This window comes from Diadema antillarum, unplaced genomic scaffold, assembly GCF_040938485.1.
Source record: "Diadema antillarum isolate AM-2024a unplaced genomic scaffold, OU_Dant_1.0 scf00000025, whole genome shotgun sequence".
NCBI classification, from domain to species: Eukaryota; Metazoa; Echinodermata; class Echinoidea; order Diadematoida; family Diadematidae; genus Diadema; species Diadema antillarum.
This window is the reverse complement of record NW_027270914.1, coordinates 3,456,162-3,600,340: the sequence shown is the minus strand read 5'-3', so window position 1 is coordinate 3,600,340 and position 144,179 is coordinate 3,456,162. Positions and strand designations below refer to the sequence as shown.

The following is a 144,179-nucleotide window of genomic DNA, read 5'->3' as shown; positions in this document are numbered from 1 at the left end:
AACATTTTATTCCACAACACCAGGGAAGAATCACTTCGTTTCGGAGGTGACATTCAATGTTAACATTGTGTTAAAATATTAATTTACAGTAAGAATACGATGGACATAAGCTAGATATTGTATACCAGAAGAAACATGGCATTCCATTTTCTACCTTAAATTGAAATGAGGGTGTAAGATCATTTCAGTAATGTTTCTTTACTCTCAGAATATTTTATTCCACAACACCAGGGAAGAATAACTTTGTTTCAGAGGTGACATTCAATGTTAACATTGTGTTCATGTATTCATATAGTATGTTCCCCCCAAAAAATATTTACAATTAGACTTTTGCATTGATAGCACCCAATATGATTAAATCAACTAGTGTATTCTACTTTGGGGTCTTAAATTATAACATCTTAGCTCTATTTTGCAGAAAGCCCCAGTCAATTTGGTTAAGTGATCTCAAAGAAATGTGGATTGTTATAAAGGATGTCAGGAGTCTGATTCTTCCAAGTTCAGCACTTGGATGCTCTTGGAACTGCATATTAATGTGTAAACACATGCAGAACTTGGAGGGAAGGGATTCCTCACATGCTCTACAAAAATCCTCAATTCTCTTTGACCTCTAAAGCAAATTGAATGGGGTTTTCTGTAAGGCATGGGCAATGAGTATAGTTTCAATCCCTTACATTGTATTTTAGATTGATTCACTATCTTTAAAGTTATTGTTGCGGAGGGTACCACTGTAATTTTTTGGCGGGGACATACGGTATGAATACCAAAAGCAAAAATTCTTATTTGACTTGTGTACATTTTTGTTTGCACATAGTTTTATAAATAGATTAATTCAAGGATGTTCATGAATTCTTCATCATCCTTGATAGCCACCATACAAATGTTATAATACTGATGAAAGGTGTTTGGTTCATCTGGGATAAATTTTCTATACACCAGATTCATTTGAACCGTTGACATTACTAAAATATATTTTACATATCATTTTGAATTGATTGAAAATTACCTGCAAATCATGCATATTTAACAGTCACTTTTGAGAGTAAAAAGTATATGATAAGAAAAAACATTTTATTGTTTTTGAGGTGACACAACACAGAGACAACCCAACTTATCAGGTGTTAACTATTTAGTGAACATTCATGTCTTTCTTCATGGCTTTAAGTTTCAAATATAAGCTCTTTCTTTCAGTTCTTACTTGTTATTTTGTTTGGTTATTCTCTTTCATGATAATGGATACCAGCTCATATTTTGTTTGAGATTGTAATTCATACTAATCTTTAACAGGTTTTTACAGTTTGGTTAAGACAACAGTTTGTGTTTCCCAGCTGAAGAGAGCAGCATAATGCTTTTCTGTGAACTTGAGGGGAAAATTTGTTTTTGTTCAGTAATTTTCCCCATCAACTTCACAGAAGGTCTTGGACACAAACTGGTCTCAAATAAATCTAAAAGGGACCGAAACTGGAAAAGGACAAGTTAACCTCAATAGACATGAGGGTTGAGTTATAGCAATATTAGTAAAACACATCGGTGAGAGTTTGAGGAAAGTTAGGCAATCCGTTCCAGAGTTATGGATTTTTAAAGTTTCTGCTCAGTCAAAGCTGAATGAGAAGACTTCTATAGCTTGTGATGTCACATGTGTACAAGGATATAGAGAAAGTATCAAGAAAATTCAACATTCTGTATTTTCACTTTTCTTGCATAACAAAACACATGACTTCTCTCTTTTGGACGGCAGGGTGAATAATATTGCCCTAAAATACATCAGAAGCAAGTTGAAGAAATGTGCACTTTTTTCAAAAAGTAAGGTTTTGTGAAATTCACTTATATTTTCCTTATATCGTTGTATGCATGTGACATCATACACTGTCATAGTCTTCTCATCCTGCAGTGATTGCGCAGGTACTTAAAAAACCCATAACTTTTGAATGGATTGTCCAATTTCCCCAAAACTTTCAATGATATGTTTTACTGTTGAACATTTGCATTCACTCAATCCACATGTATATGAAAGTGGACTTGTCCTTTAAGAAACCATTTTCTTTTCCTTGAAATTCCAGTACTTAAAGCCAAATTCTAAGATAAAACATAATAACAAAACAAGGTAAACACCTCATCAAAAGTACTGAAATAGAACTACAAATCTTGGTTTTTTTTTAAATCTTTCCCTTTCCAGTCCTTGGGACTTGTTCCTCTGTTCACTTTAATTGTCACATAACTTCAATAATCTTAAAAAATACAATGTCATAAACAGTTTGGTTCAATACGGAAAATGTAATAATTATTGTCATATTAACAAAAAATCACATAATTTTGTTTATGATTACCACATTGTACATGGAAAAACAACAACTATGAATTCAAGAACAAGTTGTGCACCAGCTATAGGCATGTGGCCTTTTTGTGGAGTTTGATTATTTGATTATTTTTTTTTACATTCTTTTTTTTTTTTTAAGATTAAAGAACTGCCACATGTATTACTTTGGTATCAAGGGAATTCTGGTGAGCTATGTATACAAAAGTCACTTCTGTTGTGATGATTTTGTAGATATTAAATGTATTAGGAAATATTAATAGATAGTGAAAAGGAACTGAAGTCTTGCCTTTCACTATCACACAACAATATGGTGTTAACAGACAATGTCACCTCCGAAACACAGGAAAAAGCAACCTACATGGAAAGATGTGATTGGTAAATCTTCACAACTAAATTGCTTGTTGGAAATCAAGCTTCTAAGATGAAAGCATCTATATGTTTACTTAACTAAAGCAGGAGAAATGATCTTGATTACAATATTATATATACAACAGATGGGTGTATTTTGTGCATTCTCATTGTTAAAAAAAAGTGAAAAAATGTAAATTTGCCCTAAAACGTACAGTCTAGTAATAAAAAAAAGAGTGAGAGTGTGGTAGTTGATTTCTCCACTTTGAGACTTATGTTACTAAAATAGATGAAACCATTGGTGTACATGATATGGTTTCTCTTCAACAGAAATGAACGAAAAATCTTGTTAACAGTGTTTTGTCACCTCCGAAACAGTAATTTTTAGTTTTTATTGAATCTTTTATTAATCCCTAGAAAATTCTCACTTCCTGTTGCCATATTACTATTGTCATCCAAAAGAGATTCCTGTCAATTGGACAGAATCAAACAAAATTGCTTTGTCTTCGAGAAATTATCAAATATAATATGCCTGTTGTTTCGGAGGTGACAAGTGTTTCGGAGGTGACAAGTGTTAACGGAAAATTGTAAATTGCTCCGAAATGAAAACAACAGGCTATATTTCTACTACCTTCCTTCAGAGATAATGTGAGGGGATATGTTACATTTTTGCATATGTAATGTATAACTGATGTCAAGAATAAAAAAATTAAATACATAAATCTGTTGTCTCGGAGGTGACAGAAATGTTAACGGAAAAGTTACATAAATTTATAAACGCTCACCAAAAAATGATAAGTTATTTGAATTGAATAATCTTTGGATCAAAGTTAAGTCAGATTGATTACTATTGGGTCAATCCATGTCAAATCATCCAGTGCTTGTCACCCGACCCCCTCCGATTTTCTTTAAAATCGCACCAAATGTTCCCCAAAGTGTCTGACGGAAAATCCCAAAATATTTTGCCCCAAGGTCAATTGGTTGCTAAGATACAGCCTCACATAGCAACCGGTGCGCATTCAGAAAAATTAGTTAAAAGAAAATTAGGCATTTTTGATTGATTGTGGTGGCATGGATATTTATGCAAAAGTGTTCATTTTCAGGAAATTGAGAGAACTTTATAGTCTTTGCAAGAAAAACTGACTGTGACGCGAAATTGACTTTTCGTTAACGCGCACGAGGTCACCGAAAATGGTGTTAAATGTTAATTTCCAAAATTTTGATGCATATTTAGAGGCTAGTATCTTCCACATTTTATCACCTTAGGTTCTAATATATTATGCTGTTGAAGGCTTTGACTTGCTCAGTAATTTTGAAAAAAATCGGCGCATTCATGCCCACCGTTTTTACGGAGAGCGCCCTCAAAGTTGACAAAAATGAAAAATGTGCCAAATTCAAGGTCACGGATCACCCTTCGTCCCACCTAGGAATGGCACCAATTTTTGTGTATTGATAGACATTTACCTATATCATCTTGGGTTACCAAAGAAATTTTGCTCCCGAAATGTTCAATGGCAAATTTACCCTACCGAAAATGGTCGTAAATGGCCAAATTACCATGTAATATCACATATTGGGTTTAGAGGACGTTTCAAATGTCCAGGCTTTCAAGATAAAAAGGCCTAGCCCTGTGATATTTGCAGTAGGGATAGTCTGTTATACATATTTTAGTAATATACACCACAAAACACTTTCATTACATAATAATGACCTTGAAATTTAATCCAAATTTTGATAAAAACAATAAATTGCTCCATTTCCCTCATTGCTCTGCATACAATAATACGTGTTTTGTAACACTTTTCACAGAGCAATATTTCAAGAATTATGAAAGCTGACAGCCTACCACATTAAGGTTCTAAAGTATTTGTGCTCTTCTTTCAGATTTTGTGTCAATTTGATCATGAATGTTATACCCTTGACCTTGAAGTGCTTCTAAAAATAGCTGTAAATTTGTTAACTACAAACCTACACACAATCATGACAGGTGTATTATGGCATGCTATACTAAGCTGTGATTCTTTCACAAACACAAAAGCTTTTTATGGTGTAAATGTATACTGGAATTAATCTATACATGCTTGCAAGATATGTTACAGTCTATTACTTTGTTCTGATAATGACCCTCGATTTATGACCTTCAAAATCATGAGAAATGCCTATTCCTCTCCATAAAGACCTGTATTTAAGTACGTAATAATAGTTGATAATTATGGACATTGCGCCCAACATAATGAGACTCTTATTCTAGCCTGTGAAACGCACATTAAAAGGACTGAGAGTCTTCTTTTTCGGGGGATTTGTTCTGTACCATATGAAAACTTCCAAAATCATTTCAATTCTTATGTATTTTCTTGTTTTTGGAATTTCTTATGTATTTCTTTGTTTTTCTGTTTTCTACATCATAACCATGGTTTTTTTTTATTGGAAATTGTCACAGCCCACTTTTCTAACATAACTACAATAGAATTAATCAATCAAAGTGATAGATAGTAAAAATGGTCAAGTTTTTATGAGTTTCACCACAAAGCACTGTTTTCCATAGGAAATGCACACAAAATCACAAAATATTACTGTCCCCTTTTTTTATTGAAATTGAGGGTCATTGTCAGAACAAAGTAATTCATTGTAACATATCTTGCAAGCATGTATAGATTAATTCCAGTATATACATTTACACCATAAAAAGCTTTTGTGTTTGTGAAAGAATCACAGCTTAGTATAGCATGCCATAATACACCTGTCATGATTGTGTGTAGGTTTGTAGTTAACAAATTTACAGCTATTCTTAGAAGCACTTCAAGGTCAAGGGTATAACATTCATGATCAAATTGACACAAAATCTGAAAGAAGAGCACAAATACTTTAGAACCTTAATGTGGTAGGCTGTCAGCTTTCATAATTCTTGAAATATTGCTCTGTGAAAAGTGTTACAAAACATGTATTACATAATATTGTATGCAGAGCAATGAGGAAAATGGAGCAATTTATTGTTTTTATCAAAATTTGGATTAAATTTCAAGGTCATTATTATGTAATGAAAGTGTTTTGTGGTGTATATTACTAAAATATGTATAACAGACTATCCCTACTGCAAATATCACAGGGCTAGGCCTTTTTATCTTGAAAGCCTGGACATTTGAAATGTCCTCTAAACCCAATATGTGATATTACATGGGAATTTGGCCATTTACGACCATTTTCGGTAGGGTAAATTTGCCATTGAACATTTCGGGAGCAAAATTTCTTTGGTAACCCAAGATAATATAGGTAAATGTCTATCAATACACAAAAATTGGTGCCATTCCTAGGTGGGACGAAGGGTGATCCGTGACCTTGAATTTGGCACATTTTTCATTTTTGTCAACTTTGAGGGCGCTCTCCGTAAAAACGGTGGGCATGAATGCGCCGATTTTTTTCAAAATTACTGAGCAAGTCAAAGCCTTCAACAGCATAATATATTAGAACCTAAGGTGATAAAATGTGGAAGATACTAGCCTCTAAATATGCATCAAAATTTTGGAAATTAACATTTAACACCATTTTCGGTGACCTCGTGCGCGTTAACGAAAAGTCAATTTCGCGTCACAGTCAGTTTTTCTTGCAAAGACTATAAAGTTCTCTCAATTTCCTGAAAATGAACACTTTTGCATAAATATCCATGCCACCACAATCAATCAAAAATGCCTAATTTTCTTTTAACTAATTTTTCTGAATGCGCACCGGTTGCTATGTGAGGCTGTATCTTAGCAACCAATTGACCTTGGGGCAAAATATTTTGGGATTTTCCGTCAGACACTTTGGGGAACATTTGGTGCGATTTTAAAGAAAATCGGAGGGGGTCGGGTGACAACTTTTCCGAAAATTGGATGATTTGACGTGGATTGACCCTATTCTGTTTTGATGGAAATTAGCAAAGTTGAATTTTATAATTGTGAACAAGAGCTAACTCAAAAGAGGGGTTAATTGTTAACGGAAAATGTCACCTCCGAAACATAAAGTTTGGACAATTTCAGTATTTAAAGAAGACAAAGCAGAACCTGGTAAACATAATAGTTCTTAAAGTTGGATACCTGTCTATCACAACAGCAACAAAAATAATGAAAAGGAATAAACAATTTAATATGCTAGCTCTAACAAAAATACTATGTCAGAGTGAGTACACCAAAAGTGTTGGATTTCAAGCATGTAAGTGCCTGCCACATCTGAAAGAAAAAGAGAGGAAAGTTCATTAAGGTACCCAAGGTAGACACTGTGGGTGGTAAGTTTATGAGAAAAAATAATGCATATCTGTCAGTGTATAAGAAAGTTATACACCAATTAGTGCCAATATTGCATTTTACACCACTGATTGTAAAAATGGCCAACTGCAAACCACAGACATTTATTTGATAAATTTTTCAGAATATGACTTTTATTCCCTACACAACATGAAAACCTAGAGAAGACCCAACCCCATGGAATGACCCATGTACATTGCAGCTTGTGGTGTCTCCAGTAGGTGCATTTCATCAAGTGTTTTGTCATATATCTGACAAATTTGCTCTCAGCCAGTTAGATGCAACGATTTGAGAAGTTTGAAACAGTTTATCGAAAAAAAAAAATATCTGACAAGACACTTGATGAAATGCTTCCCTGGTTGTGTGCAACATACCTATTCTTCATACGATGTTCTTGTAGTACAGCGCATGTTTATATGAAACAGACAGCCAAACTTCCACCATGAGTATGATGAGCCAAATAATACATTTTGTACACGGTATATCACATAGGGCCTACATTTTCTCTAACAGAAGCCACAAGCACTGTACAACTACAATGTATAATTTTTAGTTATTGTACGTGTACACCTGTACATGTGTTTTTTTTTGGTTTTTTTTTAATTTATTTATTTATTTATTTATTTTTTTACTTCATGGACTTTCTAATATTCTTTACCAGTAAGTTCTTCAGGGCTGACAGCCTAAACCACAATCTTGGTTTAAATATGTACACATTATTTACTTCAATTCACACTGTGTACATGTGTATCTACATCTATAGGCTTTATAACTTTGACACCCTGTGTGCTCTCCATGACTTTCACCAACAATATTGAGGTTACAGTTCTGAGTTCACATTTTATATGTATGGAATAGCTATGAAAAGCTTTCACAGTCACAGGCGACCCTGTTGAAGCTTAACTTTAAAGCTCAATTTTAAAAGGCCCTACAATCATTGAAACTACAGTTAAATGTTCAAGCTGATCATGCTACCTGGCAGTGTAAACACATAATCTCTGTAATGATATGATACATGTATGTTCCACGTTGTGTGCGATAGTCTGCACTCTGCCATTTGGCTATTGACCAAACATTCAAGGGAGCCTTGGGGATTATGATTGAAGCCTTTCAGTAATCCTTCAGACAGTCTAGTTGGGGAACTTTTCTGACATTGAAATTCCACACATTCTTCATGGCATCACAAAGAAGTAGGCATAAACTGTATAATGTGTTTACAAGTGTGTACTGTATTTCAATATTTTATAAACAAACACTGTGACCTATGCTTGGATTGCCTGTAAATATTCATAACAGGATCAGAGTCATTATTTTCATGCTGTCTTAAATTTTACGAATAGCACCTGACTCTCAAAATTCGTGGCAATAAAAACTTTGCAAAATATTCGCCACATTCAATATAAAGAGGATCTAGGTGGATAGAGAGTGGAGAAGAAGGCTTAAGTACAAACTGCATTCCTTTGGTTCCATACTACAGTACTTCTGAGCAGTAAAAAGTTTGGAGATAGAAGAGGCTCTAGATGAATGACGGAGTGAGAATTTGTAAGGAGTATTTTACTGACAATTGGTTTGAAATAGAATCCTGCATACGTAGACGGAGGGGAAAAGTGAGCAAGAATATTGTAAGAGAGATAGAGAGAGTGAGTTCTGAAAAGAACCTTTAAGATGAGTGCTGGAAATGTTACTTTTTTCAGAAAAAAAAATGGTCTTGAAGTGAGTTCCATCGAAGTGCACTCACTCACTTTTAACCTGTCATTCAAGAACAACAACAATCAAATCTCCATGGCAACCATCATGAAGGAATCATCTCATTAACTCAAAGCTTGGCACACTCGGTAAACATGGCCTATTTATCATTGTTCCCACTGTATCAGTGCCATCTGACTGTTCTGAAAAAATCTTGTAACCTACGATATGTACACATGCTAGGGATTTTGTGAATGCACTGATTTGCCTTTTATGGAGAAATGCAGTGCTAGGCAGAATGAAGAGGCCCATCTGGTTTTTGACTCTTCAAGAAACACTTTGTATCAATTTCCATATTGCATACAATTACTTGCAATGTAAGTTTTTAATGGAAATTTTAGCCTGTTTTATGTTTTGTCCCAATAAATTATACAGGTTTAAGTGCAAATTTATCTTGTGCAAAGTCGAATTTGGAGTTGCTTAAGTATTAATTTTTCGGAGCATGATGATGAATCATATGATATGATAAAACATGAAAAATTGCGTGTTGGTAGGCATATAATTCACACTAAAGAACCCCAAATGATATCAAAACATTTTAATTGCATCCATGGTCTATTTCAAAGAGTACACTATCAACAAAACATCAGAACAGTTCAAGCATTACACATGTGTGATTATCTTCCATTCCTTTAAATAGCTTTTAAAATACAATCAAAAGTGTGATTGCAAGTTTGATATTAATGGTTCTTCTATTGTCAGAGACTATTATAAGGGTCATACATGTACACATGACATGCAGGCAAACTACAGTTCCTGACAATTCCATGAGTGTTCAAATTCAGGATTGTGGAGTATTACATAGTGCCTCTGTACAGAAAACATATTATGGAGTAGAAATTAACTCTAAAGAGTAGAATTAATTAGAGTACTGTAGAAATCAACAGAGAAATGAATGCACGCACATTGCATGGTTCATGCTGGGATCAGAGTTATTATTTTCATGAACTTGTTAAATTTGCGAATTGCACCCAACTCTTGAAACTCATATTAAATAAAAACCCCACAAATCATATGGCATGCACAGCAGTTTCATTTTGAAATAAAAAGCTATTAAATATATTTCAGGTGGTTAATATGAAATTTGATATGACACAATCTACATGCCTGATTGAAGATGCAGTGAGTGTACAAGGCCTTTGCAGTACAGTGCAGGGCAGAGTTGACACTCCAGAATCATAATTCATTATTGAAGTGTGAAGTATCCCCAAAGGGAGAAGATAGTTGGCTTTGCAAGGGTGGTTTATCTCCACTGCAGACTTTGGCAAAGTGCTGCATCTCACCATTTCTACACACACCGTTAGGTGCCCAATGGGCTGAGATGGTTTGTGTCGAAGCTGTCTATTAAGATGGGAATCTTAGAGAAAAGAAAGGGGGGGGGATCAGACTTCAGAATAAAAATTGTTATTAACATTTCGATGCACAGTTTACTGTATTACTTGTATGTCTATAACCCTAGCATTATATCTACATACTGCACATGTATAAGCCTTTGGTTTGTTTTGTTGTTGTTGTTGCTGTTGTTGTTTTTTTTTTGGGGGGGGGAGGGTGGGGAGGATATGAAACATGTTATTATTTACATTGTGAGGGGAGATTCAAAGAATATGCTGTGCACTTTAAAAGCAGGAAGTGAGCCTTTTCTGCATTTGATTTCTGACTGATTGCAACAAAAATTTGATCCCTCTATAGCTCTCTGCTATTAGTCCCCTACACTATTAACTACAGATAAAGTACATACTGTACAGTGTACAAATAAAAATTTCTTGTGTGTGTGTGTGTACATGTTGTGTATAGTGCGTACATAAAGTATGCTGTGTTTTGTTCTGTAGTAAACTGTCTTTTCTTTTTTTTTTCTTTTTTTTTTTTAGGAGGAAGTGGGGGTCATAAACGGTGTACTGTGTAAATATTGTGCACTTCTTCTGAATGATAAAATTTCTGACTGTGGAACTGATGTACTTGTATCTGAATAGAAGATGGAAATCCAGGGTGGAAAGAAAAAATACAGTGTACACTGTATGCTCCAGAACTCATTTGTAACTTGTCAGTAGATAATATTAAATTGAAGTGAGCATACAAATTGTATATCACACAGTTTCATTGTTGCCGCTGGAGTATACAGACCTTGAACAGATTCATTCACATGCCACGATGTCTGCAGAGCTACTGTACAAAGCCATTTTAGAGGTTGTTGAATGCGCACATCACATTGCATACAATATTCTGAAAGAGAAACACTACACTGTATACCATGCAGCCTAAATTGTACCTACAGTAGTTTCATGTTAATCGGTAGGAAACTTCACATTAGAAGTTATGATAAAAATATGCAATGTAATTATTAAAAGGAAATATGTAGTGTGTATGATTTTTTTTAGAGGAAATATGCAAGTATACCTGTACTTTACTTCATGTTCAAGTTGATTTTTGACAGTGAAATCTGGAATGTTTTTTTTTCTTCTTTTTTTTCAATAGAAATCAAAATGGATACAGTGTACATACAGTGTACCTACAAGGTATTTAGATTAAAATCAAAGCAAGCAAGCAAGCAAGGCTGAAATAATTTGATTGCTTCAAATAATGTCTCTGTACAACAGTGTGACAAGTGACAATGAAAACATAATATTGCCCCAAATATTAATTGCAAAAACAGGAGAAGCGTTTCAGTGATGACAATTTCCTCAAAACGTATATACCACAAACATTCCCTGCATGAAACTTTCACAAATTCAAAACTAATTTAGCCTTTTTGTTCTGTTTTGTCATGTTTATATAAATTTATGTTTTTTATTTGATTTATTTTTTCCGGGGTGAGTCATAAAAACATAAAGTAGTAAATTTGGAGTCAATGTTATGATCACTAACTGATTCTTTATCCACCCTCTCAGCCTTCATGTTGGAATATCTGTAGACACTGCCCAATGTACAATCCGTATCATAAATAATACAGTGCAAGCCAGTATAGATGCCAACATCATCTTTAATTCAAACATTATACCAGAGCTGTAGGAGAATTAGCGCCATGCGAGTTCCGATATGCACCTCTAATGTATGAATTCTGCATTGCAGTAACCAATTTCAGTGTGCTATGTACAACATCCACGCCGTCTTGTATGATTCATACTTCTCCCAATAGCAGCTGTAGTCTTTCATCTTCAGACCTCTCAATAGTTGATTTTCATTATAAAAAATATGGTATCTGGTGTTTTGTATTATTGAAAAGGCTTTTAGTGCTTGCCTAAAATCTTGAGTTCTTCTAAATCCCAATTTGCATTATCTATGAACACTGACTGTACAATGTAAACTTCTTTCATTGTACAATCACTGTGTAGATCATGAATTCAATCAATAAGCAAAATCATGTCTGATGTGTCTACCAGGGTATTAAACTACCCTTTCTCTGTGTTTATCACACTACTCCAGAGGGCATTTTTGCAAGAGCCCCAGATACTTAATATACAGTTTTGTACTCCCAGGCCTGTTACATTGTACAAGTATGTATCTTTCAGCTTTTGCCAAACAATTCATTGTCTTCCTGTGACACTTGGGTATTGTACATACAGTGTATTTAAAAGCAGGTGTGTAGTTACCCTGGACTGAATAGCAGAATCTACAATTGTGTACATTGTACTATGTACAAAATATGCAGTACTTAGAAAAATTAAGATTTCTAGGTATTTTCTTTTGTTTTTTTTAGTGTGTTATTTGCTATTTTTGCCTGCACTCACACAGAACATCTTTATTTGTCAGAATTGCTCTCAGAGAATGGGGGGCAGTCTGCCTTTATTGAACTCAATGAACAGATCTATACAATGAAGGCCTACAGTACACATATACATGTATAAAGGATAGGTCTGTACTTGTAGTTAACTCTCAAATCTAAACATGTACATTGTCTGTGTGAAGAGTTTCAGCTACAATTGTACATTACAGATAAATGAATTCACAGTATTGGATTAAAAATTATCAGGCGATTCAGGGTGATGAATAATTGCCTGAAGGCAGGTTTCCACACATTATGATGTACATTGTATACTCTTCGTAGGTATTTGACATGAATATTGTGAAAATCTTGTATCAATCGGACTATTGGGAGGTTTCCAGACGTCCATAATACACAAATGTACAGAGGTTTCTGTAGTACAGTGGAGCTCCATAGTAATTCAAGTGCACAAGGCACTCCCCTCCCTCCTCCACACAGATTTGTCAAATCCGAATGTGCTTTCATCTTGCCTGCTCATCTGGGTCCTCCTCCCCCCCCCCCCCCCCCCCCCCCTTGCATGCATTTTTAGTTTTCTCCAAAACACCTGCCTTATCCATTTGGGGTTCAGATAGCAGAGCTCATTAGCAGAGCATTGACAGAGGTTTTAAAGGTACTGTTTATCTTTTTAAGCAGTGATTAAAAGCAGTATTTGTGTGATCACATTTGATGCATTATGTGTCGGTCAGTTGTATCACAAAACATAATACCATATATGAAACTTTTGCAATAAAGGCTATAAAATGTATTTTATCACAATACAGTATTTCTTTCAAACCATATCAACTGAAGATGGTTTAGTCTAGAAACAATGTTATTTTAACTACTGTTCACATTTTGTACATTTAACAATTACTTAATACTGAATAATATCATTGATTACTGATTATCTTTTATACACTGGTTGTTTCTATATTCCTAACTCATATTTCAGAACTATTTTGAAGCACTAAAGCTGGGTTTTTGTTTCATCTGCAAATGATAAAACACTGCCTTTAAGGAGCGTTCTTTATTCAGTGGCAGGGAAGAGGATGATAATGTGTGGTAACACAGAGATTGCAGTGATGCAAGGGGGTTCATGTGAAGCCATATTTGATTGCAGTGCATTATTACAATTTAAAGGAAAATATGAATTTCAAAGTGCATTAAACCATGTCATGTCATATTCTTGGCACTGATTTCTTGTGAGAGCTCAGTGAAAGTGTGGGTGACATGTTTTGGAAGAATGAAATTAGAGATTGTTTTGTTGTTGTTTTTTAAAAGAAACTTGTATTAGAATACAAAATTTACATTGTCCCTTCCATTGTGTGGAATAGTAAAAAGAACTGTGATATCAAAGAAGTGCTATCAAGAAACACTGTGACACACAGTAAACAACAAACATAGACCTGCTGGGAGCACCCACCACTTGTAGGTACACTGTACTCGCTATGTACGTATAATATTCACCCTCTTCTGAGAAGGGAAAAAATGATCATGTTTAACAAAATCGCATACAATATATATGTGAAAATTACTGTCTGTATATCCATGTTTTTTAAAGAAATTAAAATCATATTTCAGATGAATGTTTTGAAATTATTCAGGTAGTTGTTTTAATAGCATTGAAGTCAACTTACACATAGAATACAAAGTAGGAAGTGTAAAGGGGAAAACATGAAAATAGAGGTAAAGAGAAAATACATGGTGTCGAGTGGCCGAGCACTCGGGATATTAATAATGGCTATCATTTTATTAACTGTAAAAGCGGATATTTTCGTGCAACTAATTTTTTGCGCTTGGAAGGGGTAGAAGAGTTTCACATGTTTTTAATTCCACGGAATCAAGACATCAACTACCGGAACATATGGCACGCAAAAATATTCGCATGCTTTTATTTTCGCGCTAGCTTCTGGTTGCGCGAAATGCGCGAAAATGTCAACACCGCAAAAATTTCCTCTTTTACAGTACCGTACTACCTTTATGAAACACTTGTCAGTTGCCTTTTCCAAAGGCCGCGATATTATACAGTTTTGCATTTCTGTTTCCTAGTTTTATTGATATTTCAATTATTTTAGCTGAATTTAATGCATTTTGATGCAAGTGTACTCATGATTGGTTTTCCATTTTCAGGCTTTTTGTAGCTATGAGAAAATCATAAATTGAAGCTTCTTGTAAGATTGAAAAATAATAGGCCGATTTGCACATTATCTAGGGCTTTAAAAAACCAAATCTAATCTGTGAAGAAACAGGATATGTTTGAGACTACACATTGTATACTACATACATGTACAAGTGTTGATCAGTTATCACAAGGAACCTGCCAAGCATTAGCTCAGCCCCCCCCCCCCCATTTGCAATTAACCCCGTAATCAATACGTTACGAGCCGCGAGCCATTGAGGCAAGTACAGAGGGACTACTAGGCCACAGCCATAGATTTCAGTCAACTTTCAATATGTATTCGTGAGCCCTTCTTTGTCCATTATCATACGATATGGATACAATGTAGCTTCATCACTGTAGAAATGTTGGCAGAGGCACATTTTGTGGCCTGACCTTGTGTAGTCTGCAATCAGTGCATTAGATACTGTACTCTAGATGGGCCAGGGGAGTGCACGGTGTGTGATGGTGGATGACTGCTTTTATGAATGGCTGTGGGTAGTACCCTTAATAGGTAATTGATGTTTAATCCCACTATCAAGATTTAATCATACACAGTTGTGCACTGATGCTGAAACCAGAAGCAGCAATACATTTTTTAGAGCAGTGCACATGTTTAATGGATTTCATGAGCAGGCTGTATGTACATCAAATAGACACATCATTAAGAAAGAAAAAAAAAAAAAAAACAATCATCTCCTGACTTATACAAAATATGCTCTACAGCGGTATGCACATGTTCCTGCTCTATTGTGTAACTGTAGCAAAGTCATGGAATTACACACACCACTGCTCCATATAAAATTCCTCCCATTCATTCAGCTGGGGTGATTGTACTCGGCATTGAAATCAAACAGGGATATTCCCCAGCCACAACATTCCACCTCTCTTTGATTGTGAAAAATGCTTTTATACAAAGTATCATTCACACATGTGCGCACACTCATTTTTTTACTGTACAATCTTGTACTTGGCTTGTACCGCATGATGCAATAATACTCAAACACGATGATGCTGTGCTGCTCTCTTTTTTTTCCATACAAAATTGTAACATTGCCCATGGACATTGGCCAAGGCGTTTTCCTATTACACCATTGCTGCTCTGTAAAAATGGCATTTAGCCGCAGATCTAATGAACGTTGCAGATGAGATGTATCACCGCTCGGTGCCTGCGAGGCGGCAGCCACCGCTGATTACAAGGAGACAAGCCAAAGAAAAAAAAAATGCAAACAACAAAAACACATCCCGAGGAGTGCACAAGCTTGAGACGGGGGCGCCTTGACACCGATGTACCTTACTCCGGTATTAGAACCAGCCGCGGTGGTATAGCTGTCTGTTTTCATGGATAGTAGAACTCTGTCTCTCTCGTTTGGATTCCCTCCCCCGCACAGCGGAGAGTGCACAACGTGTTTGGGTAGCGACATATGATCGCCTTACTCCCGAAGGCTTTCCCATCTTCCCTACATGTATACAGTCTTGTGATGGATGTATTGGAATGTGGGGGTGCAGCGAGGCGAATGTGTAATGTGGTTAATTCCAACAGGCCCTTCTTTACAGTTCTTTTTTGGCTGTATAATTTATTTAAAAAAATTGTCAAATATCATATCGAGATATACATACATTGTATAATACAGCATGTACAAATGTACCTACAGCTGTACATGCTGTACAGTGTATGTGTACAATACATGTACTGTTCGTGCTTTTAAATTAATGCATGTCATTTCCGTGGCTATTTCTGCTCACTTTATATTTTGACCTGCTTGCCTGTGAAGAAGAAAAATCAATACACCTGTTACAAAGTAGAAATTCTGTGGAAAGCAGGATCAATAAAATTGGCAACAAACCAAAACAAAAGAGAACGCAAAAACTGTGCATTATACCCATTACGCTTCTGATTATTGTAAAGTGTAGTGTGTATTCTTTTATCAAAATGATATACATTACAGGGTAAAAATTTTGGGTATTTTTTGAGTCTGCATCGATTTTTAGGCAGGGGCGGATCCAGGAATTCCGTGAAGGGGAGGCGCCCTTACAAAATTAAAGTGGAGATGCACGATCCCCCCCCCTATTCTTTTCTTTTTATTTCTTTTGTTTTAACAAAAAAATAAAGAGGAGGCGCACGCCCGATGCGCCCCCCTCTGGATCTGCCACTGTTAGGTACTACATGTACAACTATATTTTGTCACAATTTCTGCCCTGATGTTGGAGCAATTCTGTCTTCAGATCCTAAAATTACCATTTGGTCATACATTGTTGCAATCATATGAAATTACCAATTGATGCCCTGTTGGGCTATAATCATAGTTTTTAAAATCTACACAAACAGAGTGTTTTTTGTATTCATGAATACATGTAAAACTTTGTTTTATTTTGCATTATGACAAGTACACTTTAAATTACAAGTAGTTGTACATACATGTATAATACATTGTGATTTTGATAGTATACTTTAAAATAAGGATCTCCTCTCAAGATACAGCTTTCCTGTAGTGCTTGAATTTTGGTGAGTAGTTGCTTTACAATCCCTTTTATAATTTTATTACCGGTATTTTTTTTTTTAATGAATAAATGCAGTCTATCTGCCCATGCCTTGTGGCTATTGAGTACCTTGTAGATGCCGCATTCTTCTCTAAATTTCATTTACTGTGGTGGATGAGTCAAACCAATGTCTTGAAAGATCAGCAAAACTGCCACAAGCCTCACATGTATACACAATTTCATTATTACTCAAATTGCAAGTCGGGCATGGTTCAATATTTGCTGGCGTTGGCATAGATTCAATTTCCCTAAAATACTACGGCAGGCGCTGTTCTACTTTCATTCTTTAAAGGCACAGTTTTTAAACTCCAAGTGCGTATAAACTATTGAATACAATTGTACAATTTGTACATTGTACTTGTAATGTCAATTGATAGTCATGTACAGGGTGAAGTGGGGTATTCTTTATTAAGTACACAATACATGTAGATTTTTTTTTTTCGCTCTTAAATAGTGGGATACATTGTATAGCATGCGATCAAACACAGAATTTACTCAAGTGGTATAGACATGACACAATTGTACAGTGTATTTCATAATATGATTGATCAATTGCTAGCCAAGCTTTCTGATGTCACAGAATATAATGTACAAATCCCATTCTATTTTTAAATCTTGGTGTCCTTTGGTGGAAAAACAAAACAAAAACAAAAACAAATTGTACAGATGGTAGATCTGTGTGTCAAGATTGTCTTAATACTGTGTACGATTTACTTTACACAGACATGACTGCTTTTAATAGTCAGTCTTGGCAGTGATACAGTGTAAATAAGTCCAATATTCTCAAATTAAGAGTTTATTCCAAGGCTGCATTCACAAAACCCATCGAAAACCACTTTGATCGGTCTTCTGGTTACGATTTCAAAATTGATTTTCATCAAATAAACTCTGAATTTGTCTCAGAATTGTGTGCTCATTAACATTTTGTAGAGTGGTTTTAAAAGTATCTTGTAAAAAGCTAATAAGTTGAATCCTTACCTCAGCCAATACTATACCAATACTACAGTGTATAATGCCCTTTTTGAACCCATTTAAGTCATTACCTTTCTTTAATCCTTGGTTGCTTTTCTTTCTTTTCCATTTGTGAGATATGTAATGTTAAAGTATAATGGTTGCCCTAGCCTCTCCCCACCAAAAAAAAAAAAAAGAAGAAGAAAAGAAATGAAAACCAACACATAAATTCTACATGTAGTCATTCTGTTTAAGATACCTTGATACTCTCACATCATAAAGGATATTTTTTAATGGGTGGAACACATCGATTTCTTACTCCCTTTTTATATTTTCTACACAAAGAATGACTCGTGAACTTGAATCTAAAACCCTTGAACTTCAAATCATTTTTCTGAAAACTATTAATGATGTGCCTACAAATATGATGCTAACATGTTGCCATTTAGTTGGATGGGCTTCACAGTTGAGTACATAATATGTACAAATGATTTCATGTATAAGTGTAATAATACATAATTTGTGAATATGAAAATCCCCTTTGCTAAATCAAACCTATTATAACTAATTTGTCTTTAATATCTGGCTATTTTGTAGATCATCTGATGGAATCTTGAAATTTTTTTTTCATTACTGCACGTAATGTTCAATGTACAATTGATGTAACAATGCAGTCATGATCTACATGAGATGTTAATGTAGAGGCACCCATACACACTACACCATAGACTGTGATAGCAGGATACTGCATTAAAAGCATCATAAATTACATGCCCTTCGCAAGAAAATTCCCTATTGAGCAATTAGGATATGATGGTAGAATTAACTCATAATATGATACGAAAATGTTGGACTGACAAAAATGAGACAGATTGTGCATTGATTTGAATAGACCTCTTAATTTTGTACAAATTGTATGTTTCATGCACACACTAATAGAATTTGCCTTTGATGCTCAAGGGAAGCTGAATATCAAATGGAGAGGAAAAGGAAAGGGTGATTTGCTACAGTTGTTATGCAAAGAGAGAGAGAGAGAGAGAGAAAGAGAGAGAGAGAGAAAGAGAGAGAGAGAGAGAGAGAGAGAGAGAGAGAGAGGGAGGGAGAGATCTAGAGAGAATAAAAAACAAACTGACAATGAAATATACAGTACAATTGTACATTGTATGTAGTTAATACCAGCCCTCCCTTTTGCTTGTAGGGAGAACTTTAACCCTCCTTGTAATAGGAGTGATTACTGTCATTAGAATTCATTTTTTTTTTTGATTGGAGGCTTTAAATTGCATAGTTCACTCTAGTCACAAACTCATTTTTCCTCCAAAATTGCCCTCCCGGGTACCCCCATATTTGCTTTCTCTTGTTGAACATAAGATAAAACAATTCATTTGTTTTAAAAGTACAAAAACTGTAGGGGGTTGCAACATGAACCTGATTTTATATGTTTCAATGCAAATGGAGATGTGATTGTCTAAAATAAAAAGTGCATTGTACAGTCAATGTGTACATGTCAAACTCAGCAGGGCATCTTACAATTTTGTGTGAATCACCCAATTGGCAAAGAATTGTATTGTAGTCAATTGATGACGTATACATGCGTTCATTGACCACCTCGTCTGCATAATATTAGAGCCTGTAGTACATGTCATGGTCACACGGGGTATATGCGTAATGACCTGATCAATTCATCACTCCAATAATCCCCAGCTGCAGACCTCCGTACCAATAGCCTTCTATTCAGACCCTACTGGAAGTTTTTTTTTGTTTTCTTTTTAACTTTAAGAGCTCTTTTAATGATACAATACATGTAAGTGTATAATGCTTTCTCAGAAACATTCTTTGCGTACAGATCACTTTGAACTTCAGAGACAATGTTCACAAAGCTTCTCAAATAACTGTTTGTTAGACTTGTCAGCAGATACGCTATGTACATTGTATGGCTTTTCATTTTCCAATCTGTTATCATTAATTACATCACTTTCATTATTATATCATTGTTATTATTATTACAGATATATTATATGTTTATTAAGATGATGATGATGATGATGATGATTACTATTATTATCATTATTATTATTATTATTATTGTTAAAATTATTATCAATATCATTATTATGTTGGAATGCAGTGATCCACAAATGTATCAAAGAGGACCTTTAGACTCTGTATTATTATGATTAACATACAGTTGTACATTGTACAGTGTAAAAAGTATGGCAATGTATTGACTGGTTTTAAGTACAATGACATGGCAGGGAATCTCCCTGTCTGTGCTGTTTCCCCTGGCGTTCAGCCCCCCCCCCCCCCCACCCCCCCCCCCTCTTTGCACACAATACTAAATGTTCATTCTATGCATACGTAGTAAACATGCCAGTGTACACCAAGTGCTGTGTAGTATAGAGTGCATACAGTGCAAGGCAATACATTATAGAATCCTCTGCATGACCTGTTAAGTACATTTAATCTAGCAATAATTTGGGCTGTGGATTTCCAACAATTTACATTTTAAATACATTTTAAAAGTTCCTGTTCCCTCAAGACCTTACAACAATTCACTCACAAATTAAAAGAAATCTGTACACACCTTTAGTGCAGTTAAACAGTGACTGTATCTCCCTATAAATGCAATATACCACAGTCTTTCTTTACATTTTGATAGTATTTTTAAAGTTCCTGTTTTCACAAGACCTAACAACAATTCACTCACAAATTAAAAGAAATCTGCACAAATCTACTGATGTATTGTGCAGTTCAATGGCTGTGTCTCCCTGATACAATATACCACAGTATACACACTGTTTATTGCTTTTCTTTTGTCATGGGATCACTAAATCCAAATACACACATCAGTTGATTGGCAAAGAAATCATTTGTAGAGTTTCACTCCTCTCCTTTGTGACCATACAAGTACTTGTATTTAAAACATACATTTATAAATTCTTTGTTTTTGATGAATAAATTCATAGATAATTACAAGGTCACTAACACACAGAAGATAAAGGAAAGATTTTTGTTTCACGTTTGGAAATAAAGACTTGAAGCACCAGGACTTTTTTGAAAACCTTCGCATACTGTGTCATGATGATATATGGTCATCAATATTCTTATTTCTATGATCATTATCATGATGAAATTGCTTTAGTTATTACATTATTATGATTTTGAAACTACTGCAGTTAAATATTATGGTTATTACCATGCTATTTGTTATAAGCCTTGAAGAAAATAGAATAATTGTGGGATATTCATGGTGTGTATTCAGGAATGATACACCCCACACACGCAATGAGAAACGGGAAAATAAAAGAAACATTAAAATAGAAAATATGCCCATCTGAGCTCCTGTGTATACATGTGCCTGTCTTTTCATATAAAATAGGTGTCATGTTATGTCACATGGGGGATGCACGATCAGGGAAAGCTTTGCTTGAGTGAGCCAATATCCCCCACTGGGAAATGAAATTGTAGGCCAGTGTTCCAGCTAACGATCAGTTTTAATAATTGATTGTGTTTTGATATCAAATTGCGAATTAACCTGGGTGGTCATGAATATTAATAGGCCCTACACTTTTTGATATAAAAATTAAGGCCTATTCTATATCGTGAAATATATTCAGAATCATTTTTTTTTTTTCATTCTGATTGAAAAACACGTCATGAGCTTGTCAGCAGCTTTATTCAGTATGCCGTTTTGATAAATTTTATCGTACTCGGTCATTCTCTTTAAATTGAAAGAAAAGCATGACATTTCGGCCAGAAATGTCCAGAATGTCAAAGCTGCACATACGCCTTTCAAAAGCCACTGAGATTGATAGAGAAAGACACATTAAGGACAGAATTGTGAAGTGTAGAGGACACTTTCTAGTGCATCATAATTTCTTTGTAACACAAAGAAGATAAGAGCCAGGGGACCACAACCTGTCTTGCCTAGGGTATATACTTGTACCTATCATCATCTTTATTCATAATGTTATGCAGGTTGCTACAATGTACAAGCCCACTTTAAATACTGCTTGCATGGGGGCAACAGATCTCACTGTTGGGGCAAGTGTAAAGAGAATGGGTATCAGTTGCACATTTTGAAAATTTTGTCAGAGGAGCAGCAATATGGGCTGGTGAGGGGAATATTCCGCATTATATATAATGTAATGCCCTGCTCGGACAAAATATATAATATTATATTTAGTGTGGATGGCCACCGTTTTCAGTGCACAACAACTGACCGCTGATTATGTCCACTACTCGTACTCCGCAACTTCTGCAGAAATCAATACTCCCACTGGAGTTAACCTTTGGGATAACGTCGGCAAGGACAGCCGTGGTGCAATATCGGGCAAACTCCGATGATGTTGTACAAATCACTCCATCCTGAAGTGGCAAACGAAACATATCACATCATTGGCTAAAGTACTACTATTGTACACAATTGCCTTTTATTGGTAGTCTAAAACTGTGTCGACTGTGATGTAATTGGCCTTGGTAAAGTACAATGCTCAGTGTCCTATAAAAGACTACGCCACACAAATAACACACACCTTCAGAAAGATCATTGACTCTTTCTTAAAGAGGTCCCCCCCCCCCCTCCCCCGAGGATATTTGTTACAGACAATGATATTTGGGGTCTCTCTTAAATAGCTTCTTGAAGACTCAATAAATATGGAGTATAATTTCCACAAAGTGAAATATTGTCATAACTGAAGATGTACATTTGTAACAAGCTTCAATTTGTGGATATATGTAGACTGGTACGCAGGACAAATTGCTTGCAAACTCTACATGAGGTACGAGAAAAAAAGAAAGAGAAGAAGATGTTACCCTTTAATGTGTTATGGAGACTCTTGGAGGCTATTCACGTTCTGCTGGAGTTGACCTTTTTCTTCTGATTTTTTTTTTTTTTTTTTAGGCATCAAACATGTGTGTGTTTCTTCATTTATTTGAAAAATATCTGTACGAAAAAATACAGCATTTTAAGGCTTTCACTGATAAGAACACCATCACATTTAAACGTAGCATAGAGGTATGATTATAAATACACACACTGCTTTCGGCTTGCGCGCGTGCAGTTAAATGTGAGTGTGTATAATACAATTGTATGTGTGTGTATACGTACACCACAGCGGCTCGTCATGCCGCACTGGCACCATCCAATATTTCACTGGCCCAGTGTTAATCCAATTGAAATGCCACACTGCTCTGTACCCCTCTCTCTCCCCCATCTCTCCCCCTCTCTCTCTCTCTCACTCTCTCCCCTCATTCTCTTCTCCCTCTGCCATGGTCTGGCTAGCTTGTCTCCTTTGATATATTTGGCAGGGGAAATTAGCCTGTATTGATTAGGCAAGGCCAATGCGATGCTAGTAAAGATAGCACACGCTACACTCATCTTTTCACTGTAGGTCATATACCCTACTCATGGACTGTATAACTTTTTGTTTGTGTGTGTGTGTGTGTGTGTGTGTGTGTGTGTGCGATGAAGAAGGACTGAAATATTGTACTTTAAATGAATAAAGCCCTGTAATGGTTGTTATTGTTTAGGCCTACAGGGTATATTTCAAAATCAATTTCACAGAGGTTTGTTTCATAAAAGCGCATTCATAAAAAGGTACACATTGCAAATACAAGGGATGTATGTTATTTGATATCATATTATTGTTTATTTTTTGTTTTTGTTAACTCACTTAAAGTCTGGATAGTGATGCAGGTTTACTGGTCAATTCCAAATAATTGTTAGGCTGCATGCCATTCTTGAAATTAAGTAGTACCGTACTACATGTTTACTCATTCAACTTGTAATATATCATGTTTTATTAAACAGTCTTTGCCTCTGTACCAGTTAATGCGTGTTTGTGGAATTAGGTAGGTTTATCACCGTACACGAATGTAAATTCTGCAATCTACGTGTAGAAAAGGATGCCAGTTGATTTGATCGGTATCAATCCCATTGTGTACTGGCAGAGATAGGTATTACTGTCTCATTATAAAAAAGCACCTAGTGCTTCACATCACAGTTTGATCTCTAGCCAGTGACTGCTCATTCAAATGTTCATATTCATACCATTAAAAGCCATCTGCCCACATGCTGACAATTTATAATGAGGTTGCCATTTGGCAGAGACCATTAAGGTGTCATGTGCGATAAAAGACCTAGCTATCATACCTACATTTTGTTGCGCGATCTGCAGTAGTCTGTTACCTTGTTTTTTTTTTTTTCTCTCTTTCTTTCTCTTCATCCTTTTTCTTCTTTGTCACTCTTGTCACATAATCCTTCAATTTGAAGGAAAAAGCTGGTATTGTATCAGGTACATTGTACATGAATGTACAGACATGTGCAATGCATTAAACAAACTATGTAATTGAGGGACATTGTGGCAAAAGAAATTTGAAAGATACAAACAAATTTGAAAAAGATCCTATTGACATTTTATGTACAAGACAATGTACAATATACATGTAGCTGTACACATAGTCTGTACGTATCATGTGCAATGAAACATAATCACATATTATATGGGAGCAGAAGAAGGGGGGGTGGGGGAGTACGTAACTACTGCTGATTTAACCTCAGGTGCAAATTTGATTAACCAAAACTTTGAAACCCTTTACTTTTGACCAGATATGTCTGCATTTATTTGGTATACGTTTGTTTTTGTTTACCATTTTCTTCTTTGTTGAAATGTTTGCATACCATTATATGCACGTAAATATATGATATCTTTTCATTTTTGAAGCGCCATGAGCACTGAAAAGTGGACCTGTGCGCTATACAAGTAGCCACTGTTGTTATTATTATTATTGTTATTATTATTATTATTATTATTATTATTATCATTATTATTCAGTGGATCCAGCTTCTAGTATGTTCGTAGACAATTTCTTCTTTAGAAATCCCACCCCCCCTCCCCCATTGTGGGTAAGCCTTGAGCTTGCCACTCCAAGGGTTCTGCATCACACCCAGTACTTAGATCAGCTGGCATCATCAGTATTACAGAGGAGACTGAAATCACTTGAACACTACTGTAGCATCCAGAGAGTAATCGTATCCTCGCTGATGCTGCAAGGTTGCTCAGATAGTGCAGAATTTACTCCATGCAGTAATGAGGCGGATGGGATTGGGGGATGGGGGCGGGGTGGGATGGGGGAGGGCATGGTGATGCGTCGCGCTTAATGAGCAGAAAACAGCGAGCCCTGCGATCCACCAGCCACCGTGCTCATATTTCGTGCCGGCACCCGGTGATGACGCTGCATGCATTGCTGGCTGGTGTGTCTGCATCTTTTCTACAGGGAGATGAGGAGTAATCACGTGTACCTGGAGCATCCAAAAGGTTACTCACCGATGTGCTTGCTGCTTTCTCAGGGGGGTATGGAGGACAGTGTGATTACAATCAGCACGTCATATTCTAACCCAGCAGGGTGCGTTAAAGCTAGTAACTCGCTTGCCGAGGGCAAATAAAAATCAGTGGTGGGGGGCAAGGAACAAGACGGATCTGTGTACATTTATCAAGGATGGAAGACAACCTGGGTATTGTAGTTCTGAGTATACTCGTATACATGTATACTCTGTCAGGTGTCTTGAGTGTATCTGACAGCCATATCAACTCATCCTCAGTGGACTGTGGGGGCTTTACCCTACTGCCCTTGTGTCCATGCTGGCGAAATTTGTTTTTTAACACCCTGCTGATCCATCTATAGCCTTTCGCATCATACATTGTGTACCATGTGTATTTGTACATTGCTTTTTTTTTTCCATCGTATCATTGATTAATGTCCCCATTTGACCTGAGTGGGCCTTGAGCTGCAACCAAAGAGTATTTGGACACCACAATCATATTTCATGTCCATGGCATTGTACACAATGATAACATGTAGAAATGTGAGTCAGAGCTACGTTGTACCAAGTCTCACGCATTCTGCGTGAGACTCAAGCATTTAGGGTCTGTCTCACGATCTCACGCATGGCACCCATTTTTCTCACGCATCTGGTGAAGTCTGCAATTTGGGCCAAAAATAAGGAGCATCTCAAAGGATTAAAGTGATAGTAACTATTGCAATTGAAGGTGTATTTCCCTTTTGCCTGTCAAAATTAGTAAAAAATAGTCACTAAAGTATGCACCACATCGCATCATTTAATAAGAGCTATTAGATAATTTTAAAAAGCTCCCTACCATGGGAGGGGGACACCCTCCTCGTTCGCGTGCGCATGCGCGCGAGCGCCGACATGCCGAGTCATAAATATCTCACTCATAAAAGTTTTTTGAACTTGGCATCTCTGGTGAGTTGTGTTCGTGTGCGAATTTTTGCAATTAAACACAAAATACAAAGTGTTTGTTGAAGGCTTTCAAATTAGTGTGAAGTTTGTATGGATACAGTTAAGCGAATGATTAAGTTGTGTTTGCAATCATTTTAAAGCAGTGGTTAGGCTTTCATTGTGTGTTTATTTTTATTTGAAATTTCCCCATTTAACTTCTACCGGATGTGATTTGTTTAGAATTTGGTAGATTGCATAATTTAAAAATAATTAGAAAACCTCTTTCTGCATTATTTCTGCATTATCTCTTTACAATCTAAACCAATTACCACTACAGTGTATCTTGGTATTATAAGAGCTCGAGGAAAGTAACTCGATAGCTGAAGCTTTGTAGTCACAACTGACGTACAAGTACAAATGTAGTAGCAGCAGATTTGTTCTCCCCCAAAATTCATACTACAAGTGTATGCTAGCTCCTTTAACCTACTGTTGTAATATACATTGAATGTATGAATTGAACTGTGATATTTGCAGGCAATTGCACAAATGTCATTATATATTTGGCAAATCAAGGCTTGTAAGATAATTTCCCCCAAGAGGGTAAGTTGGCAGATCAAAAACCACAGCAAGGAAATGCAAATTTATGTTCCCTCCTTAAGATTATTTCCATCCCTTTCGAGGGTGTGAGATTGTGTTGATATTTAAAGGGATAGTGTAGTTTTGGTTGGAATAAAATTGTAGGGCTTCAGGTTTCCAACTTTATTTTCATGAGATGATGAGAAACCTTGACCTACAAAGTGTATTATGAAATATGAAAAAGCATACAAATCTAAGAGGAATTCAAAGATTATTCAATGAAAATTGGTTCTAATCTGAAATGGCTAAGATATCCAGAGACAAAGTCTAAGTCCTAAATGAAAGTTGGGACCCACCTTTTATTAGGACCACTTTGTTTTACTTTGTTTTTGGGTATCTCGGCCATTTCAAAACTGATTTTCATCTTTGAAAATAAATTTTGAGTTCCGTAGCTCTTTAACATTTCATGCATGGTTTCTCATCATCCTGCAAAGCATCAAAATAGAATCCTCATCTCAACCAAAACTATATGCACCATCCCTTTAAGATGGGATGTGACAGTTAGTATAGGAATAACGCATTCCGCGGAGTTGTTTAGTGAGTATGCAGTGCACGACAGGTTTCTTCTGAGCATGCACACTCCACACAAGCCGGAGGCGAGTGTGGAGTATGCATGCGAAGAAGAAACCTCGAGTGCACTGCATATCGCTGAACAACGACGGGAAAATGCGTTATTCCTTTTATAAGATGGCTAAGTAATTTCAAACGTGAGGTGAATATACCTTGTATGAGAAAGAAATAATGAAATAAATCAAATATCAAAGATTTTGAAATTGTACTTACCTTTGGAAAATGGTCCAGAGTAGGCTTTCTCGGAGATTATCCCAGCTTGTGTTGAATACTGTACAAGCTGTAAAAGCGGATATTTTCGCGTGACTAATTTTTCGCGCTTGGCCGGGTCGGAAGAGTTTCCTGTGTTTTTAATTCCGCGGAATCAAGACATCACGCGCAGGCACATACGGCAAGCAAAAATATTCGCGTGCTTTTATTTTCGCGCTAGTTTCTGGTTGCGCGAAATGCGCGAAAATTTGAACACCGCAAAAATTTCAACCGTGGATTAGACAATTTGGGTGCGCGAAAATCCCACGGGCGTGCAGGGATAGACACTTTTTGCGAATGATCACGTGGTATGCTTTGACCAATCAGCAAGCTGGAAATATCTTATTGGAACATGTTCTTGATATGTCATGAATATTGACCAGTCTATGGGATTTGGGGAAATACCATGTATTTGTAACCACTGTGTGGTTCCTGCGATAGTCTACATGTAATCTAGATTGTCAGGGGTTTACTTAAAGCAGTCAAGTGCAATAGCATGACTGTACATCTCATCATTACACTGTACAAGTACAGTGTACAGAACACAATACTAGTAACTTTTTATGGTGTACCTACACATGATACATCTTCAGCTGAGAACTAGAAGGGCGCTATTGCATTCTTAGATTTGAGCGTTAAAATAAGAATGAAATCCAGTCTATGTTCATGAAATAAAAAGTCAGGCATTGATCTAGATTTTATATTTTGTATTTTGACTTAAACATTTTATTGAAAATGAAAGTAATCTACAATTAATACATGTGTACCATAATTTACAGTGTAGAACTAGAAGAGACTGAGCTCTACAATAGATACCATTAGCTCAATACCCCCCAAACTGTGATATTAGAGCCCTTCTGGTTATCAGCAGACAATATTTTGGATTACAAGCCGCTAGGGCTTTAGTGCTGTTTGTGCATCTGATTGACAAATTGCCCTTCCTACATCGACGTAAGTGCTGTTTGTGTGCAAGTTATCCTCCTTCCTGAATATCAAATCACAGGAGTTGTGTGGTACTTCCTTCGCTAATTAGGAGATCAATATTTGGCTAGTTGGGCTGCATGTGCAATATCATTTGTTGAGGTCTGTTTGTGAAATGCCCATTGCTTTGCTATGACCCTCTGCTCAGAAGTGATAATCAGTGACATTTGATAGGGTTTGTCAGATACTGCGTTTCTTCCTGTGTGTCACAGGCCCCCTTTCCGCACCAACTGAGGAAGGGGGGCGGGTCTTCAAGGAGGGATGTGTATTTATAGACACATCATTGTACCTCCCAGACCTAGAGATACTTTAAACTGTATGGCTTATCTACAGATTTATATGAAATGTACATGTACACTGTACAACCTCAGGGGTAAATGTCCATTGATGCGCAGCTTACAATCGAATAAAGAAATTATTGTAGCTCGATCACAGTTATAGACATTATTTTTTACCTGATTCTGTTCTTGAAGAAAATGATGAAGGGGTTTTGAAAGTTCAGACAGGTCTACACACACTCTGGTTTGCGTGCATGATGTTTGGCAGAATATTACATGCCTGGGGATGGGCACTTCACCTGCAAAGGAATCTGGCCGGACCCTGACCCAAATGCCACTTTTTTTTTGGGGGGGGGGGGGGGGATGATACATTTTTTTTCTGCATTGGCCGCCATGCTGTACTACATATTTGTACATTGTAGATGATACAATTTAAACAAGATGTCCAAATACTGTAAAACGAGAAATGTTCGCGTGCATTTTAATTTCGCGAATTTCGCGAGCGCGAAGATTCGCGAAATTAAAATGCACACGAAAGTTCTTTTCTACACTATATGCATTGAATACCAGTTCCAGTTCGCGAAAATTTCATGCCGCTAAAAAGGCCGTCGGCTCCAATTCGCGAAAAATTCATGCCGCGAATATATCATGTTTTACAGTACTCTATTCTGTATAATGTTCGACAGATTGACTACACATTATTCTCTCTATATACAATGTAGATGCAAAATGCACATTTCCCTACATACAGGCTGTACTGTCACTATCTGCCTCAAGTTGATCAAGATCTCTTTGCAAGAGGGCATTTATGAAGGTTTATTATCAATAAGGAACTAGTGTGCAGATACTGGCAAGGCCAGAGGAAGTGGTACACTGTATTCAACATTCTCTGAGAGGTTAAAGGTCATTTGCATTTTTTTTTCTGTGGTTAAATTTGTGCTGCGCAAGTACAGTGTATGCCATTCAAAACACTTTGAGTTATCTGAATGCAGACACTTGTAAGTCCGTAAAAACATCTGAGTGCTTTCTTGCATGAAACTTGCAGTGACATTTTTAGCTAATAGTTTATTTCAACTTTGTGAAACTTCTGTTGATATGTTTTAGTAGAGCTGGTTGTATGCCAAGATGACAGTGAAGGAAAAAATACTGATTTAGTCAGTAGAGACAAAAATACACTCAGGTAGGTATCTCAAAACTAAAAGTAAGATAAATTAGTGTAGTGAAAAGAAAACGAAATGATACCATATCTGATTACCTCATGATTATTTCATTCTGTCTCGTAATTAATTCCTGCCAACCAGATTGACGCCCGTGGTGCTCACTTGGGATGGAGGTGGGATCCACCGTGGTGGCGCTCTACGACTTTGACACGTCGGAGGCCGGCGAGCTGTCGCTCAAGGCGGGCGACCGTGTGGAGGTCACGTCACGAGTCGACGACAACTGGTTGTCGGGCACGTGTGGGGGTCGTAGTGGCACCTTCCCCTCAAACTTTGTCAAGCCTGCCGATGGGGGACCACCCGTCACACAAACAGATGGACAGGCAGGCAAGACGTACACTGTTGTTGCCATAGAGGATTTTGACAGCACGGCGGATGGAGATCTCAGCTTTAAGAAAGGTGAAATGCCAACAAAAAAACTAATTTTTAGTATGAAATAAAAATCACCATGCTGAATTATTTGGATTTACAAAACTTTTCTTTTTTTTTAAAGAATGCAGTCATTTTTTTTAATGTGTACCTTTCAAAATATGCACATTTGCATATTATGTGCATGAATATATACTCTGATATTCATCTGCCCCAATGCTCGACCCTTTCAGTTCCACATTTACCCCCCCCCCCCCCCCCCCGAGTCATCTACGCACATTTATAAACTTTGCCAGGCAACAAAGGGCCAGTTTAACTCCGTGAATATTCAAGTTCTTTTACATAAGTTCTGAGGGTAAAAAAAGAGCTTCTCAATACGCCTATATGCCTCAGATGTCATTAACATGATGGAAAGAAAAAAAAACCCAAGAAAGTCCCTCTTCGGGATGATGTTTTTACACTTTGGTATTTGGGTACATGAGATGCTTGAAATGTGTTGATTAGATTTTAGCATTGGGATTCCACTTTGTGTGCATTAGTTATGGACGTTGAGCATTATCTGGACTGCAATGGTAAAACACTTTATGATTACAACCCCCCACCCCCATGTCTTCCTGTGTGTTTCCCCAGGTGAGGAGATCACGGTATCTCGACAAGTGGATGATCACTGGATGGAGGGCAGTATAGGTGGCAGAGTCGGGATTTTCCCCAAGGCATACGTCACTCAGGAAAGCTCCATGCAGGACCATGTTCAGACGTCCGCAGTTTCAGGTTTGTTGGACACGTCATGTGCGGCATGGTCCACCTGCTGTCACTAGTCTCTCATGCCGATCTGCTGCTGTCTCTGACAAAATAAAGTACTTTATGTTCAGATACAGTGATGCAATAAAATACAGCACATAAAGCAAAAAAAAAAAGACATTGTATTTAATTCATCATTTTACTCTAAATTACCTTCATGGCAAATGAAAGTCTATCAACTTGGAAAAGTTACATTGTAATGATGATCTTACTTCTTTCACTTTTATTTGTGGACATAAATAGAGAAATTGTAATAGTCTAGTGTATTGCAGTCATAATCTTTCTGTTTTTTTCAGCATGTTAAATGCAGGTTGTCTTGGTTATTCTTCCATTTTACAGCGGATCTTGTTTTTAGATGTTATGTATTAACTAATTTTTTGTGTCTTCTTTTGTTTTCCCTTGTCATTCTCTGTTTCAAGGTGTGCAAGCTGAAGCCGTACAGAATAACACAGGGCAGCTTAGTGACGAACTGACATTCACAATTGGTGACATCATCACCATCACAAAAAAAGTGGATGATGATTGGTTGAGAGGATCTCTTAATGGCAAAACAGGTGTCCTCCCTGCAATATGTGTGAAAGTGCTTGACTCAAATATGCTTAATGGACCAAAGGACAGTGTTCTTGGACTAGGGTCAAATGCCCTGACGAAGTCATTCCCGTTGAGCAGTACTAAGACTTCAGAACAGCCATCGGCAAAAACTCTGTTCCCATTCAGCGCAGAGCGTGAATGCGAGCTCAGTTTCATGGACGGGGAGAGGATCAACCTTCGGCGGCGGATCGACCAGAACTGGCTCGAAGGGGAGCTAGACGGGAACGTGGGGCTCTTTCCGGCCGAGTTTGTGGAAATCGTTGTAGACATTCCACCAGGATATGTTCCACCCGAAGTGAAACCAAAGAGCGGGGCCAAGCCAGTTGCCAGCGCTGGCCACTCAGTATTATCATCAGCTTCACAAGGGGATGTGGCGGTGGTCAAACCCCAACTCTTGGACGTCAGTCAAGGGAAGGGTTCTCCTTCCATCAAGGGCAGGAGAGCCAAGGTGCTCTATGACTTCAATGCAGAAACAGAGCACGACCTGATGGCGAAGCAAGGGGACATTTTAACAATCGTGACAAAGCCAGACAATGAGTGGTTTGAGGCCAAGCATCCTTCGGGAAAAGTGGGCTTCATTCCCATCGCATATGTGCAATTACTGGAGAAACCCAGGACTCCATCCTTCAAACGACAAGCGCCGCAACCACCTGGTGTGAAACCGTCCAAGAAAAGTGTGGCACCTAGCTTACTGCCAAGTACATCCTCTGATAAGAATGCTAATGAGGTGTTTCCGCTTAATGAACTCGATAATTTGAGCTCCAAGAAGCCCAGCTTGCCAGCTAAACCTGTTCAGCCCAGTCAGACCTCCAGTGGAGGGGGAGGACTGGATGATCTGCTTTTCTTTGACCCACTGGTGGGTGGAGGTGAGCCGCCCATGCAACCTGCCCCACCCTCTTCTACTTCCACGGTAAGGGATCCCTCGCTTCCCCATGCTTTCAAACCAGGAGGCACTGCTTTCAAGCCAGTGTCATTCGCCGGTAAGACCCCAGCAAACACTGCTACTGTTGCACCGATGTCGGCTGAGACGCAGAGTGCTGCACCAACGCCACCGCCCCAGCCGACACGGGGGAACTCTCTCCTGGACATGAGCCCCGTGGACAAACCCATGTCCCCAATCCTGCAACCAATGGCGCCAGCGGCCTCCGCGGGTGACAATGAGTCCAGGCCCGCTGTGACCAAACAGGAATCCCTCGACAGTCTTTCGAAGTTTGACATCCTGGCAGCCAGGCCTTTCGCCGCCACTAGTTCTAAGCAGATTCGGAGCGTGCAGCGACCGGTGCATAGGGGAGCCACATCAGGGGCCACGGATGCAAGCTCCACCATCCAACCGACTGCTGCCCCTGTGGGAGGCTCAGAACCGGTGCCACCGCCGTCTCAGACAGGAGAAATGCTCACCGTCTCACAGGTTACCCAGGACCTTGATCGTGCCATGATGGAGGGGAGTTCTCCAGGTAATACCAATGCAACGTCTGCCCTCCTCACCCTTTCCCAGGTAAATTCTGACCTTGACATGGCCATGCAGGAAGGTGGGGACGTGCCTCCCAGTATCAATGCCACCTTTAGCAATGAGATGGACCCCTTCAGTCAAGTCGCAGCTCCAAGCCAGGAAGAGGAGTACCGGCCTCCGGTACCGCCTCGACAACCTTCCCCAAACCCATTTGCAGCAGCAGTTCAAGACCAGCAAGAAGAGCCACTCCAGCAGCCTGGGTCCTCGGCCAATCCCTTCTCTGCTGTCACACCCCCATTTGATGCCAGTGAAGACTTTGCTTCTCCCTTCAATCCTAGCCAGGATATGCTGCCCTCGGACACTGCCCTTCCACGCGATGACAGCATCCCGTCCGATATGTCGGATGATGCCTTCGCCAACGGAATCAACTTCACCATTAACTCGCCACTCAGCGTGCCCCAGAACCCTCAGACTTCCACTGCCTTCAAGCTACCTCCACCCCCATCCCCGGGCAAGCGACCTGTTGCTCCGCCCAAACCTCAGAAATTTGACCCCAGGACTGCCGTGCCACGCCCTCGTCCCCGGACCAGCATAGAGAACATTGATACCGGCATCTTGTCACCCCCACCCCAGAAGCCGGTGCCCCCTCCGAAGCCGAGCCTGGACTTGTTGTCCTCTCAGCCGGCTGTCAATCCAGAGCTTGCAAACTTTGAAGCCAGCATCCAGCAGATGTTTGACACCACCAAGTGGGAAACAGATGATGCAGATGTTGCCGAGCAACCGCCTCCGGTCACAAGAGGAGCTTCATTACTGGAGCAGGATCTAGGAGTCATTGGGCAAGGTAAACAATAACAAGTCAGAATGCTGTTTGGATAGAAAATAAATAAACTTTATTTGGAGGGACCCAAGAAAATAGTTTGTGATTTTTACGTGCAAATAGAGGCTGGATAAAACTAACTTAACTACAGTTATTGGTGTCACATTCATTATAAAATATTGTATTTAGTTGTGCAAAAGAATGATAAAACTCTCAAGAGCATCTGATTCAATTGTTTGAATCAGCAATGTTCATATGTACAATTGTACATTGTACTTCTCTATGAAAAATGTTGAGTTTACCCTAGATATTCAAGGATACTGCAGTTGATTTTCTCACATTTCTGCCGATTGGCACATGAAGCACTGTATTATTAAAGGACAAGTTAATGGACACCTCGATATACTTGTGGCTTGAGTGAATGCAGCAATATCAGTAGAGCACATCAATAAAAGTTTTAGGAAAATCAAACAATCTGATCAAATGTTATGAACTTTTGAAGTTTTGATGCTCTGCTGGATGAGAAGACTACTTGCGAACCAGTTTATGATGCAGTGTATGCATATTGTGTCCATTTTAGAGCAAAAATAGACTCCGTGAGGTTTTGCAGCCATATCGAAGCATAATGTATTAATTTTGATACCCATCTCCCTGTATGACTATCAAGTCTTGCAACAGCAGTCCAGCCAGAAGGGGCCCCTGACCCAGGCCGCTGTGGGAGATCTCCTGGGGATTGGAGGGGTTGTCGAGGAGATGCCAGCCGCGCCCCAATCAAATAAACCGAGTCGACCGGCACCGGCCAGGCCAGCACAGCCAGGTAAAGCTTCCAGATTCCTCAAACAATCTGTGAACTTCGATAGGGATGTGAGAGTTCTGAGTTCAATCTGATTTCAGATCTCTTTTCTCTGCCCAAACCCAATTTTCATACTTTCTGGCAGGTCAAATGCATTAAGAAGTTCACAGTGTAATACACTTTAGACTTATTTTTTCATAAGTTTCAATTTTTTTTTTTTTTTTTGCAGATTTTTTTCTTACAAGTACTCTCACACCCCTGGTGAACAGTATTGCATCATCCTGTGTGCTGTCAGTATTTTTCAATAATCCATTGCTAATTGGAACCAGTTCTGTGGTGTATTGAATCTGTGAGAAAATAGCGGGTGTAGAGGTGATACATTTTCTAATGAGTATAAGATACACAGCTCACCTGATGGTAGGGAACTGATTAGTAAGAACACCTTTACAAAGGTAAGTACAACAAAAGTGATTTTAACAAGAAATTATGTGCTATTTTCACCACTTAATGAGAACCATAACCTGCTTTATCAGGATATATTCTAAAATAAAAGCAACCATTGTCCCTCACTGATACATAAAATTTCTAACTTGATCCAAATAAATAACCACAAAGATTTCATTTTCCCCCCAAATGAAGACAATTCCAACCAATCCCAGAAAGATTCTGCACATTGCACAGTGAAAACATTTGCTAGTTGGATATAGCTGGGAGACTGCACCATAGGGTGACATTGTGCTGGGGAAGATTTTAAGCTTATATTATAAAATGGGCTTTAGGATCTCTGCAATCTGATTGGTCAATTGTCATGCATTGATTTTTACTGATCCACACCGAGCCATGCATCCGGTAAATCGGAACGCATGGCTCAAGTCTTGTATATTGTAGTAGGTGTACTGGACGCATGATGGGGAAAATGGTTGTATTTCATGAATTTACGGGCCCATTCTATAACACAAATGATTCACAGGCCTACATTTTTCGTGGATCAGTGAGAATTGGATGCTCTCGTTTAACTCTGGAACAGTCTAAAACCCACATGCTGCACTTGTGGGTTTAAACAGTTCCAAAGTTAAACTTGGGCATCCAATTCTCACCGATCTACTCTGTCCTGTACACTTGTACATCATTTGTATACAAATGCATGCACTTAATTTTCAAGCCCATTTTTTCCGGGACCCTACAGCGGATGTGAACCGTAGTCTTGGATGTAAATTGTTACAAATATAGTGTGTGGTTTAACATGATATACATGCTGTACATGCTTGGTTTTGTGTGGGGTCTTGATTGTATAGTTGTTTATAACAGACAGTATTTATGCAGGGCTCCTGCTTAAGCAAGGGGAGGGGGGGAACCAAAAAAAACAAAACAAAAACAAACAAACAAACAAACAAACAGAGAAAAAAAAATCCAGGAAAGAAAAATGCAGATTTAGTAAAGAGAGATGTGATGATAACTCTTTAAAATGTTGCTGTACTTCGAATTGCTTGCCAAGAAATACATTTCAGTCTTTGTCGGCTATTCATGTACACTGTATCTTATCTGTGTCTAGGAAGTTTACATAGGTAATTGTTTGCACTTAATATCTGTGGAATTAATGGGTATCTACTATTTTGTATTCTTTCTTGATATGTAATTATGTCTTTGTTATGCCTCCGCCACGAAGTGGTGCCGGAGGCATTATGTTTTCGGGTTGTCCGTCCGTCCGTCCGTCCGTCCTTCCGTCCGTCCGTCCGTCCGTCCGTCTTTCCGTCCGTCCGTAATGAATTTTGTGGACAAGGTAACTATCAAAAGCTGTTGAGGTATCCTAATGAAACTTGGCATGTGTGTGTATTAGGGGGTGAAGTTGTGCCTATCAACTTTTGGGTGCACGTGCTCAAGGTCAAAGGTCAAAAGGTCAAGGTCAAATACATAAAATTTCACTATTTCCACCATATCTATGCAATGCCTGAAGATATTTTCTTGAAACTTAGTGTATGCATGTATTACCCAATTTAGATTCTCTGGTGAAAGTTTGGGTCATGAGGTCAAAGGTCAAAGGTCAAAAGGTCGAGTAAAAGTATTAAAACTTCTTTTTTTTCTCTGTAAATTGGAAAATTGTTCAAGGTATCTTCATGGAACATAGTATATATACATGTACTGACTGGCAGTGATTATCTAGAGAATGTAGGGTTCATGGGGTCAAAGGTCAGGGGTCAAAGGTCAAGTGCAACACTTCAAAATTTTACTATTTCCCTCATGTTCATGCAATGCCAGCAGGATTAGTATTTTTTTTTACACTTGGTGTATGCATGTGTAACCTAATAGAAATTCTCTGGAGAGTTTTTTTTTCTTTTTCTTTTTTATCGCCTCAAAGGTCAAAAGGTCAAAGATCAAGTGAAAGTGCTGAACTAACTTTTTCCTCCATATCTCGGAAGTGGCTCAATTTATTGTGAAACTTACTGCATATCTATGCATGTTCTACCTGAAAGTGATTATCTTATGAATTTTAGGGTCAAAGGCCAGATGAACATGGTAACAATTTACTATTCAGTACAGAAATTGCACTTTTTCTCCATACCGGTACCATGAAAATTACTCAATGCATAAATGTATGAATGGGTCAAAGTCAAGTTAAAGTCCTTAAATCCCCAAATACATGCTCTCCTATTCATCCAATTAAACCAAGGTCAAGGAAGGTGAACATTCAACACATTTGTGACAAACTTGTCATTTCAATATTTTGCCAGTTTTGTGAAAATGTAATCACACATTGTCCACATGTACTATCTAGACCTATTAGGAGAATCATGCATTATGGCGGAGGCATAACAGTCGCCATAGCGACATTTCTAGTTTTAAGGCATGAATTGTGGATGCACATGTTGAATTTTTTTAGACATTCTTTTTTAAAATGTTACAAAATATAGTCATACCTGTGAGTACACCACATTGCAAAAATGAGTATACACCCTCACATTCATGCACACCCAGACACACACGTTCTTGTAAGATGCTCCAGCCAGGGATATGACAGTTTGCTCAAGGTAACTGGGTATATTTTATTATTTCTTAGAACTGGAAAAAAAAAATCTTATAATGCATTGACTAAATTGAAATTGAAAAACATAATAATTAGTTTAGTAAGTAAATAAAATGTCAGGCTTCATGCAGTGTATACATGTACGTACAATAGTGTAGGTTTATACACGCCAATCGAGGATATGTAAACATTTTAAAACTTCCCCACCATTTGAATAGTGTGAAAACGTTTTGCCTACATACAGGTCCTAAATATGCAGAACAAGCAGGATATAGTGTATACCCCTAAGGCCTCAGGAGGGCGCTTTTCCATTTATCTCTATGTACTCTGAACAAACGGGCATACAATTACATGTATATGCCTGGTGTGAAATGTATCCCTGGTTGCCTGGAGTGAAACACCACTGCAATATCGCAGACTGAAGCTGAAGCCGTTTTTGAGGACATCCCCCCCCCCTACACACACACACACATATACAGGTACAGTGTATTATACACCCAGAAAGATATAGAAAAATAAAGAAAAGGGATGCTCGTAACAAACTTACCTTTGTTTGTATTCTGCCTGGCTTTTGAAACGTACAATGTTCATATTTTATCTTTTTCAAATTTTTTCCCCTCCCTTGCTTAAAAATAATATAAAGTTTTGGTACCTCCAAAGTTTCCTTGAATTTTTGTGTTTCAGATTAAAGTACGTTTGTACCTTCCATATAACTGACACTGTGAGACTTACTCGCCCCAAAGTGCTCTCATGTCTCAGTAATCATGCAATTAACTGTGACCAGCAGCCCCACAGGCATAGCGACCAACAGCCCCATACGCATAGCGTAATGGGGCTTCGCATTGTAGCATTCAGGATCATGACAGATTTAGTATCGCGGGTAGATATCAACTTAAAATCCAAAAATTTCTTCAATTTGAAGACTTACCAATTAAGTTGAAGTATTGAAAACAGGCTTCGGGCAATGTTTGGTTCTGCCAATAGTCCCTTTTTGTTCAAATTGATGACTGAATGTGACTCGGTCGAGAGGACCTTGGGAGAGCTACATACACTGAATACTACGGCCAGCGCATGCGCACACAAACATCTTATCTGTTCATGGATTTGAAATTTGTGCGCATGTGATGTGTGCGCATGCGCTGGCGGTAGTATTCAGTGTATATACATAGCTCTCCCAAGGTCCTCTCGACCGAGTCACATTCAGTCATCAATTTGAACAGAAAGGGACTATTGGCAGAACCAAACGTTTCCCGAAGCCTGTTTTCAATACTTCAACTTAATTGGTAAGTCTTCAAATTGAAGAAATTTTTGGATTTTAAGTTGATATTTACCCGCGATACTAAATTTGTCATGATCCTGAATGCTACAATGCGAAGCCCCATTACGCTATGCGTATGGGGCTGCTGGTCGCAGTTAGCTATGCGTACACGTGTTTTGTATGGGGCTGCACGCTGCTGGTCGCAGTTATCATGCAATAATGGTTTCGTACAATACCTGTACTACACTTGTACCTCACCGTCGAACAGCGGCGGCTCTGGTACGAAACCATTATTGCATGATTACTAAGACATGAGAGCACTTTGGGGCGAGTAAGTCTCACAGTGTTAGTTATATGAAAGGTACTTTAACCTGAAACACAAACTAAGACAAGGAAATTCAAGGAAACTTTTTAGGTACCAAAACTTTATATTATCTTTAACTGTTTCCATACTATATGATTTGTTATAGACCCTGTAAGCTCTTTGGAATGAGAAAAGTACATGTAAATAGTAGGCACACACTGAACGAATTGGTTCCAATTCTTTGACATTATACCAAAAAAAACCCTCTATTGTAATGGTTGCACACTTCTGAAGAACTGATGTCAGATCATTTATGCCGCTGCACGTATTGTTTCTTTGTCAAGTAAACGCAGTCATATCACACCTATCCTGAAGAGTCTTCATTGGTTGCCTGTACAGGAGCGTATATTCGGTTTAAGATACCTCTTTTGGTTTATCACGTTATTGAGGGAACAGCTCCTGATTACAATGTTTGTTTGTTTCGTCAATACCAACCTTCACGAACTCTTCGATCCTTAACTTCAGGTCTCTTACATATTCCGTTTTCTAGGAAGTCTTGGGGGGAACAAGCTTTCACTCACGCTGGACCAACACTGTGGAATTCACTTCCTCGTGAGCTGAAATACTCAAGCTCTATAACATCTTTCAGGAGTAATTTAAAATCCTATTTGTTTAGCAGTGCATTTTGAAGACCAGTGCCTTTTGAAGACAGACTTTCATGTCTTTTTTTTTCTTCTTCTGCTTCTTCATCTTCTTCTAGTACGGTGATGTACTTGTATCTTCAGTCTGTTTGCTTTGATGTACAAATGTAAAGCGCCTTGAGCATTTAATCAAAGTGGAGAACGGCGCTATAGAAATTGTATGTGGGTAATTCCATGAAGTTGGGGCAGTGTCCATGTAGCATCGTGATATTTGAAAAATACATTTCAGCATAATTCAATATTAATGATGCTATACACTTATTGTTTGTAGGCTTTACATTTGCATTGAGGCCACACATTTTCCTGGAAATTTTGTGCCATTCAGACTCAATTTTGATGAAGTTATTAAACAATATGTAATGGTGTCCTGTAGCATCGGGACGTGTCCATGTAGCATCGTGATATTTTAGAATTTGGTCCTAAGAGACAAATTATGGCAATTAGCTTGACCAAAATTTGATGCAATATGCATATTTATTAGATTAGTCAGATAGCTAAATATCTCAAATTTCCTGTACACAGTTTTAATTCTAAAAGAAAATTACAAAATGTATCACTATGCTACGCGGTGTCCTTTTGTGTTACATTTGGTGGACACCGCGTAGCATAGTGACACATTGTGTAAATTTTCTTGTAAAAGTAAAACTGTGGAAAGGAAAGTTAAGATATTTAGCTATCTGACTAATTTAGTAATTATGCATATTATGTCAAATTTTGGTCAAGCTACATGTAATTGCATTAATTTGTCTTTTAGGACCAGATTTTAACTATCACGATGCTACATGGACACGTCACGATGCCACAGGACACCGTTACATTTTTTAAGATAACTTCATCAAAATTGAGTCTGAATGGCACAAAGCTTCCAGAAAAATGTATGGTCTCAATACAAATGTAAAGCCTATAAACAATATATGTATAGCATAATCAGTATTGAGTTATGCTAAAATGTAACACTTTGTGCCCCAACTTCACGGAATTACCCATGTATTATTATTATTATTATTATTTAATACAGTCCATGAATGCTGTGAATGTGACATCACATAAATTTGATAAATTGAAATGTAGAACCATTGTTTTCATTTATTCATCTGGTCATAATATGATGGCCAGAGTTTATATTTTCTATTAATAGTACAGAAAGGGTAGTTGAAAGAATGTGATATGCAGTCAACTCCCATTATAACAATGTCTTTTGGACTAGCAGTTTCCTTTCGTTATATCAAAATTTCATCATAACTGAACAAATAGAGTATATGATTAAATTGAAGAAATATATACAATTTTGTAGAAGATAATTTTAGAACCTGAATGTTCACTTCATTGTGTTCACTTCATTCAACCAGAATTTCACTATAACCCTGAATGTTATAATGAGAGTGCACTGTACAACTGACCACAATCTGTATTATGTTGGGGGGGGGGGGGATGGTTATTGTTCTTTTACAGTGTATATTTGTTGACTGGCTTGTAAAGCATTATAAAAGAAGTACAGTAGTTTCGCCTCTAGTCTCCAGGCTAATATTTAATTCCAAAGTATTCTTTTGAAGCAGCCTATAAAAAATGATATGAATGTATTTCATAGAATTTTGTATTAGTGTGATGGTGTTTTTACTGAGAACTGTGATCGTGTGTACATTGTCACCCATCATAGTGTAATGTACTTCCCTTTAAAAATTGTAATGAGTAGATAATGACTAACTGATAGATTATAGTATTTGCAGTTTGTGAGTAAATATGATTGGATTACTGATACATGGTGGGTGTCTTCCACTTTGTATTTACACAGTATGGAGGACTTTAATCTAGATAGGTTGCCTGAAAGGTAACAGACAGATCTAGTTCGCATGCCAGTTGAGATTATAAGTGGACTATAACTAGTTTTGTTTCTTGTGAAGAGCTAAAGGTACTCTGTTGTACTGGAGTCTCCTCCCTCAATGTGTCTTTTGAAGTGCTGTCATGCAAAGCACATTCCATATGGGTAATCTCTATATTGTTCAGATTCTGGAGAGTGGCTCTATACTTTTTAAAGTGAAGAAAGTGTAGGAGCTGTAAGCAGGAAATTCTCGCTAGACCGACATTGTAGTCTTGAGGTCCTGTTTTATTCGCCTCGTGCCTTGCTGCTGCTTTCACGCTTTTTGGCCGGCCGTGTCGGAACATTTCGCATTCGCTTCACAGTGTGGTAAGTGACCGTCGGTGCGCAACTAACAAATTGAATGTAACTGTGCTGCTTTGAGTTGTTCGGCCCTGAGGGAAACATGACTTGCTGCGTTCGAATGTCGTGTCCGAAGTTTGTGCCAAAATGTTTCTACACAGGTAGCACTTCTCTTTAATAAGCTTGCTGTAAATTTTCACCTAAATAGGTTTAGTATCAAAAAGTGGCAATGCTGTGAGAAAACAGGCAGGCTTTTTATATGATGCATTCTATAAAGAAAGTTTTTGGTGCATACAGAAGAAACCTTCAATGGTTTATTAGTATCCCATTTTTGACAATTTTCTCTTTGGGGACTTATATTACTGTAGTTTCAAGGATTTGGAGTATTGGAATGGTTGCTATTAATAGAATAGGGACAAATAAAATGGATAGATCTTAAAGACATTGCATGGAGTTCTGTTGTTCAGTAACAGATTCTTTTTTAGTTATTGTTGCAAGAAAAGAGCTGCCATGAACTAATACACCTATATGTATGTAGGCCTACAGTAGTTGCTGAAGGTTTAAGCAATGTAGCAATTGTTTTCTTGTGTTTTTGTATGTCTATATAATTTGCTAGCTTGTCGTTGCCGTAAAAAAAGAGAGAGAGAGAAAAAAGATTGTCTGGACGCTAACCGGACGTTGTCGCTGTAATCTATTTTGAAAGGCTCTGTGAAAATGGGGCTTAAGCGATAATAAGTGCTTTGCCTGAGCGGCACAGCTGTTGCAGCCATATAACTCCAACCTTGAACCGTGTGATTGACTGTTTGTGGTCTTATCCACTGAACCTCAACAGCTCCTCATAGTTTGATGGTTTGACAACTGAACTTGCCTGACTACAACACTTCAGCCCTCACCATGACATGTGCATTTTTCACTGCCCATAAACCTACTCTCAGAGTGTTCTAAATGAGCTAAAGCCAAATCTCTGTATGAGATTGCCTTAAAGGGGACCTCCAGATGATTTTCAGACTTTTACATTTGAACAACTATAAATTAGTCAAACTGAGTACAGAGTTTCAGAATTTATAGTGATTGGGATAAGTAATGAGAATGTTTTCAAAATTTATTATGAATTGCAATGAACAAGGATGATGACATGACAGCCTCACCATAAGAATGCATGAGTTGGGGCTCAAGGAAGCAGAACAAAAGAAAAAGGTATGCATGGATTTTTCACAGGTGAACTCGTTGAGCAAGTGGTATTGTAATGGAATTACACTGCTACATTTCTGAAATGTATGAGGCTCTGATGTCATCATCACTGTTCAGTGTAATTTGTTTAAGATTTTCAATTTATTGGTTTCTCTGCTCAAGGACCACAATAAATTCCACGGATCTATACATGGAGCTGTTGATTTATGCACTCCATGATGTGAAATTATGAAAATCGTCCGGAATGCCCCTTTAAGTGGTAACTAGTGATCCACAGAAACAGATATTCTGTACTTGATATCCATCAGTCTGTCAATCAGCTTTGTAGTCATCTAGTTAGCCAAGTTTCAGATTGTTTTCTTAACCCATCAAGACCCAGTATCCCTCTTTAAGTAGTTTTTTTTTTTTTACTGTTGTTTTTACACTGGTTTTAGTATGCCATACTATGTAATACAGGTATAAAAGCATAACAAAAGAAAAAAAAAATCTCTTTAATTGGATCCCTTTTTTTTTTGGGGGGGGGGGGGGGGGTTTCAAAAATAATTGTATGGCTGAATTCCCAAAATTTCAAACCCTTGTATGAAATTGTTCGCTTATAATGCTTCTTGAATTGGCAAAACATGTTTAAAAATTAAACTAGTTGTTTCTCTGTCAAATTAGTATTCTTTACGGTGTATATTGCCGTCTAAAATGGCCTGTGAATTGTACATAGCAGTCTTCATATCCAGTGATGACAGTACCAAACTTGAAAAACTCATATCTCTTGAATTCGTTGTCTGATTTTCGTCGTATTTTCACTGATGTGTCCTACTAATATTGCTGCTTTTACTCAATCCACATGGATAGTTTAGCTTTGGTTTCCTTTAAAGGTCATGTTTACCTTTGGGAGCAGTGATTAAAAAAAAAAAATTCAAGATATCACATTTGATGCATATATGTGTAGGTCTGTTGTATCACAGAACATCCTACCATATAAAATTTTCCCAATAAAGCCTAAAATATTATTAGTTACCCCCTGCTTGTTCACGAAATACGGGCAAATATCTACGGTCTGGTGCCGTATTCCGTGAGGCCAAAGGCCGAATGGAATATGGCACCAGACCGTAGATATTTCCTGTATTTCGTAAGAACAAGCAGGGGGTAACGATTTTATCTTTTAGTGTAAGTGCTGACCTTTTTCTCGCTGATTTCCCCTCGTGAATGATGTTGAAATCACTGGCTGTCAGCCATGACCATGTTGACTTAGGCCTACATTTCGCGAGCTGATTACTGCATGTGATGCGCGCATACAAATACGTACACATACAGTGCTGATCGCGTTAAACTTACTACGCGTAGAACCGCGCATCGGTAACGCGTTCACAAACACGTTTCAACGCGAACGCATCGACCGACGGAACTCCGCCGGTCAAAGTGTCTAGCGCCATCTACGGCGCCTAAGTGAAAGTATCGCGCGTAACTGCAATGCGATTTTGCGCCGCGCAAAATGTCGCATTGAAACACAATATTTGTATATTTTGCAGTGGAACAGAAGAGAGTGATTCACTTAGTTCTTTACACTCGTAATGTTAAGATCTTTGTGAATAATTGGTGCCTTTTCTTTTCGCTCGCTTTTCAGCCTCTGAGGACGGAATTCACGGCAACAGAAAATAAGTGTCTGGTAATACAGATAGTCGGGACTTTCATTTTAATGACCTGTTGATTCGTTGTTGTTCTATCTCGATTTAAAGACGTTTTGCACTCGTTAATTAGCCATTTATATTGCTGTTCCAAACGATCTACCGAATTTATCCTTCATTATTGATTCTCAAAGTTATGAAAATGAGGTGTCAGAACTGTTTTATTATGTCCGTCAGTAAATCGTTACACATCTGTATTTTTTTTCTAAAACGCAAACAGAAGGAAACTGCCCAGAAATTAATATATTTTATCAGTGGTAAATGAGCACAGAAAATCGGACGCTATCACGATAGAATCCCATTTTCTTTGCTTATTTTTCCGCTGATACATTTTTTCCTCAAACGTTGAAACTAAATTGCGGCACCTCCTTTTCATACAAAAAAAAAAAAAGTTTGAAGGAAATAAAGCTGATCTTCTTTCTCACGAAGCGAGGTAAACGCGACCAAATGAATACGACGTTTCGGCCGCGAAGTCTGCTATAGATAGCCGTCGGCTGGCAAAGTACTATTCATTTTTTTTTTTTAACCTCGCTTCGTGAGACGGGAGATCAGCTTTAATTCCTTCAGTTTCTACACGATGATGGACATCTTCCCGACTAAAAAAAAAAAAGTCAACAATGAAAAATAAGGCTGGTCGTGAAATGTTATCCATGTGAAATGATTTATCTCTTGGCTATAACTTCTTAGTTTATTAACCTAATATGACGTTCGAATTCGTTGTATTTTTGTTTTGAACGCGTTGAGTTGAAATTTGTCTCGTTTTCTTTTTAACAAATGGTGTTGACGTTTATCTGATTTTTGTCGTGTTACGACAATGATGCGATCAATCATTTTTTTTTTTTTGATGTAAGTTTCGAAAGGTTTATTATTCCGAGGGTTCGTTATTCCGAAACACACAAATTGCGAATACCAATATTTATATTCCTTCGTTCGAAAATGGAAAAGGCTTGCTTCATTCGAACACAATTTTAGTTTGTGGCGTTTGTTATTCCGAAGGTCGATTGTCGTTTCGTTAGTCGTTTCGTTGGAGTTTCGATATTCTACATTAACAAACCTTCCCTTATTTTCCGACTAATGAATAGCCGGAAAAAGCGAACCTTTGAAATAACGAGCATTCGGAGAACCTTTGAAATAACGAACATTCGGAATAACGAACTGAAAGCGGAAAAACAGTACCCGGAGAAAGCGCTGAAAGCGAACGCCTTGACTTTTGATGCCGAGGCAACAGCTATCCAGGAGTGCATGACACGTTCAAACGTTTTACGCCTTCGTCTCGCCTTTGTCTGGCAAAGTAGTATTTATTTTTTCGTGTTTACCTCACTTCGTGAGACAGAAGATCAGCTTTATTTCCTTCAGTTTCTACCACGATGATGAATATCTTCCCGACTAAAAAAAAAAAGTCAACAGTGAAAAAATGAATAAATAAGGCTGGTCGTAAAAATATTAGCCAAGTGAAATGATTTATCACTTCGCTATAACTTCCTAGTTTATTAACATAACATGGCGGTGAAATTCGTTGTATTTTTGTTTTAAACACGTTGAGGTGAAATTTATCTCGTTTACTTTTTTTCAACAAATGGTGTTGACGTTTATCTGATTTTTATCGTGTTACGATAACTATCGTGTTACGATAATTATGCGATCAGTCATTTTTTTTTTATCATCTCATTGATCTCTGTTTCCGGATGATGTTAGTTTCGAAAGGTTTATATTTCCGAGGGTTCGTTATTCCGAAACACGCAAATTGCGAATACCGATAGTTATATTCCTTAGGTCGAAAATGGGAAAGCTTACTTCATTCAAACACAATTTTAGTATGTGGCGTTTGTTATTCCGAAGGTCGATTGTCGTTTCGTTAGTCGTTTCGTTGGAGTTTCGTTATTCTAGATTAACAAACCTTCCCTTATTTTCCGACTAATGAATAGCCGGAATAAGCGAACCTTTGAAGTAACGAACACTCGGAATAACGAACTGAAAGCGAAAAAACAATACCCGGAGAAAGCACTGAAAGCGAACGCCTTCGAACTTCTGACGCCGGGGCAACAGCTATCCAGGAGTGCACGTTCAAATGTTTTACGCCGGGGCAAGCATTAAATTGGCGCCTCTGTCAACTCTTGACGCTTGTGGCATTTTTTTTTTTCGTTCGTCAGATTATTTTATAAAATCTTCTTTTATTTTGTTTGGTTTGGTTTTTGTTTTGCTATTAATTTGTGATGCCATGAGCAGTTGCTGTCACTGTTCCTGTTACGGCCGAACTTGTACCCGTTATGTACTTATACACGTAAGTTGTTTTTTTTACATTGTTTTTACTGTTCGAAATTTATTATTCAAATAATAATTTTCCGTTGGTTTTGAATTCTATATTTTACTGAATTTGTGTTTGTGTTACTTGGAATACTTATTTTTTTAGTGTCATGTAGATATTTGAAATTGCACATTTCGTATATTCTGATATTTTTTCCGCCTTGATATGACAACGCTGTTTCATTTGGGTTGCGCCCATTCCAGCAACTGATGATTTTTTAGTGTAAAGCATAGTACTATGTAATTATCTATTCAAATCTATTTCAAATAAAGTTAAGCATGGATGTCTTTGTTATATTGTTTTGTTTTTTCTCGTTGTAATTATGTTAAGCTCTCTAAAATCAGCTATGAAGAAATGCAAAACTTTTGTAGTGCTGTTAATTTTATAAATAGGAATTTATACCTTCTTTACATTCAACCGTTTGATATGACTACAACGAAATTGAGTTGTTTTTAACGTAATGTTCGTTTAAATATTATTCAGCTGTCAATAGAAATGTAGACATAAACCATTATTGTAATAAATTTTTATATCTCTGTTCACTGTAGCTTATCTTATGTACATTTTGCAATTATTCATGTACGTCTAAAAGACTTGAAATGTATCCGATTCAGTTCACTTTAATAACAAAAAAAAAAAATAGATTTATGTCGTCATTAGCTTACTGAGTCTCACTCATTTGCAGAATACAAATCAAAGTTTCCAAATATTATAGAGAAATTAAAAGTCCATGACCTTTCTTTCAAGTGTGATTAATTTTTCACTTATTTTGCTTGGTCAGGTTAGGTTTATCAAAATCGGGTTGATCTCAGGGTCGAGTACTCGTGCAGCGAGCCCAAAGTGGCAGTTTATTTTCGTCATTACTATGCGTTATTAGAAGAAAAAAAACCCGTTCATATTCTCACCGTTTCTCTTTCAGTTATCTTCCAGGCTTTGGTGTCCACATTCGAGACCCTCACTCGACATACTTACTGACACTGGCACAAACGTCTGCTACACTGGCATGCGCAACAACAAGAATTCCACGCTTGTTTTTTATGGACTTTTAAAAACAGAGGGGGGAACGTTCCGGCCAGCGGGTCTGTGAACAACGGAAACCAATAGAGCATACACACCCAATCTCATACAAATACTTGCAATTGTCGAACTTTTTGTTCAAAGCTATTTCGTGTAAATGATGTCATGAAAACAAGGACATGGATGCAGTAGTTTTACAACTTTCATTGGAGAATTCGATTGGGTTTAGTATTATCATTATTACTATTCACATGTTCTCAAACCCTGTGTCCAGGAAAGTTCCCGTCCTGGTTCAGAAAACCCAATTACCCTGCAACGGTGTCTTTCTGTGTTTTTTGTTTTGTTTTGTTTTGTTTTGTTTTGTTTTTTGACAGACTGTATTTTATTGCATATTTTCTCCTGGTGAATGTCTGTTAATGTATACACACTTAGTATGTCTAAGTGGTCATGTTTATAAGAAAACCAACTGTCCATTCTGATAGTGGTGATGTATTATTTTTCTCCTCATAGCTGGAAATGTGCGATAAGCAACTTACGTATTTCTGATGACCACAATCTATAATCTGTTTCCTGTCAGAGTCCTACATTTTCTGAGATGAAATAGATAGTGAATATTAGTTTCTATTATGTGTTTCGATTGTTTTGCCCGTAGTCAAGTAAGTCCTTTTCGAATTTGTAACCTTTCCACATTTTGCTTAGCCTATACATTAGAAATTCAAGAACAATTAGAAAGGCTATGAATCCTCATGCAGCTGAAAAGGCGTTAATAATAAACCACTTGTATCACTGAATACTCGTCGTATTGTTTCAGCTTTTTTGATATTTCAATTGCTCTATGAAATTTTATTTAAAAAGATTATGGCTAAAGTATCCATGTATACATCTCGTATGACAGCCTGCCGTACGCGTTTATTATTAAGTTCCATGTAATCCTTAGCGTTGGTAGATATGCTTATTGCAACTAAGCGTTTATTATCAGCAGACAGGTGAACATGAAATTACGGTCATGACTATATTGCATTTTATACGTACCTTTAAAGGTATATGTTACAACTAGCCCTTTATAAAACGGAGACTACGTAATCCGGGATACCAAGTATTTTTCTTTAAGCTGTTCATAAAGTTATGCACAACTTCTGAATGACAGAATTTGAAGTGCTTAATGTTGATTGAGGTTCTTCCCGACGTTTTGACAAAGTGAATGAGGCATAATAATGACTGCGTTATGAATGATTTTGGTTCAATGCTTATCTGTCACTTCTTCCATTTAACTGGTTTCTTTTGACAGTACTGATTCAACTGACATCTGCATATTTCCAGCTTCCATGATATGATTAAGAGTAACTGAGAAATCATTATCGGTGTAACATGATAGATACATGTATTCGTAATTATTACACAGTGTACCTATGATATCATGTAAAATGTATGATAATATGGTTACAGGGTGAATATTTTCAGTACGATGATATAATATAGAATGTGCACTTTAATTAATTTTCTCTGTTATTATGATAATTATGCATAACACTTCTTTCATAACATAGATTACAATCAGATTGTACGTACATGTATGATCATATTCAAATACTTTTTTTTTTTTCATTTGGATGAAGGTGTCCACATTTAAACTGAAACATATAAGTCAACATAAAGTGATAATAAGATAATGTACCTCGTGTACATATATATTTTAGGCATTTCATTTAATCGCGCTGTGTATATCTACGTCACATTAGTACCAACAATGATGTTTTGACGAGTCCATCCCCAGGTATACTGATAATTATATATCTAAGGATACCTGGAAAGTCCAAAGCAGGGTAGCGACGTGAAAAATGAATCATGGATGGTAGTGTTTGTTATTATGTTGACAATTATTTAAGATTGGTCTAAACATAACGTTGGTTTTCACCTACGAATCTTGTATTGGTTCTTATGCATTTCAGACGCATGCATTCTCGCTGTAATCATCAAAACGACGTGAATTAATGCGTATATTTGGATTACAACCAACACAAAGTGTGCATAAACATGCTTCATAGTGCAAGACGGACTCGGTCTATCTGTGCCTTGCGTGACTTCTAAGTTCCTAAGTTCCATTATGATTCTATCGGCCTATATGTTTTTTCCCTCGTTATAAACGATCGTGAAAAAATCTATCGTATGACGTTAAATAAAAAAAAAAAAACGTCTGCATTGAATAAACGTCCACTTGTGTTTAAAATATGTAGGTGAAGCCCGTATATTCGCATCATAACCAGAAAAGGTAATAAAAAATGAATATACAGTCTGTATTTCCGTTGTAACCACCACAGAGTTTGAATGGTCAAAATGTAAATAAATATGCTCAACTGAGTGTGAAACACCTACTGGGCCTACGTGTGTCTGGCTTGATGTCTAAAGTGTTCATGAAATCCGTTACGATTATTTAGGCAAATATTACTATTAAGACAATCATGAAAGTTCTAATATTTGCACGTTTTATAGGTTATTTTGTTCGTCGAAGAACCACCCACTTTTGTTAGAACGTACGTAAAACGCATACATTCGCATTGTAACCATCAAAGGTATCGAATGAACGCGTATATATGCGTGATAAACACCAAAACGTGTAGATACACAATCCATGCTCAATAGAACTGACATCGCAGTTATAGTAACAGGGATGGGAAGGGTCTCTGATTCAGTAATAAATGAGTAAAGGATAATTTCCAGCTATTAGAGTAAATTTGTAAATACTATAAAACATTAGTTGCTAACCTTAATATAAAACTTATACCAATGAAAATGGCTCTTATACGCACTGTATAGAAGGAAAAAAAAAACAGCAGCTCGCCACCGTTCTGTAGCGGGAGATTTTGAAGCATTTTAAAGGCTCACATCCTCCTGTGTTTAAATACATGTATACGTATAGAACGAACGTGTAGATTCGCGTTATTGCAAGTAACTTATCGAATGAACGCATTTGTATGCGTAATAACCACCAAACGTGTAAGTACACATGCTCAATAGAAATGACATCGCCGAAGTAACAGGAATGGGAAGTGTCCCTGGGCGAGGCGGGGGGGGGGGGGGGGGAGGGAAGGGTGTATATGTGGCCTATATTGTTACCAAAAATGCATTATAGTGTTGACAAATTCACTCTAAAGCATACGCATTAACTATCTTTACTTTTTGCTGTTGAAAAGGGCTAGGGTTAGGGTTAGGGTTAGGGTTAGGGCTAGGGTTAGGGTTAGAAAGAAATTATTATGGCGGATCGCTTTTGTAATGGAATACTTGCATATTCATTTCAAAAGGCAAACATTCGGTTTACAACAGCAAAAACAGTGAATAAATGCGTATATAATATGCTTCTCTTTATTATAACCGCTAGAAAGCCCGTTTGTGTTCGGATGTATACACCGATGTAAATAAACCATGTCAACAGGGAATGATAGACCTACTGGACCTATCTGTATCTGGCTTGATGTCTTAAATGTTTACATGCCATTAGGATAATGTGAGTTGTTATAGTCTCTAAAAAATCGTGAAAGTCCGTATTACACGCGATATTTGTGCATCAAAAAACCACCCTCCTGTGTTTAAATACATGTACAGTGGAAACTCGATATAACGAGATGGTCGGGACCGAGTCATTTTCCTCGTTATAGCCGATATCTCGTTATATCAGTAGGCATAAAAGAAGGCATAAAATAAAGACATTAATTTGCACATGTGGGACTACCCATCATATTTCAATCAATACTGATAACTTGATATTGTGTGTGAGGGAATTACTCACCTTTATATGGGTAAGAAGATGTTTTTCGCCAAGGAAATCCAATATCAAGAATGTGTTTCTTATTAATTGTAGATGTTTGAATTTGTAAATTTATATAGCTTGCGATTGTATCAATACAAGATCGTCTGTGGATTGGTATGTGGTTATCGTATGGGTGTGTGTTGTGTGGAAAGCTTGAATATGGTCTGCACAATGCTGTGTGTGTATGTGACACATTCTGTATGTACATTATGACTGCGTGTGTGTGAAGACGGGGAATTCCCTAAGTAGAAGGCCAATCACAGCATCAGATTTCCTCACACCTGCTAAACGTCATGATGATGTCATGTATACATATGGCCGTCCCACTACATTAAACCTTCTGCATGTATCAGTGTGCGTGCACACACACACTTCACACGTACAACACGCAGTGCTAGCTGGAGTGCTTAATGATTATGTGTGTGCAAGACAGTTTTTGGCGCATCAAGCTTTACAATCTCGGAAGATGATAGCACAGGCGAAGTAAAGCTTTACCGAAGGCATTTTGCTTTACCTCGCTATAGCAGGTTTGATTTACTATGTTTTTCTTTGTTTGGAAGTCACAAAATTTATCTCGTTATAGCAGTTATTTCGTTATAGCCGATCTCGCTATAAGAGTAGCATTTTACATAGACTTGTGTGGAAGGAAATTTGGGACCGAGAAAATTTCCTCGTTATAACCGATATCTCGTTATAGCAGTGTTCGTTATACCGAGTTTCCCCTGTATATGTATAGAACGTGTAGATTCGCGTTATTGCAAGTAAATTATCAAATAAACGCATTTGTATGCGTAATAACCACCAAACGTGTAGATACACATGCTCAATAGAGATGACATCGCCGAAGTAACAGGAATGGGAAGTGTCCCTGGGCGAGGCGGGGGGGGGGGGGGGGAGCGGAGGGTGTATTATGTGGCCTATATTGTTACCAAAAATGCATTATACAAACTGTAGTGTTGACAAATTCACTCTAAAGCATACGCATTATCTATCTTTACTTTTTGCTGTTGAAAAGGGCTAGGGTTAGGGTTAGGGTTAGGGCTAGGGTTAGGGTTAGGGTTAGAAAGAAATTAATGTGGCGGATCTCTTTTGTAATGGAATACTTGCATATTCATGTCAAAAGGCAGACATTCGGTTTACAACAGCAAAAAACAATGAATAAATGCGTATATAATATGCTTCTCTTTATCATAACCGCTAGAAAGCCCGTTTGTGTTCGGATGTACCGATGTAAATAAGCCAGGTCAACAGGAAATGATAGACCTACTGGACCTATCTGTATCTGGCTTGATGTCACAAATGCTTACATGATTTATTAGGATGTGAGCTTTTATAGTCTCTAAAAAATGGCGAAAGATCTATAGCACGCACGATAGATGATTATTTTTGTGCACAAAAAATAAATAAATAAATAACCGCCCTCTTGTGTCTAAATACATGTATACAGAACGTGTAGATTCGCATTATCGCAAGTAAAGGTATCAAATGAACGCATAAATATGCGTAGTTACAATCATAACGTGGAGATACACATGATCAATAGAAATGACATCGCCGAAGTTACAGGAATGGAAGATGTCCCTGGATTAGTAATGATTGAAATATAATTGCCATAAATTATATTAGAGTGAATTTGTCAACACTAAAAATCATTATTTGGTAACTTAACTTACAGAGCCCATTTATTATACTTTGCTGTTGTAAAGGATTAGGGTTAGGGCTAGGGTTTGGATTAGAAAGATATTGATGTAGCAAATCCCTTTTGTAATGGAATACTTGCATAATACAGGCAGATATTCGTTTTAAAACAGCAAAAGATAATGAATAAATGCGTATGCTTCATAACCGCTAGAAAGTCTGTTTGTGTTCGGATGAAAATATCCAAGGTAAATAAACCTCGTCAACAGGGATAGATAGACCTATACTGGACCTATCTGTATCTGGTTTGATGTCTTGATGCTTGCATGAATCACTAGGATAATGTGAGCTTTTATAGTCTCTAAAAAAATCGTGAAAGTCCTTAGTACGCACGATATTTGTGCATAAAAAAAAAACCCATCCTCCTGTGTTTAAATACATGTATACGTATAGAACGTGTAGATTCGCGTTATTGCAAGTAACTTATCGAATGAACGCATTTGTATGCGTAGAATAACCACCAAATGTGTAAGTACACATGCTCAATAGAAATGACATCGCCGAAGTAACAGGAATGGGAAGTGTCCCTGGGCGAGGCGGGGGGGGGGGGGGGGGAGGGAAGGGTGTATATGTGGCCTATATTGTTACCAAAAATGCATTTTAGTGTTGACAAATTCACTCTAAAGCATACGCATTAACTATCTTTACTTTTTGCTGTTGAAAAGGGCTAGGGTTAGGGTTAGGGTTAGGGTTAGGGCTAGGGTTAGGGTTAGAAAGAAATTAATATGGCGGATCGCTTTTTGTAATGGAATACTTGCATATTCATTTCAAAAGGCAAACATTCGGTTTACAACAGCAAAAACAGTGAATAAATGCGTATATAATATGCTTCTCTTTATTGTAACCGCTAGAAAGCCCGTTTGTGTTCGGATGTATACACCGATGTAAATAAACCAGGTCAACAGGGAATGATAGACCTACTGGACCTATCTGTATCTGGCTTGATGTCTTAAATGTTTACATGCCATTAGGATAATGTGAGTTGTTATAGTCTCTAAAAAATCGTGAAAGTCCTTAGTACGCGCGATATTTGTGCATCAAAAAACCACCCTCCTGTGTTTAAATACATGTATATGTATAGAACGTGTAGATTCGCGTTATTGCAAGTAAATTATCAAATAAACGCATTTGTATGCGTAATAACCACCAAACGTGTAGATACACATGCTCAATAGAGATGACATCGCCGAAGTAACAGGAATGGGAAGTGTCCCTGGGCGAGGCGGGGGGGGGGGGGGAGCGGAGGGTGTATTATGTGGCCTATATTGTTACCAAAAATGCATTATACAAACTGTAGTGTTGACAAATTCACTCTAAAGCATACGCATTATCTATCTTTACTTCTTGCTGTTGAAAAGGGCTAGGGTTAGGGTTAGGGTTAGGGCTAGGGTTAGGGTTAGGGTTAGAAAGAAATTAATGTGGCGGATCTCTTTTGTAATGGAATACTTGCATATTCATGTCAAAAGGCAGACATTAGGTTTACAACAGCAAAAAACAATGAATAAATGCGTATATAATATGCTTCTCTTTATCATAACCGCTAGAAAGCCCGTTTGTGTTCGGATGTATATACCGATGTAAATAAGCCAGGTCAACAGGAAATGATAGACCTACTGGACCTATCTGTATCTGGCTTGATGTCACAAATGCTTACATGATTCATTAGGATGTGAGCTTTTATAGTCTCTAAAAAATGGCGAAAGATCTATAGCACGCACGATAGATGATTATTTTTGTGCATAAAAAATAAATAAATAAATAACCGCCCTCTTGTGTCTAAATACATGTATACAGAACGTGTAGATTCGCATTATCGCAAGTAAAGATATCAAATGAACGAATAAATATGCGTAGTTACAATCATAACGTGGAGATACACATGATCAATAGAAATGACATCGCCGAAGTTACAGGAATGGAAGATGTCCCTGGATTAGTAATGATTGAAATATAATTGCCATAAATTATATTAGAGTGAATTTGTCAACACTAAAAAGCATTATTTGGTAACTTAACTTACAGAGCCCATTTATAATACTTTGCTGTTGTAAAGGATTAGGGTTAGGGCTAGGGTTTGGGTTAGAAAGATATTGATGTAGCAAATCCCTTTTGTAATGGAATACTTGCATAATACAGGCAGATATTCGTTTTAAAACAGCAAAAGATAATGAATAAATGCGTATGCTTCATAACCGCTAGAAAGTCTGTTTGTGTTCGGATGAATATACCAATGTAAATAAACCTCGTCAACAGGGATAGATAGACCTATATTGGACCTATCTGTATCTGGTTTGATGTCTTGATGCTTGCATGAATCATTAGGATAATGTGAGCTTTTATAGTCTCTAAAAAATCGTGAAAGTCCTTAGTACGCACGATATTTGTGCATCAAAAAAAAACCCATCCTTCTGTGTTTAAATACATGTATACGTATAGAACGTGTAGATTCGCGTTATTGCAAGTAACTTATCGAATGAACGCATTTGTATGCGTAGAATAACCACCAAATGTGTAAGTACACATGCTCAATAAAAATGACATCGCCGAAGTAACAGGAATGGGAAGTGTCCCTGGGCGAGGCGGGGGGGGGGGGGGGGGGGGAGCGGAGGGTGTATTATGTGGCCTATATTGTTACCAAAAATGCATTAGTATTGACAAATTCACTCTAAAGCATACGCATTAACTATCTTTACTTTTTGCTGTTGAAAAGGGCTAGGGTTAGGGTTAGGGTTAGGGTTAGGGCTAGGGTTAGGGTTAGGGTTAGAAAGAAATTAATGTGGCGGATCTCTTTTGTAATGGAATACTTGCATATTCATGTCAAAAGGCAGACATTCGGTTTACAACAGCAAAAAACAATGAATAAATGCGTATATAATATGCTTCTCTTTATCATAACCGCTAGAAAGCCCGTTTGTGTTCGGATGCCTGATACCGATGTAAATAAGCCAAGTCAACAGGGAATGATAGACCTACTGGACCTATCTGTATCTGGCTTGATGTCTTAATGTTTACATGATTCATTAGGATAATGTGAGCTTTTATAGTCTCTAAAAAATCGTGAAAGTCCTTAGTACGCTCGTTATTTGTGCATCAAAAAAACACCCTCCTGTGTTTAAATACATGTATATGTATAGAACGTGTAGATTCGCGTTATTGCAAGTAAATTATCAAATAAACGCATTTGTATGCGTAATAACCACCAAACGTGTAGATACACATGCTCAATAGAGATGACATCGCCGAAGTAACAGGAATGGGAAGTGTCCCTGGGCGAGGCGGGGGGGGGGGGGGGGGGAGCGGAGGGTGTATTATGTGGCCTATATTGTTACCAAAAATGCATTATACAAACTGTAGTGTTGACAAATTCACTCTAAAGCATACGCATTATCTATCTTTACTTCTTGCTGTTGAAAAGGGCTAGGGTTAGGGTTAGGGTTAGGGCTAGGGTTAGGGTTAGGGTTAGAAAGAAATTAATGTGGCGGATCTCTTTTGTAATGGAATACTTGCATATTCATGTCAAAAGGCAGACATTAGGTTTACAACAGCAAAAAACAATGAATAAATGCGTATATAATATGCTTCTCTTTATCATAACCGCTAGAAAGCCCGTTTGTGTTCGGATGTATATACCGATGTAAATAAGCCAGGTCAACAGGAAATGATAGACCTACTGGACCTATCTGTATCTGGCTTGATGTCACAAATGCTTACATGATTCATTAGGATGTGAGCTTTTATAGTCTCTAAAAAATGGCGAAAGATCTATAGCACGCACGATAGATGATTATTTTTGTGCACAAAAAATAAATAAATAAATAACCGCCCTCTTGTGTCTAAATACATGTATACAGAACGTGTAGATTCGCATTATCGCAAGTAAAGATATCAAATGAACGCATAAATATGCGTAGTTACAATCATAACGTGGAGATACACATGATCAATAGAAATGACATCGCCGAAGTTACAGGAATGGAAGATGTCCCTGGATTAGTAATGATTGAAATATAATTGCCATAAATTATATTAGAGTGAATTTGTCAACACTAAAAAGCATTATTTGGTAACTTAACTTACAGAGCCCATTTATAATACTTTGCTGTTGTAAAGGATTAGGGTTAGGGCTAGGGTTTGGGTTAGAAAGATATTGATGTAGCAAATCCCTTTTGTAATGGAATACTTGCATAATACAGGCAGATATTCGTTTTAAAACAGCAAAAGATAATGAATAAATGCGTATGCTTCATAACCACTAGAAAGTCTGTTTGTGTTCGGATGAATATACCAATGTAAATAAACCTCGTCAACAGGGATAGATAGACCTATATTGGACCTATCTGTATCTGGTTTGATGTCTTGATGCTTGCATGAATCATTAGGATAATGTGAGCTTTTATAGTCTCTAAAAAATCGTGAAAGTCCTTAGTACGCACGATATTTGTGCATCAAAAAAAAAACCCATCCTCCTGTGTTTAAATACATGTATACGTATAGAACGTGTAGATTCGCGTTATTGCAAGTAACTTATCGAATGAACGCATTTGTATGCGTAGAATAACCACCAAATGTGTAAGTACACATGCTCAATAGAAATGACATCGCCGAAGTAACAGGAATGGGAAGTGTCCCTGGGCGAGGCGGGGGGGGGGGGGGGGGGGAGCGGAGGGTGTATTATGTGGCCTATATTGTTACCAAAAATGCATTATAGTATTGACAAATTCACTCTAAAGCATACGCATTAACTATCTTTACTTTTTGCTGTTGAAAAGGGCTAGGGTTAGGGTTAGGGTTAGGGCTAGGGTTAGGGTTAGGGTTAGAAAGAAATTAATGTGGCGGATCTCTTTTGTAATGGAATACTTGCATATTCATGTCAAAAGGCAGACATTCGGTTTACAACAGCAAAAAACAATGAATAAATGCGTATATAATATGCTTCTCTTTATCATAACCGCTAGAAAGCCCGTTTGTGTTCGGATGCCTGATACCGATGTAAATAAGCCAAGTCAACAGGGAATGATAGACCTACTGGACCTATCTGTATCTGGCTTGATGTCTTAATGTTTACATGATTCATTAGGATAATGTGAGCTTTTATAGTCTCTAAAAAATCGTGAAAGTCCTTAGTACGCTCGTTATTTGTGCATCAAAAAAACACCCTCCTGTGTTTAAATACATGTATATGTATAGAACGTGTAGATTCGCGTTATTGCAAGTAAATTATCAAATAAACGCATTTGTATGCGTAATAACCACCAAACGTGTAGATACACATGCTCAATAGAGATGACATCGCCGAAGTAACAGGAATGGGAAGTGTCCCTGGGCGAGGCGGGGGGGGGGGGGGGGGAGCGGAGGGTGTATTATGTGGCCTATATTGTTACCAAAAATGCATTATACAAACTGTAGTGTTGACAAATTCACTCTAAAGCATACGCATTATCTATCTTTACTTCTTGCTGTTGAAAAGGGCTAGGGTTAGGGTTAGGGTTAGGGCTAGGGTTAGGGTTAGGGTTAGAAAGAAATTAATGTGGCGGATCTCTTTTGTAATGGAATACTTGCATATTCATGTCAAAAGGCAGACATTAGGTTTACAACAGCAAAAAACAATGAATAAATGCGTATATAATATGCTTCTCTTTATCATAACCGCTAGAAAGCCCGTTTGTGTTCGGATGTATATACCGATGTAAATAAGCCAGGTCAACAGGAAATGATAGACCTACTGGACCTATCTGTATCTGGCTTGATGTCACAAATGCTTACATGATTCATTAGGATGTGAGCTTTTATAGTCTCTAAAAAATGGCGAAAGATCTATAGCACGCACGATAGATGATTATTTTTGTGCATAAAAAATAAATAAATAAATAACCGCCCTCTTGTGTCTAAATACATGTATACAGAACGTGTAGATTCGCATTATCGCAAGTAAAGATATCAAATGAACGCATAAATATGCGTAGTTACAATCATAACGTGGAGATACACATGATCAATAGAAATGACATCGCCGAAGTTACAGGAATGGAAGATGTCCCTGGATTAGTAATGATTGAAATATAATTGCCATAAATTATATTAGAGTGAATTTGTCAACACTAAAAAGCATTATTTGGTAACTTAACTTACAGAGCCCATTTATAATACTTTGCTGTTGTAAAGGATTAGGGTTAGGGCTAGGGTTTGGGTTAGAAAGATATTGATGTAGCAAATCCCTTTTGTAATGGAATACTTGCATAATACAGGCAGATATTCGTTTTAAAACAGCAAAAGATAATGAATAAATGCGTATGCTTCATAACCGCTAGAAAGTCTGTTTGTGTTCGGATGAATATACCAATGTAAATAAACCTCGTCAACAGGGATAGATAGACCTATATTGGACCTATCTGTATCTGGTTTGATGTCTTGATGCTTGCATGAATCATTAGGATAATGTGAGCTTTTATAGTCTCTAAAAAATCGTGAAAGTCCTTAGTACGCACGATATTTGTGCATCAAAAAAAAAACCCATCCTCCTGTGTTTGAATACATGTATACGTATAGAACGTGTAGATTCGCGTTATTGCAAGTAACTTATCGAATGAACGCATTTGTATGCGTAGAATAACCACCAAATGTGTAAGTACACATGCTCAATAGAAATGACATCGCCGAAGTAACAGGAATGGGAAGTGTCCCTGGGCGAGGCGGGGGGGGGGGGGGGGGGGGAGCGGAGGGTGTATTATGTGGCCTATATTGTTACCAAAAATGCATTATAGTATTGACAAATTCACTCTAAAGCATACGCATTAACTATCTTTACTTTTTGCTGTTGAAAAGGGCTAGGGTTAGGGTTAGGGCTAGGGTTAGGGTTAGGGTTAGAAAGAAATTAATGTGGCGGATCTCTTTTGTAATGGAATACTTGCATATTCATGTCAAAAGGCAGACATTCGGTTTAGAACAGCAAAAGACAATGAATAAATGCGTATACGCTTCTCTTCAATAACCGCTAGAAAGCCCGTTTGTGTTCGGATGTATATACCGATGTAAATAAACCTGGTCTGCAGGGAATGATAGACCTACTGGACCTATCTGTATCTGGCTTGATGTCTTAAATGTTTACATGATTCATTAGGATAATGTGAGCTTTAATAGTCTCTATAAAATCGTGAAAGTCCTTATATAGTACGCACGATATTTTGTGCATCAAAAAACCGCCCTCCTGTGTTTGAAACGTGTATACGTATAGAACGTGTAGATTCGCATTATTGCAAGTAAAGGTATCGAATGAACGCATTTTTATGCGTAATAACCACCAAACGTGTAGATACACATGCTCAATATAGAAATGACATCGCCGAAGTAACGGGAATGGGAAATGTCTTTCGGTGAGGCGGGGGGGGGGGGGGGGGTGTATGTGCCCTATATAGTTACCAAAAATGCTTTATAGTGTTGGACAAATCCACTCTTAGGCATACTACTTGCATACTGTATTCATTTCAAAAGGCAGACATTCGGTTTACAACAGCAAAAGACAATGAATACATGCATATATGCTTCTCTTATATAACCGCTATCATAGAAAGCCTGTTTGTGTTCGGATGTATATATACCAATGTAAATAAACCTGGTCAACAGGGAATGATATATAATAATACTGGACCTATCTGTTTCTGGCTTGATACACGCCGTCCATATATGTTACTGGAATGGGAAGTGTCCCTGATCGACAGTAAATGATTGAAAGATAATTGCCAACTATTAGAGTGAATTTGTGAACATTTATAAAGAATTATTTGGTAACTTAAACATATGGGCCACAACATCCTTATGGAATCAACTGTCAATAAACGACCAAAAAAAAAGGAAGTGAATTCATTGGGAACGGAAAAAATATTTTGATGTATGTATTCCTTGTATATGAGATCTCCTGTAGTAGGCCTAGATCTATCGAGTTTCCACGATACACGGGAAAGGAATTTCGACGCTTTTCAACTGCAGTGCACATCAACACACGAACAGAAAGTCACCTCCCACTTGGCGAGAAATGATGCAATAACATTGTCAATAGCACACATCACTCTAATAGTCATTTCTTACATTGGAGGCAAGGGAAAAGAGGGATGAAAAACAGTTTCGTAAGCATGTAATTATATAGGGAGCATGCTATTCGTATAAATATACTCTCTAAAAAAAATCGAGTGAAAATATTCACTCCTTAAAGAGTGAATACAAAAAAGAGTGAATTTAGAGTGAAATTGGAGTGAATTTTGAGTGAAAATGTTAATTTTCACTCATTTTGGAGTGACCTCAGGGATCACTCGAAGATTTTGGAGTGATCCCTGAGGTCACTCTAAAACGAGTGAAAATGAACATTTTCACTCAAAATTCACTCCAATTTCACTCTAAATTCACTCTTTTTTTTTATTCACTCTTTAAGGAGTGAATATTTTCACTCGATTTTTTTAAAGAGAGTAGGGTAGGAAAAGATAGGGAAGAAAGTTGAGAAAGTGATATTATGTTCAATCATGAGAGCATATCTCTTTGTTCTTTCTTGAATCTCCGGTGGCTCTAAAAAGAGCCGTTGTTTCAGGGGCCCAGCCTAGGCCTTGCCTGCACCCCGCCTGATGGTATAGAGCAAGACGCGTCTATAGATCAAGATGGTATAGTCTGTGGCAAGTTGAATGTCCCTACTCAGAGCTCGTCGTTAAAAGGACCTCACAGGCTGTAGATTATGGTATATACGGAAGTCTTCGAGCTTCGAGGTTATTTTTACAGTAATCTTCTTCACTCCTGTGGAGCCCGTTGACTCGTATAGTGACTGCTTCAGGAATTACAACAGATAATCGCTTGCCGGCTCCCAGTGCTACGTCCTCCGCTATTTTTTTCTTGTATAGAAGACTGCATGATGACTCTCTGGCTCGCGTGGCGGGAGACATGGGCCCCGTGAGGCCCCATCCTTCTTCTCATATCGACTTGCAATTGAATTGCAATGTAAAGCAAATTATGAAGCATGCATTATCATGAAAGAGAAAAACTACAGAAAAGCTTAACACTGCTTTCTTCAGCTGGGAAACACAAACTGCGTTGTCTCAACAAAACTGTAAAAAACTGGTAGTGATTTAGTATGAATTGCAATATAAAGCAAACTGCTATAAGAAAAACTACGCGAAATGTAACAACACCAACTAAAGTAAGTAAACAGAGGAACTTTAATTCCCAAGTACTGGAAAAGGAAAAATTCAAGTACATTATTTGCAGTTCAATCCCCATTCATTATGATAAGGGGTTTACACATAATGTGATCAGCGCTCAAATGTCAAGGAAATAATTTCCTTTCTTAATTTTTTTTCCAGTTTCGGTCCCTTGTTTTATAGGGTTATTTGCGACCAATTTGTGTCCGGGACCTTCTGTGAAATCATCGATTGGGAAAATTATCGAACAAAACACCTGTAAACAAAACTTTCCCTTCAAGTTCACAGAAAAGCTTAACGCTGCTCTCTTCAGCTGGGAAACACAAACTGCGTTGTCTCAACAAAACTGTAAAAAACTGGTACTGATTTAGTACGAATTGCAATATAAAGCAAACTATGGACCATACACTATCATAAAGAGAAAAACTAAGCGAAATGTAGCAATAACAACTAAAGTAAGTAAACAGAGGAACTTTAAGTCCCCAGTACTGGAAAAGGAAAAATTCGAAAGCATGATTTGCAGTTCTATCCCCAATGAATTTTGATTAGGTGTTTACACAGAATGTGGTTATTACCGCTCAAATTTCAAGTAAAGAATTTCCTTTCTTAAATTTCCTTTTCCAGTTTCGGTCCCTTATAGGGTTATTTGAGACTAATTTGTGTCCGGGACCTTCTGTGAAATTGATTTGGAAAATTATCGAACAAAACACCTGTAAACAAAATTTTCCCTTCAAGTTCACAGAAAAGCTTAACGCTGCTTTCTTCAGCTGGGAAACACAAACTGCGTTGTCTCAACAAAACTGTAAAAAACTGGTAGTGATTTAGTACGAATTGCAATATAAAGCAAACTATGGACCATACACTATCATAAAGAGAAAAACTAAGCGAAATGTAACAAGAACAACCAAAGTAAGTAAACAGAGGAACTTTAAGTCCCCAGTACTGGAAAAGGAAAAATTCGAAAGCACGATTAATTTTGCAGTTCTATCCCCATTGAATTTTAATTTGGTGTTTACACAGAATGTGGTTATTACCGCCCAAATTTCAAGTAAAGAATTTCCTTTCTTAAATTTCTTTTCCAGTTTCGGTCCCTTATAGGGTTATTTGAGACTAATTTGTGTCCGGGACCTTCTGTGAAGTTGATTTGGAAAATTATCGAACAAAACACCTGTAAACAAAATTTTCCCTTCAAGTTCACAGAAAAGCTTAACACTGCTTTCTTCAGCTGGGAAACACAAACTGCGTTGTCTCAACAAAACTGTAAAAAACTGGTAGTGATTTAGTATGAATTGCAATATAAAGCAAACTGCTATAAGAAAAACTACGCGAAATGTAACAACACCAACTAAAGTAAGTAAACAGAGGAACTTTAAGTCCCAAGTACTGGAAAAGGAAAAATTCAAGTACATTATTTGCAGTTCAATCCCCATTCATTATGATAAGGGGTTTACACATAATGTGATCAGCGCTCAAATGTCAAGGAAATAATTTCCTTTCTTAATTTTTTTTCCAGTTTCGGTCCCTTGTTTTATAGGGTTATTTGCGACCAATTTGTGTCCGGGACCTTCTGTGAAATCATCGATTGGGAAAATTATCGAACAAAACACCTGTAAACAAAACTTTCCCTTCAAGTTCACAGAAAAGCTTAACGCTGCTCTCTTCAGCTGGGAAACACAAACTGCGTTGTCTCAACAAAACTGTAAAAAACTGGTACTGATTTAGTACGAATTGCAATATAAAGCAAACTATGGACCATACACTATCATAAAGAGAAAAACTAAGCGAAATGTAGCAATAACAACTAAAGTAAGTAAACAGAGGAACTTTAAGTCCCCAGTACTGGAAAAGGAAAAATTCGAAAGCATGATTTGCAGTTCTATCCCCAATGAATTTTGATTAGGTGTTTACACAGAATGTGGTTATTACCGCTCAAATTTCAAGTAAAGAATTTCCTTTCTTAAATTTCCTTTTCCAGTTTCGGTCCCTTATAGGGTTATTTGAGACTAATTTGCGTCCGGGACCTTCTGTGAAATTGATTTGGAAAATTATCGAACAAAACACCTGTAAACAAAATTTTCCCTTCAAGTTCACAGAAAAGCTTAACGCTGCTTTCTTCAGCTGGGAAACACAAACTGCGTTGTCTCAACAAAACTGTAAAAAACTGGTAGTGATTTAGTACGAATTGCAATATAAAGCAAACTATGGACCATACACTATCATAAAGAGAAAAACTAAGCGAAATGTAACAAGAACAACCAAAGTAAGTAAACAGAGGAACTTTAAGTCCCCAGTACTGGAAAAGGAAAAATTCGAAAGCACGATTAATTTTGCAGTTCTATCCCCATTGAATTTTAATTTGGTGTTTACACAGAATGTGGTTATTACCGCCCAAATTTCAAGTAAAGAATTTCCTTTCTTAAATTTCTTTTCCAGTTTCGGTCCCTTATAGGGTTATTTGAGACCAATTTGTGTCCGGGACCTTCTGTGAAATTGATTTGGAAAATTATCGGACAAAACACCTGTAAAAAAAAAGATTTCCCTTCAAGTTCACAGGAGAGCTTATCGCTGCTTTCTTCAGCTTGGAAACACAAACTGCGTTGTCTCAACAAAACTGTAAAAACCTGGTAGTGATTAGTCCGAATAACAATGTAAAGCAAACTGGGAACCATCCCTTATGAAAGAATGGAAGTATACGCGAAGACAACCTTGTAAGAACTAAAAAAAAAGAAGAAGAAAAAGCTCTAATGTATGAAAGTTACAGCTATGATAGATAAATCAATGAAGTTTGGCAAAATAGTCATATTGTAACATCATGAACTATTGTCTTTTTAATCTTTTACTAATTACTCTAAAAAATGACTAACATGCATAACTGACAGGCACTTTTCACATAATTTAGAAAGATAGGTAAAATGTATCTTTGAAATGTCAACAGCTTAGAATCTGTTGAACAAAATTACCTCTGAACCAAACACCTTAAGGCAGTATAGGCCCTACAGTCTGTATTGTCATTGAAACATATAAAATTATGGTGACTATCCAGAATGATAAATACATTATTTTTCAACATGCTTAAGTCAATTTATTCATAAAACCAACAGCAAACAAAAATAATGCTCACAAGTAAAAAAAAAAAAGAAAAGAATTTTGCTATTTTACGGCATTATAACTCGAATATAACTGCTTCGAGCGCATACCCGTGGGTTAATATTTCGATGCAGTCAGTTGCGCCGTTATGATTTTCGCGACGGGGACGTTCAGAGCTAGCTGGCTAGGGGAAATAACATGTTCTGAGCATGCGCAAAACGCACGTCAAGTCGATGGCCATGGTCGACGCGTGGCCTGGGGGCCGGGGGGGGGGGGGGGAGGGTGTCACAAAGCCGTTCTTAAAGTTAAGAAGGACTTAAGACCGACTAGTGATCAGTTCTTAAAGGGAATGTAAACCCAAAGAACACTGTGGATTGAGTGAAAGCAGGAACAGCACATCAGTGAAAAGACTGTGAAAGTTTGAGGAAAATAGGGCAATCGATGCAAAAGTTATGAATTTTTGAAGTTTTGGTGTTGGAACTGCTGGGTAAGAAGTCTACTAGAGGTTATGACGTATGAGTGGACTACAATATAAAGAAAATATAAAGGAAATTCAATAAAAATTCATTTTTCATGAAAATTATACATTCCATCAACTTAATACTGACATATGTTAGGGGTAGCGCTTTTATTCCCCCTGCTTTCTGAAAGCGGTTAGTCAAGTTCTCTTTCATTTTGCTAGAAAAGTGAATTTTTGTGGAATTCCTTTCATATTTTCTTTATACTGTAGTCCACTCATACGTCATAACATCTAGTAGTCTCCTAAGTGTCATGAGCTATAAAAACAATAAAAATGAAGAAACGAAAATCAAACTCAAAAACAAACCAACAAACCAAACTAAACACGTTTCAATACACATCCGCTCAGTAACGACGCATGGCTGTGAAATTCACGTGTATTACCACTGGAGGGGAGGGGGTACAGTGGTGCCGATCGCTAGGTACCCTTTTAAGCTGCGCTATGAAAACGGAACGCACGCACTAAAATTGCGCTATTTTAAAACGGAGATTCGTAATCAACGAGACGGTCACGACATTCAAAACTGCACTATTTATGGCATATTTGAGGTACGAATTAGGCGAATTTGTGTTACATTTTTAGAATAAACAAGCTACAGATCCTTAGGGTGACGATAGGTGGTACCCCCAATGCTACACTGCAGTGGTGGGGAGGACAAAAATCTCTTCGATCTATTTATAGCTTGGTAATAATGGGGTGTCGGTTATAAACGTTACAATCAAAGAGATTTTCGCCAGTGACTTTGGTTACAATGCATGCAGTCTTGGACACCGACGTACTACTAGTATACGAGTACCAGTATGTAGTAGACCTGCTGTTGTTCATGTACAATCCTACCGACATAGCCTAACACGCTATACAAAGTAACTGTTGCGTACCGTATAGTACCGCGCTGCGAGCTAGCTACCCGCCAGTTGTTTTCATGCAGCATGTTAGCAGCATGCAGCATGCATGCTCGCTCATCTCATCGTGGGGGGGGGGGGGGGGGGGGGGGGGGGGGGGAAGCAAGTGTGACGTGTGTGTATTATACGTACAGCTCTATGGTGTTTATCAAAGATACTAGTAGTAGAGATAATAAGCGTCTTTGGTGTGTACATACACCGTATGTAGGCGTGATAGGTAGCGCGCACACCTACGTCTACCCCTACCAAAACAGAGTCTCCTATCAGGCAAAATGCCCAGTGTGCTGCAGATGAACGCAGTATGTGTATGGGTCTGTGTGTTCCGGCCACTTTTGTGGTTGCGGCTCATCATCCGTGCTCATATCCAGCTAGCTTTAGAGGTCAACGCACAGCTAGTCTAATACAGATCGTAACATAGGATCTTCGATGTCACGCACGTCAATGATCCACGTGTTCTCAGTTCATTACATCTTTATGTTAGAGAATTATCTAACGTTAGATAGAGTCTATAGACCATAATATTATAATCATAGCTAGACAGTAGGTTTGCATCAAGTCCAGACTGCTGTGTACTTAGTTTCTATTTACTTCTTGATCTCGAACCGATGGAATCCCCCAAATGTGTTGCTCATTTTTCCACTAATATCACACTATTCAGAACTTTATCGAATTTCTAATGTACTACGTACGTTCACTATTTGTGTCATATCGATAAAAAGAGCCTGCTGAGCTGGTGTTTCATTCTATCCTTTTTCATTTCCTTCCTGTCGGTTTCTTCTTTGAGCCTGGATGAAAAAAAAAAAAGCCATATCTTGCCATGGGAAGACAACACATACAGGGCTGCCAACATTGGAAACTAGTTGAGAGTGGGACTCCCATAGGCCAATGCTATAATTTAGAACAGGAGTCAAAATGAGTGAGATGCAAATGAAATAAAGTTATAGAGTGAGAAAGGACCAAAATGAGTGAGAGTTGGCAGCCCTGCATGCACATACCATCGTGAAATATTATAACATGAAATTAAGAAAAAATAGGTGAACGATGAAAATTCGTTTGTAAAATCATAAATCAAAGGTGATTTCTTATGAAGCAACCAAGATGTACAACAGCTTTGATAATGAAGCAAGTGAAATCTGAAAACTGTCATGGAAACAATTGATATTGATAAGGAATTCTGACAAAAACTTACTCTATTCCATAATGTTCGAATTTGCCTCTTTTTTTTCCTTTTTTTTTTTTGAACGGGTAAGATTATAAAATCATAAACGCCACCGATAAAATGTCAGTCACAATTACAGTCTAAACATGCAGGGGCTGTAGGTACCGTAGTACCGTAGGCCTATACAACTCCGTAACAGCTGATTACGTAAATGCATCTTATCCATGGGTAACCAGAGACTCCAACTCTCCCGTTTTCGACTGGAGATCTCCCGCCGAAAGCCCATTTCTGCACAATCTCCTGTTCTTCCGCTGAGATTCAATTTCTCCCGCTTGAAATGATTTCTTATTTAGTGTCATCGTATTTTGAAAAATAAGCCTTAGATAGCATGAGATAACATCTAGAACACTAGAGCTGGACCCCGGCCGCAAGGGACTTCACGCACATCAAGTTGGAGTCTCCCGTTTGCTAGGGGTTTCAGGCGGGAGAATCTCCTGATCAGAAGGTGCTTGGGGTTGGAGTCTCTGGGTAACTGCAAGAAGGCGCATGGAATTTAGACTTGAGTCAAGAACTGTACATATTATTTTTTTTTTTAATCCGAAACCAGATTTCTTAGACTGAAAAAAAAAGAAACACAAAATATATTTTAAATGTATGAAGCAGTTTTATTTGTGATTTTATGAAGAATAAGAATTAAATATGAAATATAGAATATAAAATATAAAATACCAGAAGGGCTTTAATAAAGGCAAATTTCGCCCCCAGAATCTGCAGCACACCGTGGTGCATTCCTGACGTTCTTGCCTCATTTTGGTATACTGCAGTACTCTTTGGTATGTATGGGATATTATAGGGTAAGGGACCGTTCTTCATGCGTGCAGTACACATACACACTACTGTTGTATGGGTAGCTATCTCACATTCCTTATCTCGTGCGAGGAAAACTTACAAAGTATAGAATTTCTTCTCAAAACTCGGTCAAACATGAGCTTGGAATATACTCATTACATTAAAGTGTCAATACCATTTCAGTAGTGGAGTTTGATTTCGCCATTTGTTTGTTTTAGCTCTTGAATGTACGACTTCGTCCAATTTGTTTGTGCCTTGGTACCATTAAAAGTCACGTGCTGCGCCGTACACCCTTGGGCCTTCACAGTAGTACACACCGTAGAGCTGAATAACATATCGGTAATACAGCTTTACACACACACACCGTACCATCGCGATCGAACTTTTAGTTATAGCGAAAACACGTGCGGAGCAGACAACCTCATGCGGATTACAGTACAGGGTGAATGAGTAGTTAAACGTATCACGATTGAATGTCAAATCTTTTTCTATGTCTCTGCAAATTTAGGTTATCTAAGCATAAATAGATTATGATGCATCATAAAATAGATTAGCCGTAGCAAGAACTTGCTTACACGAGAGTTAGTTGACAACGTTGCAAAATAAAAACCCCGTCATTGAATGGAATGTCCCAGAGCCCATTTCCGCTATCAGAGGATGATGTGGACGCTTCGATAAATTGCGTGTGGCAAAGATGTGTGAACAAATGGGTTGGAATAAAATTTTGGTTTCACTGTACTGCTGCATAAGCACTGAATGCCAATACTAGTATACACTTCATGAAACAACAATCACAGCTTTAGTCTCCTGCATTTGTCGAAAGGGAATAAAAAGCTTTTTCACGATTAATCCTTCGATGATGCAATCTCAGAAAGTACTTCTTATTTTATTTCCCGAAACTGAACATATTTCGTGTACTCTAATGTTATCACTTCGATTTATTTCTGTCATATAAACATACTCCATGGTATTCATGATACAGCGTTACGTGTTAAGATGCGTACATTTTGTAAAACTGGCTGTGGTGAAGAAGAATGCACTCTACCGCGATTTACCGTATCCAAATTTCGGTACGCGCATCGGATACTAGTATTCTGCTACAAAAAGTCCCCGAGTTCCAATGTGTATAGACGCTCTGGACATAGCGTCCGGAACAATAGAAATTAAAACTAAATACTAGTATTGGCAGATCACCTAACACACACACACACACACACACACACACGAAAAAAAAAAAATCACCAACCCCCGAGGAATGAAAGAAACATCAACATGAAGAACAAGAATGACATAAAAATGAAACTCAAGCTGAAGAAATTCAGCACCGACAGGCAAAAGAAGGGCAAGTCAGCGCCGTGGAAACGTGTTTGTTCGTTACGTTTTTGTGATTTAACGCGGAAATTTGTATGCGTTCGGAATGATAGAGATTAAAACAAAAAAGGTCACCTCACACACACACACAAAAAAAAATCACAAACCCTCAAGGAATGAAAGAAACATCAACATGTAGAATTAGCATGCCATAAAAATGAAACTCAAGCTAAAGAAATTCAGCACCGCTGACATGTAAAAATTAGCAAGTCAACGCCAAAAATACGTGTTTATTCACTACGTGTTTTGTCTTTTTGTGTGTGATTTTACGCGGTTGTATGCGTTTGGAACGATAAGAATTCAAACAAAATACATGTAGGTCACCTCACACGAACAACAAAAAGAATCACCAACCTCCATGGAATGAAAGAAACATCAACATGAAGAACAAGCATGCCATAAAAATGAAACTCAAGCTGAAGAAATTCAGCACCGACAGGTAAAAATGAGCAAGTCAACGCCGAAAATACGTGTTTATTCATTATGTTGTTTTTTTTTTTGTGATTTAACGTGGTTGTACGCGTTCGGAACGAGTAGGAATTAAAACAAAAGATGTCACCTCACACGAAAGAAAAAAAGATCACCAACCCCAAAGGAATGAAAGAAACATCAACATGAAGAACAAGCATACCATAAAAATGAAACTCAAGCTGAAGAAATTCAGCAAACAGCACCGACAGGCAAAATGACTCTGAGCAAGGCAGCGCCGTGAAAACGTGTTTATTCATTACGTTTTTGTGATTTAACGCGGTTGTATGCGTTCGGAACGACAGGCGGAATTAAAACAAAATGGGTCACCTCACACGAAAAAAAGAAAAAAAGAAAATCGCCAACCCAAAAGGAATGAAAGAAACATCATCATGAAGAACAAGCATACCATAAAAATGAAACTCAAGCTGAAGAAATTCAGCACCGACAGGCAAAAGAAGGGCAAGTCAGCGCCGTAAAAACGTGTTTGTTCGTTACGTTTTTGTGATTTAACGCGGTTGTATGAGTTCGGAACGATAAGAATTAAAACAAAATAGGTCACCTCACAAGAAAAAAAAACAACAAAAAAACACGAATCCCCAAGGAATGAAACAGACATCAACATGAAGAACAAGCATGCCATAAAAATGAAACTCAAGCTGAAGAAATTCAGCATCGACAGGCAAGAATTACTCTGAGCATGGCAGCGCCGTGAAAACGTGTTTATTCATTATGTTTTTTGGGTTTTTTTTAAATTTAACGCGGTTGTATGCGTTCGGAACGATAAGAATTAAAACAAAATAGGTCAACTCACACGAAAAAAAAAATCACCAACCCCCAAGGAATGAAAGAAACATCAACATGAAGAACAAGCATACCATAAAAATGAAACTCAAGCTGAAGAAATTCAGCACCGACAGGCAAAATGACTCTGAGCAAGGCAGCGCCGTGAAAACGTGTTTATTCATTACGTTTTTGTGATTTAACGCGGTTGTATGCGTTCGGAACGACAGGCGGAATTCAAACAAAATGGGTCGCCTCACGCGAAAAAAAAAAAAGAAAATCACCAACCCCCAAGGAATGAAAGAAACATCAACATGAAGAACAAGCATACCATAAAAATGAAACTCAAGCTGAAGAAATTCAGCACCGACAGGCAAAATGACTCTGAGCAAGTCAGCGCCGTGAAAACGTGTTTGTTCGTTACGTTTTTTGTGATTTAACGCGGTTGTATGCGTTCGGAACGATAAGAATTAAAAAACAAAACACGAATCCCCAAGGAATGAAATAGACATCAACATGAAGAACAAGCATGCCATAAAAATGAAACTAAAGCTGAAGAAATTCAGCATCGACAGGCAAAAATGACTCTGAGCAAGGCAGCGCCGTGAAAACGTGTTTATTCATTACGTTTTTTTTTTTCTTAATTTAACGCGGTTGTATGCGTTCGGAACGATAAGAATTAAAACAAAATAGGTCACCTCACACGAAAAAACAAAAACAAAACACCAACCCCCAAGGAATGAAAGAGACATCAACATGAAGAACACGCATGCCATAAAAAAGAAAATCAAGCTAACGAAATTCAGCACCGACAGGCAAAAATGAGCAAGCCAGTGCCGAAAATACGTATTTATTCATTATGTTTTTGTGATTTAACGCGATTGTATGCGTTCGGAACGATAGGAATTACTGTACGAGCTGAAATTTTCGCGTACAGATATTTTTGCAAATTGCTATTTGGGGGACGTTTTCGCGTGTTATTAATTTCGCGGTTGCGAGGGTCTATGTAAACTAAACTTAGTTATTCGCGCGTTGTTATTTTCGCGTGTTGTTATTTTCGCGGTTCAAAGGCGATTCGCGAAATTCGCGGAATTCGCGAAAATAAATCCACCGCGAAAATTTCAGCTCGTACACTAAAACAAGATACTTAGTAGGTCACCTCACAGAAAAAAAAAACAACACCAACCACCAAGGAATGAAAGAAACATCAACATGAAGAGCAAGCATGCATTAAAATGAAACTCAAGCTAAAGCAATATTCAGTACCGACAGGTAAAAATGAGCAAGTCAACGCCGAAAATACGTGTTTATTCATTTTTGAATACATCACCCCTTCTCAGTGACACATAAAAACTATAAAAGCACACGTGTTTTCTTCTTTTTCTTCAATTCACAGTCAGTTATAAAGCTCTTTCACTTTGAGTCAATATCATGGCGCGGCCCGATATGGATCGCATTGCGGTGGTAGCGCGGGCGCGAACACAAGTACAGATAATGAAATGTTGCCCGCGAGATGGCGCTATTCCACAATAGTGAAAGGGAAGGGAATATTTTGCTGTACAATGTGTACGCGTTGCGATCGCGTATGGCGAAACGCAACGCGGAAGTACACGTACCGACGCGTTTTGGGGGTAACGCGTAGGTAAGTTTAACGTGATCAGCACTGTACACGCCATAAGATACTGCAGTGCAGTAGCCAGATAGATATAAGTTGCTGTTGTTTATCAAGCGTCTAGTGGTCTCAGGTTATGTGCGCAATACGCTTGAGGACCGCGCGCTGTCCATTTGTTTTGTACAGGATTAGTGCGCACTTTCCTATAAACGTCTTTGGTACACGCGCAGCTGGCTGTGTAATACAGTATCATGACGTCATATCCACATAATACGGGATATATTAAGTGGTTGATTGACCAATGAGATTACAGAATTCACGATCACTAAAAGATAAAAGGAGATATCGGTATTTTTCTCAATAAACCATAACTGTAAACAATTTTAGTCCAGAAACATTTTTATTAGAAAATGTTTTATTTAACAATACTTAACATCAATTATACAGATTCAAATTTTTACAGTGGTTGTTTTTATCCCTAACTCAGATTTTAGAAGTATTTTGAAGCACTAATGCTGGGTTCTTGTTTCATCTGCAAATGGTAAATTATGTCTTTAAACTGCAGTAACTTGCAATGAGAAACGAGTAGAAGGGGTCCTCCCATACGACAGAGTCCAACCACCATACAGCTAATGGCCTGTTGAGACCAGCCCAAACTTCTTAACTCACAGCTTTGAAGTACGGAATGTTTATACTATCAGTGTGTGCTGGTGAAATTATTCACAACCAATCAAACTAGCAAGTCTCTTATTGAAGAAACTTGTGCATCATTGATGCCTGACACCGTGAGCCTGTGGGCGTATTTAGCAATTCCTATCTAGTGGTTGATGTGACTAACTGAATTAACTAACTGAATTATTCAATAGGAGTGGGCGTGCAGGCTAGGCTCACGCATGATCATCAAAAAAAAAAAAAGGAGAAAAAAAAAAGGTCCTTGTGCCGACGTGCTTGGCTTTAGTAGATTCTTTGCTTATTCATCTTTGTCGGTGCCACCAATGTGAGAGGCCTTTAAAGAAGACTTCGCACATGCAAACCCTTGAATGAGATCAGAAATAATTAAAAGTCATCCTTTAACCCATTGAGGACGGACTGATTTTGCTACAACATGCATTTCCCATAGACACCTGCCCGAGTATACTCGGAACTCGTCCTCAACGGGTTAAAGCACTCTTACTATTTGTGAATGTGAATGCACATGTATGATGTGTACATGAATTTGCGGCGTAAACAAAAGAGCACACACATACAGTGTATGTATTATTAGATAAATAAAGTGTGGTTTGTGAGAAAGAAGCAGTGAGAGGAAGGGCAAAGAGATTTTCCCCAGTGACTGCTAGAGTGCGGGGTCTTCATACGCCCTGTACTATTGTTTTGAGAGCGAGCGCAAGGGGAGCGTTGGATGCACCGAACTAAGGTTGGATGACATTGAGGCGGTAGGCTCACCCCTCGTGCTAACACGCTAGCAAACGAGCAATCGAGGATCAGCCAAAATCAAGTGCGTACTCGCGTAAAAGTTCAAAAGGTCGCGTAATACGCGCTGTAGAAATGAATACTTAGTACGCAAAGTCCGCCATTACTAAGTGGTACAATGTCGGCCCCCATGAAATCATTGACTCCATTGTAGAGTCTGCCCTCTAGTGGTGGGGAGGAGAAAAATCTCTTTGGAGGAAGGGTGGGAGGAGGAAGACAGGAAAGAACGGGGTATAAGATAGTGATGGCTGAAGACAAAGCAGAGATGAGTAGGCTTAATACAGGACCATCAACATAGATCATGAATAACATCATACTGAACAATAGTTAAAAGCAATACACATAGAAAAACCTTGTCATATCTCTTGCTGTTTCATAACCCTGTCTATGCCATAGGGTTTTCTGTACCAATCCACACTCATTGCACACAAAGGGTTAGTAATGAGATACATCTTTCTCCTGTATTTCCTCACCTCAAACAGCCAAAAAGAAGGTTCCCCCAGGTAGACCTGGTCCACCCCGGTTAGGAGCCAACAACAGAAAAGACGAAGACACCATGCTGTCCCACCTCCGGCCAGATGGAGGTACGTACTGTATGTGTGAATTTTGTCTTTTCGATGTGCATTTTTTTGTGTGTGTGTGTGCTAAATATAATGTTGTCAGTGCATTCTAGTTCTTTTAGATTTGCTTATTGATAATTTTTCTCTTGACCTACAGGTATGTGAAATCTTTATGCATAAAATGATGCTTACTTGTTTCCATTGTGTATTAATTATCAAGAAAAACAGTGCTGTACAGTGTACATTTATTCGCTCAGTCATTTTTTTTTTCTTTGTCTATACCTGATTCCAGGTGTAGTGTACTTTCGACTGTTGAATATTACTCGCAACTTTGTTCAATTGACTTTGAGTTATATTTTTTGTGTGAAAAAGGAATGCAAAAATTGAATGAAATACATTATGTGACATTCAATGTAAACAAACAATCCCAAGCATTTCTAGTTGGGAATATTGCCAAGCTTTAAATGTAACATGGCATTCTGTGAGGGCAATGAGGCAAACACATATTAGTCATAAAATTTGTTTCAGAGATGCATTTCTATCCCTTTTATCATTACAGCAGTGAATGGAGATGCGGATCATTCCATTTCATTAATGGAGACGAGGATCTCCGAACTGACAGAAGAAATTGAAGTAAGTGGACAGAGGAATAAACTTTACTTAATCTCGATGAGACCACTGTAGGAAACGTGTATTGCCCATGCATAAAATATTCATATCTTCAGTATTAAAATAATTATCTTACAAACTTGAAAAGCACTCTTAGAGCACAGACCTCCACCAAGCATACAGCTTATTTCCACCACTGATCTTGTTCTTCCGTAGAGATGTCATACTTTATACACACAGCATCGGTGCTGAAAGTCGCCCGATTCCCAATACAGAAGCCTTTGTTACATCATAAACCCTCAGCTGCACGGCACGCCTTGCCCCAGCAGAAACTAGAGCATGCACTTAAGTGCGCGCAGGCAAACCTCAAATACGCGCAGCCTGAACTCCCAAGTTCATTGACCCTACAATATACCTGCCAAAATATCAAAGATCCTTCGTAAATTCCCCAAAAATTCTCGGATCACCACCAAAAGTTAATCGTTTGTTACTTGTGTCATTCTCAACCTTTCCTGCAAGTTTCATCCCAATTTGTTAACTATTTTTTGAGTTATTTTGCACAGGGACAAACAAACAAACGAACAAACAAACAACAAACCAACGGTAACGAAAACATCACCTCCTCACTTGGCGGAGGTAAAAATGCTCAATGTTTCATGCATCATTGCACTCAAGAATTGACTCCAAAACATAGAATGATTCAGTACACCATACTGTTCTGTATACATGGTATACTTTATTTGAGCACAGAAAATAGCAAAAGTTGGCAATGCATCTGATAGATATGTGTGGGAAATGAATTCATCTTTATAATTTGATTTTGATTTGATTTAATAGAATCTGAATTATGAGTCACTTTACATACACTGTAGCAGGTAATGAAACAACAAATGCCTGTAAGCAAACAAGCAAGCAAGGGAACATTTTGACTCTATTCCATTCCTTCTGAAGGAATAGCCAGTGAGGATAAAGTGCCTTACACACACTGGTAGATGTAATTGATGTATCACTGCTGTCCAGGGACTTGAACCGGCGACCTCATAATTTGGAGTCCCTTGTCATATCCACTGACCCCCAACAAGTCCTTTATATAGTGTACATTGTATGTAACCTTTTTAACATTAACTCTAATCTCTCTTTTGTTGTACATTCCGTGGTGTTCTCCCTACTGCAGAAGCAGAGGTTACAAAAGTCCAGTCTCGTCCGAGAGTGTGCGTTCGTCACCATGGAGACGGACAAGGCGGAGCTGCAGCAGCAGGTGGCGGATGCGGAGACAGAGATCGCCGAGAAGGAGAAAGAGCTCCATTCCCTGCAGGGTGAGTGGTAGTGACGCCCCTCTAGGGTTCTTTTTGACATGCCTCTCTCAAATGTGGGAGAAGGTGGGTTTAATGAAACCTTTAGCATTCACATTAGTATTCACAAGTATTAGGAGTGTGTACTTTTCTTTAAAAAGCAACAATTATATGGAATTCTCTTTTTATAATCGTTGCACTACTGTGACATCACAGACTGATGTAGACTTCTTGTAAACCCACTAAACTGGACTAAATCAACATCAATGTTTACATGCCACAATTCTTTCAAACTCTATAATTTTGGAGTGGATATCCAATTTTGCTCAAACTTCACTGATGTATTCAGTAAAAAAATTCTGTATCCACTGTCCACATCCTTTGGGGAAAAAAAATCACCTCAAAATCAATTCTATGTCACGGAGTGCTGAGCCAAGTCAGGATCATGTTCACACTTTACTATCCTTCAAATGCCAATTAGCTCAAATGTCCAGACTGTTACAAAGTAATTTTCATAAGACAGGGATTATGTTTGTCCCCCATAGAAAAGAAGCATATAAGTACAGCATTACTACATGCATGACTTACTTTGTTGTCTATCTCTACATAGGTGCATTTTATCATGATTGTTTCTTATTTTCCCTTTTTATGGGGGTGGGGGAGTAGAGGAATGCTAATAAAATATATTTGCAAGTTGCAACTGAGTTCATTGGCAGCTAAAGAAGTTGCCCCGTAAGCATTTGCGCCTACTTTATGCTGCATTGTTTATTATGAATGCCTTCAACTGGGAAGTTTGACAACTGCAGCTTATCTGTTTTCGCACAGAGTTTATGACATGTTACTCACCTGATGGTGTTGTGTAAAACAAACACAGTCTCTTGTGATAATCTTTTAATAGGACTTCCTTCTCCTTTGCACTCAAAGTGAGAGTTTAACCCCTGCAGAACCAATTTTTTCCAATGCCAATTAGGTTTGCACATCATACATTTGCTCATTAGCATTCAAAAGACTTGGTGTGAAACTTACTAGGAACTTCTTTTGCCACAAATGTGCATTGTAGCCTTAAAGAAATAAATGTGATATGTCATTCTTTGTAAGTATTTCCGGATTTCCACCACACCTCATCCAAAGCTGGTTTTAATCTGTACTGTGCTTCAACTGCCAGTTGGCACAGATTATCTGGAAACCAACTGTCAATGAATATACTGTGAAACCAGAAATGTTTGCATGCATTTTGATATCGCAAATTTTGCAAGAGCCAAGATTTGTGCAATTAAAATGCCTGTGGAAGTTCCTGTTTACACCATATGCATTAATTGCCAGTTGCAATTTGCCAAAATTTCATGCCACAAAAATATCTTCTTTCACAGTAATCTAATTCTCTTCACTAGAATTCTCATTGTATCACCATGGCCTTCCTGTTGGACTGAGGTACATTGCTATGGCAGAGTGGGCTTGCTATTAACTTCAATGTACATTCTTTGTAGGTCAAGTTTTGATATGTATGTTTAATACTGAATGCAGGATGGGCAAAAAAGCTTTGCAAATTACCAACTATAAAAGAAAAAGATTAAAGGAAAGTGTCTTGGCACAGAAAGGGTGAAGGTGTTGCAGGCTCTTGCATCAAATTAATAAATTCTTTAAAGGGATGGTATAGTTTTGGTTGTAGTCGTTATGAAAGGTGGGTCCCACCTTTTATTAGGACCACTTTGTTTTTGGATATCTCAGCCATTTCAAAACCAATTATCATCTAATAAACATTGAATTCCTCTTAAAATTGTACGCTCTTTCATATCTAGTAAGTGGTTTTGAATATTGGGTTTGAAATGGCTGAGATATCAAAAAAGAGAAACAAAGTGGTCCGAATAAATGGCAGGTCCCACCTTTTATTCGGACCCCAACCAAAACTATACCATCCCTTTAAAAGCTCTTAGATCGGCAAAGCTGAGGAAGGGTTTTTATACACGGAAGTAATGACAGAGACGACAATAAATCAGTAAAGCGACAATCGTTTTTGGTAGCATTGTATGACTGATATAAAAAGAATAACTAAAAGATATTTGAGACAAATGGATCGTGTTCTCTCTCACTTTCAATATATATAAATCTCATATTTCACACATTCTCTCCTCTCTGAATCTCTCTATGTTTCATAGACTCCCTTCATTGTCTAAATGCTCCTTTACCGCATTCTTTTCATCTCTCTCTTTCACTTTCTATGGTGTCTTTCCATCACTCTGACATGCACTCCATACTGCCCTACTTTGGCAAAAGGAAGCAAGTGACAAAAGTGACATTTCTCGTAAAAGAGCAAAAAGTGTCTGTCATTTACACTGACGTCAATGGACTAACATGATGTTTTATCTAACATATTGCTTAGTAGGATGAGTGTTTCTGCGTGAAATTTCGCCTGGAAGAAGAGCTCATTATGTGAATTATGAAAACATCAGTAACTCAAATACGGATGGTATGTCATTTGCTTCCTTTTGCCAAAGTAGGGCACCATACTTCTCTGTCCTTCTGTTTTGCTCAGTGTGTCTTTTCCTGTTCCTGTCTGAGCATGGAGAAACATATCATATGTTTGTCAGTCTGGATACTACCAGCTCTGCAAGACTTGCTGAGACCAGAAACTGTCTTACATGAGTTGCTGCAAAAAAAAAAAAAATCTAATTCATGGTCTTGTAGCCTCTAGACTGGACTTCTGCAACAGTCTTCTTTGCTGGCCTGCCATTGTCATCAATCAAATGTTTCCAGGCTGTACAGAATGCTGCTCTGAATCCCTTCTTACAGGCACCAAGAAGTTTGACCATATCTCACCAATACTTTGTGAGCTTTATTGGCTGCCTGTGCAACGCATAGTGCAGTATAGGATCTTGCTGCTTGCTAGTACTTTCTATTCAAGACTCTTCATAACTTGGCCCCAGCTATGTGTCTGCACTAAACATTGACTGTACATGTACATGTACCCCAGTGGCAGCCAGGACTGTATTTATGTTATGCAGGAATAATTCTTCAAGTGTCCATTGCCCGCCTAAAAACATACGGGAATGAGGTCTTCTATCCAGTTGTTCTGCATAGTCTGTGGAATACTCCACCAATCCAGCATTGGAATTGTAAACAGCCTTGATACTTTCAAATTGGAACAAAAGACCTGCTGTCATTTCCAGCAACTTTGTGACTATTGTGTGGCATAATTGTGTGGAGCCGGACACCTTTGAATGTTCTTTGTGCAGAAAAATGGCGCAATACAATGTTGTTCGTAATCATTTTCAGCATCATCATCGGTGTGTCTGTCCATCTCTCTCTCATTGTCAGCACCGAGGTCAATGTTCATTTGTCTGTTCATTTCTCTCTATAAAGATACTACAAACTTTAAATCTTTCTTCTTCAGTTTCAATCTGTCTGTCTGTCTGTCTGTCTGTCTGTCTGTCTGTCTGTCTGTCTGTCTGTCTGTCTGTTTTGTACTCAGCACCAATCACAATGTTCCTTTCTCTGTTGTGCCTTTCCATCTAAAGTTACTCCAAACTTTATCTCTTCTTTCTCTGTTTGTGTCAGTCTGTCTCCCACAATTCATACCTACATTTCTTTTCAATAGTGACAGTGCACACTTTATTCTCCCCAGCAGAGCAAGTTACAGTGCTGAAGCCCCAGTATGCCCCCGACCCTCAAGATGACTACATGGCAGACTTCTATCTTTCTATCTATCCACCATATCTACTGTATCTATCTGTCTGTCTGTCTGTCTTTATATCTGTCGATATAGCTATTTGTATCTCTCCGTTTCTCATAAGTAATGCGTACCTCTTTTTAATGACACTCTCTGTCCTCCTGGCAGACTTTATGTATCTATTTATTTATCTATTTATCTATGTATTCTGTATCTATTTACCCTATCTATCTACAGTATCCATCTACGTATATTATATTAATCTGTTTATCAGTCTGTCTATCTACAATGTATCTATCTATCTATCTATCTGTCTATCTGTCTATCTATCTGTCTATCTGTCTATCTATCTATCTATCTATCTATCTATCTATCTATCTGTTTATATCGTATGTCAATCTATCTATCTACCTATCTATCTATCTATCTATCTATCTATCTATCTATCTATCTATCTGTTTATCTAGTATGTCAATCTATCTATCTGTACATACCTATCTGTGTGTTCATTTATTTATCTAGCTATATCTGTCTATCTTTCTATTTATATATTTCTCACAATTCATACCAACATTTTGAATGATACACACACATTCTGTTCTCCTGGCAGACCAAGTAGCAGCCCTGAAGCCCCAGCTGGCCCTGTCTCCCAAGATGACTCCAGCAGACTTCTATCTCTCTCTGTATCTATCTATCTATCTATCTATCTATCTATCTGTCTATCTATCTATATATCTATCTATCTATCTCTCTATCTATCTACTGTATCTATTCATGTGTCTATATACTTTGTATATCTGTACCCTATCTATTTATTTATTTATCTATCTATCTATCTATCTATCTATCTATCTATCTATCTATCTATCTATCTACTGTATCTATTCATGTGTCTATATACATTTGTATATCTGTACCCTATCTATTTATTTATCTATCTATCTATCTATCTATCTATCTATTTATTTATCCATCTGTCTATCTATCTATCTATCTCTCTATCTATCTACTGTATCTATTCATGTGTCTATATACATTTGTATATCTGTACCCTATCTATTTATTTATCTATCTATCTATCTATCTATCTATCTATCTATCTATCTATTTATCTATCTGTCTATCTATCTATCTATCTATCTCTCTATCTATCTACTATATCTATTCATGTGTCTATATACATTTGTATATCTGTACCCTATCTATCTATCTATCTATCTATCTATCTATCTATCTATCTATCTCTATCTCTATCCATCTTTCTATCAATATATCTACATTTTATCCATCTATCTGTATATCTTTCTATTTCTCACAATTCATACCCACATTTTGTTCTCCTGGCAGACCAAGTAGCAGCCCTGAAGCCCCAGCCCACCCCGGCCCCCAAGATGACTCCGGCAGACTTCCGGGAAAAGGTGGTGAAGGAACTTCTGAAGACCGAGGTGGATTACGTGCGGGACATCAAACTCTGCCAGGAGGGATTCATGACCGTCCTGCAAGAGAACCAGGTAACGAGAGAGATATGGGGAGAGATATGAAGATCAAAACATAGATATACATGTACTGCAGATAGGTTGTTAGGTGGGTAGATAGATAGATTAGATAGATAGGTGAAGATACAAGGAGAGATATGAGGATCAAGAGATAGATAGATAGATATATAGATAGAGTATACATCTGTAGGTGGGTAGATAGATAGATTAGATAGATAGGTGGGGATACAATGAGAAGGGGGGCCGGGGGGAGTGGAGCAAGAGAAAAAGAAAGGGTTGAGAAAGGGGAAAATATGACATTGGATGTATGCTAGATGTACAAGAACGTGTCTGATACAAACATAAGGTTGCATACAATGCATTTGACGAGTGATCAATTAATAGAATACCTGGAATGAGAGATGAAGAGAAAGAAAAAAAGGTGAGAAAGAGATACAATATTAGACATAGACAAAGTTGGATTAATTGCTTTGTTGATATAGACAGCAACATACAGTAGGGGTAGAGAGAGAAAGATTACACACAAAGATTGTGACAGAATAACATTAGTGTGATTTTATGCCAGTGTACTGTAATGGAATAATCAGTTGAAGATACACTGTACACACTAGTTTGGGAAAATACATTTAATGAATAGATTGAGAGACTGAGCTACATGTACATTGTATAGTGTGTACGTATTTGTAGAAATTACAGAAACTAGTGAATAGGCAAACAAATAGATATCTGTCAAATGTTGGAATGAAAAGAGGAAGTGGGAAAACGGAAAATGGTTGCTCGGCTCCATATTTCCTTATATCATACCTGTTTTTTGTTTTCTTTGTCTAGATTAATCACATATTATTGCCGTATATTTCATAAACAACAGCATGCAATGGTGGTGAACTGCTACAAGCAAAACCTCACTAATTTATGTGGAGAGAACTTGCAATACATACAAATAGAAATCAAGCAATCCGTGATGTGTACATGTAATTTGCCGCTCATGATTTGTCCCTCACCAAAGTGTGTTTGAATGTTGTCTTCTGCTTTATACTGTTTAATCACAATTGTGGGTAGCAGACACCAATCCATTAGCCGCGACTCAGTAGGCATGCATGCCCATTTTTTATCTAGTCCATGTGCTTACAAACATTGTACACTATACGCTCCACATGTGACATTTACAGTATCATTAACCATGATGTCCTAAACAGTATTACACCGTGTTTGCTTGTTATGCATGAGTAGTCAGATTGCTCCAGAGCAAACATGAAAAGAGATTTCATCTATTAAACAAGTCCATTTTTCATGTGAAGCATGCAATATACTGTTTATGTACATATAGCTCAATTTGACTTATTTCCCTTGTGATATGGTAGAGGAGCGCAGGAAAATATCATCTCCATGTTACTGGAGTTTGATTAGATACCACTTCTGAAATATAAAAGAGCATACCGTTCTAAGAGGAATCCAAAGTTAATTTTATGAAAATCAGTTTTGTGATGGCTGAGATACAACATTGTATCATAAAACAAAGTAAAATAGAATGGTCCTTGAAAAGCTAGGTCCCACCTTCTATTAGGACCCTCTTTATACAGAATATTTGGATATCTCAGCCATTTCAAAACCAATTTTCATCGAATACACTTTGAATTCGTCATAGAATTGTACGCTCTTTCATATTTCATAAGAGGTTTCTCATTATCTCACAAAAAAAGTTGGAAACCTGAAGCCTACAACGTATCTCAACCTAAACTATACCATCCCTTGATAACAGGATGGCCAACAGTGACCTGTTTCAGAAATCACTTCTCAAAATCATTCTTTTCCTTGAAAATTTGGAGGTGAAAAGGTAAACATGTATTCAAGATTTCAATCTTATTCAATCAATTCTTTTTCTAAATAGTTTTTTTTTTCTGTAATATCCCCACTATTTTTTATTAGATTTATTGTCTTGATGTTAATTTCTGCCCCTTTATCAGGCATTTTTTAGATTGATACATTGCTAGATTAGCAATACTCACTGATAATGTTGGCCAGTCCTAGGTTGAACAATATCTGAACATTTTTTACCCATGCACATTGTCCCATCCAATTTCAGTGCAGTACCTTGTCATTTATCTGATAAATTGACAAGCTTGCAAGCCAATGGACAATAGAAAGTCGGAGAACAATAACTACATGTTGAAAGATAATAAACCATCTTTAAAGAGTGCATATCACACAAAAAAGAGGATTAATTGATGAATGAATTGCATTGTATATGTTGTGAATACATGGTGTGTATATTGTGCATATCATTAAATATGACCGCCCAGCTCAAAACCCACAAAAATTAGGCCGAAATGAATTTCCACCTTTCTGCATAGTTGAAAAGGGAGTAAGCTCTTATCTTTAACATGATAACTTGTTATAATTGGACCATCCTAACCCATTCAAAAAGTAATCGATATAAGAGAGAGTCCGAGAGACTGCAGTTTCATAGAAAAGGGAGAAAAGAGGATTTTATAATAAGATTAAGGTCGCTCAGGCATGCTGTGCAGAAGTATCAATGAAAACACATTTTATTTCCCTGCAGTGCCTGTTCAAAGAAAATATGTTACAGGAAAACTCGGTATCTCGATTTCAGTTTTGTTTTAAGCCACCAAAGTTTTGACAGACAGGAGAGGAAAGGTTACTCTCCCAAAGTAAGACAAACTTTAAAAATTGCGACTGTCAAGAGCCTAAATGACACTTGTATTTAATATTATTATTATTATTATTGTTTTTTTTTTTTTTTGTTACACAATCCTAATCTGCCTTGTTTTGTAGGTTTTGGGCTTGGTATTCATGAATGTCCCCCACTTCCCCCCCCCCCCCAAAAAAAAAAAAAAAAAAAGAAAAAGAAAAATGTGTATGTACAGGTGCATATATCCATACATACCTACAATGTACTAGGTGTTTCAAAAAACATTTCCCACTTTTGATCATAAATATTTCAAATACTATTCATTCGATAAAACTGTCATTGATATGAGTAATAGCTGGATAGTGTACAATTTGGTTGAAGGTGATTTGCATGTGAAAGCATAAATCAATTACATTAAATCTAAGATTGATTTTGAAGTAAGGTTTCAGATTTTGGTCAAATTTTAACCCCCTGTACAAAAATTGAACTTCGCACAGGAACCAATGATGTGTATGTGAGTGTGTGCTGACAATGGCCCTGAACAATGGACATGCCTGAACCACCTGTTGACTAGGCGTCAGTCTGGCGCTCCCAGGCACATGAATGCTTAATCAATAATTCATGTGGATTGCCCTGGGCACTGCTAGTCTGAATTCATGCACGGTAAAGTGCTTGCAAACACGACATTTCATTCCAGCTGGCAATCATTTTCAAATTTTGCTTTACATATCACTAGATTTGGGATATAGATAAGCATAAATGATCTAAAGTTCCTCATTTTAATACAACTGTCTACTAATTAAATAGTCTGACAAATTTTTCGCTTTTTCGATACGAAGAGATCATTTTGGTAAAGAGTTCAGCAGCAATATCATTGGGGCGATTTGTTTCAGAGTAGATTTATTTAAGGCTCCATATACACAAGTGTATATATACTCTAATTGATTTTTCTTTACTTCCTGTCACCACGTTTACCATAGAACAATAGGAATTCATTGTGATTTTGTTTTTCAGAAGTAGGGAGAGCACTGACGCGACTCAACGACAGTATCGACAGGCGTTTGACTTTACCCAGATACTGCCAGAGGCTGAATAAAGACTAGTTGTGATAGTGGAATTTCTCATGAATAAATAATGAACCATTCAAACCCTGGCCATTGTTCAAGACCATTGTCAAGATGTTAACCACACACTCCCATACACACCCATTGACCCGTGTGCAAAGTGAAATTTTGTACACAGGGTTGAAAATAGAGCAAAGTCTGGAACCTAACTGTGAAATTAATCATGGATTTCATGAAACTTGTTTATGCTTTCATATTTAAACCACCTTCAACCAAATTGTACATTATTCAGCTATCACTCATATCAATGACAGTGTTATCTGATATATATTTTTTGAATTATTAAGAATCAAAAGTGGGAAATGTTTTTTGAAACACCTAGTATGTACAATATGTTACTTTATATGTGAATGTAGTTTCCATTGTGGTTGCCCTCATGCTTGTGTGTTGTGGCTGTCATGTGATTTGTTTCGTCCAATCAGGTGGAGATCAGTGCGCTGCTAGTGGCACAGGCCGAGGAAGAAATGGAGCGCACTGGTGAAAAGAAAGCGGTTAGACCCCAATCACATTCCCCTTCAAACTCCTGGTGACTGAAGACTAATCCAAACTCCACCTTCACACCCATGTCTTACCTAACATCAGTATGCCTGTGTCTTTTTCAAACTAACCCAAGCCTATTCAACCACTCTCACTTGCAGTCATGTAGTCTCTAACATTTTGTGAATATTCAGCATTTTATCACTCACAGCTTAGGGAAGTAAGCTCAGCGTAGTCAGTACCGACTCTATGTGTGTACAGTACATCCAACTCTACGCAAATCTGGTGTGAAAGCCCCTTTCAGACTGGAGTCTTCGCTGTAGCCAATGCTCTTTCAACTGTCACATGAGTGTTACACAAAGCAAAGCCAGTTTACATGTATAGTCTTGCCGAGGTGCTTTCACTTCCGAAAGCAACAGGGTAGCATAATCTTGTCAAGTCATCTGTATTGACTCTATGTTAAATCCACACAAATATTGTGTGAAAGCCACTTCACCGTTGAATTCAATCTGAAGTATTTGTTGTCACCGATGCTGCTTTCATCTGTCACTTTTCAATGTTTATCGTCCAGCCTAGGTGCTTTCACTTCAGAATCCTTGGTGGGTTATATTACAAATCTTTAATAATGATGTTCGAATTTTTGAGAAAAGAATGAACAATATTAGACTCGCTACATTCTTGAGTTTACCATCCCTCCTTCACTGTGCCGAACATTGGTTAGTTTCCCAGATCAGAGGGTATTAGCAGACAATTAAAATCCACAATGCAATGTGGCATAATGGACAAAGTGACAGGCATCGAAATGTAGAACTGGGTCAAGGCGCTAAATACAAATTCAGCCCTTGACATTTAGGGTGCACCAGAAGCAAAGCACTAAGGCCCGAATTCACGAAAGTGGTACAAATGAAACCATGGTTTAAACCATGGAAAAAAACCATGGAGCACCAAGTGTCGCATGGAATATTTCGTTACGATATCAGCCATTCCGTCGATGAAATGATTATTTTGTAACGAAATGACAACATTTTGTAACTAAATGAACATTTTGTCCACGAAATGATAATTTCGTTAACGAAACGGTCATTTTGTTGACGAAATGACCAATTTCGTAACGAAATATACTGTGCGACACTTGGCGCTCCGTGGTTTTTGTCCATAGTTTAAACCATGGTTTCATTTGTACCACCTTCGTGAATTCAGGCCTAAGTGTTTATTTTGCAGTACAGGTTGATTCGAGCTAGATTTAAAGATCAGAATTCATGACAGCAAGATGAAGTTTACTTGGTTCTCTTTGAAAGTGAGTACCCACAGATTCACTGCAGAAACTATACCTTTGTTGCATCAATGACATTTCAGTTTGACAGATTTTTCTGTAGAGAGAGCAATCACGTTGCAAGACCAAGCATATGGAACCATGCATGATACACGCATGTCACAAAACTTGTTTTGCCCATCATGCACGATTATAATTGCATTCTGAATTTACTCATTGCAGACTAACAAAAAAGGGAAAATAAAGAAAAAATATTGAATGTTTATTTGCACATTCATCCAATCACAATCATGCTTCATAAACTGTTAAACATTGTTCAGCATTTTAAATTGAATTATGATACAGTACTCAGCAGAGGTCGTGTAGTACACTATCCAGTATAATTTAAAACAGTGTGATGTGGACTTTAACAACACACCACCACCAACAGCAGCAACTACACACTACTAGATCTTTATAGCTAGGTGAAACTTAAATTCTCCTGTACAGCAACAACACCAACAATAGCACACAGGTATATTATAATAGCTAAGATGAAACTGAAATTCTTTTGCACAACAACATGCTAGTAGACCATGGCTTCATGAAACTTATGAATTCCTCTGCACCAGACATGAGAGTTCCATTGTATTCTTTGTAACCTGGTGTGTATTGCCACATTATTATAGCTTGGAAAGATTTCCCCTTTTTCTTTTTCATTTTTTTTTTTCCTGGGATGCCAGGTGGAATAGCAGACAAATCTATGCCACGACTATTAAACTTATGTGTTTTTTTCTTTCACATGTGTTTGCCAAAGATGTAAACATTAAAAGTATTCTGATTAAAATCACAGTTGAGAGTAGATTTTGTGTGATTCTCCTGGCAGGGTACATACTGTACAGCCATTAGTCATGTCTCATTTTCGGTACACGTATGTGTAAAGCAAGCACAATTTGATGCAATTACGCATAATTAAATCACAATCTAGAGTTGGGTACAGTCAGCAATACATAATGAATTGCAATTAAACCATGCACTTTATGGCTTTGGTTACGCATAATTGCACTCAGGTGCACTCAAAATCCACACAGGATTGTCCATTTATGTTCTAGTCAGGTTTTCACTCAGTGGTCTTAGTTAGTAGTCAAAGTTGCAGTCTTTGAATGTACCACAACCTTCTCAACCAGGACATAATATATTCTAAAATGGAAACTTCCATTGTCCCTCAGTGATATCTAAAATGTATAACTTAATACAAAGAAATAATCACACAATATTTTCATTTTCCCCACCAGTCAACAAACACAATGAAACACTGGCCATTACCATTGCCATGTGGTTCTATTTTGGTTCAGAAAAATAAAGACTTTTTGAATTTTTTAACAATTATGGATATGTTAATATCAACACCAGAGAAATGGATAGCAATTGATTGAAAGCATGGGCATGTGTAGCACGTTGCCAAGAATGCCTTCTTCAAATTGTAATTTGAAGATCAAAAAATTGCAAATTTTTGACATCTGATTGTTGTGCATCGCATGTGTGAGCATGCATTGAAATTTTAATGGAATGGAGCATGAAGTGTCTTTTCTTTCATCCGCGCCGACGTGCCGGCAAAGTGGGGGAATTTTGTCAGCAAATGTTCAGTAGTGCTCGCTATCAAGCCAGGCTTTACTGTTGCTGTTTTAGTTTAGTCTTTTGATACCTTTCAGGGGATCGTACATTTCAATTTGATAATAGCGAGTGGAATGACAGATGACTCGGTGAAATCCAATCAGAGTATGCTCCCCGAGAGTAGAGATTATATTCCGTTGATTCACCATGGAAATCATATTTCACCACCCGTGGGTGTGTCATGTTAATGAGGTTCAGGCAACATTCTATTCTTTTGCCCTGTCTCTCTCTCTCTCTCTCTCTAGATATCTATTACAATGCATATCTCTCTCTCTCTCTCTCTCTAGATCTATATACATGTATCTTTAATAACACAGTATCCCTCTAGGTCAATTTAAAATGCAATATCTCTCTCTCTCTCTCTCTTCCTATCTATCTATCTATCTATCTATCTATCTGGTATTTATCTAATCTGTCTGTCTATCTATCTGTCTATCGATCTATCTATCTATCTATCTATCTATCTATCTATCTATCTATCTATCTATCTATCTATCTATTCATCTATCTAATCTATCTGTCTATCTATATATCTATCTGTCTATCTATCTATCTATCTATCTATCTATCTATCTATCTATCTAAACACAGTGTCTATCTCTCTCTCCCATGTGTGAACCTGTTGCCCCTGTGAAGTACAGCATGTATTGCAGCTTTCCATAGACTAAATAGTATTGAGGTACATCAATCTCCATTTAACCCTGTCTGTGCCAGGGACTTTGGACAGTGTGTACAATGCTATGGGGTTTTCTGTACCAATCAGCACTCAAAGCTCACAATGGATTGAACATTGGGTTAATTGATCTTCCTATCGAGCATCTCATTGTCCTGTTATTTCTCTGACTAATACCAACTTGATACTCTGTACTCTCATGGTCGGATATCCGGGTATTTGTGTAGCTGGACCGGAGTCAATACAAACCCATGATTAGCGCATGATGGGCAAATTTTTTTAATGAATTCATCTACTTTTCTTCCATAATTGCCTTTGACGTTCCATGAAACTGTCAGTTGTAATCCATCATAACAATTCTGATAGCTACAATAATTTCATTGTTATCATAAATACTATGTAAGAGAATGGTAGATGGAGGATTTCGAACGCCGACGCTGTGTCATCTGTATAATCACCACATAGATTTGTATCACTGCATTCACACCGATTCACACTCCGGCTCTGCACATGTACTGTATAGGCAAGCTGTTTGTTTTCACTCGGCTATACCGAAAGTAACATACATGTACTATACTGTACCCAACCCATCACTAGGATTGGAATAATAGGTAGTTGTGTGTATTATCATCCACTGCTACAGAAACCACAAACCTACAGTGTGTACTGTACATCATCTAGTCACACACCTCTCTTTCTCCCCCTCCCTTTCTTTCTGTCTTGTCTTGTCTGTCTGTCTGTCCATCTCTTTATATATCTCTCTTTGTCTCTGTTGCTTGCTTCTCTTTCTATTTTTCTCTATCTGTCTGTCTGTCTGTCTGTCTGTCTGTCTGTGTCTCTTTCACATCATTACATGTTCCTATCACCCAAACGTGCACAGGAATGTATATGACACGTCTGTCAGTGCCATGCTCTGGTCTGTGGATGCTGCACTATACAAAGAGAGAGAGAAAAAAAATATATATATAATATACAGTGTATATAGAATGTTTCCTAACATACCTTGTATTCACTTACTTTTATTTTTCTGCTTTCTTTCTTTCTTTCTTTTGTAGCCTTCACTGCTGTATTGTATAATATTCTGTGTTTCTGACCTGAAGGGTTTCCTTTTTCTCCCACAGCTCTCGTTAGGGGACGCTAATGATGTTTTTTATCACATGTTGATACAGATCTTTCCCTCATGCTTTCAAAGTAGAAGAATGCAGATTTCTGCTGCAGCCTTCATTCTCTTCTCTGGTGGCTGGTCTAATGAGACTTACTACCACTAATAAAATGTTCTTTCTCTTTCTTTCTGCACAGATTTTCCACCACCTTCCACTCTTTAACTATCTCATTGGCACAGATCATATATTGTATGTTTTAATGTTAAGACTTTATGCAGATTAGATTTGCAGGTTAGATCAGTCACCTGTTTTTAATTTTTTTTTTTTTTTTATATATGTTGCATTATGAAAGAAATACAGTGGCAGCATCATTTTCTAGAATAAAGTGTAAAGGAACAAAACAAAACAAAACAAAACACACCCCGCAGAGAACAAAGTATGTTTTGTGTGTCTAGTATTTTTGCTGTTGAAGAAAGGCGAAAGTGTTTTATTTGGCCATTGGAATCATGAGATATTGCAAGGGGTTTGAATCTTGTCAACTTTGAAATACAAAAACATAAATCAATAAAAGAATAAACTTGCAAACCATTTCATAGTTGTTTCAAGCACTTTCCCCAACTCACTCAGCAAGATGGCAAGGAAGTATTGTTGACTCCATATTCAAAACTAATGCTACACTATGTGTGTATTTCTTGGACTAATGAAAACTCATTGTACCACCAGAGTTGTTAAATGCAAATCATCATATTTTTCATGTGCTGTCCTAATTTTTGTCCTGGGTAATGTGGTGGTGGTGGGGCGCTGATTTCATTTTTTTTTGTAAAGCATTCTTTCTCTCTTTATATTTGTTGTTTGTTTTTTTTTAGAGAGAGAAATGTTTAAAAGATAATATTTCAAAGATTTATTGCAGGACTGCATGGAATCCTGTATGGTTTTTACAGATATGGTACCATGACACCCTTTCTGTATTACTTCTTATTACTGCTGTAGACAAACTTATTCACATTCTTTTACTGTCATGGTTAAACCAAGAGCACTTTATGTCACTTTTTCTTTTCTTTTCCTTTCACCAATGTTGAGAGAAGAACCCTCATTTTGATATTAAGTTATCGTTTATTACATGGAATATTATTGGAAAAGTTGCTCTATGCAGGAATAGTGAAAAATGGGTGCCTTACTGGTGTCAAGTCAAAACAAAAGCAAGAGGTTTTTTTTTTCTTTCTAATATATTGAAATATTTTGCATGAGAACAATAATTTTCCCTAATGACAAGAAAGCTTTTTAACTTTGTCCCAACCTAGCAACAGCTAATGAATGTCAAATTAATACAGACTTACTGAGCAAGGAACCATGAACAGTGTTTGCAGTGTTATTTAGGGTTTTCTGTGCCAATCAGCACTCTAAGCACTCAAACGGTTAAAGCTTTGAATTCATAATGAATGCACAGCAGTTAGGGTGAATGCCAAATTCTCTTGATCATCTGATTAGAAAAATAAATAAAAGAAAATTTATGAAAGAAATAAATCACCCATAGATCACCCATAGATCCATCTCTGTAACACCTCCCTGTACATACATACCATTGGTGTATGTTTGGTACAGCTTGTACATGTACAAGGAAGAAATTGCATCTCTGATTGAATACTGCAAATTTCCTTCCTCTATTTTTTATGCCTCCGCCACGAAGTGGTGCCGGAGGCATTATGTTTTCGGGTTGTCCGTCCGTCCGTACGTCCGTACGTCCGTCCGCTTTCATTTACACGATAACTTGAGTAATATTTACTGGAATTTTACCAAACTTGGTCCAAGTATGAAGTATGATGGGGCAATGATTTGATTAGATTTTGGGTGAAATTGGCTAAAGGTCAAAGGTCAAAGGTCAAGGTCAAATCATGAAATTGCATCCGTTTACGCGATAACTCAAGACTGGATGGAGCAAATTTCACCAAACTTTGTTGGAGGATGATGTATGATAGGACAATTACTTGATTAGTTTTTCAGTGAAATCGGACAGAGGTCAAAGGTCAAAGATCAAGGTCAAATCCTAAAATTTATCTGTTTACGTGATAACTCAAAACTGGATGAAGCAGCTTTCACCAAACTTGGTCCAAGGATGATGTAGGATGGGACAATTAGTTGAGTAGATATCAGTGACATTGGCAAGAGGTCAAAGGTCAAAAGGTCAAGGTCAAATGCTAAAAATGTTGCTATTTCCCCCATATCTATGCAATGCCCGCAGTTATTTTCTTGAAACTTAGTGTAGACATGTGCTACTGCGTAAAGATTCTCCAGAGAGAGTTTCATGTCATAAGGTCAAAGGTCAAAAGGTCAAAGGTTAGTTGAAAATGTTGCAATATCACTTTTCTCGCAAGTGGTTCAATGTATCTTCATGGAACTTGGTACATATGCATGTACTGACTGGCAGGGATTATCTATTGAATTTAGGGGTCATGGGTCAATATTCAGGGGGTCAAAGGTCAAGGTCAACTCCTCAAAATGTTACTATTTCCCTCATACTAGTTTATGCAATGATTGCATTATTAGTTTTAAAATTCAATATATGTACATGTACAACCTGTATTGCTTAATGGAGATTCTCTTGGAAATTTTCAGCCAGAAGGTCAAAGGTCAAAGGTTAAGGGTCAAAGGTCAGGTTTAAATTAAAAAAAAAAAAAGTTGTATTTTGTACTGTAATTACACTCTTTCTTCATACCGGTACCTTGGAAATTATACTCAATGCATAAACTTATACACTATTGTAATAAGGTCGGTCAGAAGTTAAGTAGAAATTTTCAATTCCCCAATATGTGTACCTGCACTCTTTGATAGACAATTATAGCAAACCCAGATCATGGAAAGTGAACATTCAAGATATTTCTGACAAACCTGTCATTTCGATATTTTGCCAGTTATGTGAAACTGTCATCACACATTGTGAAGACATTGTACTATACACCTATTGGGAGAATCATGCATTATGGCGGAGGCATCAGTCGCCATAGCGACATTTCTAGTTTTTTTTTTGTTTTTTTTTGGTCAATTTTAACAGAACGGCATGCAAAGAAACTTCCCCATTTATCAAAGTCTCCTTGATTCAGCCACAGAAGTGATGTTAATTTCACTGCATCTAAAAATATTGATTCTTAATTACTGCATAGTAATGTGTTTAAGGTACACAAAATGATGAAATCTGTAGTATGGCAGACATGCCCACCTTTGATGTAAGCTTCCCAAAAATTTGTAATGGTAGGTTCTATTTTAAGAATAAAATTTTGATGCCCTTTCTCACTTTTTCTCCCCATATCTCCATCTCTCTCTATAATATAATTATCACTCGCTGTATATGTCTACTATGACTAAACAATCTATATTTCTGTCAAATTTCTGCCTATCTGCTTATTAAATCTATTCATCTATAATGTGTTTCCATCCCTCTCACCTTTGACCTTTCCACCCTCGTAGGCCAAAATTTGTATTGGTAGGTTCTATTTTAAGGATGAAATTTTGATGTCCTTTCTATTTTAAGGATTAAATTTTGATGTCCTTTCTTTCATTTTCTCCCCATCTCTCAATCTCTCTCTCTCCCTGTATTTTACATCTACTATGACCATCAATCAATATTTCTGTCTACCGATCTGCTTGTCTACTCATCTATGTGTTTCTATTTCTGTTCTCCCTCTCACCTTTGACCTTTCCACCCTCGTAGGCCAAAGGTCTGGAGCTGGACGTCCTCTTTGGTAACATGGAGCAAGTCATCCAGGTGGCAGAGAGTTTCATGAACAGTCTGGAGGAGACGACAGAAAAACCAGTGGAGGACCAACTCATAGGTCAGTGGGGAGAGGAGACAGAATTTTGCTCTTCTCAAATTTATAGCTGCAGTCACACGGGCAAAAGATCGTGAAATTTTAGATTGCGATCTTTGGTCACACTGGCAATATATAGATTGCAAAGTTTAAGATCACGATATTTTGCCAGTGTGACTGCAAACTTCCCGCGAAACTTCCCACTCAAACAAGGGATATTTCCCTGACCCCCGCCAAACTTCTCAACCTTTTGCCAGTGTGAAGGCTAGAAACTGAAACTTTGAGATATTTGTCATGTGACCAGTCCACCACCTGTTTTTGGGCTGTACTTCCAAAGCATGCGGTCATTGTGATGAACACTAGTGTATGATTGTTTTGTCACAGTCACCAGCTTTTAGACAGCACACTCTTTCTTCTTTCTTGTGCATGTGCACTAGTGACCCAAACTTCTTGCTCCAAAGATCTATTTCCTGCATTCACACACACCCAAAATTCATGGTTCTTGAGAATCATATTTGGCACCATGATGTTTGAGCTTTAATTCTTTCTATAGACACACAAATTAATATAAGTAGTTTACTATTGGAGGTACACATTGCAATGCAAAAATCTGTACTTTTTTATTGTTTTGTTTTGTTTTACTTTGTTTTTAATGATCTCACAATAACATTCCCTATGTTTTACATGTGAGCAGTACACAAAGAAACCATTTTTTTTTCTATCCCGTAATGTATGTGAATGTGACTACAGTGTATGCATGGAAAATTAACAGTTATTGTCCCCGCCGAACGAGTTCGAGCAGGGGACTATGAAACGAGCTCCGTACGTGTGTGTGTCCGTCCGTCTGTCTGTCTGTCCGTCCGTCTGTCTGTCTGTCCGTCCGTCTGTCTGTGCGTCCGTGTGTGATCAAAATGTTCAATTTGCTACTTCTCTGTCATTTATGAGCCAATTTTGATTCTGTTTGCTTTATATGATAGCACTACATGAGAGCTTTGAAACTTGTATACAGAATTTCAGTTGTGACCTTTGACCTTGACCTTTGACCTATATTGTACATTTTGCTTCAAAATGCTACTCCTTCGCCATTTCTAACCCGATTTCGATTCTGTTTGCTTTATGTGATGGCACTAGGTGAGGGCTTCAAAACTTCTACCCAGAATTTTGACCTTTGACTTCTTTGACCTTTGACCTTGATTTTAACCTATTTTGTACATTGGCTACAAAATGCTACTCCTTCGCCATTTCTAACCCAATTTCGATTCCGTTTGCTTTATGTGATGGCACTAGGTGAGGGCTTCAAAACTTTTACACAGAATTTTGACCTTTGACTTCTTTGACCTTTGACCTTGATTTTTGACCTATATTGTACATTTTGCTACAAAATGCTACTCCTTCGTCATTTCTAACCCGATTTCGATTCCGTTTGCTTTATGTGATGGCACTAGGTGAGGGCTTCAAACATTCTACACAGAATTTTGACCTTTGACTTCTTTGACCTTTGACCTTGATTTTTGACCTGCATTGTACATTTTGCTACAAAATAGTACTCCTTTGCCATTTCTAACCCAATTTCATTTCCGTTTGCTTTATGTGATGGCACTACAGTCTGTAGGTGAGGGCTTCAAAACTTCTACACAGAATTTTGACCCTTGACTTCTTTGACCTTTGACCTTGATTTTTGACCTATATTGTACATTGGCTACAAAATGCTCCTCCTTTGCCATTTCTAACCCGATTTCGATTCCGTTTTCTTTATGTGATGGCACTAGGTGAGGGCTTCAAAACTTGTACACAGAATTTTGACCTTTGACCTTTGACCTTGATTTTTGACCTATATTGTACATTGGCTACAAAATGCTACTCCTTCGCCATTTCTAACCCGATTTCGATTCCGTTTGCTTTTTGTGATGGCACTAGGTGAGGGCTTCAAAACTTCTACACAGAATTTTGACCTTTGACTTCTTTGACCTTTGACCTTGATTTTTGACCTATATTGTACATTGGCTACAAAATGCTACTCCTTCGCCATTTCTAACCCGATTTCGATTCCGTTTGCTTTTTGTGATGGCACTAGGTGAGGGCTTCAAAACTTCTACACAGAATTTTGACCTTTGACTTCTTTGACCTTTGACCTTGATTTTTGACCGATATTGTACATTTTGCTACTAAATGCTACTTCTGGCAGGGACATATTTTATGCACCGCGTAATTTCTACTTTTCCTTGTTGCATAGTGCAGTTGTTACTCCGGTAATAACCAAAACATATTATGCAGCTGACTGCAATTAAAGCAGCACTGCTCACTCACAAGACTGGACACTGCACTTCACAGCTGTACTGTCAGTAGTTAACCAAGGTTTGAAACCTGCCCAAGAATACTGACCACTATTCATTGTAGAGAGGCCATTTGAAGTTTTCAGTCAGGTTCGGCAAGACATGTGAAATAATTTTCAACTATTACAGAAACATGTTACTGTTACATTGATACTCACATTCAGTTTTGTCCTGTTTATAGTTTTATGTGTCATGTTTAACTGCGATAATATCCCCAACATTTGGCAGACAGCAGCACGTACTGAACTGCAAAGAAACATCAAATTTAAAGCTTGTTCGAATAGATGAGCTAACTTTTGGTTTGATATCACTCATTGTCAAAGAAATGTTGAGATTAATGGTGTCTTGATCCCAATTCTCCACAGGCAAAGTCTTTATGGACAACTCCAAGAACCTCCATGAGGCATACGCACAGTACTGTCGTAACCATGACGATGCATCGGCTCTTCTTGAAAAGGTACATGGTACACATTTGTAAGAGGCAAAGACTGAATAGTCATCCAGTAGTTTTTCCCCTAAAAAAAACAAAACAAAATTGATCGTGTTGTTTTGTATTACAGAACTCAATCTGCCTGTTCTCAAATGTGAGTCAGCTGTTGGAGTGAATATCACTGTATGTTGTCTGTAGAGCTCTCTCTCTTCTTCTCTCTCAATCTCTGCCACTCTTTTTCTCTCTTATTACCTCCGCCAAGGTAGGAGGTTATGTTTTCGTTTCCGTTGGTTTGTTCGTTAGTTCGTTTGTCCGTGTGCAAAATAACTCAAAAAGTAGTTAACGGATTGGGATGAAACTTGCAGGAAAGGTTGAGAATGACACAAGTACCAAACGATTAACTTTTGGCAGTGATCCGAGAATTTTGGGGGAATTTATGAAGGATTTTTGACATTTTGACAGGCAGGGTCAATGAACTTGGGAGTTCAGGCTGCGCGTATTTGAGGTTTCCCTGTGCGCACTAAAGTGTGTGCTCTAGTTTTTGCTGGGGTGAGGCGCGCCGTGCAGCTGAGGGTTTATGACGTAACAAAGGCTTCTATATTGGGAAATCTGGCAACTTTCAGCACACAATGCATATGGGTGGAAATCACTGATATCTCTATGGAAGAACAAGATCAGTGGTGAAAATGATTTGCATGCTTGGCGGAGGTCTGCGCTCTCAGAGTGCTTTTCTAGTTTATTATCTCTCCCTGTCTCTTTTTCTTCAATAGTTGACATTGAATATAAATGTTTATCAATTAGATAATACTTTCAACTGATTGGCAGATTGCCCTACTGATTAGATAATACTTTAATTTGTCTGCCTGGTTTCTTTATATTCCTTGGAACAATATATCTTGTAAGAAAGGAATTAGTACTTATTGATAAACTAATAATAGATTTACCTGTAATCCCTGTTATTTCACAATCATTGGAGGTCTGATGTTTCCTATTGTCTTACTTGTAGTATGAAGAAAACCCAGAAGTACAGGAATACATCAACCAGGGTTTGGAGCTGGTCAGGTAAGTGATTTCCTTTTGTCTGTTAAAGAAAAAAAAAACAAGAAAACAAAAAGAAAAAAAGAGTGACTGATGAAGTCAAATCTGAATCATGTTCTGTAATTGCTATACATGTACATTGTACAGTTGTGTATCTGATGTTGTAAATGCTGAAATTTCAACTTATTTTTAGTCAGCCTCATGTAGACACAACAGACAGTTAGTTGCTGACATTCCAGAATGTTTTTGGATTACCTTCTAATCTTAGTAGGGTGCATTTCATGTGAATATACAGTGTATATCTGATGTTGTAAAGTTGTAATGTTGTAGTAGATTATTTTTAGTCATCCACTCATTTAGGCACGACAGACAGTTAGATGCTGGCATTCCGGAATGCCTTTAATCTCAGTAGGGTGCATTTCATTGAGCATGTGCGCATTCTTACCCCATTCTTGGCCACCATTCAGGAATGCTCTGCTTAAACTGGGCCTAGAGTTAAGACTGGCATTCTGGAATGAAACCAAGAATGCTTCAACAATGCAGGCCTACCTTGTTTAATCCCTCTATTGTCTGCCAAAACCTAACAGTAACAGGATTAATTCGCCAGGGTTGACAGCCTTTGTCTTCTAGAATACATCCGATCAATCCCATGTTTTCACCAAGGAGATACATGTGCTACTATACAGCTGGCCTTGTACCTCCTTGCTCTTGAACGCCCTTGAATAGAGGATTCTGTAATCCCCATTCTCAGAATGCCTCCATTCATAAGACTGAGGGGATTAAAAGTAGGACCTTCTCAATGCAGGCAGAATGCCTGTGTCCGGGAATGAAGTAGAGATTGCCTGCATGCCGGATGTATTCTGGACTGCCAGCCACTAACTGTCTGTCACGCCTTATACAAGTGGTATACAGCGTGTATCAACATTTTCCTTCATATTGTGTTTCATACAGATGTCATATTTCACTTCACCTCTTTCGTTTTACAGACAAAGCACAAATTGTTGGGATTTGGCGTCCTTCCTCATCAAGCCAGTCCAGAGAATACTCAAATATCATCTCCTTCTGGCAGAGTTGTATAAGGTAAATTGTTCTAAGTGCCCTATTTTCTCTCTAGCACAAAATAGGCAATGCCCTAGCTCTTGGCAGATTGTATTGTATACAAAACTGTATTCAGTCTTTAACCATGCACAATGCGGAGACTCCAACTTTCCAACTGTCACAAACCTGCTTTTGGCAGGAAATCTCTAGTTTTAAGGTCATTTTGTTTGTATTGTAGTCCCCAACTATAAGTGGGATTGGTCACCTTCTGCCAAAGCAAGCTCAAATTGAAACAAGCGAAGCCTTTTAATACGTACTGTACATGTGCATGTATACCATACTCGATTAGGCACTCGATGGTCCTGTCACAGGGGAACCATATCCCAAGTGATTCTTAGACCTGATGCCAAATGTACAAGCAGCGTATGAGAGAAGGCAATGCTTGTTTTGTGGGGCTTTTTTTCTTTTCCGTCGACATCACAATCGCCTTCCTGTATTAAATAGATGCATTACAATGGTAATGTCTTCAGCAGTCTTGCTCTAGCCCCGGTCACACAGCACTCCACGTCTAAATCACGTACAAAAAGTTATGAAAATCTGGTGGATGTGGTCGTAAGTGGTAATTTTTTGGTCAATTTTTGTTTGGCCGTGCTTTGTACGGGGTATGGCCGTTGGCAGCAGTTCCACGGCTGAAGCACTGCCTAAGCACGGCTAACCACGTCCAGCCACGTGAATGTACTCGGAAAAATCCATTTATCAGTGATGAGCCGCTAAACACACACTACACGTGTATTTCCCGTGATACCAACATGTAACACGCGTCAGATGACCGTGCTCTGCCCGTGAGAGACTGCTAAACTTCCGCATCTTAAACCGCGTCTCGGCAGTTCAAAACTTTTTACCGCGTCCGACGCCAATCCGATTTTTACCCTCGTCCTGCCACATCTATAAATCGACCGTAGCTCGTCTTAAACTCGACATCAACGCGAATAAAATCGTCTGCTTCACGGGAGACCACTTTTTGACGTGTTTTGGTCGTGATCAAGCCGTAAAGCGCTTTGTGACCGGGCTTTCTAATCTTTAGTAATAGCCAATATATCAAAAACTACTGAAAATACATATACTTTGGTCATAAAAGGAAGACGTAGAGTGTGCATTCAGAACACATTCAAATCATCATTTCGGTCTCATGAATAGATACGTTACTATGACGACACCTCTCACACTCTCACCATCCTCCCTCATCCCGTACAGTACACAGAGGAGGACCACCAAGACAAGGCCACCCTCAAGCTGGCTCTGGCCACCATGACCGACGTCGCCACCGACATCAATGAGTTCAAGAGGCGCAAAGATTTGGGTAAGGAACAGCAGTAGAAGGGCAATGATTTGGCTCGGTCGGTTGGGCGTCTGCCTCCAAATCCAAATGACTAAAATGTCTAACTGAGCAATGTTGTGTGTAATTGTACCGGCCCCTCTAGATACAACTGTAGGACGTAAAATGGAAGTTCAAGGTGTGAGAGGGTCACAGCTCATGCATGTAAAAGATCCTGCTTCATTCATTCATCGTAAAGAGCAGGGTGTTTAATCCATTGAGTTGGTTCCCCCTCACATCCGCCTGGATCCCATGGAAGACCAGCTAGTGCAGCTGAATATTGCCTATCCTGCCATCTTCTTTAATAGATAGAAAATTAAACAAACGAGATGGTGATAGGATGTCGAAAATAGAGAAAAAAAAAACAAAACACAGTCGTCGCGTCATGAAATGCTTTCAAAATCTTCCTCCCTCCTTCCCCCCCCCCCCCAGAAAAGCATTGAACTGTAGTCACAGCAATCAATAGAATATAGACTCCGTTTCAGATTTTTGGGGATTGTTATTTCTTTTTGTCCAATTACAATGTATGAAGTAGGGGTAAAGAAGTCCAGAGGCGGTGTTTTCTTCTGAGATTTGACTCAATTATTATTATTTTTTTTTATCGCTCGTCATACTTGTTCAGTAAACTAGGTGAAGTGGCTTTAATAGAGGCCTTAGATTTCTTTACCAGACTTTGACACATTTTCGTGTTTCTTGTTTCATGTTAGTGTTGAAATACAGACACAGAGGCCAAGAAGCCATCTCAGACAAGCTTGGCAAGCTGAATCTCCACTCCATCCGCAAGAAGTCACAGCGCATCAACCAACGCTTCACCCAGATGACTGGACTGAGTACTCAGGTCAGAGGTCAACCCCTTTTGCATCACAGACAACAAAACAAAACAAAACAAAACAAAACAAATTTCTTATTGGAAGAAGATGAAGTCTTTCACATTTGACTTTTCTACACTCAGGCATGTAGTGTTTAAGGTAAACAATTTATTGTGTCCACTTTTACTATAAGATAAGTATTTTTAGGGCTGGTGTTTATCTTATAGCTGTGGGACGAGAGGTCATGACATTGTTCAGAGGTCAAAAATTAAGATAATCTGATCTTTTGACATAAGTATGAGAAGATACCACTTTTGAATGGAGTGTTTTTAATGTGGAACCCCAAAAATTACAGGTATTAGAAAGCTACATTTCACATTTATATAGTAAATCATTATTTCATGGAAAGTATATAAAAGTGTAAAGCATTTTTGACCTTCAATGTATAGAAGAAAATACTACATTGTGATTTTTACTAGATAAGTGCAATTATACAAAAATGTGTAGGTAATATTACTACAATTAGGGGACCTGATTTTTTACTTCTTTATAACGAAATTTCATTTATTACCAAATTCATTATAATGGGAATGTACTGTTGTGCTGAATTATGAGCATAGCTGGTAGTGGAGTTGGTTCTTTTTTTTTTTTTTGCTTTTTATTTTATTTTTGTGTGTGTGTGGGATTTTGTTGGATGATTATAATTGCATACAATAATAATATCACTGTCTTACAGACCATTGATGAGGACTTTGAGAAAGCGGAGCGGAAGTTCCACAACTTGGAAAAGACAATCAAGATTTTTGTGAAGGATGTCCACGCATACTTGGAACAACTCAAGGTACATTGTCAAATAGTCCTTTCTGATTGCAAAGTTCATGGAAAGACGACCAGCATGAAAGCTTGCAATCAAAACATAATAACCGTCTTTGAGATGTGGATACAGCTTGCTCATTTACAGGTGGATTTGTTGTACTTTGTTAAGCAAAGGCTGGCAGATTTGTGGCTGAACAAACGTCGTCTATCCTTTTCATGTTTACCTCGCTTTTATGTGGCAAGCGATTAATCTTATTTCTTCATCAAGTACTGTATAAGCTGTTATTTTCACGTACAGATATTTTCGAGAATGAGGAGGTCACGGACAATTTCGTGGGATGCTGTTTTCGCGAGTTTGACTCTGAGGCTATCATAAGTGCACTAATGCCTGTCAATTCGAGATATTTTTGCGTGTTGTTCAATTCGCGATCCAACAGTGATTCGTGAAATTTTCGAAAATTAGACCCTCACAAAAATATTATCTTATACAGTACTACGTAGTGTACCACATGATAAACATCTTCCATAGTATTAAAAGGTGACATGTTTTTTACTCTGTTCTGAAGAATAGATTGTTTCTTTAATATATCCAAATTCTGTTGATGCTTTGTTCATTAAAAAAAGAAAATGCCTTAGCAACCACAAAGCTTGCTAGAGGCTTGCCCTACCCAGCAACAAGTAATTGATTCTATTTAACCCCATTGAGGATGAGTCCTGAGTATACTTGGGCAGGTGTGTATGGGAGATGCGTGTTGTAGCAAGACCAGTCCGTCCTCAATGGGTTCAAAGGGGAATTTCTGCCTAATAGATAAAGACAGCTCATTGAAAGCAGGTGAGTAAAATGGTTGTTACTAGGGTGTAGAAAAAGAAATATGATATAAAATTTTAAATACCTCACTGAAATTGTCAATTCATTTTTGAAGAATTTAATGTAGGCACAATTTCAAACGTCAGAGCAGAACTTGCAGGAGAGATAGGCTGATGTTTTGGCATCCATGAATATTCTTTTGTGTGCGTCCAGGAAGCGACCGCTGTGGAGGCGACAGTGGGAAGCGACATCTCAGATTACTACGCAAACCAGTCCAACCTGCACGAGGTCAACAAGTACGAGGCAGTTCAGAACCACCTTGCCAACAAACTTTACAAGGACTACGTAAGGATTCTAAAACAAACAAACAAACAAGCAAACAAACAAATAAACAAACAAACAAATAAATAAACAAACAGTTAAACCACAAACAAATAAAGAAATTCCTGAACATTAACCCTGCATAATGAGACTTGCATGTTAGTGCAATGGTATGTCTTTGTTGGTAGTGTGTACAACTGTACATGTCTCTACCTTACGATCAAATGGCTTGGGTTTGTGGCCCATTTAACCTATGAGCAGCCCTCCCAACCATTCTGAATTTCGAGGAGCGAATCTGAATTTGTATCATTCCCAGCACTTGTTTCAATAGGAGTTTCTTTTTTTCTTGATAATTTTATCACAGGCTCCTATGGGAACTGCTCTTTGTGTTCTACACTAATTTTGAGCCAAACCATCCCAACAGTATTTTGCAGTAAGAAAAGTTGAGAGGTCTGTATGAGCAATGCTGTGCATAATCATGTCATCCCCTCTAGTAAAGGTGAAGTACTCTGACCCTCAGATAGGACATATTGTAAAACGGAGGTCCTGTGTGTGGGCGAATCGAACCCCAACCCCCTTTTTATCCTTCTAAAATGTACACGTAAGTGCTTTGAACCACATACAGTGTACATGTCCGATAGAATTGTACACACTGTCTAAAGAATGGCACAAAAAGGGTTACAAACCTTTATTTGATGTGGTATTCTTCATTCCAGACCCTGTTTGTGCAGGCGAGGGTGATGTCCCCACTCAACAGCCTCCTCAACATGTTCCAGGGCCCACAGAAGCTGATACAGAAGCGCTTCGACAAGCTCCTGGACTACGACAGCTACATCAACAAGGCCGAGAAGACCAAGGACAGGGACCGCGTCAAACAGGTAAGAAACCATGGCAACAGGACGTTGATGATGTGCTGGCCCATGTGGGCAAAAAGAGAAACATCTTCTCAATTTGTTGTTGTTGTTGCTTTTTTTATGCTCGTTGAAGTGCATTTAATAGTCAAAGTTACAAGGACACGCAAACTTTGTGATTGACTTTATTTCAAATGCCAGCTTCTACAGTAATGCTTGTGTGTAATGTACAATGTATATTTGTACAGTTAACAATGCTTGTGTGTACTGTACAATACAATGTACATTGTATTTGTACAATCTATGTACATGCACACACCGGTGCATACATGTACAATGTACATTGTATATGTACAATCTGTGTACATGCACACACCGGTGCATACACTGTAAGTGTATATCCACACACATACACTAAACAAACATACATTCATATGGATAAACAACTGTAGATTGTCTTGTATTTTCCAGAGAGAGAAATGGTATCTTTCATCCTATTATTATCAACAGTTAAACAGACATGTACTTGATGGATGTGCTGTTTAACATCAGGAGCTGTGTTGTGTTTTCATACATCCTGCTTTCACTGGATTTCAAGATGTACAGTACAACAGTTTTACTGTAATATTGACACACACTGCTCGCTTCAATTTGGAGCCCTGCTTTCTTACCCATAGCATACAAGAAATTGAAATACACTATGCGTGTATGTATATCTCATGTCCTGAAGACGAAAATATAAATCGTTTTATAGACATATATATATATATGTTTTTTTGTGTTTTTTTTGATCCATGCTTTCCAGCTTTTTTTAGGAATAGTCTTGGCTGCTTTTCGAGTATTTGTGCTACCACCTTGTAGAATATACATGTAGGATTTCATTGGGTACATGTTTTTTTATAGTATGAAAGTAGTCATCTACTAGATATACCTTTTTCATACTTGTGCAGTGTGTGGTATTTTTGTCCTTGCTTGTGAAGTTTGGTCGAAGATGAACTCCGAAAACGGTTTTGTATTGTGACGTTGTGATTTGACAGTGTATTCTATCTCTTCTCTTCAACAAACCTCAGATTAAGTTGGTATTCTATTAATCCATGCCTTCAAAGGAGTCAAAGAATAGATAGAGTTGATGAAATGAGTCGTTCACTGTCACATACAGTACACTGTACATGAGATGGTTGAGAAGACATCACAAAATGTGCATGTCGTGCCTTTCACAGCACCATTTCTGTGCATTCCGTTGTGATGTCCCTGTTTAGATTTGAATGTTTGTACTGTACTATTTGATGTCATTCCAGGACATTCGCTCCTACAATTGCTCCCATGAAATATCTGCACACTACGGTGTAAGCCAGACACAATTTCTGCCAACAAACATGCCCCTAACCCAAATCCCCGCATCAAACTACAATGTAAACCTAAAACCCTATCACAAGCCTAACCCTTATCCTACAGAAGTCCATGAAAAAAAAAAAAAAAAAGGCTTTGAGCAATTTTCGAAGGAGCAAATGTCATGTGACTGTTTGATGTACATTGTATGTACACATGTACATGATTATTTATATGTCTTTCTAGTGCAATTTCTGTTTCCCAGACCAGTCTGATGATTTTATTGCTATTTTTCTTTCTCTCTTTCTTTTTCTGTCTTCTTTTATTCATTTCCATTTCTCTTTTTTGTTTCTCTTTATTTTCTATTTCTCTCTCTCTCACTCTCTCTCTCTCTTTACTTCTATATTTCTATTTTTGTATGTTTTATCCGATGATTATTTTATACACTTTGTATCTCTTTCTCACACACACATGCACACACTGTTCAATGGTTCTTAGCTCTATAATGCTATATAAAGTTGTAAGTTGTGAAAGAAATCTTGTATGGAAGATACAGAACCTTGAAGGGAAAGTTATAAATACTGAAATTTGACTTGATATGTGTCCATTTATTTTTTCTTCTATCATTTTTCCCCCTTAAGATGCAGACATTTTATGCTCACAAAATGAGCACAGAAATTTGTGTTACCAATAATTATGCATGACAAGTCTTTTGCAGTTATATGTACATGTAGATTGTTCATGCACAATTGTTCCTTGAGACTACAAGTATACTGTACCTGTTTGTGAACATTGTACAGCAGATTCAAATGTGACCGCCCAGCTCAAAACCCACAAAAAGTTGCAGATTAGGATTCTCTGCAATGGATCAAAACAGTTATTTGGCTTGACTGACTCAAATTTTTAAAACTTGAATGTCTTACCTGGGAAAGTAATCTTTTCTCTACCTAATGTCAATATTTGGCAGCTTGAAACAAAAGCAAAATCACAATATTAACAGTTGGTTTTTTTTCTGAATCATATCTTTTTGGACAGTTGCTTCTTTCACTGGGAAATACAAAACCCACAAAAAGTTGCAGATTAGGATTCTCTGCAATGGATCAAAACAGTTATTTGGCTTGACTGACTCAAATTTTTAAAACTTGAATGTCTTACCTGGGAAAGTAATCTTTTCTCTACCTAATGTCAATATTTGGCAGCTTGAAACAAAAGCAAAATCACAATATTAACAGTTGGTTTTTTTTCTGAATCATATCTTTTTGGACAGTTGCTTCTTTCACTGGGAAATACAAAACCCACAAAAAGTTGCAGATTAGGATTCTCTGCAATGGATCAAAACAGTTATTTGGCTTGACTGACTCAAATTTTTAAAACTTGAATGTCTTACCTGGGAAAGTAATCTTTTCTCTACCTAATGTCAATATTTGGCAGCTTGAAACAAAAGCAAAATCACAATATTAACAGTTGTTTTTTTTTTTTCTGAATCATATCTTTTTGGACAGTTGCTTCTTTCACTGGGAAATACAACATGTTTTCATTGATACATGTACATGTATTTCTGCACAGCATGCCTGAATGACCCTAGTCTTTAAATCCTCTTGTCTCCCTATTCTGTGACACTGCACCTCTCATCACTCTCTTCAATATTTCAATCACTTTTAGAATAGTTGAGGATGGTGCAATTCTAACAAGTTAATATATAGTCAACCATTTTAAAGCTTAGAGCTCTATATACATGTAGATCTCAAGTTAATATATAGTCAACCATTTTAAAGCTTAGAGCTCTATATAGATCTCTTTTCATCTGCATGTACAGTGTATGTAGAAAAATAATTCATTCTGGCCCACTTTTTGTGGGTTTTGAGCTGGGTGTTCACAAATGGAGGGAAGTCATTTTCAAAGCCAGTGACCACAGCTTTGATGTCTGTTTCTCCCCCTTGCAATTCAGTTCAGTATATCTTACTCAAACAGCTGTGAAGAGTCTCAGGTTTCCATCAGTCTGCCGGTCAAAGTGACCGCACCCTCGCGAGCTGCGGTAATTACATCGCTATTAAAGTTTAGCAGCTGGGCACAATCGTAAAATAATTGGCACAAAGTCAATTTTGCACTCAGATGCATCCAGCAGGCTGCTCCTCAAGGCGGGACTAGAAGCCAAAAAGTGCCAAGAGTTGTTTTGAGTTTGCAGCAAACACATCTGCTATTATAACCAAGCAATGCACCATTCAAAAAAGAAAAAGAGATAAGCAAAAACAGAATTGTGTGTGCTCTATTGCGATGTGACGTGATTGCTGTGTACATCAGTACTGTCATATATGACCTTTAATTACTCTCCCACAAGACATGGATTGCGGATAGTTTAAATAGCACACATCGCCAGTCATACCTAAAGCAAAAGGGATACTACACTTGTATAATATACCATATATATTTCTTCTTTTTTCATTTGCAAATTTTGTGAGTTGAGTGCTAATTACAGATCTAATGAAGATATTAACTCAGACCCTGATATGAATATGATGTGCACACCAACTGTAATGTAGGCCCGCAATGACTGTGTACTGGTATGCAGTACACAGTGCATGAACAAGGTGTGTGATTTAAGATTGTTCTCCACGATCGCAAATTAACCGCTCATGAAATTTGGGGGAAGTGACGATTCCTTGAATATTAGACTTGCAAAATACATATGGTGGATACAGTAGATGCCAAAAAGATTTCCTGTAGACTTACGTTGTATATTGTATTCATACAACTGTAAAATGCACATTCTGCTTTGAATAGTACATTGTCAAGTGCACAACTTATTCGGCAGATAGACCTACGCAGAGCTTTAGTGGTTAAGAAGGTCTTGCAATGTGTGTACAGTTTGTAGTGTTGTACGTGTGTGTGTTCACACACTGTAACACATAATTTGTCATACCCTCTTACACATGTGTGTATGCACACACCGTAGCACATGTGTATCTGGTCTGTATGCACACACTGTAGCACATGTGTAATGCACAGACTGTTATGCATGCCTGTATGCGTGTACACAACTGTGTATGCCCACACTGTTGCACATGTACATATACAATGCATGTGTACTCACACTGTTCGATAAATGTGTGTGCATTGTACATGAATGCACACACTGTTAAATATGTGTACAATGTAGGCCCTACAGTGTACACACATGTCGAATGCACATTCACTGTACAACTTTTAGACAGTGTACAGTAGGAAGCATTCTAACACCACAGTGATGGGTATGCATTTGGCCTATACACTGTGTGTGATACATACATAATAAATTTGTGTGCAACATATGCTCTGTGTGTCACAGTCATCATCACCATATATTCATCTTTCTGCATTCATCAGTGAATCTCACATGTGAAACATTTCCGTGCCATTCATCAGTGTATCACACATGAATTACATTTTGATTTTGCTACACACATCTTCACTGCAGTATACAAGTACATTTACATTTACCGCACAGTCTGCTAACTTTGTCATAAAATGCAATTCTTCATTTAAAAATTCATGATTATCAAGACACTGGTCCATCCATTGTTTTAGTGTGTGGTTTGGTCTTGGCTACATGTACAAATGTAGCTCTGTTACAGTTTTAAAGCTTTACTCTCATCAGAAGCAAGTCTACATTGTACAGTGTACATTGTATGTATACAGTAGTATTCATATCTTTCTGTTACTGTATACGCTGAATATTTCACGAGGTTTTTAGTTTCGAGAATTTCGCAAGTCGGGTGCAATTTGCGAAATTAAAGACGTGAAAAATATTGACTCTGTTCCTGATGTGAATGTGACGTACACGTGTACATTTCTCCATTCAGTACACGACTCCACGATCGCGAATTTAACCACTCGCGAAATCGTCAGGATTTCCGATTTGCGAAAATTTAGACTCGTGAAATATATGGCATATACACACACGTTGTACAGTATTTGATCATAATGACCCATGGGTAGAAACACGGCACTGAAGTTTAATAAAGACTGAGTCATCAATGCTGGTATAAACTGGCAATTTAAAAGATCTTCTATGTACATGTGAAGAGTTTGTTCGCAAAAACCGATAAGTCCATATTTGCCAAATGGAGATATTTGCGATTAAAGGTCAAGAAAAATAAAGAGAATAATAAGAAAATTTTTGCTTCTTTTGACCATTACTTCAAATATGTGCCTTTATATGTAGTGACCAAGATATCATTTAAAAGGTATTATTTTGTACTTTATGACAGAGACCGTACTTCATAATCTTCAAAAATGGACTTATCGGTTTTTGCTAACAAACTCTTCGTGTGCATTATGTTGTTTTGGAGTTTGATTTCATAGATGCAATTTTAATTGGCTCTTTTATAACCATAAATCATGCAATTTATTTTGATTTGTTTCTCATTTCACCTTTAGCCATGATATTCCCACAAGCTTTGAAAGTACCCTCTTCCTGTAAACTTTTTTTTTTCTAAATGAATGAAGGATAAGTAGAAAAAGTTATGGTAATCATACTGATTAAAGTTATGTTGACAATAATCCTGATTAAAACAAATGATTATGATAACTATTAAGAGAATAAAACAAATTATCAACTGTCAAAGTGGTTGAACTAAAGGCTGGTGGCACTCTTGTGATGTACATGTAATGCTCAGGGTGCTTCGAGTCAAGGTACTTATAAAAGTTGAACTTCACTTTTATTAGATTACTCAGCATTTACACAAATTTTGTACACAATGCACACAGTAAACCTCACACATGTTGATGGTAAGTCCAGCTCTTAACCCGTTGGGGACGAGTCCCGAGTATACTCGGGCGGGTGTCTATGGGAAATGCGTGTTGTAGCAAAATCAGTCCGTCCTCAACGGGTTAAAGTTGAGGATGCCACTTTGGACATTGGATGAATGGTCTTTTGTCATGAGAACTGCAATGTATTTCTGACCTTTAACCCTCACAAGACATCAACATCAATGTGGTATTCTATTGTGTGCAGACAGGTACAGCTTTGTAGCTGATATGGAAACAAAGGAGTCAAATGAAACTTGATTGAATGACATGAAAACTTTAATAAAGGTTGGGATTTTCCCTCGGCAGGTGTTTTTTTTTTCCTCTTCTTTTTTTTTCCATTTCTTTTCAGTAACTTCTCATCTCTTTTGCACCCTTTTCATCCGCCCATTTTATCCATCCTTCCATGTTCCATTCATCCATCCATCCATCCATCCACCCTTCTGTCCATCCATCCACCCTTTTATCTTTCCAACCCTCATCAGTCCAAACACAAGAAAAAGGAGGCCGATAGTGATGAGGATGAGGCTACCACGGTTGGTAGCCCCCGGCGTCTGAAGGAGAAAGTCCCTAAAGAGGTTGGGAATCTCATCTCTTGGCATGGACTGTTTGTGTTTACTTAGTTTTTTCCCCCTACTGTGTTTCCCCTTCATTTTCAAACTAGCAAACTTGTGTGTCAAATTGTGTATTTTGTTGTTGCCATTTTTTTATGTGTTGTTTGTTTTTCTGTACTTGTCTTTCAGTGATTTTTCTGTTGCTTTGTTTCCTAATATTCCAGGGCTTCATTTCATGCGAATTTGCTATGAATAGGTGCTTTCCTATCCCCATTATTTTTCCGTTTTCTAAGATTGTGTGTGACAACCTATTTTTTGAGGATGAACTTCTGCCTCATGTAACAATGAACACATGTGCTCTTCATTAAGAGATTTGAGATAAAAAAATGCCTCTTGAGCGTGCATGCAACACAGAACTGGTTCGTACATCTGTGTTGACTGTTGCTATCAAGGAGATGCATTAGTATACTATTCATATTATTTGGAAGTTGAAGTAAAAGTAATAAAAAATATAAACACATGTTGAGATTTCTCAGTTGTTGATGCATCAATGCATGCAAACAACACAATTCTATATTTGACACAAAATGATTCTGTAATGCCAAACAAGTCAAAGAAATAGATTGTTCAATTTCAAAAGTTGCTATTGATGGTAAAGAAGTATTTCAAATTAACTTATACTTCAGATTAAAAAAAGGAGAAAATAATGACTTTTCTGGTTGCAGTTATTGTAGCTTTGCCCTTCTTGTAGGCTAGCAAGTGTATAGTGAATTTCACATGAAACTTGGCCAATATGTACCAGTTATGCTCTGTCTTGTTTTGTTCACATTAAGGTTACTAGTAGTGCAGTTGTCAGTGTTTATATTCACTCTGTACAGTATGTTGAAGTTAGCAGAGTAGATTTGTGATGAATGTAGATGACTACATAGTAGATTATATGTTGTATGCATGCTCCCCCCAAAGTGGCTCCCTACTTCAGGTACATGTTGCTAAGAATTGAAGTGATACTCAGCTCTCATGCTGAAATTGACTCTAACAGTTATAAAAATGTTAGATTTGATCTTACAGAACTTTTGTACATTGTGCAGAATTTCAACAAAAAGTGAATGAAATGATCATGTCCATATACCGGTAATACATGAGGTAATATGCTACCTTTAACACATTTCCTAATTGGATTGTGGTTGAAAAAGATGATCTATATGAATATCTTGTCTAGCATTGATAATTCAGCAACTATCATCTCCTCTCACTGGAAATCAAAGCATAATTTTTATTCAATTTGATGATGCTTTATAGTCTGATAATGTGTCAAATTATGATGAAGCTTGTAGCAGTCTTTTTGTTTTCCTGGTGATTCAAACATATTTATGATAGTCAACTGCAACCTGAAGTGGGATTTCACTGTAGATCTTGCCTAACCTAGCAGCCTTGTTTATTTGTGAGTGTGATGATATCACATTCCGCAGAACAAACTTCTCCTTCTAGTTGAATTGCAGAATGATAGGTCAGGTTGGTACTTTATGCCAATTACAAGGTAGTTCCAAATCTACTTGTAGTCACCTTGGGGGAATTATGAGGGGGTTGGCATCATTTGCTTGTTTTTCTGGTGGTGTTGGTACAACATATATGTGGGGTAGACTATTGCACTGAGTATGCACCCAACTTTTTACTAGGGAGAGAATTGGGATCTATTTTTATGTGCACCTTGTACCTTTATCATGACTCTCACACATGGAACCTCCATTATACATGTACATTGTATGTACCTTTGTATGTGCTATCTCGAGGGACAGTGTGTTTGGATCTCAATACTACACATACATGTACATGTAGTCTTTGCTCATCTACAAATTGTAGATTCACTGGGATTTGAACCAATTGCACTTAGGTTTACAAGGCACCTCATTCAAAGCCTCCTCACTATTCTGTGCAACAAACCTCAACAACTTACCTCAGTGAGGATGCCTTGTAGGTAATTGCAATGAATCATTCTCAGCATTAGTCATTTTGGGAAACTCATGTTCTTGCATCAGTTTTAAGACAAAAAAGAAAAGAAATAAAATGAAAAGAGTTCTGTGCTACCGCAAATGGATAGATATTAGGACCATCGAAAGTGAATGGGTTCTTCCAGTGTCTGTTAGCATGCATGATGGATTTCTGTGTTACATAGACAACCTCCTTTTAGCATTATTTAGTGACAATTTTTTATATATTTCTTTTGCTTGTTTGTGTGTTGCTTTTTGTCACAGTTTATTGATAATAATCCTGGATGTTGGTTTGATACTTTGTTGTACTCAGTAGAGTCTCAGTATACACGCATTATTGTTTTTGTTCTGTTTTATGTTATTACTAAATGTTCTTTCAGAAGTGACCAATTAGTATTTTCTTTAAAACTGATTGACAAATTGCCCTACATCGACGTAAATAAGCACTGAATTGATCAGTGTTTTAGTAGTAGCCATGATAAAATATAATTATTTTCTTTGCACACGTGTACATATAGTGTATATGTATCTCTCTTAGTCATGTTGTATATCCTTATATTAATGATTGATCCATAGCATTCATATGGGCATTTCCACAGTAAATGGGTAGTTTTAGGTTGGAAAAACATGAAAAATTAAAATTGCCTTCAGAGTATCCATATTTCAGAGTTTGGTTGCCTAATACCTATATTAAATATTTTTAAGTAGGAAAAGATAACTCTGTATTCATATAGAGCTTGAGAGGGTATGTAAGTAAGACATGTGTAATAGCTATGGGGCGAACGCGTGTAACACATAAGAGTAGGACAGAAATATTGGAATGATGGATTCCTCATACAAAGAATACAAATACTGATTTGAAATTATCTGACACTATTTATTGTACTTATACATTATGATAAGAACAATTTAGGTTGTCCATATTTGTGAAAACATTCATTATTTGTGTCATTTTGAAGTGTGCATTCATGATTAATGCCAGAAAATTTGTCCATCATATCCAAAAGGTGAGATCATGTTTGTACTAAGTTCCTCCATAATCGGGCAAACTGTTGTCATATTCATATCTGTGTGGGTGCATGTGTGTGTGAGGAAAAGCCAAAGCTTCATTGGCATAGAGTTTCTTGAAATTCCAAAGTACATGATATGACATGTATCACTGCTTTAGTGGTGAACGTATGTAACACAAGAGTAGGACAGAAACTTGAACTTTACACTCGAAGAGTTTTTTAATTTCCAAGGTATACAATACACTCCCATTCTCCAGTATATTGTGTAGTTCATTTTAAACCGCAATGTGCAGTATATACAAAGGCTGAAATATCAAAATACTGTATGCAAAGGAGCATTTTGCTGTTGTCATTGGGTCAGCAGTTATCATTTCGTGTCCATTACACCTTGATATTCCTACATACACGTACATGTAAATCAAGCGGATTGTATTTGCCTGTCCAAATCTAAAACTAAAGTGATTTTTTTTTTTTACTGATACAAAATTACATACAAATGTATTGATACAGTTTATAAGGAATTAACTAGAATTTCAGTCATCACACCCCAAACTCAATCAACACACAGGCTCTGGAAACAAGAATTAAAACTTGCATTGTTCATTTTTCTATTGCATTTAATGTCCATCAGCCACAGTCAGAAACATAAAGCAGTTAATGTACCAAAAGCTGATTTCAATGTGAGAAGAAACTGTTATTTGATAGTGCAACAGTTAAATCTGTTAATTTCAATTTACATTCATTTGAAAATGAATAGTTGTAACATTCATTCAGGAAATAATCCTTATAGGGAATCAATACACAAAGAATGACACTTTCTAAATTGTTCAGTGTTTCTATAGTAGCCATGATATAAAAAATCATGGGTGTACATACTCGAGCAGGATTTGAACCTACGACCCCCTGATCTCCGGACAGGCGTCATCTCCACTAGACCATCGAGCTTCTGTCTGACAGCAGAAAAAAATGTTAATCATGGACGTACATACTCAAGCAGGATTTGAACCTACGACCCCCGATCTCCGGACAGGCGTCATCTCCACTAGACCACTGAGCTTCTGCCTGACAGCAATGAGAACATCTTGACAGACAAATTCCATGAATTTGAAAGTGCCCTTTTCTTTGCCTGCCAATTCAATACAGTGTACATTTTTATATGGTGTATAGGCTCATACAGGCTCCATAAACAAGAATTAAAACTTGCATTCACTCTTCTATCGCCTTAATGTCCATCAGCCATAGTTAAGAAACATATGGTTTATCAAGAATAATACTGATATCTCCTTATACTTTCGGCTTTATTGCAAACATTTTAAATGGTAGGATATTGTGATACAACAGACTGACACATATGCATCAAATGTGATATCTTGAACATATTTTAAATCACTGCTCCCAAAGGTAAACTGGACCTTTAATGTAAATCAGCCACAGTAAGAAACATAAAAAAAGTTAATGTGCCATCAATTGTTTTTGAAGAATAACACTTTCCGAAATGTTCAGGTACTGTCAGAGAACTCTTAACTTTACAATCTATGAGTTGATTTGTAAATTAGACAACAAAAAAAAAAAGAACACACACACACACACACACACAAAAAAACACCCTTTTTATGTGCCTGCCCATTCGATATGCATTCAAATGGTGTATAAAGCCCATCCTGGAATTTCAGTCATCATATTCCAAACTCAATCAACATACAGGCTCTGAACACAATAAAAACTGACATTGTTCGTTCTTTTATCGCCTTAATGTTCATCAGCCACAGTAAGAATCAAAGCAGCTAATGTAATAACTTTTTTATTCAGTTGTATCCCTGTTTATATCTTGCTTTACAACAAAAGGGATGGTAAGTATTGGTTTAGGTGATGACTCAGCTTTTAACTTTTTAAAATATCATATAGGTTCTCTTAAAGGCATTGAAAGTTTACTTAAGTGAAAATCGGTTTTGAAAAGGCTGAGATATCCAAAAAGAAAGTTAAACAAAGTGATCCTCATAAAAGTTGAAACCCAGATCTTCTATTTCAATAACATTGGTTTACTTTGTGGTTTCATACCTCAGCCATTTGAAGACCATGTTTCATAAGCTAAACTTTGAATTCCTTGTAGAATTGTATGCGCATAAAAATTTCCTAAGTGGTTTCTTAGTACATCGTATCTTGCAAAAAGTTAAAAGCTCAAGTCATATCTGATATACTTTACAACTTGAAGGAAAAAAACAAAACAACAACTGCTGTCTTGTGGTGCTTTGCTCCTCCAAGAGAATGGGATCAGGCATTCTGCACAGGATATTGTTTGTAGATTCTCCGGAGATGTCGTCTTTGAACGACCACTTGAAAACTCCATGCCTTGGTTTCCCCATCAAGTCATCATCCAGGATGTCTTTTACCTGTCAAAAAAAAATTATATATACATAATCAACAAATACACATATTGAGTTCATTTTATCACAATTTTTGAAAGTTTGGAATATTCCTACATACTAAGTGCAGATAAAAGATTGTTCAAAAGCCATGTACATGTCACCTGCAATTGAAATATAGTTGAATATTTTGCTGCATAGTTATTCCGTAAACCAAGCAATAGAATACACAAACTACAAATGCAGTAGACTCTTATAAAAAAAAAATGGAATTTAAAAAAAAAAAAACCTGTTACTGTAGACAACAAAAGTATGTGTAGCCATCCCATTTTGAAGAGCTGTGTTTTATCTAACAATCTTCGTTCAAAGACATCTAATAATAAAATATTTCCAATAAGTTTTGTACATGTCTATAGGATTATAGAAATTTGGAGGAGGCCGTGAGTTATCGCTATCTTCGAAAGGTAATGTGTAATATTTATTTTTTTGCTGCAGACAGCAATTGAGTATCAACACCTCTGCACAATGTTTGCCCTCTTGAATTTCTTTTCTGTTTGATTATTTAGTATAAATCTATGCAATATTTATAAATTTTGGGAAATAAATACAGAATACTTCTGTACATAAAAGCAATGTATGTTAGTCACAGAAAAATAAAAGTTGACCTCCAATCTATCAACCCACCTAGCAACCTTTCCTGGCCAAAGTTTCAAAAAAAAAAAAGGATAGGTGTAATTCTTGGTATCGCCAATACCTAGTTGCCGTGCGGAGAGCAGTGTTTTAGATGCATTATGAGATAGCTTACAGGACAAACTCGACCTGGTTTTGGCTGCTCATGCACTCGGATCATGCTCTATCTTTATCCAGAGGTATTTTTGTTGAAGATTTCTTCGCTTTCCATCATGAGACCAGCACATTGAAGCCTTGCAGTAGTGAACCAGGACTCTAGTGACCGCAAATCAGTAAAACTTAAAAACTTCCAACTCTTTTAAGCTGAATTTTAACCAAGAAAAAAAGGGATGGCAATGAAAAAGCAGACAATTAACTCCATTGAATCATATGGGAACTGCGACCTCTACTTAGCATGAGACAACCAGAAGTGAACAAGGGCACAAAAGAATCCCAAAGTGTATCTGTAACAGAGCTCTTCAGCATGCACAGAAGTTTTTTGCGCATTGGCGATACCGAGAATTGATTGCAACTTCATGAAAATATGCATATATACCTTATCACTGGAAAGCAAACATGCTTGGCATGATGAAGAGATGCTCTGGGCACTCAGAGATTTAAAAAATTTCCACCAAAAGCTGTAGAACACGCCAATGTAGCTTCTATAAATAAAATGATAATAACATCAGGTGAAAACCCCAATAACCACAGATGTGGCTACACGACAACGGATAAAGATATTACCAAAAACAACAAAAGGAGGGCTAACTACAATTGTACATAATCATTCAAAAAGATATTTATGATAAAATCTTTATAATAAAAAAGAATATGCCATAGTGTCAAAAAAAATGGAGGCCATGGCTTCTATCTTTGAAGGGTAACAATCACTGTTTGTTTCACACTGTAGAAAACAATTCAATATCTCCTACAAACATCCTACACAAATTGCTCTGCAATCATTTATTCATGTACATGCACTATAAATTTATATACCGGTACTTTAAAAATGAATAAGAAATAGTCCTGTACATAAAAGGAACTTTTTTTTTTTTGGTCATGGTCTGAAAAAAAAAAAAAAAAAAAAATATATATATATATATATATGTATATGCACCCTTAACATATTTAAGAGTGCCAATGTAGCAGCCTTTTTGGCCAAAAGAAAAAAAAAGGAAGATTACATAATAAAATGAAAATGTGCATTCACACCTTATCACTGAAAAGCAGACAGGCTAGTCATGATGAAGGGATGCTTCTGGGCACTCAGAAAATCTCCACCACAAGCTGTAGAACAGGGCCACGCAGCTTCTATAGTGATAATCGTATCAGAAGAAAACCCCAAATAAGCACAGATGTGGCTACATGACAATGGACCAAAATATCATGGAAGACAACAAAATGAAGACTAGTTATGTACCAGTTCTATGACATCTACAAATAAAATATTTCCAATACATTATAGCATGGCATTAAAAATATGGAGGTCATGGCTTCTTTGAAAGGTATTACTGTTACTTGTAATGTTTGTTTTCCACTGCAGAAAGAGATTTAATATCTCCTACACAATTTGCTTAGTGGTCATTAATTCATGTATGCAATACAAATTTACAATCTTCATTAAATAAATACAAAATAGTTCTGTACATAAACATAACATCGCAGAATTTCTGCGAAGTGAAGTTGCGGAACTTTGGTCATGTCATATATTTATTAGAGCAGAAAGATTCGGGGCTGATTTCATAACAGGGATCATTTTTAGGACACGACACAGGCCAGCAAAGAGCAAACCTGGTGGATGGTGCAACAGCTGGAATGAGGCTCTGCACAGATAACTATCCAGGCCACAAAAGACAGGGTGTTATGGACAGATTGTACATTGAGTCAGGGTCACTTAGCTCCAACGAGCCCTCCCGCAAAATCATAAAAATATGTATTATATACACCTCACCGTAACACTGGAAAGCAGACAGGCTGGGCACCGGCATGATGATCGAAGGGACGCTCTGGTCACTCACAACACAGATTGAATCACCACTAAAAGGTGCAGAACAGGGCAGCACAGCTTCTCACATAGCAGCTGGTAGTTGTCTAGTCTACATCAAAACATAGAAATAGAATCTAAATAAATAAATCACATCATGAGAGAACTGCAATCCATGAACTCATGTGGCTGAAGGACAACATTAACAACGTTAGAAGTCGAGTTTGCACTTTGCTTAGGCAGAAAGTTAAATCAAGTCAAATACCGATGTACCGTAGGCCTAGTAAATTTTCTTTTCTAACTTGTTTGATCATGGGTGTCTACATACACTAACGATATCGTGTGGTTACACTTGCACTTAGGACTCATGTCACTAGCGTAGCGCTAGCCTGGCTTTCGAAATTCAATATTAAAATGTTACAGTTACACTCGTTTCGTCGTTAACGTTAACACGGTTAACCATGTTACAGTGTGTCAGCTCACGATGGACAGTGGAGTTAAACTTGTATTCAGTCATTTTAAGTACCACTCTTGGCTTATTTTTCGTTCATTGCTGTTCTTTCACTGTCAGTTTGGTTTTATTTTGGGGAAAAAATATTACGAAAAAATGAAAAGAAAGATTATTTGAAGCTGGAAGCAACGAAGAATTTACTTACAAAAAATAACACATGTGGGACTTGGCTCAGTTATCGTCCTTGTAAAGTCGAAAACGAGTAGTGAAAGCTAGCATACAGAGAATCTCAAAAGAATTTCCAATAATGCCAGCAGGGCCATTAATCCTAAAAATACGGAAGATTCTTCTCTAGAATGCAAAATTTACCTTTTGTCAGCGAGAGTCGTAATCACCTCCGTGATATTCAGACCTGAGCAGTCGATGCTGGATTGTACGCAATGCAGACGTAACACGGGAAATTTCATGCGAACGATACGCAACCTCGGACAGAACGGCGCGAAACAACGAGGTAAGCAAGACATGGGAACGATCTGTCTGAGTTACGCGCGTTCTGTGAAATTGCGAACACACGTAACGAAGACCGATTGTCGATTCTGTCCACCGTTCGTGCGTCCCACCAAGCGGAGCGTACCCACTGAACGCACGTAACATACTGGACAGAATTAGAAACGGAAGCTGAAGCTAGATAACTAAATGTTCTGAAAAGACAGCTATGCTTGTGGCGCGAAACCGAAAGCAGATGTCTAACTTCAGGGTAATGTCGGCGTTTCCGTGTTAAATCGAACGACTCTGGAGTGTCTCAGCTAGCAGTTACGTACGTTCGCGGCGTGGACAGAAAATTGAATTTGGTAACTTTGAATACGGATATTAAATATTTGATTTCATTTTCTGTTGAATTAGTGAAACCTAACTTGGAACTGTCGTCAGCAAAGTGTATTTAACACAAAATAACTGCACTCGGACGCCTGGAAACCAAACGAAATTGAGGCCGAACGTACGTAACTGAAGTAGGACAGAACGCTGACCTTTTTGGTCCAGCTTGCTTCCCACTCTCTCAAAACTCGTGTAATCGTTCAGGGCTAACAAGAAAATGATTTCTCGGTGCATTGGCGATAAATTTTGAATTATGATCTATCCAGGGTGCGTGTCTTCTAGGAAAATTTATTTTATACAAGTTACAATTTATGTCAATTTTTATTTCAAATTTGCACATTATCAACAATATTAAATAAAGACAAACAAACCAACACATCGCAAAAAAATGACAAAAAGACTCAACGAGATTGAATATTTTATTTCACCTTGCCACATTTATTCACGAAATAAACAAAAAAAGATGATTAAAACAAATATATTCAAATGAAGTTGCTCTATGTCTAGAGTGCATAAAACTACCCATTTACCGTGGAATTGCCCATATTTATATTTAGTTAGACACTGTACATTAGCTCAGTCCTGCAGCATATGCACTGCTCTGCAATTCATAGATTTGCATATAAAGCAAAGTGTAAAAAGCTACAATGTACATGTACACTGTGGCTACTATGTACGTACAGTATAGGTTTAATTGTATTCCCAAACGCTAAACTGTTTTTACACTGTGTTTATATTATGATCCCTAGCTGTTCCAGCTCATTGTGCATTGTAGCTGCCACACTGCCCACTAAAGCTGCAGTAATGTTGCTACACCGTGTGCTACAGTGTATACAAGGCATATTGTACACTGCAGCTGCTATAACTGTACGCACTGTGTTTAACCCTAACCAGGCCGGGCTTTTTGGGGTGTTCTGTGGCCGGGGTAGGGTTGATTCAACCCCCCTGTCAATCGCACAATCGCCCTGAAAATTGGCACATACATTACCTATTGTGTAATCTACCAAACTGTTCAAAAAAGAAATTGAATTTTTCATATTTCATATTTTATATTAATTAATATGCATGAAATCATAAATTTTGCTCTAATTCAGAAAATAAAGCTAATGGCATCCTAATTTTTAGTGACATTATTCCTTGTAACATTCCTAACAATGTACTTGAAAAAAAATCCAGTATCAAAACTAATTTCTTATGTTTTTTATTGTTTTATGAATTTCTTATGTATTTCTTTGTTTTTTGACCTTTTGTTTTATCATTTTTTTCACAAAATTTATGACAGAACCTATTTTAAGCATAATCATGCTGAAAATAATTGATTTCAGCCAATGAAAGTGAAAATAATCATATCTTCATGAATAAGGTGAGAAAACTCCCATTTGCATATTAGACTTTATACACAAAATCACATTTTTGAGCCATTTTTGGTCTGACAGACATGTATAAAAGGTTGTACAGCATCATAATGGTATGCGCGATTTTCGCGAAAATGGTGTCAAAAGATGTGCGAAACTTGAAAGTAAAAGGTAAGCGAACGGCGCAGTCAAAAAATTTCACGCGGCGGAAAAGTCGCGAAAATTGTCGAGGGGGGGTTGATTCAACCCCCCCCCCCCCCCCTCCGACCCTTTTAGGGTTAATGCAATGCAACTGCTTTTACTATGTTTATAATACAGTATACACAGTGTAGATGTCACACTGTGTATTATAGCTGCTACACTGTGTTATAGAATGATGTTACTCTGTACACTGTAGTTGCTACTCTGCACTGTGGTCCTGTTCACTGTAGATGTTTCACTGCACACTGTAGCTGTTACACCGTGCATCAGCAGTTGCCTTATCTTACTGTAGTCACATTACCTCATATACAGTGTATACATGACTTGTATGGTTACTGTGTAACTGCAGATGCTACACTGAGCATCATTTCTGAGTACACTGAGCACTGTATCAGCAACATCCCACAATATGAAAACATAGTACACTGTACAGGTAGACATGTCCACTGCCTATCAAATCAAGAGCTGCCTGCTTTCTGTTTGGTTTAGATGGGACACAGGTTTGTATGCTACACTATACCACTACATTGCATTTTTCATGTGTCATTCTCTATATAAAAATAGAGAGAAAAAGTATTAAATGTTAAATCAAAAGAATTAATTTTAGTCAGCAAAACTGTCAATATGCATTATATACACATACAGAGTGTAGGTTCAAAACACTGTACATGTACCATGATATATGAACCCATATCTTTATTTTATTTTATTTATTTTTTTGTGATCAAGGTTCATGATGTAAAGTCTCATGTGGTGCATAATCACCTCATTTGTTTTACTGCCATGTTGTGTTTTCATTGTTTCTCCATTTGATATTTGATGTCTGGACTACACTTGTACAGTTTGTTAAGGAATTTGCTTGAAGTCTCACATTCCAGTCTTATGAGGTTCCATACTGTGCTTCACACATGTCTCTCTGTCTTTTACCTTCTTTCAGCTCTCTGCTGCAATTCTGAAATGCTGAATAGTATAGACTATCAATATTTGTGTGCTATTTGTAGTTCATGTATACCTCAATTTGACAAAGAGAGGTGATGTTATCTGTATATTGATGATGTGTCATAGAACTGTAGCTGACACGCCCACTCTTACTTTTCTCCTCCGGCCCCGCCCCCCTGACCATTACCTCCTTACCCCCACTACCACCACTTGTCCGCTATTGTCGTTGTCTCACCCAGTCCAAACATAAGAGGCTTGAGGATAGCGCGAGCGAAGATGAGGCGACAACAGTGGGGGCGCCCCGACGTCTCAGGGAGCGCCAGCCCAGAGAGGTTTGGATCCAAATCAAGAGAAAAAAAATATGAAAATGAGAAAAAAAAATACTAAACTTCACACACTCATGCAAAGCCCAATATCATTATATGAGAATCAAAATTTAATGACTAGAGAAAGCAGTTAAATTTGGTCTCCACTGTCAGTATAAATTCAGAAATGTTACTATATTCTAGACACTGCATACCAGTAGCAAACTTATTGATAAGAAGGAGTTGTGTGAACCAACCTGAAAGTGCACATTCACACAAACTGATACCATAAAAGTTGTAAAGTGCACAGACCAGTTTCCAATTTTGACTCATATAAATGAATGAGATTAATATTGCCATCCAACAGTTTCGATGCCTATCTGGAACATGATTTAAGCAAAGAAAAGTTAAAGTCACATAATCAAGCTGTGTGTGAAGTTTAGGCCCTTTACATTATTGGTTGAAATGCCTGCTGTGTGTCTTTTTCTCCCTCCTTCCTATTGGGACTGGCAGTTTTACTTATTCTCCCCACACACACCCCATGGCCGGCGGAACCGTGGGGGCCGTGGGGGCTGGGCCCCCACATTTTTTGTGCACCATACAAAGGAATATATAAGGTGTCATCACTAACTTTTTCCACTGAATACCTTCTTTTCTTTTTTATGTTTGTCAGCTGAAGAAACCCGGAAATGGAAGGGGAGAGATAAGCTGTTTTGTTTTTTTGCTTCTTAGTTTATGAAACCCAGAAGTGGGCCCCCACACTTTTGAAAACACTCCGCCGGCCCTGCACCCTATTGCCTGAACCATTCGATTTTCCTTCCTGCCAGATCCGTTCCTTTTGCAAGCGGCTGTCTTGGATGTTTGTCTGTGTCAAAACAGAGAATGGGCTGCAACGATGGAGTACTCTGTGTATTAAATCTTTTGTGGACTGAATGCTGTGTTGATTTGTTCTCCCCTTGTTTGCCATTGTTGTTGTTGTTGCCTGCATTGAGTATAGTGTACATATCACACGACACAGTATTGTATTCCTTCACACTTTATAAAGAGAGCATGACACACCAGTGGCTCCATTCATATAATAGTTGCTATGACAGCAACTCTTGCTGGAATGCCAAGTGTTATGGCAACAACAAGAATTGAGCTTCCTGATTGGATGATGCAACAAGGAGTTGCTATAAATACACTTGTAACAAGAGTTGCTGTCAATAATTTTTCTTTTCCCCTTAACCCATTGAGGACAGGCTAATTTTGCTTCAACACACATTTCCCATAGACACCTGCCTGAGTATACTCGGGACTAGTCTTCAACGGGTTAAATGAAATGGGACTCAGAATGAAATCTAAGCTGTTGTGGCCCAGTGGTTAAGACCACAGACTCTTAATTACAAGGTCTATTCAAGTCCCCTCGCTGCAACAGCTGTGCCCCTGGGCAAGACACTTAATCATCCTTGCCCGTCCTTCATAGGGAACTTCTAAAAGCCCTTGATTTCAGGGTTCCTTGCTCATATCAAAGCATTCATAGTTTTCCTTGTGACTGTGTATGATGAAAATTGATTTGAAGCAAATCCAAAATCAAATACCCTGTCCTGTCATGTACAATAGTATGTTTATCTACCGGCAGGGCTCTGTGATATCACAAGCACACAGTAACACAGAGCTCAATATCTACATTTTGTATCAACATTTGAAGTTACTTGACTTCTGACCACCCCCCCCCCCCCCACCCCAAAATGTTTCTTTTCTTGCCGTCGTTGTTGTGTTTTTCCCCTTTCCTTTCTATAGCAAGCAGTATTTGTATGTACTGTAATCACATCACTGCACATTTGTTTTTTCAAGGACCAAGCTACCAAGCTACATGTACAACAACTACTTGTACTTGTACTGTTATCATGGGCATTTAGAGCTCTCTACATCTTAATTGTGCAGGCACAAATCAATGTGTGTAAACCATGGCAGTCAACAACTTACTCCAATTGTAAATGTCTTTCGTATGACATATTTATATTTTTAATGATTTATATTTATTAATATTTTCTTTGTTACAACACCCTAACAATAAATCACCAATAGGGCTATAGGAGACCTTGAAAAATCAAGCCTTTTTTCTCTGCTTTTTTTTTTTTTTTTTTGATTATCAGATGTAAAACTGCATTCATGGTCCACATTCATGCATCAAATTCACTGCCTTTTTTTTTTTTTTAATATGGTAAATTGCATTCTTTTTCAACATATGGCTGCAGAGTAAAGGAGTGATAACATTTCCAGGTCCATTTCTTTGCACAAGAAATTTTATATTTGGGTTCTATTGGGCACACACAGTACAACTTGGCTTCACCTTTCAGAGAGTTTTGCAGGTTTTGTTTTTGTGTGATGAATGACAGTTTTATATTTCACTGCATGTGCTGTAAACAACACACCTCTCATTTGGTCCCACATTTATTTTACTGCATGACTGTTCTTGCATATTAAATCTATGCACTCATACATCATTTTTTCTGTATTCTTACTCAGTTTTTTTTCTGTTTTCTTTATTTTTTAATCATTTATTTGAGGCAATGACAGCCAGTGATCATTGAAAGTCATGTGTGTACATTTTTTTTTAATGAGCTTTATGTCTTTGATACATACTTTGTAGGTCTGTTCTTATGCTATCTTTTTTGTTACTGACCCTACCAAATTTGTCCATTTTTAAGTTCATTTTACCTTCATTGTGTGACATTAAATACCCCTACCTATGCCAATATATTTGAATGACATACACAAGCAATTGTGATGAGGCCATCTCACAAATTTTGTGCCATTATTTTCATTCCGTGTGATTCAAAATGTAATTTTGTGTGCATCTTGTGCTTACGCTGTGAAATCTCAAAAACAAAGAAAAAAAGAGAAAGAATTGTCAGTATATGTATGTACCATCCATACTTTTTTGCTTGTATCAAAATGATTTCATTAAGGTTGTGAATTTGCATAATTTTTGTTTCAGTGTTCTAGAAAAATATTTTGATCTTGATATAAAGTTATGCTTTAACTAATCCTTGCAGACATTGTTATTTTTCTTGTTTTGCTCATTATTTTTGCATAATTCTTACAAGACAAATGCATCAATTGTATTGATAGTCCCAAGTGTGAAAGGAATTACTGATAACATTTCTGTTGTAACAAATGATGAACATTTATTAATGCTTGTAAGTGATAACTATGATGTCATACATTGTACATGTCTTATTTCATCAATTTATTGTTTTCATTCTATTTGTAATTTTTCTGTTCATTATTATTATTATCATCATCATTATTGTTATTATTACCACTATTATTGTTATTATTAGTATCACTGTTATCAAAAATCACATCTATTCCTATAAACATCAAAAACAGCTAATCATACCTTGTAGTAGAAGCTCACACTAATTTTCAATTTTTTTTTTCTAGACTGAACTAGACAAAATGTTGATCAATTAGAGCAGTAATAGTGCTTTGATAGGAATGGGTTAAGGGTATTAAAAAATATTGAGAACATCACCTCTTTGCATGTTAGATTTACAGTGATTGTATCACCAATCTCCAAGCACCTTTAGGGTGGTGTAAAAAAAAAAGGAAAAAAAAAAGAAAAGAGAATGTGGTGTGTACCTGGGATGTAAAATGAAAATAGACATACAGGTGTATACCACACAGAAAGAGAACATATACATTTAACAAGAGGACTTCAGCACTACTTTTGTTAGTCCATATTTTTTTATGCCTCCGCAACGAAGTGGCCGGAGGCATTATGTTTTCGGGTCGTCCGTCTGTCCGTACGTCCGTCCGTACGTCCGTCCGTCCTGTTTTGTTTTTGTCGATATCTCAAGAATCGTGTGGTGGTTTTACATCAAACTTGGTATGAGGGTATATCCTTGGGGGCTAATACTTTGTGTGGATTTTAGGGTCACAGGGTCAAAGGTCAAAGGTCACAGGTTATTCTGTGAAAAAAAAATTGAAATTTCATGTTTTTCTCCATATCTCGCAAATGGTTCAAGGTATCTTCATGGAACTTAGTATATATGCTTGTTCCAATGGGCAGTGATTATCTAGGGAAGTTGGGGGTCATGGTTCAAAGGTCAGGGGGTCAAAGGTCAAGGTCAACTCCTCAAAATATCACTACTTTCCTTAAAATGCAATATGCCTGAAGGTTTTTTTTTTTTTAAAACTTGATGTATGGCATGTATTACCCAATATATATTTTTGGGGAAGTTTCTTGCCAAAAGGTCAAAGGTCAAGTGAAAGTGCTAAATTGCACTTTTTCCTCCATATCTCGAAAGTAACTCAAGGTATCATCATGAAACTTACATATTTATGCATGTTCTACCTAATAGTGATTCTCTGTGGAACTGTGAGGTCAAAGGTCAAACGAAAGGTTTAGATAATGCTATTTTCCCATTTGATACTGAAATTATACTTTTTCTCAATACCTTGAAAATTACTCAATGCATAAACTTATAAAAGGGTCAAAAGTCAAGTAAAAATCATCAGTTCCCCAAATACCTGCACTCTGACATTTTAATCATTCATCCAATTGAACCTAGTTCTAGGAAAGTGGACATTCAGCACATTTGTGTCAAACCTGTCATTTTAATATTTTGCCAGTTGTGTGAAACTGTCATCACACATTGTCAAGACATTGTACTATACACCTATTAGGAGAACCATGCATTATGGCGGAGGCATATCAGTCACCGTAGCGATATATCTAGTTTCTTTTTTTTTTTAACTTGAGTACAGCACCAGAGCAGCAGGTAAGGTAAAAGTTGTTAATTAACATGGACTGTGCTCACCTTGGAAAGTAGAGCCTTAAATGTTGTATAACTAAGCAGTCCTACCATCCGATCTCATTACAATTAAAAGCTCAGCAGTGTGGACACAGGATGCTGGTGTACAAAGTTGAAGTGCTGTATAAAATATGTGCCATGATAATGACATGATATATACTTTTTTTGTGGGGGGGGGGGGGGGAGGGGTTATTATCTACATTGCTAGGTCAGTATTGATGCACAATGATTTATGTGTAGAATGCATTTAATGTAAAATGTACACCAAGTGCATATATCACCCTTATTGTGGTTGCCTAGACAGAGGAAAATGGCACCCAAAGAGTTATACATTGTATTTTATCTAGATTGGCCCTCTCTTATCAAAGAGTTTAATTATGATATCTGGATCGGTTGTCTCGTAGCAAAGAGCTAATCTGGATTGGCCATCTTGTCCCAAAGAAATACAATATCTGGATTGACTGTCTCGTGGCAAAGAGTTTTGATATCTGGATTGGCCATCTTGTAGCAAAGAGTATAATAATAACTGGATTTGCCGTCTTGTAGCAAAGAGTTAATGATAATTGGATTGGCCGTCTTGTAGCAAAGAGTTTATAATAACTGGATTGGCCGTCTTGTAGCAAAGAGTTGATGATAACTAGATTGGCTGTCTCATAGCAAAGAGTTTTCATGATATCTGGATCAGCCATCTTGTAGCAAAGAGTTTAACAATAACTGGAATGGCCATCTTATCTCTCTCTCTCATTGGCTGCCAGGTGAAAGATGAGAAGGAAGTGGCGAGGAAGAACTACGAGGCCCTCAACATCCAGCTGAAGGACGAGCTGCCGAGGCTCTGCGAGATGGCTATGGCACTCTTTAAGAGCTGCGTCATCTCCTTCATTGAGGCGGAGCGCGACCACATCAACTCCACCCTGAAGAAACTCTACCCACTCATTGAGGTCTGTTTTGTATTTCCTTTTTCTTCTCATTATTATCATACGCCCACATACAAGTAGTGTGTATTAGCGAGGTATACATGTATGTGATCAGTTAGCTCAAAAACCCACAAAAAAGTAGGCCAAAATAAATTCCACCTTTTTTACATAGTTTGAAAGAGTCAAGCCCTACGTTTTAAAATGACATAACTTGTTAAAATTGGACCATAAATCCATTTTAAAAAGTTATTTGAAACAAGGGAGAGAAAGGAGGGACAGTTTCATGGAAAGGGGAGAAAAGAGGATTTAAAGATTATGGTCACTTGGGTGTGCTGTGCAGAAATTTACTGTATAAGCCATATATTTCGCGAGTCTAAATTTTCGCAAATCGAGAATTCCCGATGATTTTGGGAGTGGTTAAATTCGCGATCGTGGAGTTCTGTACTGAACGGAGAAGTGTACACCCATACGGCACTTTCACATCGGGATCAGAGTCAACATTCTGGCTTGACTTTAATTTCGCGAACAGCACCTGACTCGCGAAATTTGCGAAAATAGAAACCTCGCGAAATATTCGTCGTACACAGTATCCTGTTTGCCAGTGAAAGTAGTGCCTGTCTGTAAAAAAATATGATCCAGAAAAACTGCTGGTATCTTAATTTTGGTTTTGTTGTAAGCTGCCAAACTTTGTAGATAGAGAAAAGATCACTTTCCCAGGTGAGACAAACTTTAAAAAATTGAGTCTGTCATCCCAGATGACCTATTTTGGTCCATTACAGAGAATACTAATCTGCCATTTTTTTGTGGGTTTTGAGCTGAGTGGTCACTCTTAGGTCAAGTGGTCAGTCTGCTGCAAACTTCTTTGTATTGAACTACTCCACAAGATAGTATGTGTATGTACCGTAAGTGTGCAAGACATGTTTTTCTTCAATATTGAATGTTGTGTTGCCGTAGTACATTGTACCTAGTACATTCTTGGAATATTAGAAAAGCATTTAAAATATTCTGGATTAAGCACTACCTCTCTCAGTTTTTGACCATTTGACTGTAAATCTTGCACTTAGGAGCACCACAATGTTGATGGTAGTCCCAGTCTATTTTCAATTGCTGTTTATTTGTGTTGTTTTTTTATGCCTCCACTATGAAGTGTTGTTGGAGCCATTACTGATTTGGACATGTTCCTCAAATATCATAGCAAGAGTGTATGATAAACAAATGTCCACTTATTGTCGAGTCCTCGTTATATCAAAATAATCATGGTCATTTCTCATCAAAATCTAGTTGTCGATTGTGAAGTCCAACAACATGCTGTCCATCATGGCTGATTTTGAGGTGTGCCATCAGCAGGCGTCAGAGGCCATGATGGTCTACACCTTTGTACCGAGAAACTTTGACCGCAAGGTGGAGAAGTCGGAGAGGAAGTCCCGTAAGAGCCTCGCTCAGCCGACAGTCCCTGCCAGCAAACCGGTGAGCATGACTTGATGTGGTCAATTACACCGTCATTGATATAGACATCGGTAGACAACATTTCATAGAAGTATTGACCAGGGTGTTGCAAACCCATTGTTCTGCTTGCTGGACATAATTCATCTATGATATATTAAAGGGTGATTCAAAATGCTGGGGCTTTGCTGGAAAGCTCATTCAAGCGAATAGAAGGAACTTTTCTGGTAATGTCTTTGTCTTTCTCCTGATCAGTATTTCTTGTTTTATATGGCATTTTTATCAATCTGTTCAGTGTTTCATTGAGTTAGGTGAGATTTTTAGCAGTGATTTATAAATGACACACATTGTATGTACTCTGTACGTGTGTTTATGTGTGTCAATGTGTGTATGTCTCTTTGTGTCCAATTGTATTATTACCTCCGCCAAGGGAGGGGGTTATGTTTTCGTTAACGTTGGTTTGTGTGTGTGTTTTTCCTTATGCAAAATAACTCAAAAAGTAGTTAACAGATTGGGATGAAACTTGCAGGAAAGATTGAGAATGACACAATTCATAAACGATTAACTTTTGGTGGTGATCCAAGAATTTGGGGGGAATTTATTATTAAAGGATTTGTGTTATTTTGGCAGGTAGGGTCAATGAACTTGAGAGTTCAGGCTGCACATATTTGAGGTTTGCATGCGAGCACTAAAGTGCGTGCTCTAGTTTCTGCTACAAGGTGCGCTGTGCAGCTGAGAGTTTTTGATGTAACAAAGGCTTCTATATTGGGAAATCGGGTGACTTTCAGCACACTATAAACACTTTCAGCATGCTATATTTGTACGTATGGGTGGAAATCACTGGTATCTCTATGGAAGAACAAGATCAGTGATGGAAATATGCTGCATGCTTGGCAGAGGTCTGCGCTCTCAGAGTGCTTCTCTAGTTGTGGAATGCTCTGATATTGAAGATCTAGTGGTTTGTCTCTCTCTCTCTCTCCACCCCACCACACCCCTCCCACCTACCAACCACCGGGGTTCACTAGCCATCATCCAAGGCCCAAAGCGACGCCCAGAGGCAGGGAGTCCTGACCCGATACCAGACGGGACGGGTGTACCAGGTCCGGTCAAACTTCATCGCCCAGCAGCCCATGGACATCAGCGTCTACAAGGGCAACCTAGTGGGCATCATCAAGGAGCAGGACCCGACAGGCAGCTCGGACCGGTGGTACGTCGACAGTGGAGGTGAGCCATGCCCCGGGCAAATTGAAAATGTTCCTGTTCCGTGTATCCTTCAAAGTATTGCTGTTTTGACCCCAGAATGTGCCCACAGAGTTCTAGTATTGGACCTCAGTATCCTAACCTGGCAGTGCCAGATTTTCTGGATGTCTCTCAATCAAACTATTTTCAGAGCAGGTATTCCAGCAAAAGATATATTCAAAAACAAGCAAGTAAATTAGTCAGCCATGATACAATCCAATCTGCCAACATCAATGAACTTTTGTAGACAAAAATTGCACACTATGAGGTTGTTAGCATCAATATTGTACTTCGAAGGAGATTAGGAGACATGAATGTGATGCGTAAATGATTAATGAAGAAATGAACACACTGTCCGACTGTGTTATGTTATTTCAGGTTTGCTCTCGTACAATGATCGGTAATGTTTGTTTTTTTGTTTCTTTTCTATTGATTCTCAATTGACAATATTACCTGTGCATTGCATGTTAGATTTTATTAGATACTAGTCTGAATTATCGAAGTGAAAAGATGCATGAGTCAATGAATAGATGATTAAAAATATAGACTTATTGACCTACATGTACATACTGTAAATCAAATCTGTGGTCCAGCTAGCTGCCTATGTCAACATATTACCTCAAGATGAAGCCAGATGTGACCACTTTAGAATTAAAAGCATAACGAGAGATGGGTAGAAAGTTTTTGGAATGTTCTTGGAATTTTTGTTCAGTCACGAAGGATGCACAAGAATTTGTGTGTACAGATGAGACACTAACATATTCTGGACTTTTGAATACACAATACCAGAGACACCGAAGAAGGGTGTTTCAGTATACATTTGGGTTTAAAGGCGAGGAAATGCAGTAGCTCTTAAAGCTATGCATACATGTTGTTCCAAAACTGAATAATTATGTTTCTCTCAAGGGCATCATGTTAGGACATACAATGTATGTACACCTTGACCATGTTTGTGTTAAATTGGTATACCAAGATTAATGTTTTACTAATTTGATATGCATTATTCCTACAAACATCTCACACCCCCCCCCCCCTCCACTCACAGCATCCCAGGGGTTTCTACCGAGCACCATCCTAGTGTCGTACAGCCAGGATGCTCTCTCACCCAACCCCCCGGCATACTCCAGTGATGACGAGGCCAATAGAGGCCTCTACAGCGACCTCAGCTCGCCACAGGTATATTTTGAATTTAAATTTGAATTTAAATTTGAAGTTGCAATTCTCCCTTATGTTTAAGAATATAGCGCATTGGTCACTAGCAGTCGGGTCTGTACGGTGGCTGTATACCGCGTGAAATAATCTTGCACACCCATGCGCAACATGTGGAGGTCAAGCGAGGTCACACTTTCGGTGTTCGCTTATGCACTTCCAGAAATACAGAGTTAAACATTTTTTAGCAGGCACTTTTTTAGCAGGCGCAGGTCACACTTTCTGTGTTCACTTGTACACCTCCTTAGACACAGGATAAAGTGCTTTGCCTCGCGGCACAACAACTGCAGTCAGGGTACTTGTAATTGATAGTCCATCGTTGCGTCCAATGAGCCTCAAAAGTGCCTCAGTGAAGTACAAGCAATGCGAATCTGTCATTACCACTCACCTGGTAATCTAGAGATTACCTTATGTACCATATGTAAACCTCCTCTCACTCAGTTTCTGTTATCCTGCAGGTAAAAGGAGGGCAAAGACACATTTGGGATGCATTTGATATCATGCAATCCAAGTAACTTTTACCCAAATAACTGGAAAGATTGATGCCTTTATTAGATCAAAGCCACACATCTGCGCTTGAAAAATTCTGGTATTAGAGAGCATATTTGATGTAGATATGACATGAGAGGGTCGAGTGTAATTGTCTCCAAATAGACATCTGTGGGAAAAATTCCTGTATTCGAGAGCATATTTAAAGGGAACCCAAACTTAAAGAGCAATGTGGATTGAGTAAAAGCAGCAACATCAGAATAACACATCAGTGAAAGTTTGAGGAATATCGAACAATCGATGCAAAAGTTATGAATTTCTAAAGTTTTGATGTTGGAACTGCTGGATGAGGAGACTGCTAGAGGTTATGACGTATGTGTGGACAACAATATAAAGAAAATATTTTAAAAAGTCCACAAAAAAATCACTTTTCTAGCATTATGAAAGAGCACTTGACTAACCGCTTTTAGAAAGCGGGGGAATAATTGCTACCCTTAACATATGTCAGGATCAAGGTGATGGAATGTGTTATTTTCATGAAAAATGAATTTTTGTTGATTTTCCTTTATATTTTCTTTATATTGTTGTCCACTCATACGTCATAACCTTTAGTAGTCTGCTCATCCAGCGGTTTCAACACCAAAACTTTACAAATTCATAACTTTTGCATCGATTGTCCAATTTTCCTCAAACTTTCACTGATGTGTTCTGCTAATGTCGCTGCTTTCACTCAATCCACGTTGCTCTTTGGGTTTAGGTTCCCTTTAATGTTGATATGACATGAGAGGGTTGAGTGTAATTGCCTCAAAACATGCACACACACACAAAAAAAAAAAAACGAAGCAGAAATTTCCACATTTCCCAAATATAATGCGCGTGTCAGACAGCATAGTATTCGAGATTATGCAATACATTGTTTCCTATGTTTCAGTATTACTACGCTGAGTGGGCCTTCACTGCCAGTAGCCCCAACGAGCTGACGTTGACTGAGGGTGCCGTTGTGACGGTCATCGCCGCCCAGGACACGGAGGGCAACTCGGAGTGGTGGCTGGTCGAAAAGGATGGTCAGCAGGGCTACGTCCCCAGCGCCTACTTGGCCAAGGTGTAGCCAAGGCTGTACGGGAGGGGAGCGGCCACGCCCTGTTTTTTAAGGGTGGTATTTTACCGGCACCTGCTGCAAGACCAAAGGGGGACGGTGATTCAAATAACATTGTGTGTTCCCTCCTGATTGTGTTAATACCCCAAGTATATCTACCCATATTGCAAATTGTATGAAGGGGAAAAGGGTGACCACACCCATCTTTCAAGTGGTATTCTACCAAAAGCTTTCTGTTAGTTTTCCAGCCATGCAAGCTTACTTCTTGATGGGAATGCTGAATAACCATGCCCAGTTTTCGATTGGGAGTCTACCCTTACAGCTGGTGGTAGACCAAAGGGGTTGGTCAACTCACACCATCATTAGGTGAGCCTTTCCCTCGATCATTTCACCCTACAACTTTGTTCAAATTGCATGAAGGGAAAGGGGAGTGAGAAAGACCGTCCTTCAGACGAGAGTCTTAGATCTACGTACTGTAGCTTACAGATGACCGGAGGAAGGGGGTACCGGTATTTCAGACAAACTCATGTTGTTACCCCTTTACAAAGTGCATGAAGGGGAATGGAAGTGACCACACCCAGATTCCAGGCAGGACTCTACCGGTAGTTGGCGGTAGACCAGAGGGGCATATTCACTCTACCCCGCGTGTACCCTTTCCAGAACTAAGTTGTCAAACCAATACATCTCGCTTGTTTGCACAGAGACAACCCTCTATACCAAGTGAAATATACACTGTAATACAGGCATCGATTTGGTTTCATTGAAGTTACTCTGCTGGTATGTTTTTCTTCATGATGTGTTGATCAATAAAAACGGTTGATTTCTCCTTCTTCTTCAAGATTTTTTTTTCCTTTTTTTTTTGTTTGTGTATGTGTGTGTTTTTATAAATGAGTTAAATAAGTTTTTGGTACTTACCTGCCATACTCGATGTGAAATCATTGAATGTACATGTGTACCTGTAAACCTCCAACTGTGGTCTGATGAAATCATAGTACATGTAGTTACCGCTTTGCTGATACCGCCCAAAATGTACAGTGTATGAGTAGTATGTGTATTATTTACTGAACGTATGGTGCGTAGTTTACATATCCATTTAGACTATGTCTTTACAAGGTACAGTGTAGTTACATTTTTGTTAGTATTATGCAATCAGTATCCTATGGATATACAGTGTCATGATTATTGTACAGGTGTGTAGAATTGTTGATTTATGCACTTTCATCAACCAAATCATTCTGATATATATTAAATACCAAAGTTACTTCCCCCATTTAAAGTTTATTACCTCATATGCAAATAGTTTGAGTTTCAGTGAAAAGAAAAAAGTGTGTTAAAATGAACCGTGTCCTAGACGATGGCAATGCGTGCTCCCTATATGTATAAACTGCTTGACATGTATGCTAAATTTTGTAATTGTGTCCCATTCCATTCAAATATGAGCTCATTAAAGGAAAAGGTTTATGTCTACCATTTAAAGTTGTTTTGTGTTAGTTTTAAGGGGGCTAGAGCTGTAAGTGTTGCTATGGTATTTAAACTCTTAGAGAAGAGGAGCAAACTTAAAAAAAAACATTCCATGTTTACCAAGGTTCACAGTGGAGACTGTCAGGGTCATACTTGTAGGATGTGGTGAAAATGATTAGAGCAGATTTTAACACTGAATAGGAGCTGCAATGGGTATACTGTTTCTTTTTATAATTATGTGTTGTGTTTTTCATTTCAAAGAACACAAGGAAATACTTCCTTCATTCAGCCAAACTTTTTTTCTGTTTTACACAGACTATGATTGCATAGGACAATACCGTATACGCCATATATTTAGTGAGTCTACTTATTCTCGAATCGGAACTTCCAGACAATTTCGCAAGTGGTGAAATTTGCTATCAGCGAGTGCAGTAATGAAGGGAAAAAAAAATGTGTGCATATACAGTACATTGTATCATGATCGAGATCAGAGTTGATAGTTCTTGTGCATTGTTGAATATACGAACAGAACCCAACGTGTGAAAGTCGCGGTAGCAAAAACCTCACAAAATGTATGCCGTATACAGTAGTATACAAATAAATTGATATGCATTGCACAAAAAGAAAGATCCACGTGATTCTAACCTTTGGCACAATCAGAAATGCACAAGGGTAAGCTGATTCTGTGTAGGACAGTTCAAAAGTTACGAAAGGTGGATAACTTTTCCTAGTGTCCAACCGGGTAACATGCATTATTTGTTTTATGAAATAGGGACATGTAAATTCCACATCAGCCATTTGTGAAAGATTCCATGCTTCTTTGACATAGTTGTATGTCACAACAAGACCTTTATTAACTTCTTAATGTGGGTACATGAAAATTTTTCAGAATGGCTGTTTCTTATTTTTATCATCAGTATTCTAACCTTTTAACAAAGGCAGTAGTGTCAACTCAACCTTTCATTATTGATGTGTGTACTTTTCATTTGAAGCTCATATAGCTGCTTTAAGGGGGAATTTTTGTTGTGATTAATTTTGTCACATTCATCCCAATAAGAAAAACTTGGCATACTTTCAGGTTTTTGTAGCGGATGACTCTTTGCTATTGAAATACAAATTCTCATAGGCAACATGTCATACATTGTAGTCACAATAGTCAGTCAGTTTGATTTGACACTGTTAGGCTAGAGAGCAAAATGCAATAAATATTGGTCTTACTGCAAATATATCCCAATTATTGTCTTGTGGAATTTGGTGCAGTCAGTCGAACTGACACCAGATTAATCCATCTTTTCATGGAACTGATTTGCAAGAACTATATTACGCTCTTCTTCACTTTGCAGCAGTGATGGTATATTGCCTGTACTTAAATGCGTCCCTGTGTCACTTACCAGAACTGTATTTACCAGAACTGCATTATGCTTTTTCAAACTTTGCTTTACAGCAGTGGTATCATAAACTGTACTTACTGCACCCTTGTGTCACAATACAGGCTTTTTGGCCATTTATGCTAGACACATCTTATGGTTCATTGTGTTTAACTACTACAACAAAAAGAAAAAAAAAAATCTGTGTTGGCCACAAAAATATAAAAAGTAACTAGTGAATTTTAGCGAGTTTTATGTTTTAGCATTCAACTTGAAAACATCTACCTCTTGTTTTTTGTGCGTCAGCTGAAGAATTATGAAATTTATTTGGTAGCTTGCTGCAGGAGCATTGGAAAAACAGAGAACTCAGTCCTGGGGGGTGTTTCATCAACGTTTGTCGGTGCTGACAACTTGAATCACCATAGTAACAGTCAGTGACCAGAGCATCTCAGCCAATCAAAACCAAGGATTTTGCTGAAATCGGTCAGCGCCGACAAGCGTTGATGAAACACCCCCTGATATTATTTTGGTTACTCAATGGCAAGTCAGGTGTCAGATCAAGGTGCGTTAGTCAGTGGAATGCTCGTTGTATCTACTGCCCTGGGTAAAACATTTTGTTTCATTTTCCCTTGGGAGACACAGGGAGCATATGAAGGTACAAAATAATTTTTGTAGCATTACAAAATATGTAGTTCTGATTTATAAGTCTTCAGAACACTAAAGACGAAGCAAAGTTTTTGGGTGTTTGTATGTGAAAAGTAAGGAAGTATATATGTGACCGTGCACCACAAAACGAACAAAAAGTCGCACACAGTGATTTTGTGTGAGGACTGGGCTAGGTGAAAAGGGTCAATCTAACCAATCTTGAGTTTTTCATATTTTCTGAAAGAGCAAGTCTTTTTCTATATCATATTAAATTTGGGATCATAAAACAAACAGGAACTTTAGATTTCAGCAGTTTTTCTCCAATACTTCTTGGTGGAATAGTGTGATTAGTTGTTTCTCATAGCACCCTCCCATTTGTCAAAAACCCTGTCCATACACTTCACTTTCAACTCCAATAACTTTGGAGAGAATGATGCTAATGCATTGAAAGTTGGTATTGATCATGGACAGAATGTGCTAATGAAGCATGCTCAATTTCAAGTTAATCTAATAATCCCTTCATTGTTGTTGCCCCAGTGGCCAACATCCTGTTGTTTGTTCAATTCATACCACAGCTGGCACAGCTTGGTAAAGATTAAGCGCTTGAATAGAGACTGTACTTCAGAGCCTCTTTTCTCAGTTCACACTTTCCAGAGTGTGTCCTTTCTTTCCAATATTTAGATAGGTTAGGAGAGTCCATTTGAATTGAGTTATACATCATTTTAAAGCTTAGAGTCTGCTCTTTCAGAATCTACTCTTAACTGAAAATTCATGTCTGGTGACTTTTTGTTTGTTTTGTGATGCAGGGTAACATATGTTCTCAGAACACTTGTATTAATCCATATTATGTAACAGATAAATTGAAACCTGTTATGGTGAACACACCGTGTGTTCTATCCTCATGATATCAGATGCTATGGCAGGGAGGTTGAATATACAGTCTAAGTCTTAAAACCTTCCTCAGTAGGATTCTGAATGCATCAGGGGAATTACCCCCCCCCCCCCCCAGGCAATTACCCCCCAGCTAAATACTGGTTTGTGAAAAGGTTAGAGTAAAGATTAGGTTTAGGGGATAGAGTTTGGGTTGGGGTAAGGATTAGGTTCAGGATTAGGATTAGGGTTTAAGAGGGGAAGGAGAAGGGTCCAGGGTAATTGTACTAGACCCATTCTGAAGACCTCAGATGGAATATTCTGTGTGTAATTTGCTTCTCAGCGGCACCCATCAACAATATAAAGGCACTACCGTATCTTCTTTGTCCATTCTCAGCATTCAAAGTTGAACGTTAATAATAGCTCCCTCCCACCCCCCCCCCAAAAAAAAAGAAAACTGTTTCACAACGATGCCGCATGCTCTCATGGGACCTACTTATATATTCCATTGTTTGTTTATGATGTTTTTCTTTGACTTGTTTTGTCATTGGTGGCTAACATCATTATACATGTATTTCAAGTCATACTGCTATCTAAATGTGGTGCATAGAAGTACGTAGCAGTGTATGCGTGTGTGCGTGTGTGTGTATATGCAGAGTAGCACCCATCGGTAATACCCCTTGTGTAATACAGTGTATGTGAATATATTTGCTGTAGATCTATATTTTTGGTGCATTATATATTTGTATGAACTATTGGATGTATATACATGTTTATTGTAGAACTGTCACCGAGAGTGTATTGTACATATAGTGCTCTGAGGAGCATATAAAAAAAAAAAAAAAATGTTTATGATAAAAAAAATACCCCAGTATTGGTATATTATATTGTTCTTCATGTGAGCTGCTCACGTATTTGTTTGCTGTGTTATACATGTGATATTAATTACTTTAGTAGATTACCTGTGTATGATTTCTGATTCTTCAGTATTTATATGTGTTTTAAGATGAGCATTTTGCAATACATGTACCTACAATTGAAAATTATTTGTGTAAAGTAATTCATGTATGAATAACAGACAAAAAAAAAATTAAGAGTTAATAGAGAGTTCTGTTTTTTCATTGTAAACTGTGTTGTTTTGTTTCTAATGTACATTGATAGTTTGCTCATCAAAACTGTGATTGAGCAATCAATATTATTTGTGTAAAGTGCAATGAATATACTTGTAATATACATACATATAGTTGTATATGTATGACGCCCGATTTACAAGCAAATCAGATAAACTTGGGAACATATCAAGTGCTCAGGAGAGGCTACTCTGAGAAGTTGCTGTCGTGGGTAAAATCTCATCGGCGTGGATACTAGTTGGGGACATGGTTATGAATTAAACCCTGATTGTTACGGAATGGTTGCGGGGACAGCTTCTGGTGACTAGCATATTCTCCAGGGAGCCATGAGAGAATCGAACACTTTCATTTTTTTTTAGAGACTTTTTCCAGTCTTCAGCTGGTCTCATAGACGTCTCTGCAACATCTCTTGAGTCGCAACCAATCTGCGGCAACCAATTTTGTCTGCGATTCTCCAAGATGTCTCCAAGACGTTGCGGAGACCCATTGGCGACCCACCGGAGACGTCGCGGGGATGTCTTCATGATTGAGAAGATGTCTCAGGGACGTCGCGGCAACATCTCCGCAACTTCCAGGCAAATAAGTTCTCACCTTGTTTAAAGGTGTCTCTGACATCGCCCTGGAGTTGCAGTGACTGATCAGTTGCGGCAACTGCAGCGGAGTCTCCTCCAGTGATATAGGACTTTGTGAGGTGTGGTATGACAAGCCAAACGTGAAATAATTCTTTTCAATCTGCATCATTTGTCTCTTGAGTATTTGTGTGTCCTGAGTGAATTTAAATAGTACAATACATAGGCCTCTCTTTGAAAAAAAAAGGGAAATATGAAATTGTCATCTTTGATCAGCATTTGTGAGAAACATACAATGTATGCAGGAGCAAGGAAAGAGGAAGAAACTCTTGCTGCATGGCAGGCTCCAAAAAGGCACAAATAGGCGTAGTCGCTGTGCTAAAATCTGGTAGTTTCTATGTGGACACTGTGTAGGAAAATGTGAACATGTCATTTAGTTCTTTTATGGTTTGTTTTATGTTCCTTGTGTATTGAAGCTCAATATTGTGTTGCTGTGTAAGATACGTATGTTTGCTAGTGAGTACACGGAACAGTTTTATAACACCAAAAGAGTGTTTCATGTAAAGCCAGTTCGGTAATATGTAATGATGACTAGATAGACGTCGAGTGTTTATGAAGTACATGTGTATCATTATTCAGGCTGAATGTGCATGTCATAGTTCATACACACTGTATTACCACGTACCCTTCGAACCTTATTTCGTCCAATATTTGCTACAGCGTTTGATATTGAATACAAAATGTCTTTATTTCGCTCAACTGAAGAAAAAAAAAACAGTTGGTGAACACGATGGATGCATTAAAACATGGTGTCAGTGCAAAGCAATAATGAATGTTTTACTTGTAATTCAATGATTAATCACACATTTAAATCATATTTGATTAGTTCTGTGTGTGTCTAATTCTAATAATCTTTGCTGTTTTGTCATGAGCGTGTACATTATATGTACTCTTAACTCTGTGCAAATCTATATCGTGATCTATTGTGAGAGCACACAAACAGGATATGCAGATACAGGTAGCTGTATTTTTAATGTGCAGTAATATGCAATTACAACTTGGGTGTACATGAGTGTGATATTGGTTGTAAAGAGTATGCGCATCTTTTAAAAGTGTTCCAAACTGAAGGCGCATTTCGAAAGAATAGTTAATGACTAACATGTGTGCCATATGGATTTGAATGAAATAGAAACAAAGTCCAAATGTACTAATCCCTCAGGCCGTAATTGTGAGAGGATTAGGTGACCCTATTTTTGGCTAAATATTTCCTTTTTTGTGTGTGTGATAGACTGATCTTTGTAAACTAAACCATGAACTGTGTGTAAATGATTGGATGTGTTCAGATAGCTACCGCAATGATTTTCTTTGCTGCTGTGTTTAAATGGGAATGGATCCAGAATTCAAGAGGGCGCTGTTGCATTACGCATCTGCCATTTTCTGAACGTCTTAATAAATCTCATTCCGACAGTGAATAGATTGACAAATTGTCAAGATAATGCCAGTGTCAGTTTGTCGCTTGATTTGGCCGTTGCTACTGGCTGCTTCCGTTTTCATCATAAATAGGGAGCTTTAGATTTTAGACGCGCGGACGTTCAGAGGGGAAAAAAAAACAAACAAACATGTTCTGAGCGTGCGCAGAAGCGTGCGTCAAGTTGGCCCGCGCTTCTGCGCACGCTCAGAACATGTTTTTTTTTATTTTTCCCCTTTGAACGTCCGCGCGTCTAAAATCTAAAGCTCCCTATTATTGATCCTTCAGAACACAAAATTTGTTTGCCAGATAGCCGTGGTTACTTGCGTGTAAATACATAATCTATTTTGATTGACAGTTAACTAGCTGTACCTCGTCGATCTCTGTAATGAAGGTGGATGCGATGACGTAATCCACCAGCACCCTCAAGAACTCCGGGTCCGTGAACCTTTAACGCTAACAGATGAGCAAATAAATGCCTGTGCAAATAATAATAGACCGTGAAGTCCAATCAATGCAAAACTTGACTCGACATGACTGCACGGCAGCCACCCCACGGATTATATGCGATCATAATATCTTCGTGAGAGACCACAGGGCATCTTGTCAAGAGAGCATAGGAATGGTTGGCTCGATGTACAAAGTTTGTTTCAGCAATATAATGCGACGATTTGGTGAATACGCACTTGAGTGAAAATGGAGCCTGTAATCTTGCATGCCGAATTGCAAGACAAGAGTGTATGGCGTGTGTATCATTTGAAGATGAAAAAAGGAAGAAGAGAAACACTGTGTCATTGTATACAAAGACATTTCAATCTTTAAGACAGTGTGTAGCTTTACAGTGTTTTAAGTCCTTTTAG

At 37.7% G+C, this 144,179-nt stretch overlaps 1 protein-coding gene and 1 non-coding gene across 2 annotated transcripts; one reads left to right on the top strand and one right to left on the bottom strand.

Moving 5' to 3' along the window:
* The first annotated feature begins 30,360 nt into the window (after nt 1-30,360).
* On the top strand, nt 30,361-136,637 carry LOC139733754 (uncharacterized). Its single transcript, XM_071644561.1, has 25 exons — nt 30,361-30,649; nt 31,250-31,390; nt 31,840-34,302; nt 34,946-35,095; nt 76,089-76,190; nt 76,726-76,799; nt 77,950-78,091; nt 83,082-83,245; nt 87,427-87,495; nt 95,890-96,010; nt 98,685-98,776; nt 99,756-99,811; nt 100,774-100,867; nt 102,080-102,185; nt 102,908-103,038; nt 103,746-103,850; nt 104,847-104,978; nt 105,671-105,832; nt 112,405-112,497; nt 124,549-124,641; nt 130,175-130,357; nt 131,615-131,800; nt 132,802-133,000; nt 134,061-134,191; nt 135,645-136,637. Exons 1-25 carry the CDS (start codon nt 30,361-30,363, stop codon nt 135,819-135,821), a joined length of 5,655 nt encoding a protein of 1,884 aa, XP_071500662.1. The 3' UTR covers nt 135,822-136,637.
* Nucleotides 116,344-116,416, bottom strand: Trnas-gga (transfer RNA serine (anticodon GGA)). The gene has a single exon. It is a non-coding gene; the product is annotated as a tRNA-Ser (tRNA).
* Nucleotides 136,638-144,179: the final 7,542 nt, after the last annotated feature.

Coding starts and splice junctions, on each gene's coding strand:
- LOC139733754 (XM_071644561.1), top strand. CDS start 30,361: ATGGAGGTGGGATCCACCGTGGTGGCGCTCTACGACTTTGACACGTCG. Junction 34,303..34,945: donor TCTAGGAGTCATTGGGCAAG/GTAAACAATAAC, acceptor ATGACTATCAAG/TCTTGCAACAGCAGTCCAGC. Junction 78,092..83,081: donor AGAGCTCCATTCCCTGCAGG/GTGAGTGGTAGT, acceptor TTCTCCTGGCAG/ACCAAGTAGCAGCCCTGAAG.